Below are 144,179 nucleotides of genomic sequence, written 5' to 3'. Positions count from 1 at the left end.
AAAAGTTTCATGTCCTTTTCATGTCCTTTGAGCTTCTATGTGTGACTTTTTTGCAAGCCATCTGTAGTTGTCACCTTATCCTGCATTACTATCCATAGTATTGGCTGTATTTATTAACCCTTTTGAAAAGTTCAGTTTCAATAGTTAAATCATTTTTCCTCCTAGAATAATGGGAGTGCCTGAGTTCTACATTGCATGCATAGATGGTGCAGAGGTGAAGTGAGGGTTTTATATGCCCGGGGGCAAAAGCAAAATTTACGCCCCTTCCTTGCTGCCATGTGTCAGGACCCCGAACCTGGTGCATGGCTGAGCCTGACCCTGGGAGGAGCGGGGAGCTTGTACCGCGTCTTCCCCCGCCCCTTCAGTTTGGGGCTGGGTTCCGCATGCACTAACTTGCCGGTGGAGATGGAGGAGGGTCAGGCTGGGGGTGGAGAGGTGGGAAGGAGGCTCCAGTCGCTGGCGGCAGGTGGAGGAAGAGGAGACAAGCCTCGGGATGACAGGAGGACTGGAGGCAGACTAAACTGGCGTGTGTGTCCCCCCCCAGTGTGGCGCCCAGGGGCAACTTCCCCTCCCCTCGCTACTCCACTTCAGTGGGGTCTCCTTGGCCAATACATTAAAACTAGCATGAAACAAACAAACAAATAAACCAGGGTATGTCTACACTACAAAGTTAGTTCGAACTAACAGACGTTAGTTCGAACTAACTTTAATAGGCGCTACACTAGCGCTCCGCTAGTTCGAATTTGAATCGAACTAGCGGAGCGCTTAGTTCGAACTAGGAAAACCTCATTTTACGAGGACTAACGCCTAGTTCGAACTAGCTAGTTCGAACTAAGGGCTGTGTAGCCCTTTAGTTTGAACTAGTGGGAGGCTAGCCCTCCCCAGGTTTCCCTGGTGGCCACTCTGGCCAACACCAGGGAAACTCTATGCCCCCCTCCCGGCCCCGGACCCCTTAAAGGGGCACGGGCTGGCTACGGTGCCCGTGCCAGGTGCAAGCCTGCCAGTACCCACCCGGCAGACCCTGCACCTGGCACGGCACAGAGCCACCCACCCGATGCCCCCCAGCCCACCCCCTCTTGCCGGGACCAGGCTGGCGGCTCCCGGGAGCTTGCCCTGGACCGCAAGAGGCGGGCACCTGCCTGGGCTAGTGCGGACATCGTGGACCTCGTCCACGATCTCTGCACTAGGCACAGGAAAGTGGCCGTCTAGGGCAGGAGAGCTGCCAGCCTGGCCACCCAGGAGCAGGTGTGCATGAAAATCAAGGGGGTCCACTGAGACCCCCGACCCTGAGCCCTGAGCTTACAATGGCCGTACTGGGTCAGACCAAAGGTCCATCTAGCCCAGTAGCCTGTCTGCCGACAGCGGCCAACCCTAGGGACTCTGGAGGGGATGGACCGGAGACAGTGACCAAGCCATTTGTCTCGTGCCATCCCTCTCCAGCCTTCCACAAACTTTGGGCAGGGACACCACTCCTACCCTCTGGCTAATAGGACTCCATGGACCCAACCTCCATCACTTTATCTCACTTCCCTTTAAACTCTGTTCTAGTTCTAGCCTTCACAGCCTCCTGCAGCAAGGAGTTCCACAGGTTAACTATTTGCTTTGGGAAGAACAACAACTTTCTCTTACTAGTTTCAAGCCTGCTACCCATTCCTTTCCTTTGGTGTCCTCTAGTCCTTCTTGATGGGAACTCAGGAAGAACTTTTCTGAATGCACCCTCTCCACCCAACCCCTGCTTTTAGAGACCTCTATCCTGTCCCCCCTCCGTCTCCTCTTTTCTAAGCTGAACAGTCCCAGTCTCTGTAGCCTTTCTTCATCTGGGACCTGTTCCCAACCCCTGATCATGTTAGTTGCCCTCCCCTCTCCCAGCCTTTCTCTTCCCCTCTCCCACCTCCTTTTCCCAGTCTCCCCCAGTTTTTTTCAATAAAGACAGAGTCAATGTTGGAAGAAACGTTATCTTTATTTTGTACATCAATAAGAAGGGGGGCTAAGGAAGGGTAAGTGGAAGGAGGTGAGGGAGGAATGGGGTACGAGCCCCCGATGGGGAGGACTGGGCTGGCTCTGCGGGCTTCTGGGGGTGGAAGCTCTCCTGCAGCCCCCCAATTACTCCCTCTCCCCAGATGGCAGCCTGCGGCAAGTGCAGCCGGGCTGATGGCCGAGTGGTGTGATGTGCCCAGTGTGGGCACTCAGGGCACTCCAAGCCAGAACTTCTTTGCAAGCGGGGCACCCCTTAGAACTGTGTGTCCGGGGTGGGGGTCGGGACCCTTTAAGTGCAGCCCTCGGCTAGCCTGAGACAGCATCTCCACGCTCTAAGTCCTCCTTTCATGCCCTGCCGGCACTGCTTCCGGCCATCCTTAAGCCCTGTTCAGAGTCCACTCAATGTGGACTTGCTAGTTCGAACTAGCAAAACGCTAGTTCGAACTAGTTTTTAGTTCTAGATGCGTTAGTTCGAACTAGCTTAGTTCGAATTAACTAATTCAAACTAAGTTAGTTCGAACTAGCGCTGTAGTGTAGACATACCCCCAGTGTTTCCATGTGTGATATCCAGATAAGAATTTAAATGTATTTAGACAAGCCTTGAACCTTCTATAATGTGAACTGAATAAGTAAAGACTGAATCAATATGATGAGCCTCTTCAGGTCCACACATCTTTTACATGCACTAAATTAGTGTTCCCCAATGACAGAGGTGATTCTTAATTGAACAGCAGAGCTGTTTAGTTAGTATTTTGGTGATTATAAGGACTGTGGTCAATAATATTCTGGCTCACTGGGTCATATTATTTGTTATTGATGGGAATTTGAATGACTGGTGATACAAATGCACATTTTTTTGTATCTGTTTGTCACTGAAGTTTGAGACAAGATGTGTGAGATAATATCTTTTATTGGCCAACTTCTATTGGTGAAAGAGACAAGCTTTTGAGCTATATAGAGTTCTTCTTCTGGTCTGTAGCTGTGACATTGAGTACATTCTGGGAAACCAAAACAAGACCAAGTGACCTAGGGGATATCAACATTCAAATTATACATACTGTATCATTTAAATGGACATTCAGTTACTGATACTTGGAATAATTTTCAACCTAAACCTCAAATACTTACAAACAAATAAGAGATTTTGAGAAATGAAGCCAGATTTCATAATGAATAGTTGAATGATTTTACCTGCTACTGATTACAAAGCAGGGAGGAATGTTCAAAGGCAAATATTGCTATCCCAGTATGATTTAAACATTGTACACAAAGAATCGATTGACAATTGCTCTTTCCTCAATGAATGAATCAATATAAGACGCTGCTGAAGCAGAAGAAACAGTTATTTGCCATTAAAGGAAGATACTGCACATATCAAGAGATAACTTGACCCTCCAGGTTATTTAGCTCTACAGACACTATCTTAAAGAATAATGATAAAGCAATAAATAATTTAAGACAAACATTCTTAAAACTATAAATAATCAAGGTAAATACATATTATAAAAAAGTAGTTACTCTATCTTTTAGGCATAATGTGGCTTCTTGGTTGGCTGCCCTTACAGATATGGTTTTTTCTCAGTCCTCCATGTGTAACCCTCTACTTTTGTACCTCCTGGAGTCTGTACCTCCATTTCTTTTCAGGATCCTATCATCTATTCTCTGACTGGGTCTCCAGGGTACCTTTCCCTCTGGGTCAAGCACCTTATTTAGGACTTGGTTGCTGTCAGATTCATTCTTCAGGAGCTTGTGATCAGTAATGGAATCATGGAAATGTGGAGGTGGAAAGAACCTTAAGAGGTTATCTAATGAAGCCCCTGTTGCTGAGGCAAGACCCAGTATGCCTTCCACATCCCTCTTTGTCTAATCTGTTCTTCAAAAACATCACTGATAAGCTTCCAAGCAGATGGTTGGAATCTCCCTTGCTATAGATTGTCCTGCCTTTAGTGAACATGGAGAGCAATTGGTCACAATTCTCTTTATAGTAGCCCTTAACACATTTAAAGACTCTTATCACATCAGTTTTCAGGTTTTTTTCCAAGACTAACCATGCCAGGTTTTGTTAACTTTTCCTCATAGAACAGATTTTTAGACAAGAGAAGTTCTCATCTCTTTGCTGTTTATAGTCTCTGTCCCTGTGAGAGTTCAAACTGTAGGGAAATCCCCCAAGGTTAGCCCTGGATTTGCCCTGAAAAACATTTTTAATTAAGAGATCACTACAACTGTCATTCTTGGGAGTTATATACATGCACGAGTTGTATTCTGTTTGCTTGTTTAAATCTATAAATTATGTTTATTTCTTTTTCCTAGTTAATAGCCTTTTAGATAGCCAATCCTATAATACATCTCACTCCAGAACCAGTGTCTATAGGTTAAGTTACCAGTTGATCTGGGGTAAGTAACAGATGTATGGGACTGGAAACAACATGAATATTTTGTGATTTCTTTTTTTTTTTTTTTTTTTTTTGGTAAAGTGACTATTACACTTTACCTAGGCTCCAGGAGAGATTTAGATTGATGCAAAGCATCTTATGCTGATCTGCCTGAGATAGACACTCAGTCATAAGCTACTCCAGACCACATGACAAACACCTTTCTGAAAGTGTGACACCAAGAACTGGACACAGTATTTTAGCTGAGCCACACCAATGCTGAGTTGAGCAGTAGTTACCTTCCATGTCTTACATGCAACATTCTTGTTAATATATCCCCAGGATATTATCACTTTTCACAGCTTCATCACACCATTTATTCATAATTAAATTTGTGATGCACTACCATACGGTCTTTTTCGGCAGTACTACTGCCTAGTCAGTTATCCTGCAGTTTGTAGTTGTACATTTGATTTTTTTCCTTCCCACGCGTAGTACTTTTGCACTTGTGCAATAGTATGCAGTAATACAGAAGCAGTTTCTGCAGAAAACTGACAAATTGCCCAAATGGTATACAGAGCTTGAAAATGAAATAGATGTAAACCCCCTATCCTCTACCCCCACCTTGTCTTACCTACTGACAGGACTTAGGTTTTCCTTCCCCTGTCCTTTCTAGGCACTAAGCTGCAGCTAGCTTGCTGCAGGCCATGACTCTCAAGTCAATCTGTTTATGTATCAACCTCCTTGCATGCTGACTGAGTGTCCCTGCTGCTTCTAGCTGAGCTGACCACTTCCCCCTTCCCTTTCTGCCAGAGGCATCTTTTTAACATCTTTTGATCTCAGGCCTAGCATTGGAAAGAAAAAGACATCATAATTTGGATGGCATACTGAGTAGGATTCACAGATTCTAAAGACAGAAGGGACTACTTTGATTATTTAGGCCAAATCTACACTGGCATGTTACTGTGCAGTATATCAGCCACCCAGCACTAACTTTTGTGGTGTCCACACTGGCAAGGCAGTTAGGGTCCACTAGCTTCACAGTTAGGCTACGTCTACACTGGCCCCTTTTCCGGAAGGGGCATGGTAATTTCAGAGATCGTAATAGGGAAATCCGCGGGGGATTTAAATATCCCCCGCGGCATTTAAATAAAAATGTCCGCCGCTTCTACACTGGCCCCGATCCTCCGGAAAAAGCGCCCTTTTCTGGAGGATCTTATTCCTACTTTAAATATCCCCCGCGGATTTCCCTATTACGATCTCTGAAATTACCATGCCCCTTCCGGAAAAGGGGCCAGTGTAGACGAGCCCCTTGTGTACTCTATATAAATCTCCTTCATAAGAAGCAAAGGCTTGCTGCACTCTGAATAGTGTACTGGGGTGCAAGTGTGGACATCATGGTGTAGTACTGCATCCTGACTGGCTGCAGCCACCTTCCCACAATGCCTGTTCTGGCCTCTCTCGCCATCTGTTTGAATTCTACTTCCCTGCTCAGGTGACCAACCAAGTGACCAAGACCTGCCCTTGAGTTCTTTTTGAAATTTAAAAGTCTTCTTGTTTGCTCAGCAATGTGTGGTGTGTTTTCAGCACATCTCTCCAGCTTGCTGTCATACCTTGGTTAAGTAACACAGCAGCCAAGAAAGAGGCCCTACTGACTCCATGTTACTGACCCTCAACTTACTACACTTGCCATGTTTGATATAGGCACTAGTAGCTCCCAGCTTGCGGCCACGCTGAGGTGCTAGGCCTCAACATTTCAGGAGAGAACTCCAGGCCCAGCTGTGCTCCAGACATAGAAATTATGATATCTATAGGCACAGCTCTAGGTGCATGACCGAAGGAGGCCATGACAGGGATGTACTGCAGTGTAGGATCAAAGTGAAGGAGCTGTGAAACACCTACCACAAGGTGTGGGGAGCAAACCACCACTGTGGTGCTGTACCCAAGACCTTCAGGTACCACAAAGAGCTGAATGATATATTTGGCTGTGTGACGGGGCAGAAATGCCCCGCACTCCGGAGCGCATGGGGGCCGTATGCCTGGTGGCCCTCAGGACAGGGCGGGGAGTGGCGAAGCCAGACAGCCCGCAGCCCGCCGCCCGAACGGCCCCGTCGCAAACCACGCGGCGGTGTGCCGGGTGCTTCCGGGCAGCCGCTGCGGCCGGACGTCTGGGCAGCCCCGGAAATCCTGCTGACATCACGGGCACCATGACGTCACCCCACAGCCACCGCTGCAAGCTGGAAGCGAGCCCATGCTGAGTCGGGCGTGGCCCCACCCACGGGCCGCGGCGCAGGGATTTAAACGCTGGATGGAGGAGGGGGGGGAAGCGTCGCTGGCGACCCCCCTGCAAGAGAACACCGGATGGGCCCGAGGCTGAGGTGGTAAGCTCCGGCTCAGTGGGTAGAACCCAGGTGGGGAGAGGAAGCGGCCGAGGGCGGGCAAAGTGGCACCTGCGGGCTGGCGCGTTTCGGCTAAGGCCCTGCCATCCGGACCGGATAAGCTTGACGTCCGTGTCTTTAGGGCCCTGGGCTGGGGTCCGTGAGAGGGGGTGGGTCCGGACCCCCCTCTCCCTACTGTGGGAGGCAAACCAACCAATATTGCGAGAGAGAAATAGGAGACTATTAACACAATTAACTGGGACACCGCAGGGTGATCATTAGGGTGACGGGTCCACGGGGCTAGGGGGCGGAAAGGGAGTGAACAAGTGGAACACACCCTGCGGGGGTACGGGGATGGCACGTTTACAGGCAGTATTTAGCATTGGGGTGCAGGAGGATGTGAGGGATGTGAACTCTGGGAGTGAGCTTGGGTACAGGAGGGGGCTCCAGACTGGGGCAAACTCCCTCCCAAAGCGTGCACTCCTTGCTCCTGTATTTCAAAACTCTTCTCCAGCCTGGAGTCTCCTTCCACACCCAAACTCTCTCCCAGAGCCTACACCCCTCACCCTCTCATGTGTTGCAACCTCCTGCCTCAGCCAGACAACAGTGAGTGAGGAAGAGGGTGGAGTAAGGCCTCAGGGAAGGGGCAGGGTAGGTTCTCAGTTGCCCTTAAATACCAAAAGTCATCTAGGGTATGTCTACACTACCCCGCTAGTTCGAACTAGCGGGGTAATGTATGCATACCGAACGTGCAAATGAAGCCCGGGATTTGAATTTCCCGGGCTTTATTTGCATAAGCCGGCCGGCGCCATTTTTAAATGCCGGCTTGTTCGAACCCCGTGCCGCGCGGCTACACGCGGCACGGGCTAGCTAGTTCGAACTAGCTAGCCATTCTGAATTATCTGCACGCCTCGAGGCGTGGCTAGCTAGTTCGAACTAGCTAGCCCGTGCCACGTGTAGCCGCGCGGCACGGGGTTCGAACAAGCCGGCATTTAAAAATGGCGCCGGCCGGCTTATGCAAATAAAGCCCGGGAAATTCAAATCCCGGGCTTCATTTGCACGTTCGGTATGCATACATTACCCCGCTAGTTCGAACTAGTGGGGTAGTGTAGACATACCAAAAGGTTGGAGTCCACTGTCGTAGAAGGAATCTGCCAGAGTTCTTAGGCATAAGTGGACTGTGACCTGGCCAACTGGGGAATCCAGCCCCTGGCCCCTCCCTTGATACCTCCCTCTTCTACCCTCCTCATAACCCCCGCAGGAGGCTAAAGCATGCTTGACTGGGAGCAGGGAGGCTCCCATACTGCTTGACTGGGAGCAAGAAGACATGGCCCTTGTCCTGGTGTGTCACAGCTTCAGTTCCCAGTGCTCCTGGGTGGCCCATAGCCTGAGGGAACCAGGCCCCAGAGCACTGGACAGCCAATGTGTCCAACCCTGACTCCCTGGGGCAGGGGCCACAATAGGCTGTTTGGGGATGCTCAGCCTTCCCCTGCCTGAAATACCCACTGCCCATGCTTTTCTATCAGTACTATATTAGCCCATAAAAGAGCCAGACACATTTCAGTTATGTGTCTGTCAGTGTCTTGCTGAGAAATGGAGACCTTGGCATGAGCTGTGACTAGTCTGCCAACATCACAGCATGTACTTAAAGAGAGATTTTGAGTTTATATAAATAAGGTAAAATGCTTCACAAGCATACACAGAGGGACACTGTAAGAGTTACTGTAATCTATTATCTCATTGTATAAGAGCCTTCAAAACAGGGCAGAACTAGAGCCAATAGTTGCTCAGTATGGAAAAGAATATATATGCACACACACTCACATTTTACCCTATGTTTCATGTTAGTTTCAAACTTTTGTCTATTTTTGTTATTTTGGATTCATTCTGTCTAGAAATCAGAAATTTCACTTGGTTCTCATAGAAAGCCTTAAATCGTCTCAGGTTTGCTTGAAAGTTCCATGAATCTTTCAGTGAACCTGAGGGTTCTTTCATAACAACTGTGTTGGTAACGTAGGTCCATAGCGCTGAACGTCCATGGCCACATTGTATGACTTTATTCCAGGCATTTAAAAGCTCCACAAAGTTATTGATTTGGTACAGCCAAATTAATCATGCATGAGCACAAGGCTGTCACCTGTCCATGGCTGGCCACTGTCTCCTCCCCACCTTAAGTTCAGTCTTCAGGGCTTTGGGCATGTCTACATTGGGGATTATTTCAAAATAACTCCCCTTATTTCAAAATAAGGTAAGCATCCATGCTACAATACCTGTTATTTTGAAATAAAGGGCTTGGTATTTCAAAATAATAACTCCTGCTTGTGAAGACGAATAAGCTTATTTAGAAATAGTTATTTTGGGTGTTATTTCAAAATAACTTGGTAGTGTAAACATGGTCGTATAGCCTGTGCCTGGCTCAGAGATAAAGTCCCTCCACACTGAGACTAACAAGTTCCAGTTGATAGTGACCAATGAGGACTTCAATCCTCTTGAGGCCAGTTCTCAATAATACGTCCCTATTACTGATAAAAATCAAACCATCAAAAATGCCCATGGGTCACTGTTTGCAATGCATATGAAATGCCTCCGGTCTCCTGCTATCTTGTTTAAGCAACTGGACTAGACAGGGCAGCTCTGAGCCTGGCCCAACACATATTTAACTCAAGTGGAACAGCTTCAACAGACAAGAGAGCAGCAAGCCCAGGGCTATTAGGGTACGTCTAAACTACGCTTTATTTTCAAAAGAGAATATGCAAATTCTGTGGGAATTTGCATATCTTCTTCCGATCTCACTTTTGAAAGCAGGTCTTTTGAAAGTGAAAGTAGTCTGGATGCAGTTTTTTTCAGGAAATACCCCCCTTTTTTCAAAAAAACGTGTGAACCTCATTTTTTAAGGAAGAGCAGTTTTTCAAAAAAAGGCGGGGTCCAAAAAACCCCATATCCAGACTACTTTCATTTTCAAAAGACCCACTTTTGAAAGTGAGATCGGAAGAAGATATGCAAATCCCATGGAATTTGCATATCCTCTTTCGAAAATAAAGCATAGTCTAGACATAGCCTTACAGAACAGGGCCAGGAACTGTGGGCACAAGGCAGACTCAAACCCACACTTGCTATCGTCCAAGTCCAGAGTCAAACCTCTGGGCTATAAAGGAAGACAGAATCAACTCCTGGCCTAACCAACAGTTAATTAAACAGCTTCCAGAAGCAAGAGGAAAACAAACCCCACATTGCTCAGGACACATGCAGCACAACACTGTGTGAAATCTCCCCAAAGACTTTCTTAAAACAGGCAGAGGGAGGATTCAAATCCACAGCACCACGGAGGGTATGTATATACCACTAAGTTTTGCTGACACAACTTATGTCAAGGCTGTTCCTCACTCCAGAACTTTGAGAGCAGAAGGTGGGGGCCAGAAAAGACTTTAAAAATATCTTGACTCTATAGGCTTCTGCTTAAAAACTCCTAAAGGTCACAGATTCTCTGGACTGGGTATGCACCCAAGAGCAAAACCCCTCTTCTGAACTCAGAAGACTTACTTGAGAATTTCTTCCTGTGGGGTACCCCAAGCTCTTTTACCCTCTCTCAGAAGAGAGCTTGAAAACAAAGTATAATTTTAATAGTTGACCCCTCAGTCTCAGGCACATACACACAGACCCTCCTGCCTTATAGGACACATAATCAGATCATAGTCTTAAAAACAGTGACTTTATTCACATACTTGGTGAAGCATACTTGGTGGTGAGGTATTAGAACAACTGAGAAAAACAGATTAAAATACAGAGAATTACTTCCCTGGGATCAGGAGCGGCCCAAGGCCAGCTGCGGCAGCTGGCACCCCAGGCAGAGGGCGTGATCGGCGCCCCTGCCTGCATGGCCGTCAATGGACATGATATAATCATTGGGCACCCGGGCGCCCCGTGACGTCATCATTGGGCGCCCCTGGCTGGCAGCGCCCTAGGCGACCACCTAGTCTACCTAGGCTTATGGGCCACCCCTGCCTGGGATTCACCTTCAGTTACTGTGGATGGAGAGGGCATTCACATGGGATCATCACAGAATTTGCAAGCTGGAAATTAAAAAAACAAAACAAAACAATCTGATCACATCTAACTACACATTCTCTATCTACTCACATTTCTTATTCCCAGATTATGTCCATTGTAGACATAAATATCTCTGGACATTTCATGTCTAGCTCCCAAGGTTCACTTCCTCTTTTCCCAGCTTTTTCTCTCTAAAACCACACAAAGAACTTCAGCAGGCACATCACTGCTTTTAATTCATATCATACACTTTCTTCCCATTGGCTCTTCTAGCTACCTGCCAACATTTCTGGATACCCACCATTCTGGATTTAACCCTTTAGTAACTGAATGCTGGGATGTCTAGAAAAGGGTGGTAACCCTTACAAAAATCCCGTTCAGTTCACAATAAAGTTCATTTCTTTTAGAAAAAGAGACTGCTAATTTATTTTGTGTGATTTTTCATAACAAGACATATAAAATAAATTTCACTGTTTATGTTAAAAATATATTTCCAAGGATTTTAGACATAATGAAGTATTTTATTGGTAGAGGGTTCTCTTAAAACTAGTTCATCAAATAGTAAGAAGTAAAAGGGAAACTCATTTTGCCATCTAATTTGGAAGAAAAGGAATATTGTCCCTTTAAGGAGCTCTCTTCAGAAGTGGGGTGAAAGGAGAGTAGGGAGAGATAGAAAGGACAGAAAGATTTTTGGAAGCAAGTTTTTATATTATGGTAATTAAAATTAAAATGTGTATTTTAAAGAAGAGTGGAAAATTGAAAAATTTATTTAAAAAACCATGTATCTGAAGATCCAAGTATTTAAGGCTAAAGCTGAATACTCAGATTATGCATCTAAATATTGATAGGAGGATTTTTTAGAGATGTGATTTTATAATTTCCAGCAACAAAATAATGATATATTTACAGCAAATTTTAAACTAAGTTCCCGTAGACATAGTTACACACAACTGTTTTTGTCAGTAAATCCAGAGATGCAAGGCTTTTCACTTTTAATTTAACAAAACCACTTTTGGGGAAGAGCTACTAGTCTGCAAGCAGCATAAGCCTGCTGAGGACAGGCTTGCTGACGTGTTTTCCTGGGACCCAGAATTCCTATCAATGGGTCTCCTATCCCCCTCTCTCGGATGGAATCATAAGCCACCCCCAGCCCCACCCAGAGAAATTCTGAGCACTACTCCTCAATCAGAGGACCCTCTGATTGGTTGCAACCCCATACCCCACCTGACTGGAGGTGCCCCTCCCATCCACCATCTCCTCTCTGCTCTCCAGGAGTCCTGTGCCATTTCAGGTCATATCCTTCTCTGTCCCCCCAGATCTGGTCCTGTGCCCCCTCTCACCTCCCTGTCATCTCTGTTTTACCTTGCCCACACACCTCCTCTCTTTTCGCAGCCTGGTTCCTCCATTCCTCTCTATCCTTGTTCCCCACAATCCTGTGCTCACCCCCCCCCCCCCCCAGAGCTCAGCTTCCTCCTTTTCTTCCCAGCCTAGCTTGCCCTTTCCATTCCCAGCCTGGCTCTCCCCTCCCCACTCATGCATATGGTTACAAATGCAGAGATTGGTGCCACACCCAGGCTTTGTCTTCCCAGCACAGCTTGGGGCTGTTATCCTGACTTGCCCTCTGGCCACCTAGGGCCCTGACCTGGCACTCTCTGGCAGGGAGCACCTCCAGTCCAGCATAGCTGTTCTGCAGTCCATGGCAGTTGCTAGGATTCAGGAGCATGTGACTAGGAGTCCTGCAGCCCACCCAGGCAATGTATAGGGGCCCAAGGTCTCCCAGCCACTGCTACTGCAGCACTGCCAAGGGACCCGAGCCATTTTAAATTATCTGGGCCTAGACAGCAATTGCCATCTTTGTTCCCCATTGTTGGCAAACTTTGCTGTGGGAGTCTTCAGGAATGGTAAGAATAGAGATAGTGTTCAACCTATCCCCTCTTCCTAAGACCTATGGAAGGCATTGTCTCTCCTTTCCTGTTATACCTACTGCCCATGTTCCTAAGGAGGGGAAGTAATAGTGGAATCCTGATGGGAAAGAATCAAGATAAGAGAAGTTCTCAAGGGTCCAGGAGAAAGGACCAAGATGCAGAGAACTTCACTGAAACCTCAGAAGGGCAAAAGAATTATTGATTCTGGCACTTGATGGAGACTTTCTGTTGTCGAATTTGGGAGTCAAATTTTATGTGAGTTGCCCAAAGGGCCAACAACAAAACACTGGGGCTATGTCTACACTACAAACTATTTGTTGAAGAGGTAATGCAAATGAAGTGCTCATTAGCAACTTCACGCACTTCATTTGCATAGTCTCTTCCGATCCTTTTTGCACAAGAGGTTTTTGCGCAAAAACAAGCAGTGTGAACATGTCTATTTTGCACAAAACCCCCTTTTTGTGCAAGATCCTTATAGTATCCTAGAGGCAGAAGAGATTATGGCATTGGAATCTACTAATCTAATCAGGCAGAGTGCGTAGTTGCAGGCTGCCAAAATCTACAACCCATGCAGAGGCCTAGAAAAGAGGCTGCAATTCACCCACCTAGTTCTAGCCCCTATTATGCCAGTACATGGGTTATGGTATTGGCCGCTATCCCCCTGTATTACTTGTATGATGTTTGAAGACTACCCGGTTGTTTGTAATTATGGATCCCATGACTATTTCCTTGGGTCTTCCCAGAGAGTGTTGGTGTGTGCAGGCCTAATGTGGAGATTCCATCTACTGTCCGGAAATATTAGTCACCCCTTGCATATACAGTCCACCAACAGAGCCTCACTGTGAGTTTAAGTGATGAAATATGCTGTATAGAAGAAAGGCACAAAGGAAAGAGAATTTACATCCAATAATCATAATTGATTGTATTCAAATGGAGCAGATCAGTCCCTGTGTCCTTAACCATAAGCCTTCCCAATCAGTGTGGAATTTTATTATTTTCTTGTATGGTCTTCCCATTGAACAGTAAAGTTAAGATTGTAAATATAATGATGAGGTATTGCCTCAGGCTAGCAAGAGCTAGCCACCTGATCTTTTGAAAAAAAAATGCACACGAAAATCAATAGCTTAATATAATCTACTTTGGTGAATTTATGAGTCTTAGCACCACATCAGGCTATTGTAGTCCTTTAAGAGACTCAGTCTTGGCTTTCGTGTGTTCATTTAACTTGTTACTTCTTGGAACATGGTGATGTGATATGATCTAATTGATTGATTCCTGTTACAAGCATCTGTCTTTTGGACCTCTTGAATTACAAACTTTGGAATTAAGCTAATATTTAAAGTCAGTGACTGAACGGTACAGCATTAAAACTAAATATACAAAAAGACAACCTTTAGATTCCCAAATCAGATCTTAACAGTCTTTCTTCAAATGCTATAAAGTGCATACTTGCATTGTTATTGCCTTCTTCAGAATAAGCACCCCCTTGACAAATTCTTACTTCACATGCCATACACTGAATGCCAAGATATTACATAGCCTTTCACTTTAAAAAGACATAAAACATAAGCCGTAAACCTTTCCAGACCCAGATATTATCTTGGGTTCTGTTTCTGTATCAAAGCCCATTTGTTACAATAGACAATGTTTTAATGAAAGAAGAGAAAGTGAGTGATTTTAAAATAAATAATGAAGGGGAGAGGAAAAACCTAGCTTTAGTGGCCAGGGATATTATAGTTGTAGCTTCATGTCCTAAAGGTCAGACAATATTGCTAGGGATTGTTTGTGTTTTGTGTGTTTGTTGTTTTGTTTTTTCAGAAAACCTTTCCTAATGGCACCAAGAAAAAAAACAGTTTTTTTTTTAAAAATAACCCTAAACACTGCAGCTGCTCTCCAGAGAAAGAAAAAAGCCTAGTGGCCACTTAGGGTACGTCTATATTCCAAAGGAAGATTGAAGCTGCCACTGTTGATCTTCCAGGGTTCAAATTAGCCGTCTAGTTAGGATAGCTAATTCAAACTGAGAGGAGCATGCCGGTTGATGCCGGTAACCCTACTTTCACAAGAAGTAAGGGAAGTCAAAGGCAGAATGTTCTTCCTTCAACTTCCTGCAGTGTAGACTGTGCCAAAAGCCGAGTTATGCTACTTTGACTTCAGCTACTCAATTAACGTAGCTGAAGTTGTATATCTTAATTCAACTTTGTCCCATAGTGTAGACATACCCTTGGTGGTCTGTCAGGGTGGAAGAATATCAAGAAAAAATAAGTTGCTCTGGGAACCTTGAATTATTCAGTAGAAAAAGTAGTATGGATCATTTGCTTATGAAGTGCTAGGAATTGTTAAAAAAAAATTAAAGGGGAAAAAATCCTGTTTTATTTTTCAATCCTCTCCTTTCTTTCTAGGCTTTTTAAAAATATATAGAATTCAGATAATTGTCAGGCTCTTCTTAGATATACATTGCTGAAATCAAGACTTGCTATCACATTCACTTAAAGGAAGTACAGATAGGTAAAAGATATATTGGTCTAAATGGACATTACAGGAAATAGCTCAAGGAGGATTCAAGAAAATTCTGGTACCAGCTGCCATGTAGATAAATGTTTATTGTCATATGAGAAACAGAGATGTGTGAGGTGGTAGTGGATCTATGTTTATGTCACAGGATCCAATCTGAGGCCAAATCTGAACAAGTGTTTGGGTTCAGATTAGAAGTCAAAGAAAACCGTTTTTCCCCCCAAAGCTTTATTCTCTAATGGTAGAAATTTCATTAAATCAGTAATTCTGTGTTGTTTCATTATTTTGGGTCAAATCTCATTGGTATGTTATGCTCAGCTGAAGCTGCATTTAAACAGTAATGAGAAAAAAATACCAAATCCTTTCTAATTTCAGACCAATTTTGAAGTCAAATGTAGGAGGCCAAGTTGGAATGAGAAGAATAAAATTTAACTTTCACCCATCACACTAGAAGACAGAGGAGCCTAGGAACCTGGTTTCAGCCATTCTTTATCTAAAATTTGTCAATGATGAGATTATATGATGTCCTACAAAGTAGTTCTTTGGCATTTATGTGTGGCAGTGACATGTTTTTGAGCCCAAGAATGTCCCACTGCAGCTACATCCACACAGCTTCCCTCTTCCGCAAAAGCCTATACAAATGAAGCACGGATTACTATATTGCAACACTTCATTTACATAATTAATTATGAGCCATTTTCATGCAAGAGGTTTTTGTGCAAAAAGGCACCATCTACACAGTGCCTCTTTGCGCAAAACCCCCCTCTTGTGCAAGAGCCGTTCTTCCTCATTTTTTTTAGGAAGAGCAGTTCTTGTGCAAGAAGGGGCTTTTCCACAAGAAGGCGCTGTGTAGACAGCATCTTTTTGCGCAAAAACTGTTCCTAATTAATTATGTAAATGAAGCATGACACTATACTAATCCATCCTTCATTTGCACGGGCTTTTGTGGAAGAGGGAATCTGTGTAGACATAGCCTGAGAAATAAATTGCTTAATCCATGTAGTAAAGTGTTAAACTGTCTTTGGAGCAATTCTTTACCTAAAATGGCTGAAATGTATCTGAGCACAGAACTCTTTTTCTAGTTGTATTGATCAGAGTGCAAAGAGTTCAATGATAGCAAAGCACCGTGTTAACCTGTACATCTTATCTTTCTGGCATCCATAAAAGAACGAAAACAACATAATGTGTCAACAAGAATCTCTCTGCTAAGGTAAATGATATCATAATGGCCAAGGAGAAAGGCTACTGTTTAACTTCTTCATTCTATATGTGTCAGTTGCAGTCCTTGTTTTCCCAGTTTTTGATCCGTCTCAAGTTTACTAAGGCTGAAGCCAAACAGGCTGAGCTAAAGATGGTAGGAAGAGAGAAGAAAACTTGCCTCTTCTATAACATTTCCCATTTTTCACACTAACACCACCCCCATCTCCTCATATGCCCTTCCTGCTCAGATCCTGTGCCACTGCATTCCAAAAGAGGGAACATAACCCTTTACATATAGCTTCCTCCTTTTGGAATATAACAATCAAGATCTATGAATATAAGGGGAATTTATAAGGGAAATGGTGACTCTGAAAAGGACTTGGGAATCAAAATGGATGATCAGCTGAACATGAGCTCCTAGTGCAGTTCTGCAGCCAAAGCGCCAAAGTAATCATTGGATAGGAGATAACAAATATTAGCAGGAAAGTTACATTACATTGTGTTTGGCACTGGTATGACAGCTACTGGAATCCCGTGCCCAGTTCTGGTGTCAACATTTCAAGGATGTTGATAAACTTGAGAAGATTCAAAGACGAGTCATGAGATTGAACTCCTTGAATACTTTGCTTTATGCAATTTTAAAATCAATCTGCTTAGCTTTACCAAGTGAATATTAAGGAATTACTTGTGCATAGTCTATAAGTATTTTCATGGGGAACAGAAAGATGATAGTAGAGGATTCTACAATCTAGAATAAAAAGGAATAAAAAGATCCAAGTAGTTAAAGCTAGACAAATTCATACTAGAAATAAGGCGTATATTTCCAATTATCCATTGGAACAACTTACAAAGGACTGTAGTGGATCCTTCAACACTGCTAATTTAAAAAAAAAACTGGATTTTTTTCCCCCTAAAAGATATTCTGTAATTCAAACTGGAATTAATTCACAGAACTCCAGTGGCTGATCACAAAAGAGCCTTCTGGCTTTATAATATACTAAAATGGATTTTTTAAACTAACTTATATAATTGCCAAGATTAGAGGCATTACAGCTGTTTAAAACCCAATCTGACATTTTAATGATGAGAAGAAATTGAAGTACAACATTTTAAAATAATTATGCTTTTTGTTTGTTTATTTGTTTGTTTTTACTTGTTTGTTTTTTTCTTTACAAAAGAAATTGAATGTTATAGGTAGTTGAGAAATGAGACATCAGCTGCCAGAAAATTCACAGTACAAAGACATGTCTACAATGAAACATTATTTCAAAATAACAGGTTATTCCGAAATAACTTAGTTTGCCCCTCTACACAGCAGGCAGTCAGGGCTGGCCCACAACATTTTGGCACCTGAGGCGGGGAGCTAAAATGATGCCCCTGTACCCCCTTGCTTAGGCCAAAATTTTGAAAGGTCTCAATTTTGCCTTCTTCCTGTTCTACTCCTCTCATGGTACCGCTCTGCTACCTACATATGAACCAGCAGCAGACACAATTTTCTACACTCCTGGTCCTAGTGTAAGCGGGGGAATGGTCCCGCTATTGTGGGGAACTTTCCTGGCTTCTATACCACCCCGGTGAAATGGACCAGCGAAAGGATCTGAGTCCCCGCTCCCACTTCCTTTACCCCACGGCTTCCCTGATCCTGAGGGCTCCCCCTCCACTCTCCTGAGTAGCAGAGTCTTTGAAACCCCAACAAGGCTAGGCCCAGGTTTCCTGGGGCTTAATCCCCGACCTTGTAGTCACTAGGGGCAGGAGTTAGGGTGTCCCCACTCCGAGGTGCTCTCTTCACACTGCATGCTTTCATGGCCCAGTGATCATTTCATAAGGTTCAAAGCAAATACAATTTATTAAACATCAACTGATTAAAGAGAAAAGAATAAAAAAAATGAGAATGGTTAAATGAGAACACACAGTCCTGCTCTGTAGCACAGGGACATCAAAACAGCAGTCTGGAGAGTGTAAGGACCGTTCACAGTCTCTTCCTTATAGGCCCCTTGAGGCCCTGGATGTGCTGCAGAGGGACTGCAGGCTGGACACGCTTGCTCTGGTAGTGACCACACAGCCTCAAGCTCTAAGTGGCCAGACCCCTCTCCCAGTCTGGCCTGCTGGGCCTCTTGGCTGGTGATATCTCCCTGCTCAGAGCTTCTCCCCGCACTTTGCTGGTCCCAGCTGCTCACCACACCCAGCCGCAGGCTGTGCTGCTTTGCCCGTCTCCAGCTCCTTGCGTTGCTTCTCTGTCCCTTTTGGCTCTCTGAGCACTGTCAGTCTGCTGCTCAACACAGGGTCTGTGCTCCTTGGACTGTATGTGCCTGGCTCTGTTGCTGCAAAACTGCCCCTCAGCACAGCTTGCACTCCTTGGGCTGTGTGTGCCTGGCTCTCTTGCTACAGGACTGCTTCTCCACACAGCTTGCTCATCTTAGCTGTCTCTCAGCTCTCTCCTTACTCAGAGAGACCCAGAAAAATCCCAGCTCACAGGGAGGACAGGCCCTGGCCTCTCACTTTCCTCACTGGCCTGTCCAACCTGTCAATCAGGCCGAGCTGGAGTGTTGGCTGCTTTCCATTGTCTCTGGGGTCTGTCAGTCTCAGGGCCCTGATTTCTCATGGACCCTTCCCCTTTTGATACTGGGAGCTGGCGAATCAAAAACTCCTACAGAGTTTTAGTAAGGGGCTAACAGTCCCCTTACACTAGTGGCATCCCTCCCCCCCCCCCCCACACACACACAGTCTGGCACCTGAGGCAGCTGCCTCAGTTCGCCTCGTGGTAAGGGCAGCCCTGCAGGCAGTTATTTTGAAATAGTGTCAAAATACGGTAGGCTGGAGGACTTCTTACTCTGACTCCTGTAACCCTTATTGTATGAGGAATAAGGGAAGTCAGAGGAAGAGTGCTCTATTTCAAAATAAGTGCTGTGTAGACGCTCCCTATTTCGAAATAAGCTCCGCAATTGATGTAGCTCAATTTGCGTAGCTTATTTTGAGTTAAGCCCTGCAGTGTAGATACACCTAAAATGTGAGGCACCAGTTCATTAATGGCAAGGAACCAATATGACATATCTTTGATATAATCTTTCATACATTTACTCATCATGTCAGTTACATCTTATGAAGGAATCAAATAACCATCATGTGACTGACTCCACCAACACTAATCTCCTGATTGTTCCTTCAGTCTCCCCTTTTGTGTTCATACACCACAAGACACTTCATTTAGAGCAGACACCTCTGTACATATCATATGACTGAAACTGAGAGGGAGGCATAGGTAACAAGCTCTATTATCAATTTACATATTTCCCACTGACAAAACTGTAGGCTGTTTTTGTCAATATTCCATATAATTCATTTTTTCTATACAGTGTGGCTGTGTCTACACTGGGCCACTTATTCCGGAAAAGCAGCAGCTTTTCCAGAATAAGCTGCGAGCTGTCTACACTGGCCCCTTGAATTTCCGGAAAAGCAGTGACGATTTACTGTAAGAAATCAGCTGCTTTTCCGGAAAAACTGTGCTGCTCCCGCTTGGGCAAAAGTCCTTTTTCCGGAAAACTGTTCCGGAAAAGGGTCAGTGTAGACAGCACAGTAGTCTTTTCCGCAAAAAAGCCCCGATCGCGAAAATGACGATCGGGGCTTTTTTCCAGAAAAGCGTGTCTGCATTGGCCATGGATGCTTTTCTGGAAAAAGGGCTTTTCTGGAAAAGCATCCTGCCAATGTAGATGCTCTTTTTCAGGAAATACTTATAACGGAAAACTGTTCCGTTTTAACCATTTCCGGAAAAAGGTGCCAGTGTAGACGTAGCCTGTGTGTTCCCCTCAAACAGTCCCCTCTCTCTCTCTCTCTCTCCTTCCTTCCTTCCTGAAGTGGAAAAGACACTTTTGCAAGGGCATTCAGTTATCTTGAAATAACTGCTCTGAAAGAACTTCTTCTGAAAGAGAGCATCCACACTGCCAAAGTGCATCTAAAAAGCAATCTGCTTTTTTGAAAGAGAGCATCAACACTGAATGGACGCTATTTCACATTTAAGTTGTGATTACTATGGATGGAGTGGCCACCAGGGCACCTGTGCTTTTTCCTCTTTCCTCGTCTTTTGAAAGAAGGCCCTCTTCCCGGTCCACACACACCTTCTTCCAAAAGAGCTCTTTCGGGGAAAGGTTTCTGCCTCATAGAAAGAGGATTACCAATGTCAGAAAAAAACCCTGTTCTTTTGATTTTTTTCAAAATAACATGATTGCAGTGTGGACATAAGTAAAGTTTTTTCAGAAAAACAGCCATTTTTCCGAAAAAAACTCTGTAATGTAGACATAGCCATAATGATTACATTAACAAAGGCAAAAGACTACTCTCCAACACATCACATAATTTAAAGAACTGTTAAGACCACAATTTCAAACTCACAGCCTGTGGGCCATCTACAGTCTGAGAAGTTTCATAATCCAGCCTGGGAGTCCCCACAGCCTGGGGGGAGCGGGGTGTCCATGACCATTCCACAAGTGACCCTTTGCCAGGTTATTATCAGATGCAAGCTCCTTGCAGACCAAGACAAACCAACTCACAGCAACACCAGACCCTACCAGAACGACAGCTGCAAAACCTACAGGATTAAGGGTGGGAGCTAGCTGGGCAGCTGCCCGGGGCACCAACCTACGTGGGGTGCCTGATTACAGCTATAAGGGGCGCTGCACAGCCTCCACCCTCAGCACCCTTTACAGCTGCAATCAGGCACCGCGTGTCCCCCGCCCCCGGGCACACGGCACCTCTTACAGCTAAGGGGTGGGAGCCGCGTGGTGCCTGATTACAGCTGTAAGGGGCGCTGCATGCTCGGGGGGGCAGAGCTGAGCATATGCCGGATGCCCGCTGCCCAGGGCACAAGAATGGCTCGAGCTGGCACTGCCTACACATATATCTCCACTACTATGATGATGAATCCTTTCCACAACACACTTTTAAAATCCATTAGTTCTACACGTGTCTATCATAACATGTGATATGCCTTATCCAGTGCTTCAAATGCCCCAGCAACTAGATGGGCAAAACAAGACAGCCCACCACTGTACAGAGGACTGAACTAGCTCATCTTTCGATGACCCTTCCAAAAATAGGAGGCTCTGATTCTGTGCTTTCAAACAAACTCATACAGAATAAACACACACACACACAAGCGAAAGATATCACATCTATGGACACACACTTTTCCAATTCATCACTCAATATCTGACATCTCAGTCTTCACCTTCAAAGGAAACCTTTGTTAGAATGCATTTTAGAGATATGAAAGACGTTGCTGTCAGAAAAAGATCCTTAAGAAGGCTGTGGATCACATTGATTTTTTTTTAATGATCTTTTTCTGATTGATTTTTTTTTTGTATAATCTAACTGGCATCCCAGATCTTGAATGGAAGAAGAATATACTCTGTTCACAATCAAGGCCCATGGTGATCTGGTCTGTAAGGATTTCCAAAAAGGGAGAATTTTATGTGGAGTGGAGAATTGGTATCCTCTTTTTTAAAAAAGTGTAGGTAAAATGTACAAGCTCTAAAATTATTATTATTGCTTTAAGTTAAGGGTGGGGAACCTCAGGCCCAGGGGCCAGATGCAGCCACCAAGCTTGCCTGGAAATGCCCCCCAACACCACCCTTCCACCATTGGGAAGCCTGCTCTGGTGCTCCAGTCCCCCCACAAACCCCTGCCATGGGGCTGTGGCACACAAAATCTACTAGCTTGGCGCCCCTTATCTCTGAATATGGAGAGTGTCTTTCTCCTTCTGAGTTGGAGGCCACATTATTGAGGGTTTGTTTGTTTTGCTTCTCATTTGTGTACGGCCCCCAACTGATTGTTCTGTAGCTCAGTGACCCCCACCCTAAGAAAGGTTCCCCACCCCACTTTAAGTCATTACTATGGCAACTGTTTGCATCAGAATTCTATTTTTCCCTTCAATTATTTCAGTCTCATTAAATACTTGCTAATACTTTATTATTTGCTATCTTTTAAGCCCATATGCATTTCAGTATCTAATTTACTTAACAAATTATGTCTGACAAAAGAGAAAAACTTATAGTACAATAAACAACACTATTAATTACTCTGTGGAGCAGGGAGCCACTATGTTTGTCAGCAACATTATGCCTTCAGAATAATGGCACCCAGTAATTAAGTATGAATGTGTTCTATTATTAGGGCATATATCCTTTTCTTAAATTTATTTATTCATTATAATAAAGAAAAGCAAAAATGCATTTATTACTGTGAAGGCCTTTATCCTACTAAAACAAAGCAGGAGGAAAAGAACAAAAAATAGCATTCAGCCTGACAGTATATAAGAAAAAGTATGTTGCTATGGAAACTGAAATGTAATTTGTTATACTTTACTCATTAGAGCATTGGAGGTAACTTTATGAAAGAGTGGGGGGAAATCCTTTAAATGTAGGAAGGTGGTTTTAGAAGAAAAATTTCTAGAAGGTTACTTGGTATTTACCATTTATGGGACAAATCTCGCACCCCTTATTTGCATAATTACCCGGCAAATATTTTCATTGATATTACTGGGACTACTTGTGTGAGCTACTCTGTGATGAAGCAGGAATATGTCTGTACAATTTATGAATGTGTGAAATTTGTGTGAGTGTATGAAATTATTAATACTGTGTATGTGTAAGGTGAAAACTCCATTTTGGACTTGCTACCTTTTTGCCTATTCTGTGGTCTCTTTTTCTGAAGTTGGGTGGAAAATTCCAAAAGCTGGTGGATAAGAATAATAAAATGTAGATTTCTCTAAAATATGCACATACTGGAAATCTGTTTGCTCAAGACAAAAGACTGTCCCTGCCCACGAGAACTGGCTTAGCACGGAGGAAGTCACCTTAGCAACAATCATTGCCTAGGGATTTGTACTCATCTGAGGAATCTGGAAAAGAGGTCATCTGACACAGGAGACTGAAAATCTTAAAGGATGGGCAGAAACTGGTCTCTTTTGCAGGGAAACAAGGGTTTTTTCCCCAGTCAAAGGAGAGACTATTCCTCACATAACTTCTTGCATGATGAAGGCCTGCCTGACTTTTTGGCCCCAGATAGAAAATAATACATGTTACATTCATGTCCCTTTCTAGATCACCCTTCACTTGTAACTCCTTGGCGAACTATGTTTCATACTCTCCTGTGCTTTATATGGCTAGAGATGAAAGAATATGAAGACATTAGACTGTATAACAGTGATGCACAAACTTTTACCCTAGCTCCCCACCACTAATGGTCTGTGTCTGCACCCACCAGGCCAGGAATGCAGGGGCAGCCAGGCCAAGGGCGATAGCTAAGAATTAGGAGCATAACTGCAGCTGAGGGACAGAGACAGAGTAAGGGGTTGGAATCTAGCAACCAAGAGAAAGGACTGAGATTGGGGGCAAGTGGCTGAGCTGCAGCTGGGAATTGGAGCTGGAAGCAAAGAGCTAGCGCCAGGAGCAGAGGCAGGGGGCCAAAACATGACCAGGGGCTGGTATAAAATGCCCAGCTGCTCACTGTTGGGGTGTTTGAAGCAGTACTCCATTGTTAGAAGCACATTTTAATGAGATCGCTGTTCAGAATATATCATCAGAGCTTGATCCTGCCTTGAGGGCGGGGGGCTGGACTCGATGACCTCTCGAGGTCCCTTCCAGTCCTATTATTCTATGATTCTATGATCAGTACAGTGATAAAGCAATCTCCTCAGATCACATGGAGTTATGAGTCAGTAACTACTCTGCAATCCATTTGCAGTACTGTATGTGCACATAGGTAATTAACATACTCGTGCTAGCTTTCATCTTTCTGTGTCATAAGTTCTGACTCATGAATTAGGCAATATTTTAACACTGGATTTTTTGCCTCCTCTGAAACAAACATTAATTATTTGAACATTTTGAATAGTTCACAGGAATAAAAGGGTTGATAGATAGAAGTACCACCAACCATGATGCTGTTACAGTACTTTTAGTGGTGTTCTGTTAGTGGAGTGTGTTTTTATCCACATGCAGTGATTACAAATTGGTGGGTGATACATTTGTGAGCAATTGACTATTCCCCAAAAGTTGCAACACATGTTCAATTTACAAAGAAGCAGTGACAGTTGTTCATTTCAGTCCAGTGGCTAATAAAATTAGTGTTTGAGAAAATTACTTTGAAAACACTTGACTTCTTGAAAAATGGGACTGCACACCCTTCTCTAGCGCTTTGCACTGCTGGAGTGATTCACGACTCCTAAAGGCCTTTCCTTTAAGATGCCCTTTCTTTTCCATTGAGCCATCTTTGAGAAAGCTAATTCATTAGCTCAAATGCAAGTGTCCATCATTAATCTCTGTTGCCAGCTTCACTGTTCAATGAACGTTGCCAGACCTTTTTAAAGAAGAAGAAAAAGTAATATCAGGCTGTTTTTTGCTACAAGGAAAAATGTTCCACTGTCAGAACAGAACCATTATATGAGTTGTGAATTATTTAACAAGGCATATAAAAAAAGAAGGTTGCTCACTCTTTTTTGTGCCTGTGTGGCAATGTCCCTATGTTTACTACCCACACTGAGCTCCAGGAACATGTGGGAGCACTGACAAGCGTGAGTGTGTGTATTCATGCAGCTCACTCTGTGTTCCCTGCCCTCAGCTGGCAGTGAACAGGAGGAGATTGCAGAGGAGGAGGATGACAGTGACTAAACTTCTTAACTCATTATGTTCTTTTCTGCCTGCACTCCCCTGCCCTGGATAGTGGGATGTACAAACCCCACACTGGGCAACAAAGAGGTAAGGGATTATTTTGGGCTTCATCCCACCACACCTGCAGCAAAGGTGCTATTTTCTGGTGGATTTAAGACCAGCAATTAACTCATTTGTGTGGCGCAGCTGGAGGAGGGAGAGCTGCAGCTCATAGCTCCAGCAGTCCAGTGGGAAGCCTAAAGGCTCTGGCAAAGCTGCTCAAAGGATTCCTCCTGAGGGGTGGGAGGACCTACACCAGAGTTAGTTAGAGAAGGAAGTATCCCCCACTCCTCTGTCTGTGGACCCTGGATATTTGTAGGCTCCTCTAATTTATTTTGACTTGGAACTGTGGAGGGGAGAATGGAAGAGTCCTAGGAAGGAAAGCCTGCCAGACCTCAGTATCCTAAAAGACCGTGGGTTGGAGCGAGGCTCCACACACAAATGATCTCTCTAATATTTGGGGAATGATGATAATCTTGGGAAATTAGTACTACTTTTACTGCTTGCAGCGTGGGTTGTTTTTAGTTGTTGACTGGTGTGTGCATTTCCTAACTTGCATTTCTCTTGTACTTAAATTTAATTCTTTGAGAAGTGAGTTCTAAAATGTGTAACCTGTCATGTCTGGAGTAATTGTCCTGATGGTGGTTGTGGTCTTCCACACACAAATGCTCCCTCTAATCTTTTCTGTCCATGTGTGATTTTTTTTTTTTCATCCATATGTGGAATACATTTTTGATGTGCACCAAGGCATGTGGGAATGTGCACAACTAATAGAAACAAAAACCCAGATGTGGGTACTCTGTTTATCAGGAGGGTGGCATTTGAATCTCTCCTGAACAGCTGCACAAGCGCCCCGCTTACAAGAAACACTGCCCCACGCCTCTGTTGGCATACTTCCGAAACAGATCCTAAATGAAGACATTATACTGGAATCGTTCAAACCATTAAGTGCTAAAATGGGTAGGATTTTCTATGTGGGATAATGCTAGAAACACCAAGGTTATTCTGAGTCCTCTAAGAGAATCAAGTCTACTGCTATCTGATCTAGCAATGGATATAATTCTGAACCAGTTTGCTTTGGATGTGTAAATAAATACATTTTAATTGGAAGAGCCTTTTCCCAGTTCCCATAAACTTCATTCTAGTTAGAGGATGAAACTGACTGTGTTGATTACAGTTTCCTTGGTATAGTGTGAAGGCAAGGACAGTCTTTCAAGTCAGTTGAGGGCTTTAAAGAAAATAAGGCCCATATCCTTAGCTGCAAGCTCAAGAGAACACAGTGGTAATGTGATCTTCAGACTACTACCACGAGGCTTGTCCCTGGTCCAAATTAAACCAGTTCAAAAATTGTTCCAAATTATACTATAGCCAATGGTTGCAAGAGGGCAGGATGGCAAATATGCCCCACTGAGTCCTAGCCATTGCTTCTCTGCTGGCTTCAGAGTATGGGAGGAATATCAAGGGAGCTATAAAAATCAGTATTCTCAGTCTGTGCTACAAGCAGACCTCCCTATACGTCAATGATTCTTCTGTGCAGGGGCGGATATAGGGCAGGGCGAATGGGGCGGCCGCCCTGGGCCCCACGCTTCAGAAAGCCCCGCGCATGTGCCGTGGCGCCACCGTGCAGGCGCATGGCGTCACTACGCATGCGCCGTGGCAAAGGGGGGGCCCCACGGAATTATGCTGCCAGGGGCCCTGCAAAACGGTCATCTGCCCCTGCTTCTGTGAATTTCCTCTACACTTTTTGCAACTATCCCTTGGAAATGTCAAAGGCTAGTGGAGATGGGGATAGGGGCCAACTAGGTTAGAGCTGCATTAGTATAATACAGGGCTCGTCAACACCTGGTCCTCTGGTGGGATCCTTTGAACATGGCCTTCACTGGGAACACGCTCCACAATGGCGAGACATCTCCCAGGTGGGGGAAGCATTGAAAGACGCAAGCGAATGGGCTGGCTGGAACAAACGGGTACAGGGTGTCGGTGTTTCTAGCCCCCAGGGAGGAAATGCCGGGGCATCGTGGGATGTACTGGTGGCTTAGCCTTGTGGGCAGAGCCTGAGAAGTGCTGACTGGCTTACACTGGCCATATTTGGGTCCAGCACCGAGGCTTAAGGTTAAATCTTTGTATTCATGCCCATTAGTATGAAATAAGCTATTCGCATATATTTGCATGTATATTTGCATGTATATGCAATCACACTTAAGTTGCAGCCTTTAACATGTTCTGTGAGTTTCATTGTGGCCCCTGGAGCTTCCAAAGTTGAGTAGTTCCCAGCAACTTCCCCATGACAGATAGACAACGGGGGTAGTGCACTTAAAAGGCAGACACCTCACAAAAGCTGTCCTGGTTGCTGAAGTTATTGACAAGTGGGAGATGCATTGGCAAGCCCACAAGCCTCCCTAGCCAGGCCAGAATGCAATGCTCTGATGACTCATAGTCCTGATCTTTGCTGCTCCTAGTCTTCCCAAATGATTGTGGAACAGATGGATCAAATGCCAGGTGGCTCCTAGCCACTGCTACTGAGTGGAAGATGCCCTTGAATGGATAGCTGGTGGAAGAGACAGTCAAACAAGAATCAAACTGACCCAGAATCTCCTAGCCTTACTGTTCCCAAATAGTGTGGGGGAGAGGCTGGGTAGAGTTCACCTTGAACATTCAGTACTAAAGACAGTTGGGCATGTGGCTTACTCCTAATGCCAGCCTGGTTTGTACTGCTGCCTGGTACAAAATATCCCAACCAAGGGGGAATAGCTGGTCTACATGCTGTGTGTATGATGAAATAGAAGTCAGAACAAGAAAATGTGAATGAATATGTCCTTAGCTGAAAACATTACACAGGTAAGCCAAGCATTAAAATAATTGCAGCACTTGATATTTTAGTAATACTTCCTGTATATTACATAACATTTCAATGTCCAAGTCAGGTCTGGGGTTCACTGTGCTAGAGACTGTACAGTTTTTTAATGGTTGACAGTCCCAGCCCCAAAGAGGGTATGTCTACACTACAGTGCTTATTCGAATTAACTTAGTTAACTAAGCTAATTCGAATTAGCGCATCTAGACTTAAAAACTAGTACGAATTAGCGTTTTGCTAATTCAAACTAGCGCGTCCACACTGATTGGACGCTGGGGAGCACTTAAGGGGGGCTGAAACCAGTTCTGGCAGGGCATCAGGTCAGTAGTTGCTTTGTGTGGCTGCTGTCTGAGGCTATCTGAGGCTCGTGCTTAAAGGGACCCCCCTGGACAGCCGGTTCTCAGCTTTTCCACTTGCTTGCCTACCTTGCCGAGGGACAGCAAAGCGTTTTTGTCTGTGCCCGTCTATGTCAGTGCTTCCCTTAGGGGACGCCGCCACAGGTGGCAACACGGAGCCAGAGCTTACCCTGCACTTTCTGGTGCAGTTTCTGGACTTGCTACTGCAAGCCTGCCAGCAATGGCTGGAGGCTGCCTGGCACCACCTGGTGCACGTCAGCCCCCTGCCTCTCTGCCTGGCCACCTGGAGGCCATGGAGTAGGTGCGGTGGCGCCCGGGCGCCAGCGTACCCCACCTCATCTGGCGTCTGGACACCAGCAGCGATTGGTGGGACCGCATCGTCCTGGAGCGCTGGGAAAACAGGCAGTGGACCCAGAACTTCAGGATGAAGAGGGACACCTTCCTGGAGCTCTGCGAGTGGCTTGCCCCTGCTCTGCGCAGAAGGGACACTCGCATGAGGCCCGCCATCCCCCTCCAGAAGCGGGTGGCCATCGCCCTCTGCAAGCTCTCCATGCTGGACAGCTACCGATCCTTCGGGAACCAGTTCAGCATGGGGAGATCCACCATCGGAGCAGTGCTCATGCAGGTACGGCACTCGCCGGCCACTGGGCCGGGGGTGAGGGGGGCTGCAAGGAGGGGATGGGCCGCCCCAGGGAAAACGGGGGGATGGGCGGGGAGGAGGCGAAAGTGCCCCACACTGGAGGGGCCGGTCTTTCCCGGCTGTATTACAAGCCACCTGGGGGGGGGTGTTGCTTCCGGGAGAGGGGCGCGGGGCACTGCCAGGGCACCCCACTGATTCTCGCTTTGCTGTGTCTCTCCGCAGGTGGTCAAGGCCATCAACTGGGTGCTGCTCCACAGGGTGGTCCGCCTCACCGACCCGGACACCGTCATCCGGGGGTTTGGCGCCCTCGGCTTCCCCAACAGTGGCGGGGCCATCGACGGGATGCACATCCCCATCCGTGCCCTGGAACACCAGGCCTTCCAGTATGTGAACCGCAAGGGGTGCCTCTCCGTCCTCCTGCAGGCCATGTGTGACCACCGGGGCCAGTTCACGGACATTAATGTGAGCTGGTCCGGCAAGGCACATGACGCACGGGTGTACCGGAACTCCTCTGTGTGCCAGAGGCTGCAGGCTGGGACCTTCTTCCCCGACCGCCACATCAGGGTTGGGGACATGGACATGCCCGTGTGCCTGGTGGGGGATGTGGCCTACCCCCTACAGCCCTGGCTGATGAAGCCCTACACGAGGCACCTCAACCCCTCCCGCCAGGCCTTCAATGCGAGGCTGACCAGGGCCCGCATCATGATACAGGGGGCCTTCGGGCGACTGAAAGCCCGATTTAGATGCCTCCTCACCCGTCTCGACCTCGCAGAGCACAACATCCCTCCCGTGGAGGCAGCATGTTGTGTGCTGCACAATTTGTGCAAGTGAAAGGGGGAGGCTTTCCTGCCAGCCTGGATGGCTGAGGCTGACCGCATGGCTGGCCACTACGCTCAGCCCCACACCACCGCTGTCCGGGAAGCCCAGCAGGGGGCCGTCTGGATCCGGGAAGCCCTGCAGGAGAGCTTCCAGGTGGAGGAGGAGGACTGAACTCTCCCTGCATGCCCCACTGGGGCCTTCTTCCACCCTCCCCCCTTTCCTTTTCCCCTCTCTGACCCCCCTTCCTAATGTCAAATAAAGACACCTGTTTTGGTGAAAAAAACCTCTTTTTATTTTACATAACTGGGGTGGGGAGAGGGAGGAGTGAGAGTGGGAGAGGGGAGGGGGAAACCTGGGAGGAGGGAGCTGGAAGGGGATGGAAGGGGAGAAAGGGAAGGGAAAGCTCAGGGTTGGGGATTGGGCTGGCTCTCCCGTCTTGCAGCACTGCGGGTGCGGGGGCGTCAGGGGGTAATGAGTGTGGAGGGTGGGGCAGTAGGGACGGGGGGTGCGAAGGAAGTGGGAGAAGGAGCAGGGGCAGCAGGGGGAGCTGAGGCAGCAGGGGTGGGTAGAGGAGCGAGAGCTGGGGTAGCTGCAGGAGCTGGAGCAGGAGGAAGCAGGAACTGGTCGACCAGGGTCTGGAGGTGGCCTCTGAGGGCACGGCCCTGCTCATCCAGTGCCTCCAAACTCCGCAGGCGCAGCCGAAGGTCCTCCCGGACCCAGTGCTCCTGGTTGCAGAGCAGCTGCTCCAGGAACCGGAGGTGCCGCCGCTGGTAGTCCTCCTGGTTCCTGGCACGCCTGCTGGCCCAGGCGCGGGTGGCTGTTGCAGGCAGGGTGGTGCGCCCTGCAGTCCCAGGTGCTGCGGCTGTGGTGAAGCAAGAGCAGTGGTCAATTCTCCCTGGGGACAAGGTGGGTGAAACCCAGCCCCCCTCTGCAAGGCCAGGGCCCCTGCATGATACCCAGCTGCTGCTCCATGGTGGGCAAGGCCCAGGCACATGGTCCCTGGGCTCCTGCTCCCTCTCCCCCCTACCCTCCCATACACATAAGGGGAGCATGATGGTACTCACATGTGGAGCCCTCCCTGGCCTCGGACGACACAGGTGATGTGGTCTGTGGGGTTCCTCGGGGGTCCTGGGTCCTGGACAGGCTCCTGGCAGGCTCCTGGCTCTCGGTGTCCTCCGGCTCCTCCTCCTCGGTGTCAGGGACGGTTCCCTCTGCCCTGGGGTCGATCACCACCCGGGGGGCATGGATGGCGTGAGCCCCCAGGATGCGGTCCAGGGCCTGAAAGTGGGGGCAGGCCTCCGGGTCGGCCCCTGGCTGGCAGGCCCGGGAGTAGGACTGCTACAGGTCCTTGATTTTACAGCGGAACTGCTCCTGGCTCCGCTGGTGGCATCTGGCGGCCAGCCTGGCAGCCATGCGGCTGTACACGGCTGCGTTCCTGTGGCTAGTGCAGAGATCGTGGACATTGGAGGCTTCCACCAAAACCTCTATGAGGTCCACGATCTCTGCACCTGACCAAGTGGGCGCCTGCCTCTTGCGGCCCCGGGCAGGCTCCTGGGAGCCGCCAGCCTGGTCCTGGGAAGATGGGGAGGGCTGGATGGCATTGGGTGGCTGGCTCATGTTGTGGCAGGTGCAGGTTCGGCTGGCTGGGTGCTGGCAGGCTTGCAACTGGCACAAACACTGTAGCCAGACCGTGGCCCTTTAAGGGCTCCGGGGCCGGGAGGGAGGCAGAAGAGTTTCCCTGGTGTTGGCCAGAGTGGCCACCAGGGCAAGCTGGGGAGGGCTAGCCTCCCACTAGTTCGAATTAAGTGGCTACTTAGCCCTTAATTCGAACTAGTTAATTCGAACTAGGCGTTAGTCCTCATAGAATGAGGTTTACCTAGTTTGAATTAAGTGCTCTGCTAGTTCAAATTAAGTTCGAACTAGCGGATCGCTAGTGTAGCACCTATCAAAGTTAATTCGAACTAACGTTAGTTAGTTCGAATTAACTTTGTAGTGTAGACATACCCAGAGTTAGCATAACACTGGGCTGAAACCAGCAAATGACTAGGAGGGAAGGGTGACTAGATCATTATGATATTAATATATTTTATATAGACTAGCAATACTCATAAAAAAAACAGGGTGAAATGGCTGAGTAGGATTTCTGTTCAACAGAATGCAAAGAATAAACAGTGAAGAAACAGTGAATACAAGGGAATCATATAGAGAGGGAAGTGGATTGACACTCTTTCCCCTCCTCCCCACACAAATAACAAAATCAAGCCAGAGTTATTAGAGCATGAAAGTGAACAAAAGGAAAGGGGAATAAATATTCATTGGTGCTAATAACAGACAAAAGAAAATGAGACTAAAAAGTATGCAGGGCATCTGGAAGGCACCAGTCGAGCCATTCAAAACTTTTTGTAACTACAGGAACCTTTTACAAACCAAAGCTGTTTTTTTTTTTGGGGGGGGGGGGGGGGAGGGACAAACCAGAACTAGAGTTTGCATTGATCAGTCAGTCCCTCTACCTTCCTGTGCTCTTATTTCACCACCAAAATACCATGGCAAATGTAAACTAGTATTTCAAGCTAACTTGAAATAATTCATGAAACTCAAAGCCATCGAGTTGCACACAGGTTTAGGCACAGATGGACAAAGCAGGTAGTGTCACTAGTTGATCTCACTGTGGTTTGTTAGTACAGTAGAAGATATTAAATAAACCAGAATGTCAACAAGAAAACAAAGTTCTCATCCACTTGTCATAAATAGACTTTCTCTTTTTTGTTAGTTTGAATGAATTATTAAAATTACCACTGCAATTAGCACCATCTGCAAGATATAAATGAAAGTTATTATTTGAAGGTACACTTGAGATATTAAGGATATATTGGAATCCCCTGATGGTATGTTGTTTTTGACAAACCAGAATAAATGTGTTATATAATGAACAATGCAGTCCGTGATGCTGTGTTACTTTCCTGCGGCTGCACAATTTCTCAAATATCCATACAGCCATTTCACAATGATTATGATGAACAGTAGACTCTTGGTAGAAGTCTTGCAGGCCACTCTATGGTGAATTGTTGGGCTTATACCTGACCCATGGGATCCTTGTAAAACTCCATGCTACCCTGTGTCCTCTGCCAGTTGGCAAAAAACAGTTAATGAGGCTATTTCCCATGACCTATTAGGCAAAGTGTAAGGAACAATTAGCACACCAATAAGTAATGGATTGATTGCCTCCTGACTAGTGGAGGTAGATCTAGGTAAAGGTCATAGGGCAACTGGGCTTTATGAGGACTCAGAAGGAACTCAGTAGGGAGGAGAAAGTAGCAAAGCGTGGAGCTGAAGACTGACCCTCATAAAGAGGTGGCTGACAGATTTTTCATAATGTAATGTTTTATGAGCTTTTAATTGGACCTTGTAAACTGGACTTTATGTTGTTTGTCTGGAGGGCTAAGCCAGAGAAGTTGTGGCAAGAGGCAGCCAGCCAGGAGGGTGCTTTGGATCATGGGTACACTAGTTTACCCAGATAAAACTGGAATTTCTAACATAACAGGAATTCAGAATCCTTTACAATATTTTTCTATGCAAAGGTTCTTTCACTGTGATCTGTCTTCACATTCTGTACCCAGGGGAATATTGTAGCAAACCAAAAAAGAGCAGTAGAAAAAGGTCTAATTCTCTTGCTGAATTAGTTTGGCTACATCATTGGTATCATTTCTTCAGGGAATTCCCATTTTCTTTTCAAAGAGACAGGACTAGATTGAGCCCTAGTTCTGAAAAGCCCCAGTTAACAAGAGTATATGGGTGAATAGCAACACAGAGAGTCTTCTTCACTCCTCCTATATCATCTATAGAGGCTGAGTACAATCTCAAATGTTGGGCTCCCTTTTCCCTTGGCTGACTCATCAAAATGGGTAGTGGTCAGTGGACTGAGAATGGCTCCCCTGTGTACCAGGCAGCAGAGATGGCCCCACCAAAGAGCATGGGACCCATGCTGCATTCTGTCAAATGTTATTGCAGGGGAAATGCAACTTTAGCAAACCAAGATGCATTGCACACAGGTTAGTGCCTTCTGAGCTATCTCTGGGTATGTGCCTCTCAACACACTCCTCTACAGTACACTTTGCCTGACGGGTCCAATTTTGCCCAAAAGGTTGTCTGGAAAAGCTTTTAAGTCCTAATACCACCACAAAAACAGATATGAGATGCTTTGCTCCCGGTGCAGGCATTGGTGCCCCTGAAGGTTTTCCTAATTCCCCATCCCCAACACACGCACTAGGCATTGCCCCCAGGAAGCTAGGAAGAAGCAGAGACTTGCCAGCGCCGGGGTTGGCTTCCACTAGCTCCCAGTCTGGTCAATCCTCTTCCAAACCCATGCCCAGCACATCCATCGTTTGTTGCAAAATATGGCACTTTGCCAGTTGCTTCTATGGAGTTGGTGCAAAGTTGATCACAATCTATGCCAAAACTACCTAGCTTCGGGAGCATTTAGAGCTAGGGGGTTTATTCAGAACCATCTATTTAGTGTTAAGAGCCATTTGTTCCCACACTTAAGCCATAGCAACAATTTGTATGGGTTCTTTTCCCTTTTTTCCGGTTGGTCCATTTCCATCTCTTTGTTACTGTGCTGACTTTAGTGAATTGCCTACTGATATCGCTCCATGGTTATAGCACATAATCGTGTATCCAACAACATGTTAAAGTGCATGATCTTTCCAGTTTCTGCCATTAGTTAGCAGCGACATGTCTTCCTACAGGTTACCTCCCAACCTGCCTCCCATTGCAGAGGATCAGAAGTGGATTACATAGAAAACAGATACATTTAGTCTTGATTTTTACAGTGTTACTAATGGGGTGATTTGTATTTGCAGATGAGTCATATAAGTATTGCTACAGATCACTGAATCCATTTCACGATTTTGAGTTAGTGCTACAATGGAATAAAATCCACCTGGGAATTCAGTTGATGCATAATGCCATTGATTCATTGCATAGTGGAGCAGGCATGAAATCAAGTGCTTTGGTGTTTCGTTTTATTATAGAGAAGGAATTGTGCATTGTAGTGCTCAGATTTAAACATCATGGAGTTACTGCGGTGGTGGAGGCAGTCAAAGCCCCAGGCCCTTTAAATCGCTGCCATAGCCCCCACGCAGCATGCTCTAGGTGGTGCTGAAGGTTGGTTGCCTGAGACCCTGCCCTTTCTAGGAGCACAGATCCACCCCCCCCCCCCCACCTTGCCCAGGGGCCCAGCAAGTCTGTCGGCCTCCTGTTGTGTAGTAACACACAGTCTTCCCCATCTAGTGTGTCATCTCCAGCTGTTGGGGATTTTCACTACTCTGAGTTACTGATGGGCCACATGTCATTATAGGCAGTCTCATCATACCATCCTCTCCATAAGCTTATCAAGCTCAGTTTTGAAGTCAAGTATGATTTTGTTGCTCCCACTACTCCTTTGGGAAGGTTTCATTCCTCTGATGGTTATAAACCTTTGCCTAATATCAAGCCTAAATTTGATAGACCAGATTATAGCCATGTTTTTAATGTTCACATTGGCACTTAACTTAAATAACTCCCTCCCCTCATTAATCCTGCTGACGTATTTACAAAGAGCAATCATATCTCATCTCCATCCCCTTTTTGTTAGGCTAAACAAGCCAAGCAGGCCTTTGTCTGCTGATCATCTGTTCCTAGAGTCCCAATATCAAAAGCCCCAAATATGTGAAGGAATGAGTAAGTGTTTGTTTTGAGCTAACAGCTGTTATGAACTTGTAACCACAGAAAAACCATTCAGAGGGATTGAAAGTACTAAAGACAACAGTACTCTCACTGGCCATGGAGGAGAAATCTAGGTGCAGTTGCCTGGAACTGTGACAGCCATTGTATAGGCAAGAATAGCTAAAACCTCAATCAGGCCCTGACAGATCTGGAAATTGAAATATTCTATTTCTGCACAGAATAGATATGTTATGGATAATGGCAAGCCAAGATTCCACATTGTATTTCAACCCTTCTTTATTGATGAGACATTTTTTATGCTTTCAGCTTTCTTGTCAGTTGAGGCCCTGGCTTGTCTGAGTTAGTGTCAACTCAGGTGTTCCGATTTTTGTGTTGTGGACACCTGTCAATTAACTTAGATTGATACCAACAGCTCATCTAATACAGTCCACTAAATTGTAACTGGTGCATTTGATGACTAAGGGATACAGCCTCAAAGGCATTTAGGTGCCTAACTAATAACATATATTCATATTAATGGTATACTTTTGAGGTTCTGGGCTTAACAGCCTGTGTGGGATTTGAAAGGATGATGTAAAATTGAAAGACCTCACACTCTATTCCCAAGTGTCGAACCATCCAGTCCAACTTGACCATATTTCTTCCTATTAAAATACAATGTGAAGCTATCTTTTCATAAAACAATATGATCTATTTTCTCCATCAGTCATCTCAGAGAGTGAGTCACTGTTGTGTAACAGCTACTCCCCCAAAGTGGGCGAAAACCCAAGAGCAGCAGATGCGGTTATTAATAGCCCTGCAAAAAATAATAAATTCTTACTTTTTGATCAAAAAAGCAACTTTTCTACTGTGGAAGATTTCTGTTCACTTCTGAAAAATAATTTGACTTTATTGACATTCTTTATTAATATTCTTTAGGTGGGGAACCTAAGGCTTGGGGGCCAGATGCAGCCCCTCGCTTGCCTGGATACAGCCCCCGAGGCTCAAGGCTTCCCCCCGCATTGGGGAGCCTGCACTAGCACTCCAGTTCCCCCCTCCCTGATGCCTCACCACAAGGCTGGAGCACACACAAATGTACTTGTCTGCCCCCCCCCCCCAACTCTGATGCGTGAGGGGAATGTGGGGAGTGTCTTTCTCTTTTTCAGCTGGGGACCACAGCAGTGAGGTTTTTAGGGTTTTTTTGCTTCTCGCTTGAGTGTGGTCCCCAACTGATTTTTCTGTGCACCAGCAGCCCCCAACTCAAAAAAAGGTTCCCTATACCTGCTTTATAATTTACTATCTTACCTTCAGGTTGCAATATGCCTGAAGTGGGGAAAAATACGTTGCTTGTTTTGGCAAAGTTCATCTCTTGTATAATACTAGAAAATACTAGAAAATACCAGGGGTGAAATCCTGACCCCACTGAAGTCAAAGGCAAAACTCCCATTAACCTTAGTGGAGTTGGCATTTTGCCCACTGAAGAGGACAATCCTTCATTGATGCTAGTCCTGAGAGGCTCTCTTCAGCATCCCTTTCCAATTTACTGGGCTCTAGCTGGGATCCTCCTCTTGCTTTGCAATATGGGAAGGGTAGACTGGTCTAAACGTTACATTTCAGATATTTTAGGCTAGAAGGCCTACTAATTATTTTGGACCAGATTCACTTTTGCTCCAGGTATTTTGCAACACTGTAGTGATGCAATTTCAATGCAAATTCAATTTTATCAATCAGTTACACCATTTTGCTTACACCAGACTGATTTCTGGTTTGCCTCTTCATAAGTGGGGCAAAGGAGCCAGAGTATACCAGTGAATATAGCCCTACATCTCTAACTTCTGTAATTTCATGATTCAGCAAATTGTTATTTGAAAATCTTAGTATTCTGTCATCCTAAATAGTGAGATTTACTATGCACTTTGTATGCTGAAGCCAGATCAGCTGTCAGCTTTCTCTACTATGGGTTATTCCTGATGCCACCCCCGTAATGACAAATATAACGGTATCAGGAGAAACATAAGGGGACCACAAGCTACAAGCTAATTGAGTCAACAGTACAATAATGTTACAAAAAAAGCAAACACCATTCTGGGATGTATTAATAGAAGTGTTGTCGGCAAGACTTGAGAAGTAATTTTCCACTCTTCTCTGCACAGATTAGGCCTCAACTCTGTGTCCAGTTCTGGGTGCCACATTTCAGGAAAGATGTGGAAAAATTGGAGAAGGTCCAGAGAAGAGCAACAAAAATAATTAAATGTCTTGAAAATATGAGATATGATAGAAAATTAAAAGAATTGGGTTTCTTTAGTCTGGACAAGAAAAGACTGAGAAGAGAGAGAACAGCTTTCAAGTACCTAAAAGGTTGTTACAAGGAAAGGGAGATAAACTATTCTTCTTAACGTCTGATGATAAGACAAGCAGCAATGGACTTACATTTCAGCATGTGAGGTTTTGTTTGGACATTAGGAAAAACTTCTTAACTGTCAGGGTGGTTAAGCACTGGAATAAATTGCCTAGGGAGGTAGTGAAATCTGTCATTAGAGATTTTTAGGAGCAGGTTAGAATCACCTATTGGGTGCTTTAGGTGGTGCTCAATCCTTTCATGAGTGCTCTCAAGATTCTTTCCAGTTCTGATTCTATGAACAGGGACAGTGTCTTTCTCTGTGTGTGCAGCCCCTCGCATAATGAGACCTCTGTACACAGCTGTAATGCAAATATTTAACGATAACCACACAATCTGACACATTTACCCTACTCCAGTCCTACAGACATACCCAGCCAGGCCGACTTATGTATTACATAGGAGTGGCTATTGCTTTAGAAAGAAAGACAGTAACGGTAGTAGAGAACTACTAGTGGCCTGCTTCCAGTTAGAGGTTAGCAAGAATATTCATCTCTGAAACAGGAAAAAAAAATGTAATTTGAAAACTTTGATGAAGCTGTCATGCTCTGAAAGGCAGAGACTACCCTGGGGACAAAGATAATATTACTGAGCAGCACAAGCCCTGTTTAGGGAAGAAAGAATCCATTCTCTTAGAGGAGTAGGCGGGGGATAAAATGTCTTTTAAGTGATTTTTCTGGTGGGATTATGTTGGCAATGTCTCTCTCTCTCTCTCTCTTTCTGTAAAAACCCAGGGAACCAGGACATTACTAATATGACAGTTTCTAATGAACTTTTCAATTGTCTAGTTTTCTGTTAGGGAAGGGCAAATTTTTGCTATTTAACTTCAGTTGAACATAATCAGTTGGAATTTTTTTACTAGAATTTGAGTGGATTAATGTTCTGCCTTACAGAAATTGGAAAAAGAGTGGGGGTGGGAAGGAGAAGAAACAAATACAAAGAGAGTGCTGATCATCAGACAGAAACAGGATAGTGAAACATTCTATAATATTCAGTGAAAGACACTTGTATGTGTTAGTCCACCTTCATGTGGCAGTATGGTTAGCTCAGGGATTTCTACACCCAAAACAGGCTTGGCCTACACTAAAAGGCTGTGTCTACATTCCGTAATAGGGATGCAAATGTAGCACTTTGGAATAGGCAAATCCGCGGGGGATTTAAATATCCCCCGCGGCATTTGCATTAACATGGCTGCCGCTTTTTTCCGGCTTGTAGATAAGCCGGAGAAAAGGCCAGTCTGGATGCGATCCTCCGGAAAATAAGGTCTTTTCCGGAGGATCTCTTATTCCTACTTGAAAGGAATATCTCCAGTGATGGAGATTCCACAATCTCCCCAGGCAATCTATTTCAGTGTTTAACCACTCTGACAGTTAGGAAGTTTTTCCAAATGTCCAATTTAAACCTCCATTGCTGCAATGTAGCACTTTGGAATAGGCAAATCCGCGGGGGATTTAAATATCCCCCACGGCATTTGCATTAACATGGCTGCTGCTTTTTTCCGGCTTGTAGATAGGAATACGAGATCCTTTCTTCCGGCTTGAAAGTAGGAATAAGAGATCCTCCGGAAAAGAGCTTATTTTCCAGAGGATTGCGTTCAGATTGGCGCTTTTCTCCGGCTTATCTACAAACCGGAAAAAAGCGGCAGCCATGTTAATGCAAATGCTGCGGGGGATATTTAAATCCCCTGCGGATTTGCCTATTCCAAAGTTCTACATTTGCATCCCTATTACGGAATAGGGGCCAATGTAGACACAGCCAAAGGGAAAATCAATTTAAGATACGCAACTCCAGCTATGTTAATTGCGGATTATGTCAATTGAGGTGAAGTTTTGGCGCTGTCCACACAACAGGAGGTCAATGCGAGCATGTGGACTGTTGACTCATATTTACTTACTTTTCATGAGGGGCAAGACTACTGGTGCTGACATGAGCACCCTCTCAGTTCATATTTGCAGGTGCTCATTAGACCCGCTGATTTGAACCCTGGAAGATTGACTGCAGCAGTTGCAATCTTCTCCATAAGGTAGATAAGCCCCCAGTGATATTATCCCAGTATTTTCCTTCATTGTATCTTAATTACAATTGTGTGATAAATGTTAACAAAAGCAAACATTTTCATGTTGCCAATAGGGTTTCCTTTGAAATATTTTTTTTAGAAATGAGCAAAAACTATACTTTATGCAAGCTTCATGAACTGCAATTCACAAAATTGGATCCAGATATTAACTGCTCCTTGACTGAACATTTGTTTGTTATGAAGGAGATGGTTCCCTAGTGCAAATATTTGTTTATTGTGTGGATTGCACACATGGGTTTGTTATGGTAGGGGTTGCTCATGAATGGTAGGCAGATAATACCATTCTTTCCCCTCTCCCTTTTCTTTAATCTGCCTAGGGCTCTGTTTTATATTTGCTTTGAGGAGATCTGATTCTTTAAAGAGTATTCTTTGAATTGTATTACTCAATCTAATTACATTTGAAATATCTAATACTATGACTAGCACAAAATGTTGCAGCTAAAAATTTTGGGAAAAAGCACAAACTCAGGTAATTAAAATAATATTAAAAGTTTTTTTGAAAGAGAGAACAAAGCCTAGGTATTCTAGGGCAGAGCTGTAATTTAGTTCTTGAGGCTCAGCATTTCCTGCATCTGATTGTTGTTGGTCTTATCAAAACCTTTTGGATCTGCTGAATAACCCTTGATATCAGGAGACCAAATTCTGTGGTCCATACGCTTGTTTTACTCACTCTCTGTCCAGGAAAAGTCGTCTTCACTTCAATAGTTTTCATAGAATACTATACTGGAAGGGATTGCAAGAGATCATCATGTCCAAACCCTGCCCTCATGGGAGGACCACGCACAGTCTAGACCATTCCTGATAGATGTCTATCCAACCTGCTCTTAAATATCTCCAGTGATGGAGATTCCACAATCTCCCCAGGCAATCTATTTCAGTGTTTAACCACCCTGACAGTTAGGACGTTTTTCCAAATGTCCAGTTTAAACCTCCATTGCTGCAATTTAAGCCCATTGCTTCTTGTCCTATCCTCAGAAGCCACAGAGAACAATTTTTCTTCCTTTTCCTTGTAATACCCTTTTAAATACGGAAACTTCTATCATGTCCCATCTTACTCTTCTCTTTTCCTAACTAAACAAGCCCAATTCTTTCATCCTTGCCTCATAGCTCATGTTTTCTAGACCTTTACTCATTTTTGTTGCTCTTCTCTGGACCTTCTCAGATTTCTCCATCTTTCTTGAAATGTGATGTCCAGAAATGGACACAGTACTCCAACTGAGGCCTAATCAGTGCAGAGTAGGACAGAAAAATCACTTTCTCGTGTCTTGTACACAACACTCCTCTTAATTCATCCCAGAATCATGTTGGCTTTTTTTGCAACAGTGTTACACTGTTGATTAATATTTAGCTTGTAGTTTACTACAATCCATAGATCCCTTTCTGCAGTACTCCTTCCTAGACAGTCACTTCCCATTCTGTATGTGTGAAACTGATTGTTCCTTCCTAAGTCTGAGACTGAGTAAGAACTGAACTGAAAACTCAGACTTGAGCATTTGTCGCAGTAGGAACTATGCAGATACATTTTCATAGTTTTATTATACAAAGTAAAAGATTTCAGAGTTCCATTGCACATTGGTGAGGCTATCCTACATGGTGCTGATTTCCCTCAACTTTTCCACTGTGAAGGGTAAGGTCTTACTTTCCTAGAAAGATAGACACTAAGGGCTTATCTAGACTAAGCTAAAGTGTCGAAAGAGGATATGCAAATTCCCCAGGAATTTGCATAATTATTTTGATCTCACTTTCGAGAGCAGATATGATAACAGTGGACATTTTTTGAGGAAGAGCGGCTTTTTGAGAAGTGGGGGGGGGGGGGTTCGTCAAAAAAGCCACATCTAAGCTCCGCTTTCAAAAGTGAGATCGGAAGAAGATATGCAAATCCCCGTGGAATTTGCATATCCTCCTTCAACACTTTAGTGTAATCTAGATAAGCCCTAGGGGTACGTCTATGCTGCACAGCTGTTTTGAAATAAGGTATTCTGGAATAGTTATATTGAAATAGCTTATTTCAAAATAGCACATCTACACTGGAGGAAAGCCTCAAAATTAGTCCAAGACAGGCTTCCCTAATACACACTGTGCTATCTTGATTCAGGGCCCCAGGAGGAACTTGGGAGGAATAATTTAGAATAGCCCCTCACCAGGGTCATTTTGAAATAGCAGCAGTGGAGCATCTACACATGTCTTATTTCGAAATAGCTATTTTGTAATAGGCGTTATTCCTAGTAGACTGAGGTTTACAGATATCGGAATAAGCCTTTCATTATTTCAAAATAATAATGGACTGGCTGTTTAGATGCTCACATTATTTCAAAATCATGCTAGTTATCTTGAAATACCAGTGCAGTGTGGATGCACAAGATTGCTATATTCCAAGTGGTCAACAATATTTGAAGCATTATACTGTGACAAAGAGATAATAAAGTGTGGAATTTATGAATGTTTTTTATAAACATGGTTTGGGGCCTGACTGTAGGCCAAAATATCTGAAATATGTCAGGCAACATACTGCTTCTGCAGTTTAAAGAGAGGACTTAGACTGCATTAGAACAGGTGGCTAGATAAGATAGCCACAGATGCTATGAAATTGTCATGAAGTAACATTTTTTTCTTTTACATAATGTGCTTAGATATTCCTAATATGTACTAATAGAGTAGATCTCATGTTATTATACTTTATATAGTGTTGCCAAGTGAATATTTTTATCATATAATTGATATCTGAAGACTGTTGATGGAACTAAAGAAATTATATGGAGTTAAGCTATTTAAAGGATTCTGCAGTAGTCCCCTGCAGTTTGAGGAAGTTCAGTTGCCAAGACAACTGTAGGAAAAAGAGTTACTGTAGTTTGGACAGGATTATTTTTAAAATAAGAAATGTGATCAATAAAAGCAATTTACTTGAATAATTGGCAGAGGTATAAAGATGTTTTTTATTTTATTTGTTCTTATTTACATTTGTTTTTGTAATCCATTCAGTTCATATGTCAAATAAAACTTAATTTTAAACAACAGTCTCTAAGGTACCTCAAAATGTTGTTCTAACGTTAAGGAAGCACACTGTCTAATTGTTTGATGCCCCGCTAAATTTAACAACTTCATAATTCTAAATTTATAGTTGATATAAAGAAAAGTTACTAATACAGAACTGTTCTGTCCTAGTATTTTATGATCTATTGACTCATAATGATGGTGAATCAAGTAAATAACCCAAACTTTGTGCACCAATACATTGTTTACAAATCAGCATGGCTTAACAGCTTTGTATGTGAGTATTACGGACAAAACACATTATGGCAAGCCAGAGTAAATTAATTACTGGAATAAGGAAAAGGGAATAAGGGAATTTGTGTGCAGCCATCTTGGTCTTGTTAACAAGAGAGCAAGAGTCAGGCTAAGTCTGTGGCTTGACAACGCGAGATCTGTAATTAGATGCTTCCTTTGCCTCTTGCCTCCCTATGGAGATAAAGATAGAATGCTGACTCTGGCAGGGACCTTGAGATAAGGAGCATCTGGGTGGAACTAAAATAACTGTTAGCCATTGGTGTTTGTAATGGGAAGGAGACTAATTGTTATTGTTATTATATCTAATGGACAGTATATAAACTGCTTCATAATTGCTTGTATTTGAAGATCTGCCTTGGGGGGGGGGCTCCCCCCCCCCCCGCTCCCCCCCCCCCCCCCCCCCCCCCGTCCGAACCAGTTTTTCCCTTGCTGCAGCTCGTAAAAAAACTGCCTCTGGCTACTTGTTGCTTACAAACGCAGAGTGAGGGCAATGTTTTCTTCCACAAACCTGAAAGATTGCTTTCTTTGTCTAGTGGAAACATAACATAAGGAACTCTGCTAATATTCTGTTTCGGTCACTTCGAATATGCATAAGAAGTACAAACTAGCTGTGTCTAGACTGCATCCCTTTTCCATAAAAGGGATGCAAATTAGACACATCGTAATTGCAAATGAAGCGGGGATTTAAATCCCCCCGCTTCATTTGCATAAAAATGGCTGCTGCTTTTTTCCATCTCGGAGCTTTGCCAGAAAAAAGCGCCAGTCTAGACGTGGATCTTTCGGAAAATAAAGCCTTTTCTGAAAGATCCCTTATTCCTTATTTTAAGAGGAATAAGGGATCTTTCGGAAAAGGCTTTATTTTCTGAAAGATCCGCGTCTAGACTGGCGCTTTTTTCCAGCAAAGCTCCGAGACGGAAAAAGCGGCAGCCATTTTTATGCTAATGAAACAGGGAGGATTTAAATCCCCGCTTCATTTGCAATTGCGATGTGTCTAATTTGCATCCCTTTTACGGAAAAGGGATGCAGTTTAGACACAGCCACTGTCTGTTGATTGGTCGACAAAAACTTTTGAAATGAGAACATTTCATAGGACTATTTCAAGTCTTCACCAGAGACAAAGGAAACTCTCTAACTTGGTCCTATCAGCAAGAAAAAAAAAAAAAAACAAGCTGTAGTGCCTGTTGGAAACTGAATAAAAGAAGTCTGATGCCCTCAGAACTTTTTTTTTTTTTTTTTTAAGCTGGAACATCTGGCAAAAACAAGTCACTATTGGCTGGCTGAAAATTGTACCTCTGTCTAGATAGAGATACAAATCTTGTTCTAGATACATAATTTTTTTTCTGAGAAGTCCCAGAAACAACAACTGAATTTCAGAGATGTAATTCAGAAAGCTGAAGGTCGGTCTTTCTTTCTTATTTGCTGTTGGACCTTATTAGACTAGCAACCTAACCACTCCACTTTGCCAACAACGACAGGCCCCATCGAACACATCTTTCTCAACCACCTTCATGTTTTCTCTCTTGCTACCTTTATATGTTGAGAACCATCTCTGAATTGGTGCTTAAATTCACATTTACTCAAATTGAATTACATCCAAAGTACAGGAAATCATCCACTGATATCAACTAAATAGATGGCAAATAGACACTTATGAATGATATTTATCTTATTGTTTATGTATGCTCTGATCATTCCAATTTAACTGAAAACCATCCAACAGTGCACATTCTTCATCTATCCTTCATTACTCCCAAGTTAGTTATGCTCACTTGCTTCCTGTGGTCACAATTAGGTTGTACAATCTTCAGGGGAACAGCCATCTCTTATTCTTCATTTGGATAGTGCCTTATGCTATAAAGCCCCAATGTTAATGGATGCCAGCAGGCATTACAATAATGTCAATAAAAATCCATAAAGGATAATATGAGGGCAATAAACACATTTTACCATATCTGTTTCTATTGCATAATACAGTTTTATTTGAACTTGGGGTACTTCAATATTTTCTAAAAAGGAGGGCTTTCAGTATTTTTTTTTTAATATCGCCTCATGGATGACTGACATGTTATCTACTAGTAATCTGGCATTTGACACTTCAGAAACTGAATTTAAAGGGAAACATAGTTTACATGCTCCAATCTGCCACTTATGTTCCACCATACAAATATGTCCTGAACATGAAGACAAGGTGGCAACAGGCCTTGTCAGCTTTCTGTCCACCTTTATCATGTAGCTTGTAATGCCCAGAGAAGAAAAGAGCAAAGGAATTTTTGACAATGCACATATTCCTGTAATAAAACCAAGAAATTATGAAATCCTCCAATGAAATTAATATTTTTAATTGTCATCAGGATATTCAGCTCGATTGCAAATTTGGCTTTCTAAATTGAGAGCTAGATCCTGCTAATTATGAAGATCTACACAAGCCTGTTGGAACAATTTGTAAATGGAGAGTGCTGAGGAACATGGAACTGGGGATGCTGGAAGTGTTTCAGGGTTTCCATTTTCATTACATACAGGGTTTAAAATTGGTTCAAATGCATAAGGATCCATATATAGAGATCCCTGCAAACTTGTCAGCGTGTATGCTTAATAACAGTGGTAAAAGAAGTGTTAAAATTGTAGAGTGAGTTTTAAATATGATTTTTTTAATTATATTAGCAGAAATTGGCATAACTACAGATGTAGATTGAACTAATTCATGTAAGAGAAGCACTCACTTTTCCTGAAAATTATGAATGATTCAGTAAAATGTTCTTAAATATAGTTTACTTCTATCTTGTTCACCTTATTGGTTCTGAATCAATTTTCTGTGGTGAAGACTGAAAGAGAAAAGCTAGATTTCTGAGACAACCAGGGGAAACGTTTTGGGGAAGATGCAGGAAAAATTCCTAGAAGGATGCAGAAAAACATAGAGTAACTGAGTGAGGAAGGAGACTTGGAGACTGAAAGCAACAGATATAATTCAGCAACTGGGCTGATAAGTATATGTCTGCAAAGAGTGAATGCTGAAGCTAAAAATAAAAATTCTTTCAAAAATTTATTCAACAAAATCCTAGGAGTAATAACTCAGCAGAATCAATTATGTGATGGAAAGACACCTCTTTGCTTGAAGGATTAGTTAGGAGTATGGCTGTCAATTGACACGCATGAATGCCTGCGATTCAGGCGTTCCAGGATTAACGTGTTAATTTTTTTAATGCGTTAATCGCGGGCGTTAATGCTGCGCTTCTCTTTTGAAGTGCCACTGCAGCGCTTGAAAGGAGCAGCACAATGCAGAGCCTGAGGTCATCTGGGGAGTTACCAGGTGACCCCAGGCTCCATGCCCCTTTGAAATGCTCAGAGGTGGTGTTTCAAAGGGGCAGTCACCTCACTGCTGAGCTAGGGATCAGCTGTGCAGCGGCTATCCTTAGAAATGCCACCTCTGCATGTTTCAAAGGGGCAGTGGAGCCCAGGGTCAGCTGGGGACTCCCCAGCTGATCCCAGGATCTGCACGGCATTTCCCAAGAATCTGGAATCAGCTGGGGAGTCCCCAGCTGACCCTGGGTTCTGCTGCCACGGGGAGCCCAGGATCAGCTGGTTGCCCCCAGCTGACCCCAGCCTCCACAGCAGCTGCCCCTTTGAAATGCCAGAAGTGGTGTTTTAAAGGGGCAGCTATGGAGCCCAGGGGCAGCTGAGGGCTCCCAGCTGACCCCAGGTTCTGGGGAAATGCTGCACAGAGCCCAAGATCAGCTGGGGAGTCCCTAGGTGAACCCGGGCTCCATAGCTGCAGATTTGAAACACTGCCTTGGGGCAACTGTTTGGTGCTGCTACTTAGAAGTACCCCTTCTCCCCTCCCCCCTTTGCTGCCTCTATCTGATAGAGGCAGCAAAGCAGGGGAGGGGAATCTACTAGTTCACTAGTCGACTGACTAGTCTTTAACTTCCCTACCTTGTGCTGCCCCTTGGAAATGCTGCCCTGGTGCTTCAAAGGGGCAGTGCTGCATGGAGCCCGGGGTCAGCTGGGGACTCTAGCTGATCTCGGGCTCCATGCAGCGCTGCCACGTTGAAACACCACCATGTTTCAAAGGAGGAGGCACACACGATTAATTGCAATTAATTTTTTTAATCGCTTGACAGCCCTAGTTAGGACATCTAGAGAGGTCTCCTGTTCCTGATGAATGCAAGAACTGGACTGAAATGGAGAAAGCCATGAACATTATACCTTACCAAATTATTATGGGGTGGGGGGGGGGGACCAAACTTGTCAAGCCAGATTTAAGAACTGCGGAAGACCAATACTTGAAGATGTCCTATATCTGTAGCTAGCTGAATCTTTATGTACCTGGCATTACAGTTGGACAGAGATTGGATATTGCCTCATACTCTTTAAATATTAAGTCTAGCTGAGAAACATCTAAAACTTTCCACCTTATATCCAGCTAGGTATCCTTAAGATAGGTATAAATGAAATCTGAAAAAATCCTGAATACAGCAGGAGAAATAAGAGAATAACAGTTACATAACTTTTATGACCCAAAGATTTTATGTTTTCCTTTTTATAGTTTAGTAATAAAAGTAAAATGTACTTTATCATGTGTGCATCTAACTCCTCTGTCTTCAGTTATAACAGATACTAACTAATATAGGCTTTCTGATAATTTTTAACTGTTAAGATACCTGAAATCCAGTCAAAAGAGTATCTGCTAGTCTCTGAAAAATTTTGATTAAAATTAAAAGATAACTGATTTAATCTTCTGTGGCCTTACAAATTAGCCTGGAAGTTCCTATGAAAGCAGGTTTTCATGAAACAGCTGTACCACTTCTAGTTTCAGATCTGTCAGTACATTTTTGGTTAACGAAAAAATTATTATTAATACTAATTAATTAAGTTCAACTTTTTTCTGCCCCCTTAACAGTTTGGGATTTATCTCCAAATTTGGCCAAATGTTTAGGTTAATTCTTGTAATATCCAAATAGATTTCTCTATGCTTAATGTAAAGACACTAGCTGGAGTCAGATTTTTTGAGTCCCTGAAGGGTAAGAGTATCAATATTCTTACTACAGTAGCAATGCTTATAGCTTATTCTGGGAAGATGAAAACCAAGCAACAGTACATTGCAAAATAAGGCACGACATTATCATGCATGGGCATTCTATATGGAAAGATTACAAAGTGCTTTATAAAGGTAGAAAACCTCAATATCCGCATTTCATAAGGGGATCACAGAGTGGGTAAGGGCCATATTTTACTTCAAGGGAATTTGTGGTTACTCTTATAACCCTAAATGACTAAATATTTAATTTAGTTTTTGTTGTTCTGCATAATTAAGATACTCTAATGAGTGTCATTTTTGGAAACTTGGAAACTTGAGCCTAAGCATCCTGCCCAGCAACAGACCTAGCATAAAACTTGTATCTCCCAATTTCTAGCCCATTGTTCAATTCAATAGCTCACAGTTGTCTGTTTGCATCCTTTTTTCCCCTCAGATCTGCCAATATGAACTTTCCCAGTGAATCACCACTTTAAAAGTAGAGATGTGCTTTGTTTGAATTCCACACTTTTTTTTTTCTTTTTAGAAATAGCAAAGGGACTTATTTCTTTGTAGAGTGACATACCAAACCAAAGATTAACTTCCACTAAGATGGAGAGGTATGTAATGAATCCGTCTATTTTCCATCCAGCAGTTGATGAACAGGATGGTGGTAAAGCTAGACTTCTATAAAAAGGCTACCTTTGAGTAAATGAAGAGGCTTTTAACTGTTAGTGGCAACTGTATTGGACAAGGAATATTATTGTTCTATGGTTCTCTGTATTAATGGCAAAGATGTGAATGCCAATAAAGAGGAAGGTGGTTATTGTGTAAACATCAGGAATACACTGACTCTCCTACAACTGTATTTGTTTGAAAAATGTGTTTATAAGACCTCACCCATTTTTTGTGGTTAGTAATTTAAGGAGTGATTCAACAGCAAAGGTCCAAGCCATTAAGCATAGTGGGAGGTTGTGTGCTCAGTTTCTTAATATAAGCTATCAGTCATTTTAGGCTATGTTCTGAAAGTGCTGTTGGAAAACTACGTAACAATAACCTATGGTTCTGTGCCAGCTCTGCTTCCCTCAGTGTGTATGTGTGTGAGTACATGCACACATCAGTGCATTCTACTGAACTGAATGACAACTCTCCCCCCCACACATGTTTCATCATGTGCTTGCCATGTGACAGCAGAGGCAGAGTTTAAATTATCTGTGCTGCAATACAAGTTTCTCATGAGTTGCTGTAGGCAGTAATACAGTATATTATATGTATATAGTATAGACTAGTTTGGGATCCTTGTATCAAAATACTGTCACATTTTCAGGAAAAAGTCAGTCACTTTTTGTGACGAACACCACACAAAAGAAGAAATTTTGGAAACTTCACACAAACTTGTTCCCTTAAGAAATGAGTCAAGGGTTCTTTAATATCCATGCAGAGCAGAAAGAATTTTCTTTAAATCCTTTTCCAGTGGATTCATATGCAGCAAACTCTAGGTACTTGAAATAATGAAGGACCAAATTGATTCTCATTCTTTTTTAATGATTTCTTTCCAAAAAATCTAATCAGTACTAAGCCAAAACTTAGGGTGTGTCTAGACTACATGCCTCCTTCGACGGAGGCATGTAGATTAGCGAGATCGGAAGAGGGAAATGAAGCCGCGATTAAAATAATCGCGGCTTCATTTAAATTTAAATGGCTGCCCCGATCTGCCGATCAGCTGTTTGTCGGCAGATCGGGGCAGTCTGGACGCGATGCCCCGACAAAGAAGCCTTTCTTCATCGACACAGGTAAGCCTGGTTTCACGAGGCTTACCTGTGTCGATGAAGAAAGGCTTCTTTGTCGGGGCATCGCGTCCAGACTCCCCCGATCTGCCGACAAACAGCTGATCGGCAGATCGGGGCAGCCATTTAAATTTAAATGAAGCCGCGATTATTTTAATCGCGGCTTCATTTCCCTCTTCCGATCTCGCTAATCTACATGCCTCCGTCGAAGGAGGCATGTAGTCTAGACACACCCTTAGCTCATCAGGCAAAAACTAAGGCATCCCTTCTGTCAGTTGTACCCAAGCAATTTGTGCTTGACTTTTGGAAGGACAGTAAATACGTGTGAAGAGGAATGAGATGATTAGTTTAGACAAAAGTTCTCCAGATCCAAACAAGAATAAAATTCCGTCTCAGCATTTTTGAGGTAAAGGAATATATGCAAGGTTTTTTTTATCCCAAATACATTAATTTTTATGGCTGTTTCTTCATTGGCACCCTTTTCCGGAAAAGGGTTGCTAATGAGACACTTCAGAATTGCAAATGCCGCGGAGGATTTAAATATCCCCGCGGCATTTGCATGAACATGGCTGCCGCTTTTTTCCAGCTCGGGGCTTTGCCGGAGAAAAGCGCCAGTCCTCTTAAAATCAGGAATAAGGGATCTTCCGGAAAAGGCTTTATTTTCCAAAAGATCCTGTCTAGACTGGCGCTTTTCTCCGGCAAAGCCCAAAGCCAGAAAAAAGCGGCAGCCATGTTCATGCAAATGCCGCAGGGGATATTTAAATCCCCCACGGCATTTGCAATTCCGACTTGTCTCATTAGCATCCCTTTTCCGGAAAAGGGTGCCAATGTAGACACAGCCAATGTGTACACACTTCTGTAGGTTCTGGTTGCAGCAACAGACTTGTGGCAAAAGCCAGGTTCTGAATGTTTGAGATTTTTGAATGCTGACATTTTTACTATTGAAATAGGTGCAGGCTGTGTGGCAAATGTGAATTTATACACACCTGTAAAGGCTTTGTGACAAACTACTTTGTTTTGCAATCCAGACTTATACACATGACTAATACTATAATCACAAAAAAACAAGGGTATCAACTTAACTGATAAATGAACAAAATCAACCGACCATTAAGTTTGTATTCCATAAATAAGTAAGAATTGATGTTCTGTATAGCAAGAAAGATTGTTTTATAGTTTTTTTAGAATTATCGTGTTCAGTACAGGGAGTTTTTCAACACTATTGGTTCAGTTAGGCAATTTAAGCACATTTCTGTGATAGGGAACAGTCTCTCCTGATATGATAATTGATTAGATCAAATTATTCCCTATCACTTTTCACTGGCTCCATTTTGGGGGCTAGTATAGTGTGGGTGGGCCTGGCTTAATCTGTTGTCACCCCTTTATGGAGCAAGGAGCAAGTAATCTCTATTAATGGGGACTGCTATTATGCTCTACATTTGAAGGGCAAGTGTAGAATGGGGAAAGGCTTCTTGTATAAGCCTTCTCCTGTGCATCCTCAAAAGACAAAACACACTATGACTTTAGTTACCATGACTCCACACAGGGCACCCACTGGCTGTGTCCTGGAGAGTTCTTAGGGGATAGGGAAGGCTGAAGTAGGGCAGTGGACCTATTCAGTTTTTACTATTGCAACCTCAGGTCCAAAGGAGCCTGTTGAGGAGACTATTACACCTGCTCTTTTAGCTCATCCAACTGGCCTTAGTGTTTTTCCTAGTCTGCAGGTATTTCCCCCCCCCCCCCCCCATATCTCTCTGCTGGTGTGGATGTGGGGATTACACAGTTCTGTGATATTCCATTTCATGGAAATGAGATTATGGGATACCACAGCTGGTGTGCAGATCCTTTGGAACAACAGTGACTGCAGCTAGAGCCATATGCACTCACTGAGTTTGGCAAAAATTAGGCTTTTTATAGAAGATAATCATAATAATTCTTAGGCCCCGGTCTCATAATTGTATCAACAAGGTAAACTCTTGGACATCTGAAAAGCCTTGTTGATTTCTCTTGGGACTCTACTCAGGAATAAAGTACTTTCCATGTAGATTCAATTGTGTGGTTGGAATCGAATCAATAACATAGCGTAGTTTCAGAGTGCTGTATAGATATCAGTTACCCATTACTTAATTAACTTTCAGTAGATGGATAAAGTGGTCTAAAAGATACTCCTGTTTCTGAAACTTCCACTCCAATTCATCTGATAATGCAGATTTTACCCATGAAAACTTATGTCCTAATAAACCTGTTAGCCTCTATGGCTGTGTCTAGACTGGCATGTTTTTCCGCAAAAGCAGCTGCCAACTAAACACAGGCAGCTTGAATTTCCACAAGAACACTGACGATCTCATGTAAGAAATCAGTGCTTCTTGCGGAAATACTATGCTACTCCCATTCAGGCAAAAGTCCTTTTGCACAAAAGCTTTTGTGTAAAAGAGCCAGTGTAGACAGCTCAGATTTGTTTTGTGCAAAAAAGCCCTGAACGCGAAAATGGCAATCAGGGCTTTTTTGCGCAAAAGCGCATCTAGATTGTCACGGAAGCTTTTCCTCAAAAAGTACTTCTGCGGAAAAGCATCTGTGCCAATCTAGACACTCTTTTCCGCAAATGCTTTTAATGGAAAACTTTTCCGTTAAAAGCATTTGCGAAAAATCATGCCAGTCTAGACGTAGCCTAACACTATGTCTAGACTACACCGCAGTTCCGATCTCACTTTCGAAAGCTCTGCTTTTTTTCAGCAACCCCCCCTCCTTTTTCGAAAAGCTGCTCTTCCTCAAAAAATGAGGTTTATGCAGCTTTTCAAAAAAGGGGGTGGTTGCTGAAAAAATGCATCCCGACTACTTTCACTTTCGAAAGTTCTGCTTTTGAAAATGAGATCGGAAGAAGATATGCAAATACTTGGGGAATTTGCATATCCTCTTTCAGAATTTCAGCGTAGTCTAAACAAGCCTTAAGTGTCACAGGAAGCCTCGTTGAGTTAGAATAGGACATTTGATTGTCCCAGGGTAACCTGACAATTTTAAGGAAAGGATCTGATATTCTGGGTGCAGTTCAGGTCACTGAAGGGCTGTGGCATCCTGCCCTGAAAACATGGATTTTTCACAATGCTTTCCTGCCTAAACACAGTCAAACAGTACACAGAACACATCCTGAGTACTGTCTATAGCTGCAGTGTGACAACTTTATGGGAGTCACACTCTTTCCAGGATTTGTCACCACTTTCAGGGTGATACCCATACACTCCCAGTCATGGATTTCCTTCCAGACATGTGCTCTAGAATCTAGATAGTCCACGTATATTCAATTCATTGGTCTAGTAAGGGGATCCATATAAAACAGTTTGCTGACATGAATGGACTTATCCACACAGTTCAACATACTGGATCAATTTTTGATTAATGCCTAATACTTGTGCTTAGTTAAAACCTATCTCCTTGTAGTTACATTAAAAAAACGTGTTTTATTCTTTAGTCAGAAATGGTTACCAGAGAAATAAAACTATTCATAGTACTAAAATGTAACAAACTAGAGTTGGTTCAGGATAAAGACCCTTATCACATGTTTCCAGTAACATTGCTGATCAAACTCTCAGCCCAAAATGTGCTTCCAAAGTCTAACAGTTTTTTTTATCTGCTCATGTAAAAGAAAGGGACATGGCTAGGGAAGTTGGGATGTTTTTGCTTTACACTTCACTCACACTTTGAAATGCATTTTCCTAAGATTTACCCCTAGATAAAGTTAATTCTCTGTGTGAGCTTGGAGACAAAAAGTCCAGTGGTAAAAGACATTTCATGCTGTTGTTTGCTAAGATGCAGATCTATTTTCTCACTCCTTCCTTGCCACATAATGCCCATCAACTTTCATGACTGCTGGCTAGAGGAATGAGCTTGTCTTTTGCTTCTGAGAAACTGGTTTACCCAGTCTTGTGTAGGAAACACATTTCAGGCCTAATTTCAGCTTATGTTTATAACTTCACATATAATAGTGCCACACCACAATACATTTCATTATGTTACTGGTCAAGAAATTATCAGTTTCAATCATATCTCCCAAGGAATATTTTGTACAAAGGTTATTGCAATATTGTGTAGGGTGCACAGGGGTGCATTCAATCACAATGGGTGTGCCCAGCTATTACTGATGCACCTTTTTCATGCAGTCCAGGATGAGAACCTCTCTTCATCAAACTGAAAGAAAATGCCAAAGGCTCATAAGGTCACTATTAATAAAGGAAATTGTGTTGCTGGCAGAGATACTGTGTGTGCTCCTGCGACACAAAGAGGAAATCTGTGTCGTTGTCTGTGTTTATATTTATATAGTCACTGCTCAGCCTTAGAGCTTAAGATCTCCAGCTGAAATAAATATCACCCGCTGCTGAATTATTATAAAAATAATTCTGTTTATTTGCAAATATGACAACAATCTGATAACTTACATAAATTCCCAAAAGTATTGTCAGTCTTTGCAGAGAGGCATTCCATATGGACTATTTTTCTTTCGCTTGACTAACTAGCTGTAATAGCAGTATTTAGGCTATTAACTGCTAGTCTAGACATATATCCCATGTTGGTATGTTCTCACTCGTTTAGAATAAAGACCCCTTTGAGATACTAGGATAATATTCCTTGTTAACTATCAACAATTCAGACTGTCCTTTTTTTCTCTTTTCATAGCCTTTTTAGAAAGTGAACTATTTTCTGAATGTCAGTGGGATGTAAGCAGAAACAGGAAATGGAAAGAAGTCTGGAGAATGGGATTTAAAAGTCAAGTATCACATTCAAAAAGCTGAAATTGAAATGCAGGACATTTTGCTTATTGACAACATTTCTATCTTTCCGTAGAAATTGCTTTTACATTAAATAAACACAGCAATATTAAAGATCCATTCTCCCTTTTCAAAACCTTTTATTAGTTATCTATAAGGTGACACGATTTCTCACTTTTAATGGAACAGTGCCATATTTAAGTCCTTCTGCAAGTGTTCTGACTTTTTCTTAAAAATGGGCAAATTGTCCCATATTTTCTGTCTCCCTCCCCTCAGTACTAGAGTGACTTTCTGCTGGCCAGGTCCCTGCTGGTGGCCTGGCAAACCTGCAGCATGTAGGGCTGGCCACCTCCCTGCTGCATGCCAGCTGTTGGCCAGCAGGGCCCTGCCCCATGTCTCATTTCCATCCAGGTGTAACCCCTCCTGTTGGCTAGCCCAGTGTGAGGTTATTCAGAATAGGGGAAGTTTGTGACTTCTTACACCACTGGAGAGGAGAGAGGGGGGGTTGGCCTGAGGCTACTTGGTGTGCTCTGCGTTGTGTATGTGTGAGTGCACCTCAGACCAGACCCACTCCGACAAATCACCAGGAACAGGCTTTATTCTGTAAAAAACATAGAACAGGAAAACTGTTCAGCAGCCCCTTCTCTCAGCATGCTGCCTGTGTGCTGCTTCTAGCACAGTCCTTGCTGAGACCCTGCTGGGGGCAGAGGGCACATCCTGGTAGGAACCAAGAAGTTCTCCCAACATGCCACAGTTTGTAGTCCACAACTTGTAGTTCCCAGGGCTGCTGCTGAAACACACTGGACCTTGGGCTACACAGTAGTGACTGTGCACTTGGAGCACCAATGACTGGTGAGTGTGAGTAGGTGACAGATTCAGCCAACAACTTGCCGCCTTTGCTGCCCTACCATCAGTCCTTTACATGTTCCCCCTCTTCCTGTCCTCTCCCTTCTATGCCTCTTCATGCTCCTCAGCCCCACTACTCCTTCCTGAGTAGTGCGTGTCTTCCCATGTGTTGCATCAGGAAGACATAACTCAGGTTCCAGGAGAGATGAGTATGTCCTTGGGGCCCAGTCAGGAAAGGAGGGTGGAGAGTGCTGGCCATGAAGAGACAGATCAATCAGTCACCCTACCTGTGTGAGAGAAGTGTACAGGGTGGCTGTGTGATCCTTCTCTCCATGTGTGAGCCCTGAAGCCTTACAGATAAGAAGATGATAAAAAGAATTCAACTACACATGGTTAGAAAATATTACTGGTAAATAGCATTCGGATATATAATATGTCATCATTTTGTTCTATCCAAATTTGTTTGGATAGATTCACAGATGCCAAGGTCAGAAGGAACCATTGTGGTCATCTGGTCTGGCCTTCTGCATAATATAGGCTACGATGCCTCAGAATAATCTCTAGAATATATCTTCCACCAAAAGATCCAATTTTGGTTTAAAAATAATCAGTGATGGAGAATCACCCATACTTTGTTATAAATTGTTCCACTGGAAAATGTATGGATTATTTCCAATCTAATTGTCTAGCATCATAGAATCATAAAATACTAGAACTGGAAGGGATCTCAAGAGGTCGAGTTCAGTCCCCTGCCCTCATGGCAGGACCCAGTAACATCTAGACCACACTGATGGATGTCTATCTAACCTGCTCTTAAATATCTCAAGAGATAGAGATTTCACAACCTCCCTAGGCAACTTATTCCAGTGTTTAACCACCCTGACAGTTAGAAAGGTTTGACATTAGGAAAAATTAATTTCAACTTCTACTCATTGGACTGCATTGTACTTTTCTTGGCTAGAATGAAGAGCCCAACACTAAATATTGCTTTCCTATATGCTTATAAATTCAAACAAATCACTCTTTATTTAACCTTATTTTTGTTAAGCTAAATTGAGTGAGCTCCTTGAATCTTTCACTGTACAGCATGTTTTCTAATCTTTTAATCATTCTCATGATTTTTTTCTGATCCTTCTTCAATTTATCAACATTCATGCAGGGGTAGCACCATAAAATAACCTCATTATTCCTATTCACCGTTCCGCTGCTTATGCATATGAGTAGCATTAGCCTGGGGCCCATGGTGATACACTGCCAGCTCATGTTCAGCTGATAAAGTGTGGAGGTGATAAAAATAATGGGAGAATGGTAATAAAAGGAAGAGAACAGGTTGTTGAGACAGAGCAATCTAGATCGCTCGGTAAGGTGGACTCAAGCAAACAATATCGGTTTTAATATGACTAAATGTGAATAAATACATCTGGGAATAAAGACAGTAGGTCATACTTATAGGCTGGTGCACTCTTTCCTGGAAAGCAGTGACTTTGAAAAAGATTTATGGGTTTTACTGTGAACTCGTGTTCACCTGATTACATTTTGAGACTTACCAGTTAGCCAGTTTTTAATCCACGTAATTTGTGACATGTTAATTTTATACATTTCTAGTTTCTTAATCCAAAGTAAATTAGTTAAATAGAATATATTTTCCATAAAGCCATGTTATTTGGCATTAAGTATATTATGGCCTTTTGATAAGTTCAGTGACAGAGATCCCCTTCAAAACTATCATTTGATGCGCTGAAAATACTACTGAGCCCACCTGCCGACTCCTGATCCTCCACCATCCTTCTTCTTCCCCTAAGTTCCCTCCTTCAAGCAATGCAGCCTGGGGGGATTAACCTCTGGCAGTAAAGGTCAGGCCACCTGGAATCAAGAGCTTTGTGTGTGTGGTAGGAGTGATTGAGTGGGGGGAGCAGAGCAACTTGGCCCCCATCCTGCTCCACTTCCCCAGATCTCAGCCGTGTCACTCTGCTTCCTACCAGTGAGTGGGCGGGGAAGCAGTTCTGCCACCTCCCACAAGTGATCTGACTGGGAGCCAGGGGATCAGAGTGAGCTAGAGCCATATTGTTCCACTTACCCCTAATGCCACCAGTGTTCGGGGGTGTGACCCCTGCTGTGGGCAGCAGGCCACCCTACTAGTCCTTTCCCTCTCTCCCCCCACCCCCAGGGTATCCAGAGGCACTGTCTCCTAGCCTCTCTTTTAAATGGCATGTGCGGGGTCTAGTGATCCCTTGTTCCACCCTCACACATTGCTGCTGGACCCACACAGTGAAGTCACAGGGTTGAAGATCATAGCCCACAGCAGAGCAACACAGACACTGAGATCAGCTCAGCTCTCAGAAGACTCAGTCAAAAGGATTTGTAATAGAGATGTAGCTGTGTTAGTCTAGTCTAGCTGAAACAAAAAAACAGGACTATGTAGCACTTTAAAGATTAACAAGATGGTTTATTAGATGATGAGCTTTCATGGGCCAGACCCACTTCCTCAGATCAAATTGTGGAAGAAAATAGGCATGACCATATATTCCAAAGGGATACAATCAAAAAAGTGTCCTTTTTATATGTGTTCGCTTTTTTGATTGTATCCCTTTGGTACCTATGGTCATGCCTATTTTCTTCCACAATTTGATCTGAGGAAGTGGGTCTGGCCCATGAAAGCTCATCACCTAATAAACTATCTTGTTAGTTTTTAAAATGCTATATAGTCCTGTTTTTTGTTTCAAAAGGATTTGACAGACTAGAAACTCAGATAAATGCACCTTACTTTTATGAGCTTGCTCTTTTATGCAGTCGTTCATCCCCTTTATCAACGAAAGAGAGATATGCATAGCTGTCCCCTGTGCCTCCCCCTCATAACAATTTTTAAACTGGATTTATTAATAAACAAAAGTGATTTTATTAAGTTTAAAAAGTAGGGTGTAAGTGTTTTACTTTGATCTGTATGCTATCATTTTTAGTTACGAAGCAAAATTAAATTATACACCAAGAGAAGTCGTTACAATTCATAATTTGTCACCTAGTTCTTATTTCAAGTAAAGTCCTTTTCAGGCCAGAGCTGTCCTTTCTGATGTGGGTCCAGCAACTCTTCTCCAACCCTTGTTGTTACAATTCTTTTATTTTCATGTGTTTTCATGTATTTTCTCAGGGAGGGGAGCCAGTCTGTAAAGCCAGCTGACGACCCTCACTGTTCTACTTCCCTTACCTTATTTAGAATTTCCCTGGGATGAGACGTTTTTGTCCAATTCCCGTGGAAAAGAACAAAATTTAAGATAGATTTCAGTATCAGGGTATATGGACACAATCTTTATATGTCTGCAAGGAAACTGTTCTCCCCACACTCAATGCATCTGACAAAGTGGGTCTTTGCCCATGAAAGCTTATGCTCTAATAAATCTGTTAATCTATAAGGTGCCACGGGAGTCCTCGTCACTTTTTGCAGATTCAGACTAACACGGACACCCCTCTGATACATGAAATATACTATCACTCCCCCCTTTAATTCTTTATGTATGAGTCTCATATTGGCTGCTCCATTATCTTTCAATAATTAGCTGGGTCATCCTTTTTGTCCTTTTTCAATACTGGAACAACATTAGCTTTCATTCAGTCTTCTGGAGATGCTTTTTTGACCATAACAACAAAATACAGACAAATGTTTCAGTTTAGTCAAAATATTTTTTAAAAATAATTTTAATATTGTGAAAAAGAAAACATATTTTCCCCCTCCCCACCCCATTTTTTAACATTCCCTACTCCCCTGTAGAAAAATCTGAAGGGAATAAAACAAGGAGCATATTCTTCCCACTAAGGTAAAATAAAGTTGGTTTTGTTTTGTTTTGTTTTTCCAGACACTGTTCACAATATCCAGTTGGAAAATTGTCTTTGAGGAAATTAAAAAAATAACACTGACCAGTCAAGTACAAAGGAATATATTAGTTTCTTTCGTTTTCTTCATAAAACAGATGTACCTTTTTCAATCAGTTCTACTACTACAAATAAAATTATACATGCTCATAAGCATGGAAGGAATTCACAATAGTTCTCATATCTTTTATGTTCTTGCTAGCACAAAAATGGACGGTCAGGTTATTTAGCATTTATATTTTTGCATTGCAGATGACAAAATAAATATATATTAATAAATTATATGAATTCAATGACATTTAGGTGAATAAGTGTTTCTTAATAACTACATAGTTTATCTAATGGCTATTAAAAGGCTATGATTTTCTTAAGTTTTGTTTTCATTAAAACATATACCAGGTAACTTTTGTGAATAAGTTCCAGTATGTATATTATTTTTGAACAGTTCAATGTAAGTATTCTATAATCAGATTTATATAATTTCATTTGGTACACAGGACATATGTCTCTGTGAGAATATCCTGGAATCAAGTATTTGATGTACATATTCCTGATTAAAAAGTCATAATTTGTTTCTGTGAATATTCTTCAGTATTTGACCCAGGGTCTCCCTTTTAGAGATTGTTCTAATAATTACATTTAAAATGCAAATAATTACTGATTTTTTTTCAGTAATCACTATATGGTAAATACATTTTATAAGTGGTTTTACTGAAGTCTAGAGAAATTAAACTTTGTAAACTAGTGGCAGAGTTGAGAAAAGAAAACATGAACTCTGACAGCTAGCCTTCAGCTTTGACCACCAAGATATACTTCTTAAATAAATACAGAATGGAATTAATGAGTGTTTATTTTAAAGGATAACAAATTTAAAGCTAACTAATTTTAAATGAAGGAGATTAGCAATGGATCAAAATAGACAATCTTTATATATATAAAGTATTTTGTCAAGCAAAGCATACAAAATTTTGTCCAGTGCTGGGTACCACATTTCTTTAAAAAAAAAAAAAAAAATCTTCAAAGGATGCAGAAGAGGCTGAAAGGATTAGAAAATCTATTTGATAATCTGTGCCTGAAGAGTTTTCTTATGTATGGACTTGAAAAAAGAATGAGGATATTTGATTAATGCATCTATATTTATTTAAGAAAGGTTGCAAAAAGTCCTTGACAAGGTCCTATTTTCTCCATAGTGAGATGGCAAAAGAAAAGGCAAGTTCTGAAACCTGTAAAGTAAAAGCCTAGTGCCAATGTCAAACTGATATTTTTCAGTTGGAGATCAGCATATGATACCGTTTGAGAGGTGAGAATGTTATTGCATAAGGAATCCTTATTCATAACATACTGAAAAAATGAGGACATATTTAGACGAGGAAGCAATGTGTTTGTATGGTCATATCAACTCCTTCGTTTTACACATTGATCTTCCTATGATGTTATAAGGAGTTTCACATGAATAATAATTATGAATACTTTATCCTTCATATTGTAGTGCCCAATAATATTATTAGGTATCTTTACGAAAAGCAGACGTTTGATATCAAATGTGATGAAAATCAACCAAATACATTTTTCCTCCCTCTCTTCTTACCTAATGTACCCATCATTGTGTATAATCAAATTATACCTGCAAAAATCAGATATGCCAAAAAAATAGATCATTGAATCCATATCATGCTCTGCCCCCAACCCTGGTTGACAGTCAGTAGGGAAAAATTTTCTGGGGCTGGAAATGAAGCAGAAATCACATCAAGATTCTTGCCCTTTTCAGGGTACAGATCCAAAGCTCTCCCTTTGGTGAGGTCTCTGCACTAAAAACTGGCCAGCCACATCCACCTGGCACAGAGCAATCTAAATCTCCAAGCAATATTTTCATCTGCTCTTTCAAGTTCCTCTATAGTGCTGTGGGTAGGACTCTAGGGGCAATAACACCATGAATTGTGGTAATACATGCTATCTTAATGCCCCTAGGGAGCCCAACAAAGGGGCACAATCTGGGCTGCTAGTCTAACTTGGTCTCCAGTAGAGACCAAGTAGAGAGAAGGGTGATGGAAAGCCTTTCTTGTATCCCTGATATTAAGTATGGGTATGTCTACACTACCCCGCTAGTTCGAACTAGGGTGGTAATGTAGGCATACCGCACTTGCCAACGAGGTGTACAGATAGTTTGGAATGGCTTGCTAGTTCGAACTATCTAGCCCGTGCCGCGTGTAGCCGCGCGACACGGGGTTCGAACAAGCTGGCATTTAAAAATGGCGCCGGCCGGCTTATGCAAATGAAGCCTGGGAAATTCAAATCCTGGGCTTCATTTGCAAGTGCGGTATGCCTACATTACCCCGCTAGTTCAAACTAGCGGGGTAGTGTAGACATACCCTATAAGAGTAGCCCCAATGTACTTGAGGGTCTGGTCAGGCATCTAGTTATGCATATATGACATGAATGGCTTGGGTATTAAACAATTACAGTTCCACAGCAATTAAAATAAGTATTTGAATAATTTCTCTTTGAAGCTGAATATGGAAGAAGGTGTAAGGGTGCAGGGAGATGTAGTAGAAACAGATATAGGGAATAAGACAAATGCACAAATGAAGAAGAGGACTGAAAAAAAAATCTACCATATATTTCAGAGTTTGTCCATCTATCTGTCTGTTCGAGAACTCCTCCTAAACGATAAGACCTAGGACCACTGAATTCAGTATGCTGCTTCCTCTTATCCTAACTTAAAGCAAGGTCAGGGTTTGGTTGCACCAAGAAAACAGAATGTGCCTAGAACTAGATCCTTTCTTATAAAATGGAAAGGGAGGATCTAGTAGGAGGGAGGTATACTGCAGAATGACAATGAGGGGTGGGGGCAGCAAGGGGCAACAGATGGAGACTGTGACAACTCAAACCCCATTGGGCCAAAAGGGGGCAGGGTGGAGAAAGGGACAGCTATCTACTATATATTTTAGAGAGTTTATCTGTTTTTGTGTCTGTCTATCCCCAGCTTGGGGACCAGCACCCCTCCCTTATCTATGCTCACTGCAATGGCCATGGACAGGAGCTTCTCTACCTGGATCCAAGCTGGTGTAAGAGAGGGCTGGGGTTCTTCTCTCTCCCTGGGACAGCCTACATCCTGGACCCCACATCCCTGACTACATCCCATAACAATGATTTGAATGGAGAGAAACAAAACTCTTTTTAGTTAAGGACCCAAGCAATGCCAGGTATGTTGTGTGTGTGTGTGTGTGTGTGTGTGTGTGTGTAAAATAAATACCAGAACTACTATGTGCATGCAAGTAAGTAAAATAAATACCGGAATACTATGTGCATGCAAGAAGGAAACTCAGAATAGTGTGTTGCTACTGAGCTCAAGTGGGTGTTTTAGAAAATAACACGTTGACCTTCTTCTTGCAGTTACGGATGTGCCGGCATGGAAATGTTGAACCAATGTTTTTTGTAACTTTTGAACTAGTGACTATTCAACTGAGAGAGATGAAATTGTTACCAGCAAAACTAGGACACAACATATTATGGACTTCTGTTGGAGGGAGTTAGGAAAAGACTAATGATTAATATTGGCCATTGACCTTAAGCTGTATCATTATAAAAAAGAGATGGAAGCAGGAAGAATTATATGTATTTCTAAATAAATTATTTAAGTTAACTGTTTAAACAATTCAGTAGTACATTAACACTCTGATCTGACTAAACAAAGCTTCTTTATAGGCAGGCAGAATGCTCCTAAGAGGATTTCAGATCCCTAATTGAATATCTTTGGCCTCATTTAGATCAACAGTTTAACTCTGTCTTGCTAAGGAGCTTTAAGTGCTTTGTCTAGGTTACTCTTTTCTAGCTAATTCATTATTAAACTGCACAATGTCCACTGATAATTGGTACTGCATTAGAAGGAGAAAGGAGACAGTGAGTCATAAATACAATGTTTCACTAGAATGGGGAACCTAGAGAGAGTAGTAACTAATAACTGCTCTTCTGCAGTTATAGAGGCATGCTCCGTCTTCACTAGCTCGCAAATAATAGCAGCTGAAATGAAATACTTAATATAGGAGATAAGATGAGGTGCTTAATGTACTTAAATATATAATTTATTGGAGAATGACTGAAAAATTTACCCGCGTACTCTGGCCCAGGTTTCCTCTTGTGTATGCAAAAGAAAAATAAACATATGCATCCCACTAAATCAAGGGAACTCAAAAATTGCTCTCAAAAGAGTTAGACCATCTTGAAGGAAAAAAGAAAATTTATCCGTGAAAATTTTTCAGACCATATCTAATAAAGCAGCAGGAAAACTCACCAGGACCAGGACCGATTTAAAATATTGGGAATGTGTCCAACTGCCTTATTACAAATAGTCTGATATTTACACACAAACTTTTCTTCAAGGTAGGTTAACTTAGCAGATGCCAGCATAAAAGCTAAGGCCTGTGTTACGCAGGATGTTAGATTATTAGGTGATGCTCTAATGGATGCTCTGGCCTTACATCTATGAAATATGTTAAAGATTGCAAGATGTTCAGCTGCTAGGGTAAGGGAGGCCATATAAATATCTTACATATATAGACTGTGTTTATTGCCAGCATAGGGTGCATTTATTTTATTAGTGCTAATTAATAAAATCAGTATTTTTTTTTGTTTTCAGCAAGTTGATGAATATTTTAAATTCAAAAAATAAATGGCAAAAAAAAATCCCTTTAGGTCCCCCCCTTACTTTTTTTTAACCGTTTATGTGGATTAGCAATTATGGAGAAATATGGTCTACTAGTTAAAGCAGGGGGGCATGATGTTTGGACCATTGAACGGACTCTTGAATTCTATTTCTGGCTTTGCTGCTAATTTGCTAGGACCTTGGGCAAGTCATGCAACTTCAATGTTCTTTAAATCTTTTTAGAGCTTAGAAGCCATATAATAATACTTTGTTTCACAAAGGTGGTGGGATGTTAAAATGAATGTTTATAATGTGTACAATGGGCTCCTTGGATGAAAGATGATCTCCAAGATTAGAATGGGGGGGAAGGACGGAAATCCCATGAAACCGAATATTCTCATCTAACCAAAGGACTCAGAAATACTATTTTCCCAGCTGTGCTCCAATACATGTATCTGAATACCTAAAACTCAAGGGCTTCTTTTTTGTCTTTTCAATCTCAACCGGAAACATCAGTAAAGATTTATGAGCATTTCAAAGCAATTAAAAAAAATCAGACCTAAGTCTATAGATTGAGAAATCTATAGACTTCTCTTACTCTGTGCAGTTTCCTGTTATACTTCCAGATAAAGAACAGGAGGCATATTTATGATTTTCTATGTCTCATAATATCCTTTGATTTTACAGTTAAGGCGTCAGATACTAATTTAAGTCAGTATAGTAGATCCCTTTAATTGACACAAACCCTGAAGTAAAGAGAAGCATGCTCAGTTAGAAATAGTGCAAGGCTGTCAGAATCTCACAGAAATACACATAATGCTTGGAGACATTCACTGTTATTTCCCTATCTGGTTGTAAAATGTACAAAATTAACATATTTTAGATACTGCATTAAGGTGAGGCTGACTAATTTAGAAGCAGTATGTAGCCAGCAAAGGGCTGAACTGTGGGAGGCATATGCCATCAAGCAACAATTTACACCTGTTAATTACTGTGAAGTGATTTGAAAGCATCACTAGGCATAACATGCATCTATTGTTTAGAGGCAATAATAATTTAATATCTTACATTAGTGATATGATACCTGAAACTTTTAACATGAATTAGTGTCCTGGCAATCAGAAACTGAGCTTGCATGCATGTTATTTTTCAAAAAGCCCACCACAGACCTCAGGACATAGTGTTTAGATATCTAAATGCCTTTAAAAATAAGCTAGGCATTGAATGTCAGACTTGAAAACTCCAATGGGCCCCTATTGTCATCTTTAAGCATATAAACGATGTTGTTGTTTAAAATCTTGGCCCAGTGCCTCTAAGGTGGAGTATCAACATAGACAACTCTCACTGACTTTAGAACTTTAGAACCTGAGCTTTCAATCTTTCTGCATTCAAAGCCACATTTAAATTAAGAGCATAAGAGCTGCCATACTGGGTCAGATGGGGTTCTTCTTGTCTAGTATCTTGCCTTCAGCAGTGGCTCCCTCAAAGAGGAGCTTCAAGGAAACTGTATAGAATAAGGCAATTATGGAGTGACCCATCCCTATCTTCCACTTGCAGCTTTCAGCAATCGGAGATTAAGGAGTCGCCTAGAGCAGGCATTTGAATCTCTGATCATTTTGGATAATATCCATTGATGGACCTACCCTCAATTAATTTATTCAGTTCTTCTTTGCACCTCGTTATATTTTTGGACTTCACAACATCCCCTGACAACAGATTCTACCGGTTATTTGTGTGTTGGTTCAAAGTGTACTTCTTCTAGATTGTGCTAAGGTGCTGCTGATTAATTTCATAAGGTGACCCTTGGTTTTTCAGTTATGTGAAAGCAAAAATAAATCTTCTGCATTCACTGTTTTCACACCACTCCTGACTTTATAGACCTCTGTGGTATCCCCTGTTTGCAGTCTCTCTTCAAGATGAACAACTCTAATCAGTTTAGTTTCTCATTTTATGAAAGAAAGCCATTCCCTAACTTTGATCATATTTGTTGCTCCTCTTTGAACCATTTCCAGCTATATCCTTTCCGGTATAAAGCATTCAGTACTGGCATAATAGTCAAAGTGTGGGCACTATATAGAGGAGTTAATGATGTTTTCTCGTCTTAATTATCCCTTTTCAAACAATCCTAACATTTTGACTATTGCTGCATTTTAGAACTATGCTCCTCAAATAAATGTATATCTGTAAGCTTTACTACTTCATTCTTTCATCACCCTTTTCTGCATCATTATGGCTACGTCTAGACTGCAGGCTTCTTTCAGAAGAAGCTTTTCCGGAAGAGATCTTCTGAAAAAACTTCTTGAAAAAGAGAGCGTTCACAATTCCAAAGCACATCAAAAAAGCAATGTGCTTTTTCAAAGATCCACACTGAATGGATGCTATCTCACATTTAAGCTGTGATTATTATGGACAGAGTGGCCAACAGGACACTTGTGCTTTTTCCTCTTTCGTCGTCTTTTGAAAAAACTCCCTCTTCCCCGTCCACACATGCCTTTTTGAAAGAGCTCTATCAGAAAAAGGCTTCTTCCTCCTAGAAAGAGGTTTACCAATGTCGGGAACACCCTTCTGTTCTTTCGGATTTTTGGGGTTTTGTTTTTTTTTTAAGAATGCAATTGCAATGTGGGTGTAAGTGAAGTTTTTTTTAGAAAAAAGGCTGTTTTCCCCCAAAAATTCTGTAGTTTAGACATAGCCTAAGGAATATGGGCTGTGTCCAGACTCAGGGGGTTTTTCGAAAAAAGTAGCCTTTTTTCAAAAAAACTTCACCTGCGTCTAGACTGCAGCCACGTTCTTTCGAAATTAAATCGAAAGAACGCGGCTTTTCTTTGGATGGCAGTAAACCTAATTTCACAAGGAAGAACGCCTTTTTTCGAAAGTGCTCTTTCAAAAAAAGGCGTTCTTGACTGCAAACAGGGCATTTTCGAAAGAGAGCATCCAGACTGCTTTTTTGAAAGTTCCGCTTGCAGTCTAGACGATCTTTTTTGAAAGAAACTTTTTCGAAAGTATCTTTCGAAAAAGCCTCTTTCGAAAGAGGCTTGCAGTCTAGACATAGCCATGTAAGGAAGAGTATTGCTCCCAGTACAGATCCCTGAAGGAACCCATTATTCACCTCTTTCTTGTGAAAACTGACCAATTATTTCTGCCCTTTGTTACCTATTTTTCATCTAGTTACTGTTCCATGAGAGTACTTCCCTTTTAATTCAATGGCTACTTTAAGAGCCTTTGGTGAGTCAACAATTTTCAAAAAATCCAAATAGAGTATATTGACTGCATCGCCCTTATACACATGCTTGTTGACGCCACAAAGAGTTCTAATAGATTAGTGAAGCATGATTTCCCTTTGCAAAAGCTACAGTGGTCAAAGTGGGTCTGATTCTCCATTCAGAGCAATTATATATCAGTAGAATTACTGACTACAGTACTAAATTATTCATAGCCAAGGGATGCCATCAAGGTTCCAACTGTAAAATTGAATAGAGGGTTTGAATGTAGTTCATATGAATAATAAGAATAGTTAGAATTATAACAGTAAAAACAATAAAAAGGAGAGTTTTAAAAGGATATAAAACCCTATGCATTAGGGTTTAACCCAATCTCTAACAATTAGGAATAAAAATAATCCTTCATGTGGTCAGATCATCCCAGATCTGCCCTCTTCTGAGTTTCTTACCTTTCTTTGGAACATCTGATGCCAGGCATTGCCAGTGACAGGATACTGGATTAAATGAACTATGGTTCAGATCTGGTGTGGTAATTCCTACTTTTTTTTTAAGTGGAGTTAATCCTGATGTACACCAGAATGACTGAAAACAGAGGAAGGCCCATTATTTTTTGCTATTAATGAGTTATATGGGATGCAGTTATATGGATACTGACTATGGTTTATAACCAAAGTCAAACTGTGGCTAGTAACAAGTCAAAATCTATGACCGACCTTTACTTTGAGTAGCCAGTAATAGATATGTAGCTGTGTTAGTCTGGTCTATCTGAAACAAAACACGGGACTATGTAGCACTTTAAAGACTAACAAGATGGTTTATTAGGTGATGAGCTTTTGTGGGCCAGACTCACTTCCTCAGATCAAATTGTGGAAGAAAATTGGCACAACCAATTTACAATATACCAATTGTATCCTTTGGTATATATGGTTGTGCCAATTTTCTTCCACAATTTGATCTGAGGAAGTGGGTCTGGCCCACAAAAGCTCATCACCTAATAAACCATCTTGTTAGTCTTTAAAGTGCTGCATAGTCCTGTTTTTTGGTTGAGTATCCAGTTTCTGAATTGGTGCTGAATTCCATTTGTCCTTAGTTGTACCTGAAGCTAAAATGTTTTCAGTTCTGATTCAGCTGTGTTCAGTGGAGACCATGTTTAAGTAGATTCTTCTGTCCTGATATCTTATTAACACTGAAATAGATGTTTTTCTTATGTAGACATAGCCATATAGGACTAGACAATTAGGATATCTAATTGGGTGTCTGCCCTTTGACATAGATGTTTCATAGGAAAGTGACATCCTCATATAGCTAAGTATGCAATATTCTATTCAGGTGGGAATTATTCTTAATCATATCTTAATTTCCATTCTTATCTACCTAGCCCTAATTTTCATCAGTTTGGAGAAAATCTATTTTCCTTTACGTATCCCACGTTACCCATCCCTGGAGTTATGACTGTAATTATTTGGTAACTTTGCCATTGTTCTGTCTTCTAAGTTGTGCTAGAAAATTGAGGCTATCACAATCCACACAATAAAATTATAACCAACTGCTTTTTTTCTTCTGAATCAGTATGAAAAAGTTATATTTCATGCTGTAATGAGGTAAGAGCTAATGCCCCTACCTTTCAATATGGATGCCTCCAAAAGGTTAATGACCAGTTCCTTCTAATAAAGGAATGAGTCAGCCACAAGTGAATGCACTGCAGTGAGACCCAGCCTGATCTAGATAGACTAGAAAAGTTAGGCACTTAAATACAAATTATTCCAAATACTTGGATATAAATGAAGATGAAACAAATGAATCAATAATTAACTTAAATGGCTGTAAAGCATAGACCTACAGTAAACTGCAAGTGCGGGGGGAAAAGGCTTTGTGTGGTATTTAAGAGTTTTATATGCCATCTGATCTGAACCCTTCTTTTTAAGAAAAGACAAAAATAAAAAACAAACAGATGTTGGACAGAGATGCTAGCTCATCCAGTCTTCCCCTCTCCTAATTCCAGGTTGCTCTCCAAAGTAGTATGCTTTGTTAAATTTTACATTATCTGATCAATGAACTTTCACTGTTTCCTTAGAATTCATACACTAGAGCATTTACCACTTCCCTTAAATGAGAGAAAATCTGCTCATGATAGGCTTGATCTCCTCAATGAGACTACTCGCATGCATTAAAGTAAAAAATAATTTCAAGTGCATTGTCATACAGAGCTGGAATGCAGGATTGACCATATGCTCAGCTCCAGCATTCTCCTAGTTTCTTTATAGAATTTTATATCATCAGTGACTCTGGTTGAATGATCTCCATCCTGTTTCACATGCTTCACTTTCATTGATAAAAAGGAAGACTGAAAGCCTTGCGCACGAGCACCAATTCTCTCTTTACAACTCATCTGCTTCTTTGTGCTATCTCAAAGAGGAGTTTTATTTTATTTTCCTCTCCCCAATGTAGTGTATTTTCCTACAAGGTAAAAACTTTTGACTCAATTTTTTTCAAAAGAATTATAGAAAAAAGCATTGCTCAATAAAGGTCTGGAGGCTAACCATGGGAAAAGCCTTCTAACAAATTCTGTCTGGAAAAGTGTAAAGAAAAAGTCTCTGTTCACCTAAAAGCAATGTCCAAACCTTTCAGTCAGTTGCCAGGTCTGAGTTCAGCATTGCTATGAAATACTGAAAAGTTATGAGAACTGCCTAAAGGCTTACATGTATAAGTGGAGCTGGCAGCAGTCTGGGCCAGATTCAGTATCTAAGGTTTCCTCTCCATCCAATCCAGAACTGGCACAAGCCTCCACCCAGTAACTTGGGAAATTCACATTACACCCCAGGGTGCCTCAGAGCCAATGTTTCCCCTCTCAGAAGCACAGAGTCTGTGTAGAAAAGAAACTTTTAATAAAAGAAAGGGAATTATGGTGACGTTAATTTGGGGAATACCACAAACAGGTTCAGAGGGGTAGCCAAGTTAGCCTTTAAGGTGCTGCTAGACTATTCATTGTTTTTTTAAGTTTTTCCAGTTATAGACTAACAAAATATGTAGATGGGATCATGATCTTTTTGTGGTACAACCCACTTCTTCGAACAAAAAGAGTAAAAGTCCCACCCCAATTAGGTTGGCCAATGTCCTTTTCCTCTCAGTTTCTTAAGTCCAACAATCTAAATGGTCCCCTTCACATGCCCAACCCTTCTCTGCACCCCACTCACAGTTGCTGCCCTTGTTCAGGGCAGACCCAGAGTTCAGAAGTGCTTTTGCAAAGTCCACCTCCCATCATGTGGGGGGAAATAAAGAGGCATCTTATTCATTCTGTTAGTCATTTGCCATTGACCTGTTCACTGCTCTCTGCCGCTGCCTGATTGGCTATTTGTCTCACCTCTCTGCCACCACCCTGCTGACCACTTTTCATGCCACTGCCACTTTGCTGGCTTCTCATCACATCTCTCCATGGCCATCCTACTGGTTTTCAGTCACCAATGGATATCATCCACTTCTTGTTTTGGCTGTGACTTCTGCCCATCAGTCTCAAATGATTTCAACTCATAGCACGCAGGATAGAAGAAAAACATCTCTAACACAACATAAGAAAAGAGTCACCTAAAGATGCCTATTTATTTCTGTTTTTTTAAGCGGGGTGGAGGACATGGGTGTTGGGGGGGGGGAGAGAGAAACAGCTGAAACCAGTCCAAGGGACGCCATAAAACCTCTGGACCAGAATAACCTTTCCTCAACCCTTACCCATCGGAGAGTTTTGAAAATCGAGCCCCTGTCTTTGCAAGATTCTTTCTGTTAACTGACTTTAGCACAGTCCTGCTTTTCTGCATTCCCACAAAATTACAAACATTGGTAACCATATTTTAGCCATGCCTGCATTTAATACAAACATAGCTTGCGTTGGGTCACATATTCAGCAGATGGAGTGGTATTTTGCTCATTGTAATCAATTTAATATCTGACACATCTAAGCAAATCAGGAGAAAACTGTATTTACATAGACACACCCAGGGTTTCTCTCCCACTCCAGCTCGCTGTAATGAAAGCATTCCTTCAGATCCTGCTTACACATGCAAGCAAGAATCACCAAAACTTCTGCACTATATTGGGAAACCTAGACCATTCCTAAGCCCTGATCTTATCATGATAAATACACCGGGTGAAATCCTGGCCCTCTATGAATCAAGTTCATTCTGTTATGGGCTTTGTCATGGGCTTCAAGGGGGCCAGGATTTCACCCAAGGAGTAACATACAATTTTCACTGTGTGAGCATTTTGGTGTGGCCTTTCTTCTCAGCAAAGTCCTTTCTACTGTATAGTTGGATTATAGATCTCATGGGGCTTTCCTTAATAAGATTAGGAGGATTAGTCTGATATCCTTGATGAGCAGTTTCCTCTTCTTCCACGCACTATTTTCTAGAGTCTCCTAACTGTGACAATATTACAACATAATATGCTTGTGAAAATACAGCTATCTATCTGTAAGGGCATGCTGAATATTGGTATGCAAACCTCCTTATCCAAAGAATCTATTCAGGGGCTGTCTACACTTGTGACTGTACAATGTTAGATATCTGTTGTTGTCCCATAACCCCCCTTATTGTCCACATCTGAACTGCTGAAGCCTGAGGGAAAGATAGCTAGCATGAAATGTGTGGGTATATACATGTCTCTGCTGCAGCATGGCCCGATACCCCTTCTAAAGTGCAGTGTGGCTGGAGGAAAGAGGCATGGGTATCAGTGGTCTCCCGGCACCATTTCCATGGCACATCATACCTCACCCTGTGGTTAGCCCCCATCACCCTTGCAGAAGATGATCATTTGTCTCTCCACACAACATTCCACAGCCATTCCTTCTTGTCAAGGGATAGGAAGGCTCTTCCACCCTTACTTTGTCTTACAAAGTAAACACTTGATGTACCCAATACCAGAATGTCTCAGAAGCATCCCCCTATAGCATCTTGAACTCATAATTGGACACATTAAGTTATCGCCAAGTCTTCTGCCTCCACAGAGACAGTGTACACACCAACTTACTTCATTCAACAGAGAAGGTACATTCCACTTAATATCACAGCAGTGAGATGAGTCTACAGTAACAAGAGAATAAGTGTATTAACAAAGAATGGAGATTCACAGATTCAAGTGAGTAGTGAATAAGAATAATGGAAGCAGAAACAAAAAACAGGACTATATAGCACTTTAAAGACTAACAAGATGGTTTATTAGGTGATGAGCTTTCGTGGGCAAGACCCACTTCCTCAGATTAAAAAGTGGAAGAAAATTGGCACAACCATATATATATTTGATCTGAGGAAGTGGGTCATCACCTAATAAACCATCTTGTTAGTCTTTAAAGTGCTACATAGTCCTGTTTTTTGTTTCAGCTAAACCAGACTAACACAGCTACATTTCTATCACTAATAATGGAAGCAGTGATGGTTACTGATAAAACAAAAATGTAATGCACTTCTAGGAGACTAAACATAACTTTTAGCAGGCTAAAACCTTTATCTGAGATTAGTTTCTCACTTAAAGCAACCTCTCAATATCTCCAATTGACAGGGCTAGGATCCCACTTTCATGGATGAGAAAAGGACTGTCCAAAAAGCGGTCTTATCTAATTGTAGCCCAGTAACCCCTTGAAATAGATCCTTTTGAAGTATACCCCCAGATAAGAACTTTCTTCCCTCTTGCTTTGTGCATTAACCCCATGCTGCTTTGCCATCCTCCTCTTAACTTTTTCTTCCTATTCACCTCAGATAAAGAGGTACTCCCATTGCATTTGGTTTATCTTGCTTAATTTACATTGGCAGACAAGTAGGTCAACAAAACATTGTTAAATGATGCTCATAAAGTGCATTAAAACTCTCCTTGGCACAAAAACCAAAGTCAAAGGTATTAACCTTGAAGGCCTTCCCCCTGTTGTCTGTTTTCAGTTAGTACATTAATAGTATTTCCAGAGTATTGAAACTCACTGAAGTACCTTGCAAAAAATATATGTGGTAATGTTCTGTTGAGCTTTTCCATCAGCACAGTAACACACAGGCTCCAATCACTGTGGAGCATTTGTGGGGAAAAAAACAGTGGATAATAAGCAGCCACTGGCACCCCAGGAGATCAGCTCCTCCTTTTCACTCCAGTAGTTCCTGCCAGCTGCAATCAACTGCTCAGCAGCACACACACATACAAGCCTAGCAAACTACAAAGTCAGAGCCTCTGCTGTAGCATCACAATCGTATTCGGCACAATACAAAGATACCTTCTTGTTCTTTGTTACTCCTTTGTGCATGAATACATAGCATCATAAATTTCCCTGGCCTACTGGGAATCAGAAGATGTGTGAACATGAGTGGGATCTGGTTTTGTAAAATAGGCATGTCTTGTGCCCACTCGCACTATGATAATCCACATAGAGTCCAATGGCTCTTTAAAGACTAACAAATGTATTAGGGTATTAGAGTATAAGCTTTCATGAGCTACAACTTAAGAAGTGAGTTGTAGCTCACAAAAGCTTATGCTGTAATACCCTAATAAATTTGTTAGTCTTTAAAGTGCTACCAGACTCCTTGATGTTTTTGTTGAAACAGACTAACACAGCTACCTCTTTGAAACCTGTCATTATGATAATCCAAATCATGCTGGAAAACATTGGCTTTCAGAAAGATCCAGCAGCTTCACACACTGGGTGTTTAGTCCTCCCAAGATGCATTCCATCACCATTCTGCATCTACTAGTCTCTAGCTGGATTTTCTTTTCTTTGGGTCAGTAATGATAGGGCACAGCTTCATGAACCATGGTAGTAGCCCCCAAAATAAATGTTAGCACAGAAACATTATATATAATCACATCATTTCAGAGGGATAAAGTATCTTCTTTCCCCCCTGGAGTACAACCCCAAACTCCTGGGCACGCTTACATTATGTACATTTCCCATGTCCAATGTTCATGAACTGGCCTCTGTGGTGCCCTGAATCTTAGAGAACCAGTAAAGAGAAATCCTTGTAATCCATTTATTCACTGGCCTCTTTTGATGGGCAAGGAATATGTGTTCCATCAATGGACCCCACACAGTTTGTAAACCTGTCCTCATAATTCTCAATTTCATGGACTGGAATTATGGCAGGTAACCTTGATTATATCACAATATTGATAGCTTGTCAATTTGCATAACCACTGTTGATTTTCCAATCCCGTACTGGTTTCCAGTAGTTTTCAGGTGTTGAATCATAGGGTTAGTGGAAACTGTTCACACAACTCCAAGAAAGACTCCTTCTCAGATGCCAGCTTCCTCCAGCAACCCAGAAGTGTTCAGACTCCTGTTCCTCTATCCCAGGCTTCATCCACACCCCTTCCCCCAAGTCCACACCCCATCCTGCCTCTTCCTTCCCATGCATTGCCTCTTTCCATTTGTCTCCACTCAACTGCCTTGCTGCTTTGCAGAGCAACTGATGATAAGGGTGGGAGGTATGGGAGGAAAAGGAAGGAGCTGATCAGTGAGGATGCCAGCAGATGCATGGGACCATGGTGGGGTAGGGGGAAGAGACTTGGCTGTCTTCAGCTGCTAAGCACCTACTATTTTTTAGTTTCCTTCCTTATTTTGAAGACACTGGTTTTTTATCCTAAGTTTCCAAGATGATGTGAAGAAACCACACCTTGCTGTTTCTCTAAGATAAGTCACTGCCCCATGGGTATACCATTGCTAACTTGGCATTGCACATTTCTGTTCCTTGAGACACAGTGATTTTCAAGAAGTCTTCTTGTTCAGAAGTCTTTACCATCTCAAATTTGTCTGGACTGATTCCATCCAAGATCCAGTATGTCACCACATGAACAGTTGTCCAATGTGGAAGAACACAATCCACATTATATCATTTCAGGGAATAAAGTGCCTTCTCCCCCCCTGCAGTGCAACCCCAGCCTCCTGGGCACTCTTACATTGTGTATTTTCCCCATGTCCATGTCTCCAACACAATTTGGCAGAAGGCAGAAGTGACTGGGAATTGTCATCCTCAAATATGTGACAGTGGAAGACAGTGCCATCAACAAACAGCAAGGCAGTCCCTAGAGTATCTCCACCCTGGAATGGTAGCACTGATGTGATGTACCAAATGGGTAATGTGGCTATGTGGATATGCATGTGCACAGCATGCCATACCCAATTTGGCATATGTGGACAGTTGGTGCAGATACAGAGTATGTGTACAAGCATTACACAGACAATTACATAAGAAAGTATAATTATAGCCTAACTTTCTACCTATTTACCTAACCTTTCCTCTTTCTCCTAAGCCCTCTATATGTCCATATATCTACTCTATTTTCTTACATTTTTCTAAGCTATCTAGCACCTTGCTCTGATACTTTAAAAGACAAAATACATGTTTTGATTTCATATTAGGCCTGAGAAAATACTGTTCTCATTTAAAAAGCACCTTAGAAATGAGAGACTTTTTGTGTTTGTCTCTAAGGTGCTACAAGACCACTCATTGTTTTTTAAGCTTTATATTTTAAAAGCTGTGATTCATGTATCAGCAGTAGATAGAGGAGCCTTGTGGGAGGCTTGGTATCACTTATTTACATATCAATACCTAGATAGCCCTTGCAGTTGTTTTGCAAGCAGTCTTGGTATCTGAACTCTGGTGGCACAATGGGTTGGGTGCACTTTTATGGGTGCATTGAATTCTTTACTGTTGAGTGTTTTGCATGGAAAGCATATAATCTGCCTATTCTTCACAAAAGAAACCTAGGGGAGTCCTGGGCTTCCTGAGGTTAAAACAATTTAAATTAGAATTGAACATTTTGCAAATTGTCACTTGTTCATCTCAATAGGGTGCAGATAAAGCTGGATGGCCATCTGTCCCTTGTTTCAGCTGCCAACAATCAGCCACTTGGCAGGGTTAAAGCTAAGAACATCTCTGCTATATTTAAAGACACACTGGATATTTCAATGTGAGCTTTATGCCAACAGTTATATACTTTAGGAAACCGTCTGTCTCAAAGAAAGAAAAAAGGCAAAACTGAAGGCAAGCTGACTGGTTCACACAGGAACCTTAGCATATACTCTGAGCTGAAGTGAGCCTGGAGGAGTTTGAGGCTATAAAAAACTTAGGTAAACTGATTAACAGATATCTTATGCCTTGCACCTCAGGACCCTGGCCAGAAAAATAATTGCCACATTATCAGGAGGGAGGATGCTTTCAAAGAATCCTCTGAAAGACTGAGTGAAATTTGATAGGACTAAACTTGACTACGGTTTCTAATTACACTCAAATGACAGTTAATTTTGTATCCATTTCTAAGTTTTGCTTCAGGCCCTTATCTCCACAATGAACTGGACAAAAACTTCAAATAAACATAGCTGAACTTTGAAGAAGTTCAAATATACATCTGAACTTTGGGATCCAGTATTGAGTTGTAATGGTTACTATGACTCCCACTGGAGTTAGATAGAACTGTGGTTCTTGTCATCCCTCAGAACCATCTGAAGTTCAAAACCATGTATAGTTTAGATAAATATAAAATGCCTAACTGTAGTTAACTACTTAAACAGCACTTAAAATTATACTATCAGAACACCTTGTCACATTCATGTACACACAGCACCTCATGATATAAGGAAGTATTATTATCCTCAGACACTGATGATGAACTGTAGTAATAGACTTAGCCTGCAACTTTTAAGACTCACCCTACTTAAAATCCTTTTGGCAAACAACAGTTTCAGCTTTTGGTACAAATAAGAGTTAGTAAAAGAGTTACTATAAAAACTCAATTATAAACTTAATATATATATATTTCAGAAATTGTTGTGGAGAGTTTAAATAATATTGTTTCAGATGTTACTTTTCAGACCTCAATTATTTTAATATTTTGGCCAGAAAAATAATTACTATAGTTTGTCCAGGGAGTCTCATAGATTTTTCCTTTCTCTGGTCATTTTAAGGAAAGACAATTCTGCCCATTGTTACTCCTATAGGACTTATTTCTCTACTAATAAATTCATAGTTAAAATCTAATAACTTGACTTAATGAGGAACTTGTAATGACAAAATAATAATGTGAGATCTGTGACTGTTTTATCAAGTAGCACAACTTGAAATATCATGTTCTTTTGAATGGTACATCTCAAACAACAGTACAGCTTTGGAATACTAAGATTCATCTTCTAATAGGAATGTATGTTTCATCTTCCAATAGGAATATATATTTAAACTTTCCCCTCAATGAACTGTTCTGTGTCTCCTGAGGACATTTCATTCACAAATATATTTCTAATCCTCCATATGCATGAATCTTAAGAAAAAATAAAGCAAGAGAAACACATTTAATGAGAAACTTAAAAAACAACAATTAGTCTAGCAGCACATTTAATGAGCTTCAATTTTCAACTGCCATATGAAATTGTAAATTTCAGAAAAATTCTTTGGAAGGTAAATTATTAAAATTTTCACACTGTAAATATACTGGACGATATTCACTCCTTATGTAACTCCTTGAGAATCAACGGAGTTTCACAAAGGATAGATTTAGCTTGCTGAAGGATAAGTGTATGTGCATGTGTCGTGCAGGGAAATGTCTTGACTCATTCATTCAATGGAATTAGAGAAATTGCAAAACAAAAAAAGATGTCTGTCTCATCCATTAAAGGTAAACCAATCTTCTACTAATTAAATGGTATCTTGCCAAAGCCAGGACTATCTTGGGAAAATGAAGGTGCTTCCTTTTTCCTCTTTCTTCCTTCCCCAACCCCCTTTCTCCTCCCCCCCTTTTTTTTGAGCACTTCATAATGTTGCCAATGATTTCACTCCTGTGCAGTAGCAAAGCTATTTGCCATATGCTACTGAGACATTTGCCTACCATATAATTGCTTCTCTCATCCTTCATCCATTGGCTCTCATGTGTTAATCACAGGGTTAGAATCAATATTACTCACCATTAAATACTATAGACAATGTGCAAAAGGTCAGAGTTATCATCTTCAAAAAACACAGTTTTAGTGAATTGTTCTGGACTGACAACTCCAAAGTCTCAAGTTCACTTTTACAAAGTCAAGAACACAGCTTTGCAAACTTCCCCACATTGATTTACCAATGGGCTTTCACTCTTGTCGTGCCCCCCCATGCCTTATGAAAATTAGCTTATGAGTATGAATATGTATAACTTGAAGATGCTTTATGCAAAACAAGTCATGTAACGTATCATTTTAAAGTTATGATCTGCCGAATCTATTTTTGTGCATATATTATTCTAGTACATGAATTTAGAAAGGTGAAGTGTGAATCTGTTTAGACTTCTGAATGTGCTAATGGGGTCAACAATCACCTTGCATGAGTGCTCCCATTTAGCCAAATGCAGATTCCTGCACTGTCTCAGTTTTAAAAGCCTTACGGCTATTCAGGCCTCCAGCTGAGCCACACTCTTTGTGATAACAAACCCTTCCAGGGTATACCTCTAACAGGCGCCCATCCTGGTGCACTATGTGTAGAGTGTCTCTCAGTTCAGTATCATTCCCATAGTTTGTTGCCTCACTCCGAACAAGAGTGGTGCCTCCAGGGCTTCCCTTCCTGCAGACAACTCCTTTGCCCTTAGCTCGGGACTATCTTGAAGTCTATTAGTCTCTCAACAGCTCTCCACTGCCAGCTGTTCCTGATTCTGCCTGCCAGACAGCCATCTTCCCCTGACCTTCTCTTTTCTAGGTCTGGGCTGTAACTGAGCTGCCTCTGGTTCTGCAGCAACTTGTGTGGGGACCCCTGTCTCCTGATTGGCTGGTTCCTCCACAACCACTCTAGCTGCCTAGAGGACTTCTCTATGGCCCTTTTATCTTTAGGACCTAGCACCATTATAAGGACATTAGTGATGCTCTATGAACTTAATACCTCAGTACTCAAAGAAACCACCCGGGAATGATATTTTTCCTATAAGCCCAAACTGAATTTGGTCCTAGAAAGAGAATGACCATACCACCTGATACTGAAATCCATCTTTAATTTGGTATTTTTCATGGAAAAAGGTTCCTACCCTGGGAAAAGTCGGTGTAAAGAATGGAAAGCAATCAGCCTTTTGTCCTCAGCTGGCTTTTGAAATTGCCATTCCATCCTAAGAGAATACACATGAAGTAACTAGGAAAAAAAGACAGAGAACTGTAGTGAAAAGACGAAAGCAAAGCTGCTGGACCTAAGTCAGAAAAAAGATTAGCTCTGTCCTGAGCTAAGAACAACTATTTAGGGTAAGAATTTGCATGTAACAAATTTCTTAGCAAGTGAAAACAGATAGATTAAAGTAAGTTTCTATTACACTAAATTAAAACAAACAAAAAACACCAGCTAATTCTATCACTTAAATCCTACCTTTTATAGTTAATAAAAACACTTTTCTTTTTTATCAAGCCCAGTGGTAAATAATTGTTACCTGTAAAGGAGCAACTACTGTTCATATTTCTATTTCATTGATGAAGGGGACGAACATCTTTATGAGCTTTCTCTGTGTAAAACTTTTTCACAGGGTACCAGATTTATTTGGGGTTTTGGTCCCTTTTGGGGGTTAGTTTCCTAGCTGTTCTCAAAGGCCTTATAGCTAAGTCCTCCCAAAGCTGAGTTGGTTCAGTGTCCATGTTGCTCTGGAGGGGTGTGGTAACCCTAACTCTTTACCTTGGCTAGGGGAGACCAGAGCTTCTGGCTCAGCAGGACAGGGTGATGAGGACTCCCAGAGAGCAAGAAGGCAGGCATCAGTAGATTGATCAGCACACAGAGTGACAATCCCAAAAGGATTTCTGTGATTCAGCCCATCACAAACCTGTCTTAGAAGACCCTTGAAACTAGCTTAATTTCATCATACTTTCAGTTATTGGGCCCTCTGCTTAGACTACCATTATGACAGTGGAATTTTTGTTCTGTGGATACCTATGGACTAGAAAATGGAATGAGACCACTGGCTACTTTCATTTAGGGTCTGGTCCAAAGTCAGTTGAAAGAATCCCATTTACTTCAACAAGCTTTTGCTTTGGCCTATAGTCCACCAAATACCCATGAATTGTCAAAAAAAAGTCCCGTTACTACCTACATAAGCTAAATTAGATCAGTGACTTAGAGGTGAAACATTTTATGTCTGGATCTCCAGGGCCATTGTCTAGCCTTTTAGGTCAGATTCCTGGTTTAGGGGAAAAAACTTTTCCCAATTCCAAATTATTTCCACCTCACTCAAATTTATTACAAAACCAAACAACTCTTCTCACAACATATACACATACATATTCTGTTTCTTTCGCCTCTCAAGTTGCCAGCTTACTGTAGCTTAAATAAATCAGTTTTGTCCTTGTGTCCTTTTAGCTCATCCATCATTCATTGCCAGTTTAGAATCTGCACTTGTTTTTCACTAGTTGACTATTCTGATGGTGATGTACTGGAGGACACAGAGAGGAGACAGCCTGATTTTCATAAACTCTCACAATGAAAGTAAGGAAAGAAATTGTTTTGTTTCTTTAATAAATTGTTGTAAGTAAAGATGATATGGGACTACAATAAGCAAAGTGTTTTCAACTACAAAGTTTATTCTTCCACAGTTTCTTTCTGTCATTGTTGGGAACGCTCTTTAAAGAAAATAAATAAAACGATGTTTATCTATTTAGTCTGACAGAAAGGGGCAGTCTCCAAGTAGGTGTTACAGTATGGTTATAGCTTCATTCACATGAATAAAGCTATGTACATTTACTCCAGCTGAGAATTTGATCCATACAGGCTAGAATCTGACCCTGAACATCAAGCTAGAGGCATTCCAAGGTCTCTGCTGGAAGAAGTGCACATTGGTGGAAGGAATAGCTAGGCACAAGGTTATAGGGGCCTTAAGCAGTTACAGCTTCCTACTCATTGGGTAAAGAGTAGGGTACTATAAGGAGCCAGGAATGCTTGTGAAATGGGGTGAGCACTAAATGGCAAGAACACATGTCCAGGGTATTGTTGCCTGTAAGCTGAATGTTTGGGCAGCCACCCAGGAGAGATTTATATCCTTCCCGGCTGATTAGCAGAACTCCCATAGCACCCACTGCCAGTTGGATAAATCTCTGTAACATTTCCAAATAACCATGTATCATTCTCATAAAACTTTGTATTAAGAGAAATTTTGTAAGTCCTTTTATATCTATATATCTATATAGATATATCTTTATGTTAAGCTTTCTTATAGAATCCCTTGTATTAAGAGGAAACCTTGTATCCAGTCTTTTCCATAGAAACTTTGTATCAAATCCTTTGGCTACATCTAGACTGGCATGATTTTCCGCAAATGCTTTTAACGGAAAACTTTTCTGTTAAAAGCATTTGCAGAAAAGAGCGTCTAGATTGGCATGGATGCTTTTCCGCAAAAGCACTTTTTGCGGAAAAGCGTCCGTGCCAATCTAGACACGCTTTTCTGCAAAAAAGCCCCGATCGCCATTTTCGCGATCGGGGCTTTTTTGCGCAAAAAAATCTGAGCTGTCTACACTGGCCCTTTTGCACAAAAGCTTTTGTGCAAAAGGACTTTTGCCCGAACGGGAACAGCATAGTATTTCCGCAAGAAGCACTGATTTCTTACATGAGATCATCAGTGTTCTTGCGGAAATTCAAGTGGCCAGTGTAGACAGCTGGCAAGTTTTTGCGGAAAAGTTGCCAGTCTAGACACAGCCCACATGTTATAGGCCTTAGGAATAGTTAAGGTAAAGAAAAAATGTCTTTTTCTAGGAATCGAATAGATCTCTCCTCTTTCATGGATTGTCTTGTTGAAATGCATGAGATGTGAATGGAGAAGCCTTGAAAGGTGAGCACCTCCAGCAGCAGTTGCAACGGTAGAGAGGGTCTTGGAGCAAGATCCAAAGACAATAAGATTCATGAAATGAGCTCACTGAAAAGAAGATTGGACATATAGATGGCCTTGGGAGTCAAGCAGCAAGTGCCTGAAGGATCCTCTTTGAAGCAGCATTAAAAAAAGCGTCTCAAGTATCTCTTACTGCATATGTAAGCATAACACCAGCAGCATGTGTTTCTATTAGTGGGTGCATAGCCACACATACCTTGGTACACATGACAAAATTTATTCCGCACATGGATGGAAAACATTAGCAGGAACATTAGTCCAGGGCCACCATTCATTCCAAATTTCTCCTCAGTGTCTCTACCTAGTCTATCATTCTAGGTTCTGTATCACACACAACTCTTCTGAATCTGTTAGGAAATTTTAATAATGAAGGAAATGTTAGTTGATATTGTCAACTAAGTCTCCTACTGATTTCCATCAATATACCTATTTCATAACCCCAGCTGCACTTATATTTTAATCCAAAATGACATGTGTAAGAATAGGGTAGGTAAATTGACACTAGAAGAGTTGTGCCTGGAAGTGCTAAGAGAGGACTTAATCCAATAGCTAAAAGCTTAAGTTGAAAAAGCATATCATTTGCTCTCTTTTTTTGGTCACATCTGAAGAGTCAAGAATAAACAGAGAAAACTTTTCCCGATCTCCTTCCTTTACCTCTTCACAGTTTCCCTACTTTCCCAAATGAAATGAGGTCAATGGAAGCTATTGGCATTGTGACGTTGAATAACTTTTCCATGATAAACTTAAAGAACAGCAAATGGTCTGGTAGCACTTTATTGACTAACAGAACATGTAGATGGTATCATGAGCTTTCATGGGCACAGCTGGTCATCTAAAGAAGTGGGCTGTGCCCATGAAAACTCATGATGCTATCTATATGTTTTGTTAGTCTATAAAGTGCTACCAGACCATTTGTTGTTTCTAAAGTTTATCCAGTACAGACTAACTCGGCAGCTTCTTTCCGTGATAATACTTTTCTGCAATCCTTTGACTCTGTCTACCCATTGCCCTTCTAAAAGAGGTTTTCCTTATAGGCAGCTTGCAAGAGTGGAATTACTGTGAAATAAAGGATAAGACTGTTCATCTTGATAATCTTTAACTAATGGCAAATTTACTTAGTGCAAAGCATCTGTTTCTACATTGACACAAGGTTAGTGCCCTAAATCATTGATAATCATTTATATCCATGCTGTTTTTTCCATGCCACAGTTAGAGATGGTAATAGAAATATACCGTAGGTAAGCCAGCAAGACTCCATTTGATTTTTTTCAGGATTGCTCAGCTGAAGGGGACAGCATTTCTCATTCAGAATGCACAGTATCTATGAAGAGTGGCTCTCAGGCTGGGGTGAGATCAATGGCTGACTGGATATTAATTTTTCTAAAGGTTGGGGAGTTCAAGCATCTTTGCTTTGAAAAACTAGACAGGTTTTCAGCCAAACTGAGCTATTCTTTAAAATCTTCATTTCACTTGGAACTATCTGAACCGTGATCCCCCAAATCTCTGCTTCACACATTTTCATTGCATCTCATCCACTCATCAGCAAGGCATAGAAATTATAACTGAGGTGTGGGAAGACAGAGGAGGGAAGTTGTTTTAAATCATTTTTTACCAACTTAGTTTCCTGCTATATAGAAAGTTGTCTCTAAACAGTTAAGACTTTTTTTTAATCAAGATAGGTATCTTCCCTTTCCCCCTCCTGTTTACTTGTTTCCTAAAAATATATTATGTGAACAGTACAGAGCTTCAGAGAAAATCACTTGCCCTACAAAAGTGCCCATTACAGAGTGTCAATTGATGTGATAACATGCATAATTTATCTCAGGGGAGTATGTAATTAGAAAATTAACCTTTTACATTTCTCTCTTTAATCAGCTACAACAAATGACTGGAATTTAACACATTAGCAGTTATTTACTGTATTTGGATTTTATTAACAAGAAACTCAATATGACCAAATTAGGGAAAGAGGAGAACATAGAGTGTGACCTTTGAAAGTGCCAGGATTTGAAAGGTTTTTATAGGAACTGACAGGATCGTCCTTTCTGTTCTTTTTTCTTTTTCTTTCTTCCTTCCTTGTAAATTTATTATTTGTGAATGGTTCAGAACTGATATAACTAAAGAATGAAGTCTTCTGTTTCTCCATGAACAACACAGCTAGATGTAGTATAAGGCTACGTCTGGACTGCAGTGCCTGATAGCAGACCTATGTAACTTTGTTCTCACCCACAATTATTTCCGGTTTGAGAACAACTTATACCTCCAGATCAGCGGCACAGCCATGGGTACACGCATGGCCCCACAGTATGCTAACATCTTTATGGCTGACCTAGAACAACGTTTCCTCAACTCCCGTCCCCTTTCACCCCTCCTCTACCTACGGTACATCGATGACATCTTTATGATCTGGACACATGGCCAAGAAACACTGGAGATATTCCACAGAGATTTCAACAACCTACACCCCACCATCAACCTCAGCCTGGACCATTCTACACGAGAGATCCACTTCCTGGACACCACCGTACAAATCAACAATGGAAAATTAGACACCACTCTCTACAGAAAACCCACTGACTCATACAGTTACCTACATGCATCCAGCTCCCATCCAGAACACACCACACGATCCATCGTCTATAGCCAAGCCCTTCGATACAACCGCATCTGCTCTAACCCCACTGACAGAGACCAGAAGCTTCAGGATCTCTACCAAGCATTTATAAATCTCAACTACCCACCCAGAGAAACAAAAAAGCAAATTGAAAGAGCCAGACGAATACCTAGAAACCATCTACTTCAAGACAGACCCAAGAAAACCAACAATAGAACACCACTTGTCATCACCTACAACCCCCAACTTAAACCTGTCCAACACATTATCAATAAACTACAGCCTATATTGGAACAGGATACCATACTCAAAGAGGCTCTGGGAGACAGACCCATAGTCTCCTATAGACAACCACCTAACCTCAAGATGATTCTTACCAACCACCACAGGACATACCACACTAATACCAACCCTGGTACCTTCCCTTGCAACAAACCCCGTTGCCAGCTTTGTCCACATATTCATTCTGCTGATACCATTATTGGACCTAACCAAGTGAGTTATAAGATCAAGAACACATATTCCTGCGCATCCAGAAATATAATCTACGCTATCATGTGCCGAAAGTGTCCGTCTGCTATGTACATTGGACAAACATCTCAGACACTTCGCCAAAGGATTAATGCCCACAAAACAGATATCAGACAAGATCACAAAGAGAAAACAGTTTCTTGCCACTTTAACCAGAAAGGACACTCTCTAAAGGACTTAGCCACCTGCATTCTGCTACAAAGACCTTTTACATCTGCACTTGAAAGGGAATCCTCTGAACTGTCATTCATGTTAAAATTCGACACTTACCAACAAGGACTTAACAAGTCTTTGAACTTTCTCACCCATTACCAAGACAGTTTCCCCAATTATCACCTGTAATACCATTAACTCACAAACATCCCACTCTCCCTACCTTTAATATCAGCAATTCACAGACACTTACCTTCCTTCCTCCCCCTTCCCACCCCCCCGCATCCCCCTTCTGTTCTGCAATGTGATTTGTCCTTTTCATATTTGTTCATTTTTTTAAATTGTATCCTTTGGTATATATGGTTGTGACTACTTTCTTCCACTATTTGATCTGAGGAAGTGGGTCTGGCCCACGAAAGCTCATCATCTAATAAACCATCTTGTTAGTCTTTAAAGTGCTACATTGTCCTGCATTTTGCTTTCCAGAATACTGTGGGTACCCCGGAAAAGCAATGCCACGTCCAAGGAGCAAGTTGCTTTTCCAAAAACAAATTTGGAAAAACGGGCGCGTTCTTTCACCATCCCTGTAAACCTCGTTGGACGAGGAAGAAGGGATGGCTCAAAAGAGCAGGCTTTTCTGAAATTTGACACGGTGTAGACATGCCAAATTTCAGAAGAGCCTCTTTCAAAGAAAAATGGAAAAAGATTTGCATATCTTTTTCCAACTTTTCTTTGTAGTCTAGATGTAGCCTAAGTTTCCCCAGTATGGGCACATATTGTCCTCTCCCAGTGTGCCTGAGAACTACCAATAACTTGCAGGAACCTTTGCATACCATAGTGATACATGTCTTGGAAATACATAAGAAAAGGAGGTAATTAGTACTGAATTTGATAATGGTTTTTATTACGTGTGTGTTGCTATTCTGGGAAATGCATTGACACCACCAATTTAGTTTACATATTATGGGCCCCTTTCAGATGGTGGTGAGTTTCCACCATAGGGGAATATAGAGCCTTTCACTTCAAGTTTGCTCGCACTCCAGATCAAGTTGTCTGAAACATCCTGCCTTTCCACTGTCAGTCACATGCAGGCCCCAGAGGCATAGCGAGGGTGTTATGCATCCGGGGTGAAGGCAAAATTTGCGACCACACCCCACTACTGCATGGTGGGGCCTGGTGCACGGCTGAACTGACCCTGAGAGGAGGGGGGAAGAGCTTGTACCACATGTTACCTGATTGGGACTGGTCCCCGAATGCACTAACTCTCCAGAAGAGGTAGAGGGGGGTTGAGCTGGGGGCAGAGAGGCAGGGGGGAGGCAGCTCCAGCTGGTGGCGGCAGGCAGAGGAGGAGCAGGTGAGGAGAGGGATGTCGGGAGTGGAAGGGGACTATATTGGCACCCAACTAGCATGGCACCCAGGGGCAATTTCCCTCCCGCTCACATCTTCCTCACTACACCAGTGTAATAATAATCCACCTCTCAGGATATTTATTGTTTAATGAATTACTTATTTTACTAACTACAGACATAAATTATAAAGTTTTGTGGTTTACATTCTGTTACATTAATTTTTTCTCTTTAATTTGTTCATATCTCGTTCTCGTTAGGTTCATGTCTTTTACATCAAAAATGTCAAATTCTTAAAATATGGAAGTTTTATAAAACACAAGAGAAATAAATGTTATACAACCTAAATATGAATTTCATCACTGTTTCAATCAAGCATTTAAAACCACTGTTATAGCAAATGAGTAACTCATTGCTTTAATGAATAAAAGGTAAAAAAGATTTTGAGCATATCAAATGTATTGTAAGCAGTCTGTAATGCTTCCTAACTGCCTACTTACTTACCTAGTTAACCTAATTATTTTTCATACTGTCACACAGCAATAAACTACATGAGAGTTACGAATGTAAGAGATTAACTTACCTGTTAAAATAAAACTCAGAAAAACTTTTAAATAAAACTAACACACAACATGAGAATCACCCTCAGTTTCTTGAAGGCACTTGAAGCAATAAGTAGCCTAAGGCTGAGGATACACTGCAAACATGGCTTTCTGTCTGCCACAAGGACTTTTTCCTTCAAGCTGCCTTGAGATTCTGTCCTTAAGTAAAGGAGAGAGGTCTCTCTAAGCTGTTCTTCAAAATTTCACACAAGTCATTCAAATGAAGCCATAGTTATCAAGATTCAAGGTCAACTTTGCCTTGAGCAGACTGCCTCTTCAGGTATTCACAGTCACAACATCCGAACACGTGTAAGACTTTTAGTTGAGAAAGCTATGTTAATCCCAAATCTCTGCTATGACTGGGAGATGGAAAATCTGCAACAAAACGTGGAACAAAATGTGGGATGATCTATCACTTCAGTAATGCCAACACCTTTAGAAGTGAGGCTCTGATTATCCAGCACCAAATGAGGTAGAGCAGGCACTGTCTGCACATGTCTGATATTTTTACCAAAGCTCCTATCTGCCCAGCTTGCCAAAGGAGAAAGGAAACAGGGAGTCCAAAAGGAATGGTATAGTACAGAGCAGAGTTTCTCAATCTTTTTTATAAGCTTTGTTAAAAAAACAACAAAACAGTCTAATAGTACTTTAAAGACTAACAAAATGTGTAGATGGTATCATGAGCTTTCATGGGTGGAAGTGGGTTGTGCCCACAAAAGCTCATGATATCATCTACATCAGGCATGTCAAACAGGCTTCTGGCAGGCTGCATGCAACCCGATCAAAATTTTTTGCGGCCTGCCACTACATTTTTATAAAAGAATAAAGTGCAGCCTGCTGGCTGTTCAGACCATGTGGCCAAGTGCAGATGACAGATGGCCAGGCTGCTTTGCACAGGCATCAAGCACCTGCTCACAGCTGGCCGCTGTGCTCACCCCACCCTGAGGAAGCAATGTGTGGCAGTGGCGACAGTAGCTCTGGAACCCAGGCAGTAGGTATGGGAGGCCTGGGGGTGCCTGGGTCTGGGGGAAGCATTAGGTTAGGGTGGTCTGGGGGGTGCCTGGCTCTGGGGGAGGAAGGAGGCATTGGGTTAGAGTGGGGAGGGAGGTGCTCTGGGGGAGCAGAGGGGATTGGGTTAGAACGGGGGTATGGGAGTGCCTGGCTCAGGGGAAGGGTGGGGATATTAATGTTTTGTTGTTTGTTTATTTATTCCAAATACAATCACAAAATGTATATTAATTTTATATCAATAAATGTCAGTTTTTGCAATTCCGTGAATAATTATGTTTATGCAAAATCTCAAACTTACAAAGTATCTGAAATTTTCACAGAAGCCTGTTCTATTTGACCATGATCTATACTTGTTTTAATTTCAACAAAACAAGTTATGTATCATATAAAAAATGTAAAAGTACCTTAAATTTATATTTAAATTAAAAATTATTTTATATGAGCAAATAACAATATTACACATCAAATTATTGTATTATATTAAAACAAGACCTGAAAAAATATTATAAAATATACCTAAAACATAATCTATAATAATAAATAATTACAACTTTCCAATAGAAGTAAATTTTCTTGGGTGTCCCTGAAAGCTATCAGTTTTTATTTGTGTGGCCCTCAAGTTTGACATGCCTTATCTACACTTTTGTTAATCTTTATAGTGCTACCAGACTTTTCTTTTTTAAGTTTTTCCTTTAGCCAGCCCCTCCCCAGTGCTCCCGCACTCAATGCACTCACCCTGCTCCAGAGCCAGGCCCCCCCAGTGCCTCCCATATCAATGCACTCACTGCTCCCCCTGCGCCAGGCCCCCCATCCCAATGCATTCACCCCTTTCCCAGAGCCAGGCCCCCCACCACCATCCCCAATACACTCACCCCACCCCTGTTCCAGAGCCAGACCCCCCAGCATCCCCCATCCCAATGCATTCACCTGTCCTCCTGAGCCAGGCCCCCCACAGTGACCCCCATCCCAATACACTCACTTCACTCCTGCCCCAGAGCCAACCCCCCCCCCCCTTCGGTGCCTCCTATCCCAATGCACTCACCTCACCCCTCCGCCAGAGCCAGGCATCCCCAGCACTGGCAGTGCTCCCCCCATCAAATCCTCCTCCCCTCCCTCAGCAGAGCCAGGTACCAGAGGAATGGGATAGCTGGGTAAGGAAATCTTACGTTTAAAGTTGCTGCTCTTGCCTCCTGGCCTGGCTGCCTTTGCTCATAGGCTACGTCTACACTGGACCCTTTTCCGGAAGGGGCATGTAAATTTCACCTATTGTAGTAGGAAAATCCGCGGGGGATTTAAATATCCCCCGCGGCATTTAAATAATAATGTCCGCCGCTTTTTTTCGGCTTTTAAAAAAGCCGGAAAAGAGCGTCGACACTGGCCCCGATCCTCCGGAAAAAGCGCCCTTTTCCGGAGGCTCTTATTCCTACTTCGAAGTAGGAATAAGACCCTCCGGAAAAGGGCGCTTTTTCCGGAGGATCGGGGCCAGTGTCGACGCTCTTTTCCGGCTTTTTTAAAAGCCGGAAAAAAGTGGCGGACATTTTTATTTAAATGCCGCGGGGGATATTTAAATCCCCCGCGACTTTCCCTACGACGACTGGTGAAATTTACATGCCCCTTCCGGAAAAGGGGCCAGTGTAGACGAGCCCTTAGTGTGTAGAGAGCCGGGATCACATAGCCAGCTCCTGGGTCTCTGTTCAAAGCATCATGTGGGCCAGAGCAGAATGCGTTTCGCTCCCACTCCAGCCCAGCACCCCCTAGTGTGGCGCCTGGGAGCAACTGCCCCCCTCTCCCTCTCCCTCTCCTTTGCTATGCCTTTGGCAGGCCCGGCCTTTGGGCTAGGCAAGTGAAATGGTTGCCATGGGCCCGCTGCTCCACACATTCAGGTTCTGGACTGCCTAGCTCCCAGCCCTGCCCACCCGGCCACTCACTTGCTGTCCTGACTGGGAGCCGTGGCCATGTGGCTCAGCCAAACACAGCGTGCTGCCTGGGTCCCGCAAACTCTTTGGCCAGGCCTGGTCACATGAAACCCTATTTCTGTGGTGACTTGAGAGAAATGTTGTGTGATGCACGAAATATGAGCAGCAATAATGCCCAACTGATAAGGCATTTGCATGATCTTATATCATAGCTATTAGGAAGACAGAGGCTACGTCTAGACCGCAGGCTTCTTTCGGAAGAAGCTTTTCCAGAAAAGATCTTTCTGAAAAAACCTCTTCTGAAAGAGAGAGTCCACACTGCCAAAGCACATCAAAAAAGCAATCTGCTTTTTTGAAAGATAGCGTCCACACTGAATGGACACTATTTCACATTTAAGCTGTGATTACTATGGACAGAGTGGCCACCAAGTCACCTGTGCTTTTTCTTCTTTCTCCTTCTTTCAAAAGAACTCCCTCTTCCCTGTCGCTTCTTCCTCATAGAAAGAGGTTTACCAATGTCAGCAAAACCCCTCTGTTTTGATTTTTTTTCAAAAGAACGCGATTTTTTTGGAAAAACAACTGTTTTTCCGATAATAGTGAGGGCATAGCCAGAAAGACCTTCTTTTCTTCTCTTCCCTTTTGTTTCCAGATTGTTCCCCAGGTTTTCCTCTGACACTCTGCAAACCTGAGTACTTTTTAATGTAAGAAATATGTGCACTCCTTTGCACAGCAAATCTGTTTCAACCAAAGGTACAAAATGAAAGTGAAATCAGCAGAATATAACTTAAACACGAAAGCAGAATTCTTGAATGTCCTAAGGCGGCATATGCTAGTGTCTATACATATCCATCATGGGTGGTAAAATACTACAGGAAAGAAGGCCTCAATCGGAATCATTAATGTCCCACCGGTGACTGCTGGACCTCCTTCCTGAGTACAAAAAATTAGAAGACACTAGCAAGATGACTCCAGCAAAATTGGATTTCTGTCTAAGTTCTGTGTAATCGTGGACAAGTTCTTTCACCTCTGAATCTCAATTTCCTTATTTACAAAATCAGAATCTCACAGCAGTTATTAGACTGAATTCACTAATGGTTTTAAAGTGCTCAGATACCATTGCAAAAAGCATCATAAAACACTTATAAATAAATATGCATTTTTCTAGACATCTGATTATCAAGGTCTAGGATGATTTTCTACCAATATAAGAAATGTCTTATACAGCATTAATGCCTCATGTACCTGATATTCAAATTAGACCCAATTAACACCTACTGCTCTACTCCCTGCAGATATAAAATGGATCTGTTGTCAATCTTCCAAGAACATTCTATCTACCTGTCTCTGTTTCATTCTCGTTAGCATATAATATCTCCTTTGCAAATCCTTACCCTGCAGTAAGTGACTCTCCTGTGCATTTGTGTATGGGGGAAGTAAGGGGTAGTGAGGAAACATGTAAGCATATATTCTTATCTGTGATCTATGCAGTAGTGTATTTCCTTGTTAAATTACTAAAATTAAAATCAATCATAACTAGTGCACACAGATACAGAAAAGATGAATTCACATTGAACTGCACAAATATTTGGATTCAGGTATCTCAAAACAATCCATCGTTTGATTTGTGGAAAGTAGAAATTGTTGGGAATGATACAGCATGTGGGGCTGTGAAATGAACTTAATGCATAATGCAAAATTTTATTTTAGGAACATTGAAATGAGTAGGATAATCTAAGTTGCAACCATAAACGTTAAAATAATCTTACCAAATATGACATTTAATGAAGAGATTTTATTTATTCAGAGTAGTTATGCACCAACTTTTCAGATAAGATCATTCCTATTACTTTGTAGGTAATTCATGAATGGGGTGAATTTTGGGTAGATGGTGTTCGCCATTCTAATGGGTAACATCTTCATATGTGATATACAGTCTGTCCCCCAAATGGAATTAACCTGCTTTCTGAAAATTCCTGAAATGTTATTTAATTTGGAAAGGAGATTGTTATCAAATAATAGTAGATCTTGAAATATTTTAATCTATATTAGGTGGTATCAGTCTGACACAAGAGAGGAAACAGAGCTAGTTAGGGATTTGCAAATTAAAGTAGTTAAGACATTAAGGACACATCTACACTACAAGATAAGGTCAAATCTAACATGGTTGATTTCCTACCAGCCGATTTTGCTAAAGGTGGCTTGTGGTGGGAGGGTGTCCCCCCCACCAGGGATCAGAAGTGTGGGTGCCCTCACCAAAAAGGAGTGCCAAGGGCTGTGGTACTATCACTTGGCCTTCTCGGCCTGGCCATTGTGCTGCAGTCCATGCATGTGGATGCAGATGCAGCTCCAGTTTGTGCCATGCAGACCCTGTGTGTGTGAGAAAACTAAGACCACTCACTTGCTGAGCCCTCCCCAGCCTCAGATGATACCTGGGATACATCCTGGTTGTGGGGTACCGGCTCTACTATCCATGATGGTGATCACAGTGCTAGACATCTCCTCCTCCTCCTCCTCCTTGTTGACTGGGACCCCTGGGCAGGTGACCACAGGTGTTTCCAGCCTCAAGTCCACCACCAGAGGTGGGGAGGGGGCTTCACTGTTCCCTAGGATGCAGTGCAGGTCATCATAATAGGAGCAGGAGTGAGGTGAGCTGCGTTCCCTCGCCCTGGAGTATGCCAGGCGGAGCTCTTTATGTTATTCTGGACCTGCTCCTGGGTCCAGGTATGGCCCTTAGTGGCCAGACTCTTGACCATCCAGCCATCAATATTGGCATTGCACCAGCTGGAGTCAAGATCCTCTTCGTCACTCCACATCTCGATGAGGGCCAGGATCTCCACCCCAAACCAGGATGGTGCACACCTCTTGTGGCCCCTGGCAGGCTCCTGAGAGCCTGTGAGTGCTCCCTGGGATGGTCAGGAGGCTCTTGGGGGGCTTATGGCTGCGACACAGTGGCCAGATGTCTGGCACTGTGAGCTGTGCTATGGCTGGACACTGAGGGCTGGATTCCTGCCACAAGCCCTTTCCCTTGTGTTTGCAGCTTTAAGAGTTGCTGGGGAATAGGACCTATAGAGTCCTGATGAACGTGAATGGAGTGGCCAGCAGGGCACCTGTGGGATGTCTTGAAGGCCCCCTTTTTCAAAAGAATTCCCTATTCTGCATCCACACTTATCCTCTTCTGAAAAAGCTTTTTTGGAAGAGGCCTTATTCCTATTGGTCAGAAAAAGCCATCTGTTATTTCAACTTTCTTTCAAAATAATGCAATTGCAGTGTGAATGCTATTATTTTTTCTGGAATAACAGTGCAGTGTAGATACACCCGGGGACACTTTGGGCAACACTGCCGTCTGGGCTATGCTCACAGTGTCTTCTGGGTCCAAAACCGTGCAGTGGGTTGTTAGGGGCTCATGTTGCCAGTGTCCTATAAGGCACTCATGTACTCCTTCCCCCCCTTGTATGAGATAAAGGGGAGACAGAGTGCTCATGTCTTTTGATGCCCTGGTTTCCCTTACAGATGCCATAGCAGTGCAGCCAGGGATCCCAGTTTGCAGCAAACCATACTCAAGTTCTTGTGTGTCATGGTGAGCCTAATGCCACTGAATTCCCAAGGGTGGTAGGAATGTGTGTTTAGCACATGCCGCCTCCCAGCAGGGCCGGCCCGAGCCATTTTGGCGCCCTGGGCCCCAGGCACGTGGCGCTGCCCTCGGGGCACGCGGTGCCGCCCCCGGGGTGCACGTCCCCACCTCTAGGCACACGACACATGCGCGGGCCTGCCTCCGGACGCATGACGCATGCGCGGGTCCACCCCCGGGACTCGTGGCCCCACCTCCAGGTGCACGACGCTTTCACAGGCCCGCCCCCGGGCAGACGCACGGCACGTGTGCTGCCTAGTTGGCTCAGCCACCGCCGATGGAGTGCAGCCCGGGGCCACCCGGGCCAGGCTGTGCCTGGCCATGCAGGACCCTGTGGCTGTGATTGCGGGGGAAGGGCGCTGCTAGCTGGTGCTGTGGTGGTTAACTCGCCCCCTGCCCCGGGAGGCTGCTGCAGCCTGCTAGGAGCCAGGTGCCCCCCGTAGCTTGGCGCCCTGGGCAGCTGCCCAGCTAGCCCACCCCTTAGTCTGGCCCTGCTTCCCAGAGGCTAATAGTTCCTTCCCCTCTTCCCCCCCCCCCCCCCCATGCAGATTGCCATGTGAGATATCAGTCTTCTCAAAATCACACCGAGTGATTGGGAGCATATTCTCTCGTCCTTTGCCTTATGGTATGACTGGTGCAGCTCCTTGATTTTTACTCAGCATTTCTGGGTGTTCCTAGAATAGCCTTTAGCTTCCATGCAGCTTGTTATCCTGCCATAAATCTTGCTGTTCCACTTGCTGTTTCAGAGATCAATGAGGATGTTTTCATCTCCCCACACCTCGATGAGGTCCAAGATGTCCTGGACACTCCACACTGGTGCTCTTCTGTGCCCTGGGAACTGAGCCCATGGGAGCAGAAATCCTCAAAGTCACTGCACTTGAAGACATTTCCGTGTGTGCCATAGTGTGCTGCTCACTCAAGACTAGGCTCAGAACATGGGCCATGCAGGAAAGGCCCTTCTACTACATACACACTGCCATAAATTTGACCGTACATGGTCGGGAATAGTGTTACGCCATGTGAAAAGCAGGAGTTCTGAAATTGACTTCCACAGCCCTTAAGTTTGATGCAACAGGTGTGGTAATGTGGACAAATACTTTAGAAAATTGACCATATGGGGCTGAGGTAAAGTCCTAGTGTAGACAAGGCTTAACTGGCTTTATAATGATACTATTGGAGTCGATGAGGAAGATCTATGTGTTTTGGATTTCAATTTGATGACATTAAGTTAAAATAAAACTAATAAATTCCACTCTGAGTGCTGTGCATTATGGATAATGCATGTGAAGAATAGTGGACCCCAACACAAGACCGCAATGATCTTCATATGGATTAACCATTGGAGTCCCTCTGAAATCCACAGTGTCCTCCACAGGCACAGAAGTATGTTGAATTCAACAAAGACTGCACTGGGATTCCACGCAGGTGTCAGGTGTAAGCAAAAACTAAAATGTCATAAGTTTGAATATGAATTTTCATATCAGCCTTTGCATAAAAGGGAACATTTGTATTACAACGTGCTGTTTTTTACAGATCCATTTACCAGATTTCTGTGCTTTATTGAAAAATCAGGCTCTGTATATTTACATATCTTTAAAAGATCTATTGCCTCTATTGTTTTGTCTATAACCTTGATATTGTGTTTATTCATATTATTTTTCTAATTTATTAACTTTCTTTTGCTCTTGCTAGATATTCTTCAATAAAAATTTCATCTCTTTTCATCAAATCAAAAGCTGCCTGCTTAGAAACGTATTCTAAAGAGGTACTGCCAGGTACATTTTATAGTTATTAATTTTGTTTTCTACTCTTCATTATTTATGATACTGTCTTAAAAGCTTGCAAATAACATTTCTACCCTGGCTGTTTTTTGTCTTTTTGGTAATCATTGATTTCTCTCTTTTTCACCTCTGTTGTTCCTGGAACTCACACCACATGATTTCCACTTTATTAAATTCTCTGGTATGTGGTCTGATCTCAGTTACCTGCTTCAGAGGAGTTAAGGAAAAATTCCAGATTTTTTTTTTTATTTCTGTCAATGGGATCAGAATCTGGCTCTGTGTTTGAGCATTATTGATATTAGCATTACAATATAAGGATAAGAGCTTCAAATCTGACCTTATTTTTTTCTTGTTCTATCAAAATCAGTGAGGTTATATGTTGTAAATAAGAGCCACCTGTATTTCAGGGTTATTAACTGTGCTTCAGTGGTTATCTGATTTAGTCAGGTTTAACAACACAATATTTAATTAAATTAGATTTTATATCAATGGAATCTATTTGTTTGTTTTGTCTCAGTCACACAATGCAGAATACTTTAAATACACACAAATCTGCACACACACATACACACACATACTCACACATGAGGACAAGACCTAATAGGTTATAATAATTTAATATAGATCAGAATGGTGGTTTAAACTATTTGACAGGCTGTCCCTTAAATTTAGAATAATGAGCCTAAAATAAACATCAATTCTGTTTGGTTGCAAAAGGCTCCTTCCCACTGGAAATTGAAAGCAAATTGTTATTGTCATATTCAATAATATTCAACCTTTTTTTTCCATCACAGAGGGCAGAAACAGTGGCAGACATGATTGCTTAGAAAGTACTTTTGTAGACCCTATTCCATAACCTTTAAGGCCTATTAGGAATTTTGGCAGCTTTCAATAGAAGGCTTGTGGAAATCATATCCTTCTTCTTTTATAATATAACAGGTGAAATAGAAGTTTGTGTATTCTGCATTTGTGTCTCCAGACAAGCATTGAAGCATGATCTTAATGTTAAGCATATGCATAAATCAATTCCTATTCATTAAAGCATCTAAGTGCATATTTTTCTTTAAGTATTTTGCTTATTTAGGAAGTTAAAAGGGTTTCCTTTATAGATACACAACAGGGACCACTAATTCTGTATTCTGAATGCAAGAGAGAAGATTATAAATGGCCCAATATTTTTTTTTCACGTAAAAGCACAGGTCAACTCCTACTGAGGTGTGTGATCCAGAGTCAATGTCATATCATTAATTTAATAGAGTTTAATAACCTTTTCATTTTGTTTTATTGGGACCTCATGCTGATCCTTGGTGAAGTCTGAGAACTTAATTTAGTAGCTTGTTAGCACTTAGGCTTTACGAGTGCTAAGTATTAGTATTATTTAGTGAATTAAGATATAGACTAAGAAAAGAGCCCCACAACAGGAAAGCTACTTTAATACACATTATTACCATATATATCATGTCTCTCGGGGCATGTCTACAATAGGAAATAAATTCAAAATAAGTAAATTTGAAATAATAACTCCTGAAATAACAAAATTAAATGAGTGCATCCACAGTCAGGGGAGCACTGAAATTGCTCAGATTTATTTCAAAATAACACATCCATACTGATTGGAGCCTGCCTCAGATTTAGACCCCCAGAAGTACTCCATAGAGGGCACCAAGAGGACAGATATTTCCTGTGGTTGCTTGGTCAAGCAAGCTGCGATGCGTGCTCTCGGGCTCCTTTCTATGGCTGTGGGTCACATTCCACTTCTCCACTGCCTCCCTGTTCGTGGGACACCAGACGCAGTGTGCTCTAATTGCCCTTGCAAATACCACAGCACTGACAACACGGAGCTGAAGCTGCTGCAAAGCAGTGCCAGGCTCACGGGCCTCATGCTGTGCCTCATGTCTCAGTTCATCCAAACTGTCCACATGCTGCTCCAGCAGGACAATGACAAGCCCAAACTGGAGGACCTCGTCAGCCAGGTCCTGGCACACAGCTGCTGCAAATGCCCCTAAATCCCCTGAATACCATCAAACACTACTTCTGGTGGAGTGAGACCAGTTTCAACTGGTGGGACCATATCATCATGCAGCTATGGGCTGACCAGCAGTGGCTCCAGAACTTCCATATGCAGAAGGCCACCTTCCAGGAGCTCTGCAAATGGCTCATCCCTGCTGTCAGGTGACAGGACACCAGATTGCAACCTGCCATCCTCCTACAGAAGTGTGTCATCAACGCCCTATGGAAGCTCGCCAGACTGGACAGCCACTGGTCTTTTGGGAACCAGTTCAGTGTGGCGAAATCCATAGTTGGGTCCATGCTTCTGCAGGTAGCCAAGGCCATTAACAATGTGCTGATATGGAGGGTCATCATGGATGGCTTTGCTGCCATGGGCTTCCCTAACTATGGGGTGAGAGACGACATAGATGTCACATACATCCCCATCCTGGCCAGCAACCACTGTGCCTTGGACTATATGAACAGGAAGGGGTACTTCTCAATAGTGCTTCAGGCCTTCATGGACCACATGGATGCTTCACCAACTTCAAGGTCTGCTGGTTGGGAAAGGCTCACAGTACCCGCAAAAAGGCTTCTTCCTCACAGAATGAAGATTACCAATGCTGGAAAAAACCCTCTGGGTATGTCTACACTACAAAGTTAGTTGGAACTAACGGACGTTAGTTCGAACTAACTTTCATAGGCGCTACACTAGCGCTCCGTTAGTTCGAATTTAATTCGAACTAGCGGAGCGCTTAGTTCGAACTAGGTAATCCTCATTCCACGAGGATTAAGCCTAGTTCGAACTTACTAGTTCGAATTAAGGGCTGTGTAGACCCTTAATTCGAACTAGTGGGAGACTAGCCCTCCCCAGGTTTCCCTGGTGGCCACTCTGGCCAACACCAGGGAAACTCTATTGCCCCCCTCCTGGCCCCGGACCCCTTAAAGGGGCACTGGCTGGCTACGGTGCCCGTGCCAGGTGAAAGCCTGCCAGCATCCAGCTAGCAGACCCTGCACCTGGCATGGATCGAGCCACCCACCCGATGCCCCCCAGCCCTCCCCCTCTTCCTGGGACCAGGCTGGCAGCTCCTGGGAGCTTACCCAGGACCGCAAGAGGTGGGCACCCGCCTGGGCTAGTGCGGACATCGTGGACCTCGTCCACCACCTCCGCACTAGGCACAGGAAAGTGGCCGTCTAGGGCAGGAGAGCTGCCAGCCTGGCCACCCAGGAGCAGGTGTGCAAGAGAATCAAGGGGGTCCACTGAGACCTCCGACCCTGAGCCCTGTGTTTACAATGGCCGTCCTGGGTCAGACCAAAGTTCCATCTAGCCCAGTAGCCTGTCTGCCGACAGCGGCCAACCCTAGGGACCCTGGAGGGGATGGACTGAAGACAGTGACCAAGCCATTTGTCTCGTGCCATCCTTCTCCAGCCTTCGACAAACCTTGGGCAGGGACACCACTCCTACCCCCTGGCTAATAGCACTCCATGGACCCAACCTCCATGACTTGATCTCACGTCCCTTTAAACTCTGTTCTAGTTCTAGCCTTCACAGCCTCCTGCAGCAAGGAGTTCCACAGGTTGACTCTTTGCTTTGTGAAGAACAACTTTCTGTTACTACTTTGCAGCCTGCTACCCATTCCTTTCCTTTGGTGTCCTCTAGTCCTTCTTTATGGGAACTAATGAAGAACTTTTCTGGATGCACCCTCTCCACCCAAGTCCTGCTTTTAGAGACCTCTATCCTGTCCCCTCTCCGTCTCCTCTTTTCTAAGCTGAAAAGTCCCAATCTCTTTAGCCTCTCTTCATATGGGACCTGTTCCCAACCCCTGATCATTGTAGTTGCCCTCCCTTCTCCCAGCCTCTCTCTTCCCCTCTCCCACCTCCTTTTCCCAGTCTCCCCCAGTTTTGTTCAATAAAGACAGATTCCATTTTTGAACACAATTGTCCTTTATTTTGTACATCAAGAAAAGGGGCTAGGGAAGGGTAAGTGGAAGGAGGTGAGGGAGGAATGGGGTACGAGCCCCCGATGGGGAGGACTGGGCAGGCTCTGCGGGTTTTTGGGATGGAACCTCTCCTGCAGCCCCCCAATTGCCTCCTCTCCCCAGATGGCAGCCTGCGGCAAGTGCAGCCGGTCTGATGGCCGAGTGCTGTGATGTGCCCAGTGTGGGTAGTCCGGGCACTCCAAGCCAGGACTGCTTTGCAAGCGGGGCACCTCTGAGAACTGTCTGTCCGGGGTGGGGGTCGGGACCCTTTAAGCACAGCCCTTGGCTAGCCTGAGACAGCAGCTCCATGCTCTAAGTCTCCTCTGATGCCCTGCCGGCACTGCTTCCGGCCATCCTTAAGCCTGGTTCAGGGTCCACTCAATGTGGACATGCTAGTTCAAATTAGCAAAACGCTAATTCGAACTAATTTTTTAGTCGAATTAACTAATTCGAACTAAGTTAGTTCGAATTAACGTTGTAGTGTAGACGTACCCTGTGTTCTTTTGATTTTCTTGTGGAAAAATGCAATTGCACTGTGGACATTCCTCAAGTTTTATCAGAAAAACATCCTTTTTTTCCTAACAAAACTCTATAGTGTTTCGCAGCCTTTTTTTTTATAAAGTGCCCCTTTTTCAAAAAGAAAAAAATTATAAGTAACTCCAATACCTGCAGTTTTCAGACACACACAATTTTTTCTTCCATTGCTACACTTTGTTTAAACAACTTAATCATAGCCAAGCAGGAGATGAAATTTTTGGGTGTAAAAAGTACAGAAATAATAAAGAGCTGTAAAACTTAAACCAAAAATTCAGTTTTCTCCAAATTTCAGTTGTGTTGACGTACCCCCCAGACTTCTCTCGCGTATCCCTAAGGGTACTTGTACCACTGGTTGAGAAACACTGGTGTAGATATATAGTTGCTCACTGATGCTGAATGGATCGCTTTAATGTTGGCTGAATTTCAACACTAAATGAAGTGATCCATGACTATATTAAGTGCTTTGAGATCCTTCTGATGAAAAGAAGAGCCTGTAAGAGCCTCAGCCGTAATAATCCCATACAAAGTAAGACAGAATACTTTCTAACATTTTGCCATTGATCTTGAAACAAAGAGTGCACACAGAGCGATAAACTCTATTAAACATATACCAAAGGATGGAATTGTAAAAACCTCCTGATAATACAATTCCATTACTCCAGTGGAGTACAAGGATTGATGCTTGCATTGTTTCCACTGAGCTTACTTTTTTTTCCTCCTTTACTGTTCCTCTCCAAGTACTGGATCTTACCTTCATTCAAAATGAAAAATGGAACAGCCACCATGCAGTATTTTTTTCTTACAAACTGCAAAACATCTGAGAATAAGACCCATCTGTTACTATCATGTAAACAGGCCAAAAGTACTAAAGGAAGGGAGAAAAAGGCTGGCATACTGACTGCATCAGCTGAACCAGGTCTCTGCCAAACCCTGGCCCCAGAGCCTCTGCCCACTATAGAGAACTGGCCTCTGGCAGCTCTTCACACTGCTTGCCAGCAACCTGCAAAACATCAATGAACAGATGCAGAGAACAAGGGTGGTGAAACAGGTTGTGCATTGAGTGATGGGCTGATGTCAGAGTCATTAGGTCTTCCTGATGAATGGGCAGCAAATTAATTGTTGGTCCCACTTATTAATTCATTTATTTCAGTTACTGGAGAGAACAGGCTCACCAGTTATCACTGGTGGTGCAGATTAATATATAACGTATGGAGAAGGATTCATTCAATGACTGCAGAGCTGAACAGCTTTCTCCTTTAACTCTTCTCCAAAATTTGAAAAGTGATTTATAAAATTAGTTGTGATCATTACAATCCAAAACTTCCTAAGGATGGGATCTTACACAATGTAGAATGATTTCTCCTATGGGAAATGCTGGAAACCTCCATTGGTTGGAACATGCAAAATTAGATGGGATAAAACACTAGGAAAATACCATAATCTCCTTCTGGCCGAAAGAATGAACTACATGCACACAGGTTTGCTTTCCAGTTCTAATATCTGTAAGGGTATTTCTACATTGCAAACTTCTTTCGGAATAAGCTTTCCTGGACACACAAAAAGCGTAACAAAATAGCTATTTGCTATTTCTAAGGATAGTGTCCAATCAGTGTGGATGCAATCTTTTCAAATAGGAAATCACTATCTCGCATTTAAGGCCACCCGGAACCAGTTCAGGTAGGGCATTAGGTCAGCAATTGCTTCCTGGAACTGCTGCCTAAAGCTATCTGAGACACAAACTTAAAAGGACACCCCTGGACAGCTGTTTCTCAGCTTCTTCATCGGCTTGCTTACCTACTTTTCTGAGGGACAGCAAAGCATTTCCATTGCTTTCTCTGGTTGCCCTGCTTCTGGACACCACAGCTCTCTGCAATGGAGCCAGAGCTCTCTCTGCACACTTGATGGTCCCACACTGTCTTGCTGCAGTTTCTGCAGCAGTTTCTGCAGGCTGCCTTCATGGCCCTGCATAAGCTCGACCTGAGCTCATTGTGGAGAACCTCTCCCTGTTTGCGGGAGCAATGCCCTTGCAACTGCTCCTCATTATGGAGTGATACTTCTGGTGCTTGGACACTAGTTCCGGCTGGTGATGGAGTGTTGGGACAACCACCAGTGTCTCCAAAACTTCCGCATGAAGAAGAAGACATTCCTGGAGATGTGCGCCTGGCTTGCCCTTGCCCTCAGATGATGGGACACCCAGATGCAACCCGCCATTCCCCTGGAGAAGCATGCCTTGGCTCATGAAGCCATACACTGGACATGTTGACCTGAGCAAGGACCGCTTCAATGGCCTCTTGGCCAGGGCCTGCATGCAGGCTGAATGCACCTTCAGTCATGTGAAGGTGAGGCTGAGGTGACTCCTGACCTGCCTGGATATGAGGGAGCAAAATATTCCCCGGGTGATATCCTCATGCTGTGTGCTCCACAACATCATGGAGGGGAAAGGGGAAGTCTTCCTTCCAGGATGGTGCATAGAGGCTGGCCAGGAGAGATGGGACTTTGAGCAGCTGCCGTCCAGCAGGCCTATCAGGTGGGGACGTGCATCATTGAGGCCCTGAGGGAGAACTTCTCTCAAGGTTCTCAGTAACTCTCCCCAGGGCCTTGCCCCTCTCTGCCTTTCCCATAACAACCTCTCCTTTCCCCCTTTCAACCTTCTTCCCTGGGGACACATCAAAAACAACTGTTTTGTTTTGAAAAAAATTACTGTTTGGTTATTTATTTGGAATAGAAGTAACTGGGGAGGAGGGGGCTGAACACATGGAAATGGGGAAGGGGCAGAGAACATTGGAAGGGGGAGTAGAGGCTATGGGCTTGGGTGACGCATGACTCAAGTACTTCCTCTGCCTCATGTGCATGGATCTCAGTGACTTCAAGGCTGAGGGGGTCCAGGGAAGATAAAGGAATAGGAGGGGGAGAGGGGGGCTGGATCAGGCTCAGGCATGGGAGATGGAGCAGGGTCAGGCATGGGAGGAATGTAGGCAAGGCTGGCCCAAGCCCTTTTGGCGCCCTGGGCCCGGGGCGCATGGCGCATGCTCAGGCCAGCCATGGCCACTGGCGTGCAGCCCGGGGCCCACCCCGGGGTGCATGGTGCATGTGCTGCCCAAGCTGGCCAGTGCTGCTGGCACACACACTGGGCCATACAAAGCTCCATGGTCATGGGGGGAAGAGCGCTGCTGGCCGGCGCCATGGGGCCGGCACTGTGGGAGCCGGGCGCGCAGTGCCTGATGGCAGCTGTAAGGGACACTGAATGCCTCTTACAGCTGCCATCAGGCGACCTCCATCGGTTGGCGCCCTGGACAGCTGCCCGGCTCACCCATGCCTCCGTCTGGACCTGGATGTAGGGGAAAAAGGTCTGGGATATGAGCAGAGACTGGGACTGGTGCTGGGTAGGTCAAGAGCTCCCAGATGGTTTCACACATGTTGCAGCCCTGCTGCAGCAGCTCAGACCACATCTGTGCCCGCCACTGCACATTGTCCCAGACCTTCTGGGCCAGCGTCTACTGAATGTCCCGCAGGATAGAGAAGTGCTCCCTCATGGATGTATCCACATCCTTTCTGTAGTGGGGGGCCCAGAATTGGACACCGTACTCCAGATGTGGCCTCAATAAAGTGCCAAATAAAGAGGAATAATCACTCATCTTGATCTGCTGGCCATGCTCCTCCTAATGGACCCTAATATGCCATTAGCTCATATCCAGCTTCTCATCCACTGTAATCCCCAGGTTCTTTTCTGCAGAACTGCTACTTAGCCAGCCGGTCCCCAGCCTGTAACAATGATTAGGATTCTTCCATCCCAAGTGAAGGACTCTGGGATTTCTTTTTGCCCAATCCTCCAATCTGCCCAGGTCACTCTGGACCCTATCCCTGCCCTCCAACATATCTACCTCTCCCCGTAGCTTAGTGTAATCCACAAACTTGCTGAGGGTGCAATCTATCCCCTTTTCCAGGCCATTAATAAAGATGTTGAACAAAACCGGCCCTGGAACCGGTTTGTTTGTAATGTATCCTTTAAGAAGCTTCAAATCAATCAAAGCAAAAATTCACAAAAGCACCATTCATAATAAAGTTTGGACAATTTCAGAAACTAAACTTAAAGTGACCTTTCCTCCTAAAATTATCAACTGGGAATCAAGCTACCAAATTCAGGTCTAGATACAGATTTTCAAAACTTCAACAGAGTATTATTCATATTTAGCTTCAGTCAATTGATTGACACCATTTGCAAAGTTTAGATCTAGGTTCAGATTTTGAACACCCTTTAAATGCACAGGCTTTGATTTAGCTCAGAGGTGTAGCCACGCATGGCCCTAGGTGGGATGTGACTCACCCATTTAGCACCCAGGCCCACCCTCCAGCCTAGCTGTGCTCTGGCTCTAGAGTTTTCCTTACTCTGCTCACCTTCCCAGCGCTCCTTCCAGGGAGCAGGGTTGAGGTGCAGGTGCTTGTGCTGCTCTTATCATCTAGCATTTCTGACAAATGGATGGAGTGGGACAAGGCCCTGCACCACAACAGCTCTCTGGCTAGAGTGACAGTGGGGCAGGTGAAGTAGAGCAAGCACAGAGTGGGTGGAGCCAGGGAGAGTGCAAGAGCACCCATTTTTCCAGGTCCATGGGTTGGCATATGGGCTAATCCGCAACTGGGAAGAGAGTAAGCAAGCAATCTGGTGCCAGCAGCAATAGAGGAGTTCTTCAAAAAAGGTAGACATGCTGCCTTGGGGATTCTGGCTCAGCATGGTGGTGGGACCTGAAAGGGAGCCAGGAGCTGACAGTCATATGCACTGGAGAGCAACATCTCATCCCAGAGCTGAGTGTATGCCCAGGGTCCCAGGGATCTCTTGGCCAGAGGGTCCATCCATTGTCACCCACAAGGTTAGCTGCAGGGAGGTGGAAAAAGTTGGGCACCCTATCCCTTGTGCCCTTTCAGCCTCCCCCCCCCCCAGTTGCCTGATCACCCCAAATTTGGGTCTACTCAAATATTCCAAACTGGCTATGACTCTGGTTTAGGCACATGTCTAATATGAAACAGTGGTCTCCATTAAAAAGTCAAGATTTGTTAAGAGAAGATACAGTATTTTACTAAGAAATCACTACTGGTATCTTTGTCAAATGTTGACTTGGTAATAGCGACCATTGTAAAGGGAGATTATTTTGCTCCTGAAAAAAAATCTGAAAGGGGAAAATATTTTTTTCTGTGAGCCATTCTGACATACCTATTTTTAACCATAAAATGTGGTGTGTACTTACAAAATATGTGTATCAATGGAAAATACAATAAAATGTCCTTGATACATATTCATTTGGGTATTCCATCTACAAGAAATCAGGGCACTAGGAAAGAACATCTGGACTAACATATATGCATCAGTTTTGTTCATCTTAATTTCACTTTCTCATTTATTTTTTCAAGCTTCTTCTGCAAAAACAAAAAAGATGTCTCTTCAGCTCATTTGTCTGTTACATGCTAAAAGATTTTTCTCTTGCATTTTATTACTGAAGTTTAAATATAGAGTACTGGGCCAGAATATGAACTCACATATACTTCGGTAGATCAGCAATAATCACAATAAAGTCAATGTATTAAAACTCGTGAAAAAACAATGTAAGAGGGGTCAGAATCAGGTCCTATGAGACTATTTCTCTGTATGCCATTCCGTCCTTTCTAAACTGCCAAAGAGAATTCAGTAAAGGTTGAACATTTGGTTTACTGATTAGTTCAAGAAGACTTCATTTAGGCCTTGAATTTTCTCACACCCTTGTAAGACCTACAACATTGGCATGTAAATGATAAGTGAACCACTCTAGGACAACAAGAAGTTGAAAAAAGTCACCAATGCAGCTGTCACACGTTCATAGTTGAGAAGTCAATTCTTTTTGTTTAACTAGAAGCCTCTTAGTCATTGATTTAAAATGAAATATTTATAACTTCTCTCTGAAAGCTCTAAATATCTATAGTAGTTAAAATAAAGAGCTTTCATATGCAGAGTGCAGAAGTTCTGTGCTTTTAAGGGCTCCATTGTATATTTAAACCAAGAATTATTTATGGCATTTTTACAGCATAGTACTGAGGAATTTTCCCTCTACCGCCCACATGGTCTATAGTTTTATATAGTTACACGTTGGATGACTTTTAGCAGTAACTTTTAACTAGTTCACTAGGGTCCTTTCTATAATCTGCATGGCTGTGTCTACATTGGCCCCTATTCCGTAATAGGGATGCAAATGTAGCACTTTGGAATAGGCGAATCCGCGGGGGATTTAAATATCCCCCGCGGCATTTGCATTAACATGGCTGCCGCTTTTTTCCGGCTTGTAGATAAGCCGGAGAAAAGCGCCAGTCTGGACGCGATCCTCCGGAAAAAGTAGGAATAAGAGATCCTCCGGAAAAGAGCTTATTTTCCAGAGGATCGCGTCCAGACTGGCGCTTTTCTCCGGCTTATCTACAAGCTGGAAAAAAGCAGCAGCCATGTTAATGCAAATGCCACGGGGGATATTTAAATCCCCCGCGGATTTGCCTATTCCAAAGTGCTACATTTGCATCCTTATTACGGAATAGGGGCCAATGTAGACACAGCCCATATGTATGAATCTAGATTGGTTGAGTCAATAATGATTTCAGTTACATGCCATTATAGTAAAGAATAGCTACCTAACACCTGAAGTTATTGTTAGAGCTGTGCAAAATGCAAGCAATGGCTTTTTGTCAATGCATTCCAGCAAGAAAGGGTGCATCACTATTCAACAATCATTGATGTGGATTCTGTCATTTTTAGTCATATTGAGACTTTCCAGCTACTTACATTCATTTCAGCTTCTTTTCCATATTTTCAGGTTGATTCTTCTTTTTTCAGTAGAAGAGGACTACATTTTCAAAAGCATTTGTTGTACAGCTGTTGCTGCTGCTGGTTGTGTCGATTTCATTGAGCACAGTGATAGTGATTTTATGATTGTGCCTGTAGTATATCTTGCAATTATATTACAATCATATCGTTTTTGGTTTTGTTTTTACTAAATGTTGCATTTAAAACAAAAAAGAGTACATTTGTGCAGAAATTATGCAATACCATCAAGAGCTCCACCCCTCAATTCATTGAAAATAGAACCATAGTGCCGTACACTTGGCTCAAGGAATCAATAGAACTAAGGGATCTTTTGTTCAAAAAATAAATGGATTCCCCATCGCCCTGCACCATTTAAATCAGTACAAGATAAATGCAAAGAACAAGATGAATGTATGAAACCCCAAACCAGGTAACATTTTAATATATTTTGCTCTAGTATAAATTCCAACAGAAATACAGGGCATTTGCTAATCATGGCATTAGCCTGAGGGAGAGGAGAGTCCTAGCTCTATGTTATAAAGATCAACAAATTCTGACCACATGAGAAAAAGCAAATTCCAGTATTTCTAGGTATGGAAACTTCCCTCCTTTTGCACAGTTATCTTCTATACTTAATTTCTATTATTTCTTAGAATATATTTTATTAAATATGATTGATCTGAACATCACACAACATGTTCAGGCATGTTTTCTATTATGTTTTTACTTCATTAATCGTTCCTCTTATTACATTATTTAAAATTGTATCCTCAGTCAGAGTAATGCATTCTTCTTTTTCAAAAGGTCATATGATAAAGAACTGTGCTGTTGAGAACTTAAAAACTGTTCAAGATAACTCCTTTCTGTGAACTGTAGCTTCTTAGTTAAAAACAACACCATAAATAATACATTGTCATAAAAGTGCATCCTAGTACTTGCAAACTGCTTCTAGGATTCTCAAAGAATTTGTCTTAAGCAGAGTCTTTCTTCACTTTATATTTTTTTATTAAAAAAAAAGACTATAAAGTCTTTCTGTGCATTCATATCTCTATCAGTAATTTCCCATTCTGTCTTTCCAGCTTCCTTTGTCAAAAAAGATTTGCCATTAACTTAGTATCTCTCTCAGCCTGAGGCTAGTTCTACACTACAAACTTAGTCTGATGGAAGCCATCTTAAATCCACCTAATAATGTGTGCATCACACTACTAGACTCTTCTGCACTTACTTAATTACTCCACCTCCACAAAAGGTGAAGTACTTAATTTGATGTAGAAGAGTTGATGAATTACCAGGTGTCCAGTTTTCAACTGGAACATCTGATTGAAAAGGGACCCTGTTGACTCAGTTAAAAGTCTGGTCAGAAGTGCAGTGGGGCAGGTGTAATCAACGAAGCTCCTCATGCTGTCTGTGCCCCAGGCACTAGCTCCACAGTTCCCATTGGCTGGGAACTTCAGCCAAAGAAATTTATGGAGTAATGTATGTGGGCATGGCAGCAAGCACTGCACAGAGACATCCTTGCACCTAGGAATTTGACATCCTGATCACTTCTAGGAGCATCACAGAGCCAGAGCAGGCAGGGAGCCTGCCTTCGCCCCTCTGCACCATTGACTGGAACTGCCTGAGGCAGGTCCCACCAAAGAGTTTTCAAAGCCCAAAGTGGCACACTGTGGTTAGCTGCATCACACGGCCAGCCAAGGCAGTGAGCGAGTGGCTGGGCATGTGGATTCCAGCAGTGTGCGGACCTGAAGAAGGAGGCCCCAAGGCAACCACCTTGCTTGCCTTGCCCTAAGGCTGAGCCTGGCCTGTGGTAAGTGCCACAAGCAGAAGCTCAAATCCCACCTGTATCACAACCTCCTACCGCAGGTTGGAAAACCCTCCCACGCACTAACTCCCTCGTTTCAACCTCTGCCCCAAACTTGAGCACCTTCCTAGACCCCTCATCCCACAAACCCAGTCCTCAATCCCCTACACAGCCATGAGCATTTAAAACTCCCACACCAAAAACTCCCTCCTGGAGCCTGCACCCCTTCACATACCACAACCCAGGGCGGCTCCTGCACTCCAAACCTTTTAGCCCCAACTGAAAGCACGCCCCCAGCACTCCAAATGGAAACGACAAAGGTACTTAATGCCTTCTTTGCCTCAGTTTTCACCAAAGCAGTTGACTGTAATTGGATGCCAAACATGGTAAAAGACAATAAAAATGGGGTATGACCAGAAGCTAATACAGGTAAAGAACAATTTAAAAATTACTTAGAAAAATTAAATGTCTTCAAATCATCAGAACCTGATGACATGGAACCTAGAAAGCTCAAGGAGCTGACAGAGGAGAAACCTAAACCAATAAATGGAAGATGGGAGAGATTCCAGAGATGGAAAAGGAGAGATGAGAAAAATGATTCTCCTTAGCCTCTGATGATAGGACAAGAAGCAACGGACTTAAACTTCAGCAAGAGAAATTTAGGTTGGACATAAGGAAAAATTTCCTCATTGTCAGAGTGGTTAAGCAGTGGAATAAATTGCCTAGAAAGGTTGTAGAATCACCATCATTGGAGATTTTTAAGAGCAGGTTAGACAAACACCTGTCAGGGATGCTCTGGTGCTTGGTCCTGTGAGTGCAGGGGAATGGACTTGATGACTTATCAAGGTGTCTTAGGCTATGTCTACACAGCAGCATTATTTTGGAATAAATGACGTTATTCTGAAATAACACAGTGCACATGTACACACAAGGGCTACGTCTACACTGGCCCCTTTTAAGGAAGGGGCATGCTAATTTTGAAAGTGGGAATAGGGAAATCCGTGGGGGATTTAAATATCCCCTGCAGATTTAAATAAACATGTCCGCCGCTTTTCTTCCGGCTTGGGGAAAAGCCGGAAAAAAAGCGTCTAGACTGGCCCGATCCTCCGGAATAAAGCCCTATTCTGGAGGATCTCTTATTCCTACTTCAAAGTAGGAATAAGAGATCCTCCGGAATAGAGGTTTATTCCGGGCCAGTCTAGACGCTTTTTTTCCGGCTTTTCCCCAAGCCGGAAAAAAAGCGGCGGACATGTTTATTTAAATCCACGGGGGATATTTAAATCCCCCACGGATTTCCCTATTCCCACTTTCAAAATTAGCATGCCCCTTCCGAAAAAGGGGTCAGTGTAGATGTAGCCAAGTAGTTATTTCAACATAATGTCAAAAAAAGTTTGGGCAGGAGAACTTCTTACTCCAACTCCTGTAACCCTCATTGTATGAGGAGTAAGGGAAGTCAGCGGAAGAGTACTCTAGCTCAAAATAACTGCTGTGTAGACAGTGCCAAAAGACAAATAATGCTATTTCGACAAGTTACGCACTTAGCGTAGCTCAAATTGCGAAGCCTATTTCAGGTTTAGCCCTGCTGTGTAGAATTGCCCACACAATCCTATGATTCTATGATTCAGTTCTGAATAGAGCTGAAGTGCGTGAGTTAAAGGTTTCAAAACTGAGAAGGTATTTTTAAAAATCTAAATTTGGGGGGGATGGAGAGTGTTTGGCTATGCATTTGGGTCCTGCTTTTATGTTCCCCAAGAGGATGTAAAAAATGTAGAGGATAGAAACTAGCTAAAAATGGAAATTATTACTTGAAAAGTAGTTTAAAACTAATTATAGCTGGTGCTATTTTGGGTGACATTGGAAGAATAGGTGGGGATGAAAAAAGAGTTGATGATAGTAGCAAAATGCATTGCAGTGTCATTGCAGGAAAAACCTTAAATGGAATCTGTCACTTACAAACTGTGTAGGGACATGCCCTATAGTTAAATCAGATAAAAGAGGCAGCAAAGGTATGATGAGTTCATCTTTTCCTGGGATTATCCCATTTTCAGCAAGGTTATTTTAGTCCCTAGACACTTGGCTTGCAGGATTTTGAGAGGGTTCCAAAATAAATCTTCTGGTTCATTGGGAACTGGTTCACTGGCGAAACTTTGATGAACTTATATTCTACTGGAATATGCAGTTGTGATTAAATCAACCTGCTTCACAAAATCAGGTTGATTTTGCTGGACTATCACTGAAGTAGAAATGTTTAAGATGAAACTTATTTTTGTCCTGAAATATCTATTTTTATTTTGTATTATATTAATGTATATATGTGTGTGCACACACAAAATAAAATATAAGTTGAAAAAAAAAACCCTTTTCAATTGCTCGAAAATCTTCCATGGAAAATTTTGAAATTTTCAGTTTTTCACTCTGGTTAGGAATATAGTCAAATTTTAAAATCCCTAAGTCCCTTACCAAACAGAACTTCCATTCTCCATGCAACTCCAGTATAAATGTCTACATCAGAACTCGAATAAGGAAAAAAATCCCCTTCTTTCCAGTTACATTACATTTCATCTTCTGTTCTGCTCCAAAATGCTTCTTGAGCTTTCTGTGTTAGTCTCATAGTCATCTTAAAAACAACTCTAATGAAATTCCTAAAAGCTTTAAAAAAAAGAAGAAGAAAAGACAAGGTGCTAAAACCATCCATTATTTCAAGACTGAACTGAAAACACAAGGCAGGGCACTCATCTCTGCAATGCCAAATAGAATGCTGAGGAAGGTTCCCTTTATTGTGTGTCAGATTTAAAATTGATTGAAGTGCATACACAAATGGAAAAGCTGTCAAAAAGCAGTCAGTGGTATGTTGATAGCTCTTCTTCTCATGCTGACCCAAGGCTTTAATGCAATTCCTTTCTGGTGGGAAATGGCAGAGGCTGGTTTCAAATCCTCACAGTAGGACAGTATAGTGAGTGCTGGTGGCTCATTGAATTCATTTTCCGTATGTTAAATCCCTCCACTGGTTCTGGAGCATCAAAAATATATATATATATATTACCATCTGCACAAGAGCTCAAAAAATACCGAGACCAAATTCTATGCTGGCGTCTTACAGCAGGTTAGACCTACACCAGTTTAACCAGTAGACAGGTTAGCCCCTGGATCATAGAGTCTGTAGGCCATATAAATATGTGCCATTTTTAAAATGGTCTGTAACAAGTGAATTAGAGGTAAGACCAAGTAGTGCACCTTTTCAGATGCAATTTAATGTAACTGCTGGCTAGGACCTGGACTATATTTAAAAGTTAGGACAACATAACTACCATGTCAGGTCTGGGAAAAATGTTCATACACACACACACACTACTTAAGACAACCTAATCCCTAGTATAGACGTGGCTAGTTCAATGCAAGAATTCTTTTGTCAGTCTTGCACTCACCACTTGGGAAGTTGGATTACCCATACTGATGGGGAAAAAAATCCTTTAGTTGTGGTAGGATGCAATACATTTCAGTGCTACATTGCCACAGTTCTGCTTTAGCTCCTGCAGTGTAGACGTGACCTAAGAGTTTGTGAGGCAATGCCCCCAAATCCACTTCTTGTACGAATCTATTGATTTTGAGTTATACTAGCACTGGACTTGATCCATGTACATGTCTCATGCCTTGTTTGCTGTAAACAAAGGACATCTGAAACAAAAGTGCATCCTTTTTTATGCTGTCTGTTTATCACTGACCATTGCACTGTTGCAACCGAGTGGAGAAACGCTACTTATTCATTCCCTGAGCAATTATTTTTGCAACATGTACTCTTGCCCAGGAGAAACTACAGTAAAATATATAATATTTTGCTTTTAGGTTCTCTTTCATTAAACATGCTGAATCTAAAATACAGGCAGCTCAACAACAATATTTAATATCCTTTGTACCATATTGATTTCCTATGTTGCATTAACTTAAGCCCTGTTGAGCCTTTTTATTCATCGCATTTGTACTGATCGTCTTACCACACGTTGCTTGCAGCTGATACTTCTGTTATGCTCTTTACTGGGTTTTTTTATGTCCATGATCTGCTAATGTACTTGTGACACTTTAAAATAGCAAACAATTAAAAATAAACATTTTGGAAGGAAGCACGGTTAACTGTTAAACACGGGATTGGAAATCAGGATTTGCTGTTTTTTTCCCCGTTATTGCACTGACTAGCCACAGAACCAGGGCCATATGGAGGAATTTCTATAGAAGGGTGCAAGCTGTGGAAGGAGCTGGTGGATGCTCCTCCCTTGCGGCCCAGCCCTACCCCGGCCTCACTCCTGAGGGAGGAAGGCTGGGTTAACGTGCCGCTCCTGCCTTCCCCCAGCCAGCGGGAGCACCCCCAGTATATGGGCCTGAGATTACCCACTGTGCTCCTCTACTGACAGAGTTCCAAATGAGAAGAAAGATGGATTTCATGTTGAAGGAACTAATTGTAGTCTCAGGAGACCTAGGTTCAATATCTTTTTCCATCACAAACATCCTGTGTGATCTTGGGTCAAAATTTATATATCTATATTTCAGTTTCTTAGGCCATGTCCACACTTACAGACTTACCGGAGCATAGATATACTGATACAGCTGTGCTACTGTAGGAGTGATCAAGTAGCTGCCTTGTGCTCATAGGAAAGAGCTCTCCTGAAGACAAAATAAAACCAGCTCTACGAGCAGCAGTAGCCATTATGGCAGGAGAGTATCTCTCACCAACATAGCACTGTGCACAAGAGTGTTTATGGTAGCAAAACTTATGTTGCTGTAGGGACTGTTTGACAATGGGCTAGATAGACCCCAAGATTCTGTTAAGAACTTATAGACGAATCCTTTCCTGTCTCTGTACTTGTCTTCATTGTTATTAAAGGTGTCTTTTTTTTACCTCAGGGAAACTAACAAGTGTGAACTATCCTAAAAAAAACCCCAACAAAACAAAACACACACAGGGAAGACAAGTCACTTTGGTTTTACCAGATTAACTAGACAAATTTACTGCTATGCTTTCACCAGAGGCAGATCTCAACTGCTTTCCTTTGTGGTCAAAATAAATGTCTTGGCTTCACTTTGTTTTTACTTCAGAATAGCTCATGCCCACTAATTTACTTGCTCCAATGTGAAACAAACATTGTTTTAGCAATGAAGACAAGGCTTATGTCTCATTTTATTAGATCTATGTAATGCCTGAACTTACAGGTTTCATTGAGACTGTCAGTTGTACAGTTGCTCTCTGAGAAATGATAGAGGCCAACACAGGATTGGAAACAGACTGTTCATTTCATTTCCACTTAAAACTTGAAGAACACCTTTAAGTTCAGTTTCCAAAGGGAAAGTGGTAGGAATGGGGATACAAGAGTCAGGATTATGGAGTAAGGAGGGGTTCAAGGAATAGGGCTGGAGGATGCAGGAGTCAGAAGAGGGAGGGGGGCTCAGGGCAGAGGGTGAGGGTACAGGAATCAGGGCAGGGGGTTGGGAGGTGTGAGGAGCTCACGGGAGGGGCTGGAGAGCTCAGGGTAGGAGATGGGATAACCTCCGGAGGGGGTACAGAATCTTGGCTGGCTGCACCCGAAGGCTGATCCAGGGCAATGGGGGCCATGCTGCCCAGCTGGTAGGTGCTCCACATCTCCGCAGTGCTCTTGGCTTGCCCAGGGTGTGTTTACTCCCCTCCCCCACGCCCCCATGGTCATTGTGGAGTATAACAGTCTCTAGTATCACAGCCCTTCCTTTTCTGTTTAATGAGAATCACATTCCATGCACATACCATTTATTTGGCACAACCAAACCCTGACCTTGCTTTAAGTTACAATAAGAGGAAGCTGCATACCAAATGAGGTGGTCCTAGCTTCTATTGTTTAGGAATTCTTGAACAAACAGACTCAGAGACAGACAGACACACGCATAAACTCTTTCAAGTATGTAGCACATACCATGGATGTTTTAGTACTAGCATGTGATACTTTCAGTTTTTATCTCTGAAACTGAATTCCCCATGATTATATAGTTCTGTTTTATTTTGTTTTGCTTTTTCTTAAACATTATGTATAGATGCACAAGGAGCAGGTTATCCTCTGCCTTAAAATGTGATTTGGTGGTCTATAAAAACATCAGTTAGTACCCAATCATGTGGTTTTTGTGTTAAGACAATTTTCTTTCTTGCATTAGAGAAGAGGTACAGGCAGTCCCTGACTTACGCGGATCCGACTTATGTCGGATCCGCAGTTACGAACGGGGCTGCCCCGGAGTACACGGACTGCGGGACCTCGCGGTCCCGCCGCCCGTGTACTCCGGGCGAGAAAAGCTGCTCCACGTCTCCCTGGTCTGCAGACCAGGAAGACGTGGAGCAAAGCCGCTGCCCAAGCCCCTCCCCCCCCCCCCGCGGCTTTGCAAAGCCACGGGGAAAGCCTTCAGCGGGACAGCCCAGACGCTCCGCGGCTGTCCTGCTGCCGGCGTCCTCAGAGGCTTTGCTCCCCGTCTCCCTGGTCTGCTGGTCTCCAGCAGACCAGGGAGACGGGGAGCAAAGCCGCGGAGGACCCAGGCGGCGGGACCACGGTGCGTCTCGGTCCGCCGCCCGCATCTTCCTGGTCTGCTGGGGTGGGGGGGGGCGCAGCTAGTACGCCCCCCCCCCCAGCAGACTAGGCTTTTCTCTGGATGCCTGTGGCAGAGCAGCTGGGACGCTGCCGGTTGGTCCCGCAGCGCCGCTCTGGGCACTACTGGACCAACCCAGCAGCACCCCAGCTGCTCTGGTCCTGATTCAGCCGCTGCTGGTCAGTTTCAGCAGTGGCTGAATCAGGACGCCTGGGGCAGAGCAGATATGGTGCTGCTGGATTGGTCCAGTAGCACCGAGGAGCGGCGCTGCTGGAGCAACCCAGCAGCACCCCAGCTGCTCTGCCCCAGGCGTCCTGATTTAGCCGCTCCTGAAACTGACCAGGGCTGACTACAGGAAGCCCGAGGCAGAGTTGCTCTGCCTCGGGCTTCCTGGAATCAGCTGCTGATCAGTTTCAGCAGCAGCTGACTTGGGGACGCTTGGGGTTCTTAAGTTGATTCTGTATGTAAGTCAGAACTGGCGGTCAGTTTCAGCAGTGGCTGAATCTGGATGTCAGTTCCGACTTACATACAGATTCAACTTAAGAACAAACCTACAGTCCCTATCTTGTACGTAACCCGGGGGCTGCCTGTAATGCCAATTATTTGGGCCGGATTCAAACTGTTGGCTTTCAAAAAGATTCAGTTAGTATCCCTTTACTATCTTCCCTGTCAGAAAATTTTAACATGGAAACCTCAACCCTGACACCAGAGATTTTTAAATTTAAAGTTCATCAAATTTTGTACTTTCACATTGAATGGCAGGTGTAAATTCATATACATCCGAACCTCAGAGTTACAAACACCAGAGTGATGAATTGATAAGTCAATTACACACCTCATTTTGAACTGGAAGAGACACCCACCCCCCATTAAAAAAAAACATGCAATTACAGTAAAATACTGTATTAAATGTCAGCAAAAAAGGAGGGGGGATTTTAGATTTGGTAATATAAGGAAACTGTTTCTACTCTTGTTTAATGTAAATTAAGATGGTTAAAAGTTTGAAAGCTATATAAAACCAATATTCAATTGTAAACTTTTAAAAGAACAACCACAATGTTTTGTCCAAAGTTGTGAACTTTTCAGATTCATGAATAACTGCTATTCCTTATACAGGTTGTAGTGCCAAAATACGGCAGTCTCTGGTCCAGCAACATCCCTGGTTGGCAGGAGCATGGATGCTCCTGCACCAGAGAGCCAAGGAGGATAAGGGCAGAAGAGCCAACTGGGTTGGGCATCAGGGTCAGGAGCCCAGCTGGGGACAGTACAGGACCGGGGCCGGAGCCCCGCAGCAGCCTCCACCAACCCCAGGAGCATAGTCCCAGGTTGGGGTCAGAACCCTGCAGCTTCCCCCAGCTGTGCATGGCTGGAGGTGGGGCTGGGATTTCAGGGGTCCGAGACCTGGCTGTGCAGTGCTGGGACTGAGGCTGTGTGAGACTGGGGTCAGAGCTCCAGCCATGGATGCCCTCAGCTGCACAGGGTCAGAGCCCTTCGGCAAGAGCTGGAGCCTATGCTGACCAGGGAGCCTATGTAGCTGGGAAAGTAGCCCAGACAGATTGGGTGGGAGGGCGAGGCAGTTTTGCCTGCTGGTTTGCTTGCTGGGGTGATGGACTTGGGGGCCAGTGGCAAGAGACCTCCCCTGGTCTGGTAAATTCTCTTGTTTGGGACAGGTCAGGTCCGATGATACTGGACCAGGGAGGTAACTCTGAGGTTTTATTTAACTTAAGTGGTTTACCATAGATATCCCATACTATCTAGCTGTAATTATACAACGTTATCAGTTAAATGAGACCTGGCAAGTACTAACTGAATGCAGATTAACTGGCTATAGCATACAGATAGGAAAATTAACAAAAAAAGAATTTACACTGCTTCATTGGCAGCTCATAATTAAATTATCCTTTAGAAGCAATTCCACTATAGGTATTCAAGCTAGTCCATGTAAAATTGGTGAAAATAAGATCAGAATAAAGCCCACTACTGCTGTTCAAGATCTGGGGCCAGATATCATAGAACTCCATTAGATCCAATCCCCTGAGGGTTGCCTCAGCTGAAGGGAATCTTTGGGTGAAAAAGAACTACCGTAGAGGTGCCTGTGACAACTACTCCTCACGCTCTGTGAATGAGGGTATGTCTACACTACGGCATTTTTCCAGAAAAATAATACTTGCGTCCACACTGCTATGGAGCTCTTTCGACAAAAAGTCGAAAGAACAGAGGGGTTTTTCTGACTGTGGTAAACCTCTTTCTACGAGGAAGAAGCCTTTTTCTGAAAAGGCGTGTGTGGACATGGAAGAAGGAGTTCTGTTGAAAAAAGAGGCCCTGGTGGTCACTCTGTCCATATTAATCAGACCTCTATAGTCCTTGTCTCCTGCCAGCTTTTAAAGCAGAGAGAACCCGGGAGAAGCCTTGTGGAAGGAAGCCAACCCAGAGAGCTGCACCTCACTGCATAGCTCTGACTGCCACCCGACTTTGAACCCAAGGCCCAGCCACTAGCCCCTCGAGACCTTGGATGTCCTGTCATTGGAGGGCAGGGGTGAGCCAGGCACGCAACTCCATAAAGTTGGCCTTTTGCATTTGGAAGTTGTGGAGCCACTACTGGTCATCCCACCTCTCCATGATCAGGTGAAATGGCAGCATGGTCGTGTGGGGCCATCGCATGCCCAGAGGCAGCTCCGGCTCCAGGGCAAGGATTATGATGTGGTGTCGAAAAGCTGGACAACCAGAGCACGCACTGCAAAAGCTTTGCCATCCCTCAGAGAGGTAGGCAAGCAAGTAGCAGAAGCAGAGAAATGGCTGTTGGGGAGAGGAGGTGTCCCTTTAAGCAGGTGTCTCAGATAGCCTTAGGCAACAGGACCCGGAAACAACTGCTTACCTAATGCCCTGACTGAACTGGTTCTGAGTGGTGTTAAATGCGAGATAGCATCCAATCAGTGTGGATTTTGGTCCTTGGGTTGGAACTGAATTTCCTGATTCAATTCTTTTCTAGTGGTATTTATGTTGCTGATGTTGGTCTCTTCTATTCTGCTTCCTTTTACTTACTCTTGGAGACAAAATAAATGCAGACTTTTTTTAAAAGATGTATTTAAAATTAAGAAAGTAAAGTCTATACATTAGAAAACTTATTAGAGATATCACTTATGGTACATTGAATGGCTATTCAATTGTAAGTGGGATAAAGTTGACACACTTTAAGTAGATTATCCTACAAAGAACATAGTGTATTCACACATGAATAAGAGTGGGAAAAAATACATTTCCTAAAAGAATTTTCATTGTTAGCACTACAGGAGCTGAAATCTAGCATTCAGGCAATTCATAGGTTTGTCTATTCTATTTAGCAAATTTATTTTAGGGTTTCAATGAAGAGCTACATTGTGAAATCTAAGCTGGATTTTTCAAAATCTAATTATCTGCTAATTTTATAAGAGAGGAGAAAAAGAAGCACAAAGTATTGCAAAAGATGTGAGCATGGCCCTGATGTCCTGTCCAAGGATGTCCAAGACAGTATGAAAGCTATTGTTGAAAGCATAATAGGTGCTCTCTTTCTCTACACAATAACTGCGGTGCGAGAAAATCAGAAAGTCCTCTTACTTTGTTAAATGTTTTTGAGCTAGCTTGAATATGAAAGGCACTATGGGAAATCATGATTCTATTCTTTTCTGCACGTTTGGTACATGGATACATAATTAAGAAAGTATTTTCTTGTGTTAGTGTCAAACAGCTATGAACTTCTCATTCTTGCAGCTTTTTAAAGTGATTTTTTTTAAACTTAGGGTTTGTTGAAATGCTGAAATGAAATGACAGTTCTGGAGAACTAGAAGATTCAAGGATGGTACCAACAATGATAATTCAGATTTCCACCACATATGCCCAGGTTGGCTGAACTGTGTCCTAGTAGGCTATTTGTGCAGGTAAGTCTACACAAGCAACTTTGTGTGTGTAAACTTGAGCCATAACCGCACTATTTTTCACTCTGGGTATGTCTACACTACAAAGTTAGAGCGAACAAACGGATGTTAGTTCGAACTAACTTTCATAGGCGCTACACTAGCGCTCCGTTAGTTCGAACTTAATTCGAACTAACGGAGCGCTTAGTTGGAACTAGGTAATCCTCATTCCACGAGGATTAAGCCTAGTTCGAACTTACTAGTTCGAATTAAGGGCTGTGTAGACCCTTAATTCGAACTAGTGGGAGACTAGCCCTCCGCAGGTTTCCCTGGTGGCCACTCTGGCCAACACCAGGGAAACTCTATTGCCCCCCTCCCGGCCCCGGACCCCTTAAAGGGGCATGGCCTGGCTACGGTGCCCGTGCCAGGTGCAAGCCTGCCAGCACCCAGCTAGCAGACCCTGCACCTGACACGGATCGAGCCACCCACCCGATGCCACCCAGCCCACCCCCCCCTTCCCGGGACCAGGCTGGTGGCTCCCGGGAGCTTGCCCTGGACCACAAGAGGCGGGCACCCGCCTGGGCTAGTGCGGATATCGTGGACCTCGTCCACGATCTCCGCACTAGGCACAGGAAAGTGGCCGTCTAGGGCAGGAGAGCTGCCAGCCTGGCCACCCAGGAGCAGGTGTGCATGAAAATCAAGGGGGTCCACTGAGACCCCCGACCCTGAGCCCTGAGCTTAAAATGGCCGTCCTGGGTCAGACCAAAGGTCCATCTAGCCCAGTAGCCTGTCTGCCGACAGCGGCCAACCCTAGGGACCCTGGAGGGGATGGACCAAAGACAGTGACCAAGCCTTTTGTCTCGTGCCATCCCTCTCCAGCCTTCCACAAACTTTGGGCAGGGACACCACTCCTACCCCCTGGCTAATAGCACTCCATGGACCCAACCTCCATGACTTGATCTCACGTCCCTTTAAACTCTATTCTAGTTGTAGCCTTCACAGCCTCCTGCAGCAAGGAGTTCTACAGGTTGACTCTTTGCTTTGTGAAGAACAACTTTCTGTTACTAGTTTGAAGCCTGCTACCCATTCCTTTCCTTTGGTGTCCTCTAGTCCTTCTTTATGAGAACTAATGAAGAACTTTTCTGGATGCACCCTCTCCACCCAACTCCTGCTTTTAGAGACCTCTATCCTGTCCCCTGTCCGTCTCCTCTTTTCTAAGCTGAAAAGTCCCAGTCTCTTTAGCCTCTTTTCATATGGGACCTGTTCCCAACCCCTGATCATTGTAGTTGCCCTCCCCTCTCCCAGCCTCTCTCTTCCCCTCTCCCACCTCCGTTTCCCAGTCTCCCTGAGTTTTGTTCAATAAAGACAGATTCCATTTTTGAACACAATTGTCCTTTATTTTGTACATCAAGAAAAGGGGCTAGGGAAGGGTAAGTGGAAGGAGGTGAGGGAGGAATGGGGTACGAGCCCCCGATGGGGAGGACTGGGCTGGCTCTGTGGGCTTCTGGGGGTGGAAGCTCTCTTGCAGCCCCCCAGTTGCTCCCTCTCCCCAGATGGCAACCTGCGGCAAGTGCAGCAGGGCTGAGGGCCGAGTGGTGTGATGTGCCCAGTGTGGGCACTCAGGGCACTCCAAGCCAGGACTGGTTTGCAAGCAGGGCACCCCTGAGAACTGTCTGGGGTGGGGGTCGGGTCCCTTTAAGCGCAGCCCTCGGCTAGCCTGAGACAGCAGCTCCACACTCTAAGTACTCCTCTGATGCCCTGCCGGCACTGCTTCCGGCCATCCTTAAGCCCAGTTCAGGATCCACTTAATGTGGACATGCTAGTTCGAATTAGCAAAACACTAATTCGAACTAGTTTTTAGTTCTAGACGCGTTAGTTCGAATTAGCTTAGTTCGAATTAACTAATTCGAACTAAGTTAGTTCGAATTAGCGCAGTAGTGTAGACATACCCTCTGAAACCTCTCAATGAGAGTAGATGAAGAGCAAGCTAGCATGTTTCAGAGCAATAGATACTATTCTATACCTTAACCAGGAGCTTAGGTTGCAAAATCCCCTGATGATGAATCTGAGGCGAATTCTATGCCTCAGGAGGAACCAGCACCCTAGACTGACAATTTATAATGCCTTGCAACATTTTCTCCATCTCTTTTCCTTCTTTAATGAAGGACCATTTTCACCCTTGAAAACTGAGGCATGGTCTACTTTACAAAGTTAGGCTGAAACATGGAAATTTGCATTAACATTGCTGTGCATGAATCTATACTTATGTTGCCTTCCACCATTGTAAATGCCCAGTTATGCCAACCTAGCAATATGAACTGAGTATCACGTAACATTGAGTTTTGATTGATGTACTTAGGCCAAAACAGCATGAGTGTAGACACTGTTTACTTATGTCAACCTTAACCATTCTCCAGCAGTTATCCAACAGTGTCCCACACCAAATGTTATGGACACCATCATGACCTATACTGCTTAGGGGTCATGAAGACTATAAGACACCCCTTCTTTTAAACTCCTCTGAATATTTGATATTCCTTTTTCCTGATTGCAGATCTTGGTGAGCATACCTAGCACCTCTCCATTGTTGAGTACAAGTTGCCAGCTTCACATTCTAGACACACTTCTGCCATGAGTTTACAAGAAACATTGTATTTCCTGTACAGGTAAATACTGAAAGATTTTGATGAAAATTCTTGAAGGTACTCTGCAATCCTCTGGCAAAGGTTTCTGTGGAGGGCTGCCTTATTTCTTCCTAGGCAGGAGGACACTTTCCTATGCCAATCGGTGATGACTTCCGCAGACACCATGGGTATGTCTACACTACCCTCCTAGTTCGAACTAGCGGGGTAATGTAGGCATACCGCACTTGCAAATGAAGCCCAGGATTTGAATTTCCCGGGCTTCATTTGCATAAGCGGGGAGCCGCCATTTTTAAAACCCCTCTGGTTCGAACCCCGTGCAGCGTGGCTACACGGGGCTCAAACTAGGTAGTTCGGACTAGGCTTCCTATTCCGAACTACCGGTACACCTCGTCCAAACTACCTAGTCCGAAGTCTAGTCCGAACTACCTAGTTCGAGCCCCGTGTAGCCGCGCTGCACGGGGTTCGAACCAGCGGGGTTTTAAAAATGGTGGCTCCCCGCTTATGCAAATGAAGCCCAGGAAATTCAAATCCCGGGCTTCATTTGCAAGTGCGGTATGCCTACATTAGCCCGCTAGTTCGAACTAGCGGGGTAGTGTAGACATACCCCATGGAAGTAGACTCATAGCTCTGTACCAGTCAAAGAAAGGTCAACACTTATAAGCAAATTGTATGGGATGACGGAGAAGAGCTTTATGCTATACTTGTAATGTAAACCATGCCTCAATTTTCAAGGCTGAAAATGGTTCTTCAATAACTTTTCCTTAGAAAATCTACTGTAAAATTTGTTCCCTTTCCATAGTGAATATCCTGACTAAGGTCCCTCTGTGCATTTTCTATGGACCAGCAGCAGTACCACCTGAAACCCAGGGGCGGTAGCAGGCATACCAGAAGGTCAACAATTGGTCTGGTTCTAGGCCGCAGACTTGCCACTTATTTTAAAAGCTTCATCCCATACTTGGAGAAGATGACCCTCCTTCTCATCACTGTTCATACCTCTGTGGAGGCAGCCCTTCACAAGCCCCTGCCATCAGTAACAAAGAGGAAAAGGTGGTGGATCACGAAGAGAAGGAGGAAAAGGAAAAGTATGAGTGATAGGTGACAGGCAGATCCAGCTGCACAGTTAGTCAGGACTTATTTTTACTTCAACACAATCCATCCAGTCCCACCAGTTGAGCACGGGCAAGTTCAGCGGGTGGGAAAGAACCTCAGTAAGTGTAAAGATAGATTTTTCAATTACAGGAATGGCATCCCCAAAGCAGCAGGACACATTTTTGACCTTTCATTCATTTTCTTGGGCAAAAGTCATGGTACAACCAAAAGAAGTAGACTTGCTATTTGCTTTTCATTCCCCTCTGGGGTGTGGGGAGGAGGCTTGCAAAGCAGTTTCTTTATGTCTGTAGAGATGTCCCTTGAATCTTCCTGAGAGATCTTGATGAAACTTCATGAAGGACTCTGCAATCCTCTGCCAAAGGTTTCTGTGGAGGGCTGCCTTATTTCTTCCTCAGCAGGAGGACATTTTCCCTGCCAAGCAGTGATGACTTCAGCACCAAATGCAGACCATAAGTTAGCAACGTATTAGCCCAGGGTCATCTTCTCCAAATGGGGATTAGGGATGCCGGCAGTCACTCTGCATATTCAGTCTCTGCTACACTCAAAAGTGAGATATCCACCATGATCTAGAGAAAATGGTGCCAATATTCACTGCTTTTCCCCTATATTATTAGAAACATAAAACTGAGCAGTCCATTCCTCCACCCTTTCCCCAATGCCTGCTGAGTCATACTCACCATGGCTAGTGCTGTAACTAGTATCATGCACAAGCAATCCCAAGCAGAACAGAGAAGGTCATGCTTAAAACTTCTGTGGAGCAAGTGAGTAAGATCAGCATCTTAAGTTTGGCTTTCCATAATGAAGACACTCACAATGCATTTTATCTGCAGCTGCTATTATTTATTATTGCAGACACCAATATTTTAAAAGGGCTCTAGATGCGATCCTGGCAATTACAGACCTGTAAGTCTAACTTCAGTACCGGGCAAATTAGTTGAATCAATAGTAAAGAATAAACCTGTGAGGCATGTAGAAGAACATAATTTGTTGGACAAAAGTCAGCATGGTTTCTGTAAAGGGAAATCATGTCTTACTCTATTAGGGTATGTCTACACTACAGCACTAATTCGAACTAACTTAATTCGAATTAGTTCATTCGAACTAAGCTAATTCGAACTAGTGCATCTAGACCTAAAAACTAGTTCGAATTTGCATTTTGCTAATTCTAACTAGCATGTCCACATTGAGTGGACCCTGAACCGAGGTTAAGGATGGCCGGAAGCAGTGCTGGCAGGGCATCAGATTAGGACTTAGAGCGTGGAGCTGCTGCTAGCCAAGGGCTGTGCTTAAAGGGACACGACCCCCACCCCGGACAGACAGTTCTCAGGGGTTCCCCGCTCGCTTGTCTAACTCGATGAGGGACAGCAAAGCAGTCCTGTCTTGGAGTGCACTGAATGCCCACACTCGGCACATGATAGCACTCAGCCATCAGCCCGGCTGCACTTGTTGCAGGCTGCCATCCAGGGGGGGAAGGGGTCAATCGGGGGGCTGCAGGAGAGCTTCCACCCCCGAGGAGCCCGCAGAGCCACACCAGTCCTCCCCATCGGGGGCTCGTACCACATTCCTCTCTCACCTCCTTCCACTTACCCATCCCTAGCCCCCCTTCCTGATGTACAAACTAAAGGACACGTGTTCAAAAATAGAAACTCTTTATTGAAAAAAACTCAGGGAGACTGGGAAAAGGAAGTGGGAGAGGGGAAGAGAGAGGGAGGAAGAGGGGAGCAGGAAACCTGGGAGGAGGGAGCTAGAAGGGGGAAGCCAGGGGAAGAAGGAGGAGGGGAAGTATGAAACTATGGTACGCCATATCTACAGTACTGTGTACAGATGTGATCTCCTCACCCCAGAAAAGATATTTTGGCCTTGGAAAAGGTTCAGAGAAGGACAACTAAAATGATCAGGGGTTTGGAACAGTTCCCATATGAAGAGAGGCTGAAAAGACTGGGACTTTTCAGCTTAGAAAAGAGGAGACTGAGGGGGGATATGATAGAGGTCTATAAAAGCATGACTGGTGTGGAGAGGGTGCATAAAGAAAAGTTCTTCATTAGTTCCTATAATAGAAGGACTAGAGGACACCAAATGAAATGAATGGGTAGCAGGCTCCAAACTAATAACAGAAAGTTCTTCACAAAGCAAATAGTCAACTTGTGGAACTCCTTGCCGCATGAGGCTGTGATGGCTAGAACTATAACAAAGTTTAAAGAGAAGTTAGATAAAGTCATGGAGGCTGGGTCCATGGAGTGGTATTAGCCAGAGGGTAGAAATGGTGTCCCTGGCCTCTGTTTGTGGAAGGCTGGAGATGGATGGCACGAGACAAATGGCTTGGTCATTGTCTTTGGTCCATCCCCTCCAGGGTACCTAGTGTCGGCCACTGTCGGCAGACAGGCTACTGGGCTAGATGGGCCTTTGGTTTGACCCAGTACGGCCATTCTCATGTTTTTATGTTCTAAGCTCAGGGCTCTGGGTTGGGGTCTCACTGAACCACCTTGATTTTCATGCAAACCTGCTCCTGGGTGGCCAGGCTGGCAGCTATCCTGCCGTAGATGGCCACTTTCCTGTGCCTAGTGCAGAGGTCGTGGACGTTGCAGGCTTCCCCACAAACCTCGATGAGGTCCTCTTGAGGCCCCGGGCCGGCTCCTGGGAACCGCCAGCCTGGTCCCAGGAAGAGGTGGAGGGCTGGGTGGCAGTGGGTGGCTGGCTCATGCCATGCCAGGTGCAGGGTCTGCTGGCTGGACGCTGGCAGGCTTGCACCTGGCACTGGCACTGTAGCCAGACCGTGCCCCTTTAATGGGTCCGGGGCAGACGAGTTTCCCTGGTGGCCACTCTGGGCACCACCAGGGCAAGCTGGGGAGGTCTAGCCTCCCACTAGTTCGAATTAAGTAGCTACACAGCCCTTAATTCGAACTAGTTAATTCGAACTAGGCGTTAGTCCTCGTAGAATGAGGTTTACCTAGTTCGAATTAAGCGCTCCGCTAGCTCAAATTAAGTTTGAGCTAGCGGTTTGCCTGTGTAGCTCCTATTAAAGTTAATTTGAACTAACGGCTGTTAGTTCGAATTAACTTTGTAGTGTAGACATATCCTTGGAGTTCTTTGAAGGGGTTAAGAAACATGTGGACAAGGGGGATCCAGAAGATATAGCATACTTAAATTTTCAGAAAGCCATTGACAAGGTCCCTCACCAAAGGCTCTTCCGTAAATTACATTGCCATGGGATAAGAGGGAAGGTCCTTTCATGGATTGAGAACTGGTTAAAAGACAGGAAACAAAGGGTAGGAATAAATGGTAAATTTTCAGAATGGAGAGGGGTAACTAGTGGTGTCCCCCAAGGGTCAGTCATGGAACCAATCCTTTTCAACTTATTCATAAATGATCTGGAGAAAGGGATAAGCAGTGACGTGGTAAAGTTTGTGGATGATACCAAACTGTTTAGGATAGTCAAGACAGAAGCAGACTGTGAGGAACTCCAAAAAGATCTCACCAAACTGAGTGATTGGGCAACAAAATGGCAAATGAAATTTAATGTGGATAAGTGTAAAGTAATGCACAGCAGGAAAAAGACCCCCAACTATACGTACAGTATGATGGGGACTAATTTGGCTATGAAAAATCAGGAAAGAGATCTTGGAGTTATCATGGATAGTTCTCTGAAAACTTCCACACAGTGTGCAGTGGTGGTCAAAAAGGCAAATAGGATGCTAGGAATTATTAAGAAAGGGATAGAAAATAAGACACAGAATATCTTTACTGCCCCTGTATAACACCATGGTACGCCCACATATTGAATACTGTGTACAGATGTGGTCTCCTTACCTCAAAATTACCTTAGAATTAGAGGACACCAAATGAAATTAATGGGTAGCAGGTTTAAAACTAATAAAAGAAAGTTCTTCTTCACAAAGCAAATAGTCAACCTGTGGAACTCCTTGCCAGAGGAGCCTGTGAAGGCTAGGACTATAACAGAGTTTAAAGAGAAGCTAGATAATTTCATGGAGGTTAGGTCCATAAAAGACTATTAGCCAGGGGATAGAAATGGTGTCCCTGGCCTCTGTTTGTCAGAGGCTGTAGAGGGATGGCAGGAGACAAATCGCTTGATCATGGTCTTTGGTCCACCTTCTCTGGGGTACCTGGTACTGGCCACTGTCAGCAGACAGGCTACTGGGCTAGATGGACCTTTGGTCTGACCCAGTATGGCTGTTATTATGTTATGTTATGCTGCCATTGCAGCCTTCATGGTTTCTCCTCCACACCAATGGAAAGTCTGAGCTTGCTAAGGAGGAAATAGAAGAGAACTTGGGATAACATGTTCAATAAAATACTGCAAGCCAGTGCTGCATTGGACCATGAGCACAGGGCCTTGAGGATGAACATTACTGACAGCCTGAAAGAGGAAAGAGTGGTGTGAGACCCAGGATTCCTGTCAGGAAAAGGAGAGTGAAATACACTAGGACTGAATGGGGATTCTTGGAAAGCAAACACAGGTGATATGTGGTGGACATGCAGATTATTGTACATTGTCATACAACCTATAGGTTCATTCACAAACAAAATTAATAAGTGAATTGTCAATGTTCTATTTGCATAGGTCAGGAATCATCAAACAATTACTTCCAGACCACAAAAGACTGGGGCCCAGTAGAGCGCACTTCAATAACAGCCTCTTTTCTAACTCACTGTTAAAATGGTCTGTCAGATCATTGAGCTCTTGCATCTGGCTGTTCAAATATGTCAGATAGCTGCTCCACTCCACTCTTGGGGAAACTTTCCCTCCTGTGCTTCCTACATATTATACACATACAGGACACAGCAGATATTTGTGGACATCAATGAGAAAAGTATCCTGTCCTTGTGAGTAAACACTGCCAGAGTCCCTTCAAATGACCAACACACATTCAACAGTCATTCTGGACTTGCTAAACTGGGTTGTCAAGGTGGTTAGTATGAGCCAGGAAAGCAAGGGGTAGGCTTTATGTCGTAGGACTTCTGGATTAGTTCCTCGTACTGGAAACTCGGCCCTGAGAATGTGAATGCTCTTTAATGGAAAGGCTAACTGAGGCCCAGAACTACTTGTGACATTTTACTAGAAGATTTGCTTTCTACCTCATAGTTTAGAATTATTTCTAATCTGTTTACTTCTGTTTGTTTCCTCCTCCCTCAGTATGGTGGACTGAAGGTGATTTTTGGAACAGGAATGGATCCTCAGCTTCTTATCTCATGTCATAGAAAACTGTCAAATGTTGGTGTCAAAACAGTAGAAGTCTTTTTGATTCTCCCACTAAGGTTCAGAAATATCTGAAGTCTTAGGGATACATGGGAATGTTGTCTGTACTATGAAAACAACTACAAACTTTCAACCTAGCAGATATACTATAAATCAGTAGTACAGGGTGGATTAATATCTTTCGTAATGCATTTTCTGAAGATGTTGAAATATAAAAAACAAAATTAAAAAACAACAACAACATACCGGCATTGACAATAGCAACTGCTCCTCTTCCCCAAACCTTCACGCTTTGAAGCAGAGTAGGTATATGGGTTCTCTAAGGACACATCTACACAGCATAGCTAAAGCCAAAATAAGCTATTCAACTTCAGCTGCATCAATTGCATGTCGAAATAGCTTATTTTGGCTTTTGGCGCTGTCTATCTAGTAGGAAGTCTGAGGAAGAACATTCTTCCTCTGACTTCCCTTACTCCTTGTAAAATGAGGATTATAGAGTCAGCTTAAGAAGTCCTTCAGCTCGACATTCTTTCAACATCCAATCCTGCGGAAGATAGAAGCGAAAGATGGATTTCTGATTGATGGCGAGGTTCTTCAGATGCTCCTTTTCACAGATGACATTGTCCTAATTGCCTCGAAACCCACAACATTACAAACCCTCCTCCATGGCATTGGTAAGTATGTGAAGGAGATTGGCCTGGCCATCCATACTGGAAAAACAAAGTGGATGAAAAATGCCTATTGTCCAGAGCACATCATGCAGTGGGATGGACAGACTGTTGAGCTCGTAGATCAATATATATATTTTGGACAAACATTGCAGATGGACTGAGCAGAAGAAGGAGGTCAGGTTGGATTGCCTTTGGGAGTCTGCATAATGTTTTTTGTCGATCCCAAACTTTCCACCACCATGAAAGCCCATCTCTTTTACCAGTATCCTTCTGGTAATGCAACATAGCTGTGAAACTTGGAACACAATGCTTATGGAAGAATTAACGCTGCAAATCACCCAAAGAGCAATGGAAAGACACACAGTGGGTGTTAAGTAGGCTACAATTTAATTTTGGAGATCTGCATGCAAGAAGCGGTATCAACAATATCATCCAAATTATGTATGATCAGAAAAGGAGATGGGCTGGCCTTGTAGCAAGACTGAGGGACAACAGATGGACAGCACATTTACTTCATTGGTATCCATGATACGTAAAAAGAACAAGAAGAAGGCCTCCAGCACATTGGGTGGATCCTTTACGGAAAATTCATGGAAGGACATGGACGAGAACTGCACATAACAGGACAGCATGGAAAAGTTGCAGTCTGCATTGATGGTGAGACTATTCTCATTGATAAAATCCCAGATCTTTCAAGTTAAGTCCAAGTATGTCAAAATTACTACTTGTTGTGTAGACGTGGACTAAGTTATTTCAGAATAATGTCAGTTATTACAAAATAACACTGCTGTATAGATATACCCGAAAAGATGTGACTGGTACTTGGCACTGGTGACAAGTGAAGCAGTGCAGTAATACCAATAAAGCTATGCCAATGCAACAGATCTGGTAAAGATGTTTTACGCAGTTGGGAGAAAACTCTTTTGTCCAAATAATAAAACCACCACCACAAATGGCAAAAGCTCTCACCCCAACATAGCACTGTGCTATGTTGATGTAACTTATGTCACTTGGGCGGTAGCATATTTGTATTCTTGACTGTCATTAATTCTGCTGACATCGGCTGCCCTGTAAACATAATCTTAGTCACTAAATTAACACAATGCCTGCACTTCCCCCTCCCACACAGCAATCCCTGAGTAAATACATTAAAATGTGTAAGTGCTTCCAATTACAGGGGTTTCAAAAGAGGTGTGAATTGTGTCAGGCATTTAAATAATGGAAAAGTTATGTAGGTACATAAAGGCAATATTTGTCTCCATCACGAAGGGAGGGGGAAGCTTACACCTTAGCAGTTCTTGAAAGGCTAAAATTAGGGCTTTCATTTAACAGCAAACTGTGTTATTTTGTAAAATACTTTCAAACCCAGTATTTCACAAAAGAAGTGCAAATGGGTCCTTCATCCATTCAAAGAAAAACCAGAAACCATTGTGTAAGTTTTTTGAAGTGGAGCTCTCCATACACTTTGTTAGTATGTTTAAGAAGATGTAACATTTAAACAAAAGTTGTGTGTAACAATGCCTGTAAGTATTGCCATCATCAGATCTATCCCATTAGTACTTTTTTAAATGACTCACAATTGATGATTTGGCTTATATTCATGTGTAAATAGTGAGAAGAAAAAACACATTGAACAATGAATGTTTAACAATACAGCTGCCAGCCTCCACAGCAGAAACCCAATGCCAATCTGTTAGAACCATGTAATTGTCCTCAAATAATTGGCTTTAATAACTACAATATGACACATAGGAATAGATAACAGAATTCAGCTACAGCCAATCAAATGGAAACAAAACTTCTATGAATCCAAGTAGCTTCATGTATGTTCCCTAATGCACATTTAAAACAGGGGAGCAGAAAGGATGTGAAGGTCAAGTCACGTGTACTTTTACTCTGACTTCCTGCTATGCCTACCTAATGGTATCCCTAATTTCTTTTGCTCACTAGAAAGTGGACCAGTACTTCACTTGACAATCAATTCATTTTTCCCAGTGCCATTGGTACCAGGTTATGGTTTCATAAGGCAAACTAGAAGCAGATATGTAGTGTTTCCCAAAACAACAGTGGGCAGAAAATAAAGTCCCTTCTTCACACATCAAGAAAAATGTACCCCTTTTGGCTTACAGTCTCACTTGACCCCTGTGGTGGGCAAACTATTGTGATATAAATATCATCAAGGCGTTAGGGTGGCCATTGATGTACCTCAGAGGACTGTTGCATTTCATGGCTAATGATTTTTTTAAACTTTTACATTTTTGGTAGTCTCTAGATGTGATTTTATGAATTAGCAGTGCATTTAATTTAACTCACAATTCTACGAGCAACTAGTAATAATGTTTCTGTCCTTTTCTGGCATCATTCAGAAGTCTTTTGTTCCCCAGGAAGTGAAAGTACATATCTTTGCATTCTTCTGAAACATTAATGCAAGGCTGAAGCTCTGCTTTCATACTGTTCACCTCCAGGCTGTTCCTCTTGTGTGATCATCATTGAAAAAAAACACAATCTGTGTGTGAGCATTTGCTGCATGATATTGAGAATACATAGGAGCTGATCATCTTCATGTTGAAGGGTATCTGGGCTTTGCTGAAAACTTTCAGGTATCTCACCTCACTCATCTGGCAGTTTTTCATTTCAGGAGAGCATACAACACTTACCACAATGCTAAATTCTTTGTACAGTGTATTTATGTCAATCTCTTTAACATTGTAAACCTGGACTACATCACAAAATTCTTCAAAGGGCACAGCACTTGCAAGAACTAATTTGGACACTATGCTATGAAAGCTGTTTTCAGAGAAGTCACGTAAATATTTTTTGGTTCTTTTAGAACCAAAAATTTAGAAAGTCACTCTAACATTTATTTACCTCAACTTGTGTTAATTGCTTCAGTCTGTTGTTCTCAACAAACACAAAAAACTTGTTTCAAATTCTTCTCCCAAGTTTCTCATAGATTTCAGTCATTAGCTCAAATGACTTGGTCTATAAAGCTTCAGTATAATCTGTGAATAGTTTCAGAACATGGATGAGAAAGAGAAAGTAAAGTTTAGCCAGTTCATGGGCATTTCCCTCATATCTGAAATATTTACACAATATTTTGGGGGAACTCATTCTCACCTAAACTCTGAAAGTAATTTGTCAGAAGTTTCCAGCATTTCAACAACTGATCAATAGATGGAAACAGAGAAAGCCACCTGGTCACAACATGCTGCAATAGATTGCACTTCTCCACTTCAACAAAGTCACACAACCCCTTCAACTGTGCTGTTCTATTTGCAGAAATGCTGAAATGAGCATATACCTTGAGAATGATATTTTCTATATCAATATCAAGGTTTCCCGCAGCATGCCTTGTTGTGTTGTGCAAAACATGAGCCAGACAGATGGCCGCAGCAATGTCCTTTTGAGGGTTTTTCAGTTTTCATTAAACACTGTTGTGCTTTCCATAATTAACATTTGCATTGTCAGCTGTATATGCAGAAAGTTTAACCAGGCCAAAACCAAAAAATTCAAGTTGGGTTAATAACTGTGTTGCAATTGCTTCTGAGATTTCCTGATTATCATTGTAAAAATCCAGAAGAACATGCTGTACCCCTTTCTCAAAATTAAAATATTTCAGAACTAAGGGGAAACAGTTTGTTGCAAGTTTGTTTTTTGGCATCCGTTGCCAAAGAAAAATAAAGGTTGCTTGATTTGCAGTAATCCAAATGCTTTTGACCAGAATACAGTGATAGAATGTTCTCCTTCAGTACTTTCAGCTATGTTTTTCCACACATGAAATTTTTCACAATGGTGGAGTCATTGTGGATTTCTTTATCAACTCTTACACTACAGTCCAAATTTCTATACAATTTGTGATGCTTCACAGTATGTTAGACGTTGCAAAACCTTGCATATCAGGCCCTTATGCAGGAATTTCTATGGGGGGGGGGGTGCTTTTTCTGTAAATGTGGGCTGCAAAGGTATGAATACATCCCCTATAGTCCCCCAAGTAAGTGGGGAAATCAGCCCCAGACTTCCCCCAGCCAGCCAGAGAATTGGGGAGGGAAGATCAGGTAGCACGCTGTTCCTGCGTTTCCCTGGCTGGCCAGAGCATGTTTACTTGGTAGACTGTAGGGGGGTGCTTTCACACCCTTTGTGCTCTCACACCCCCCCCCCCACCACCACCACCACCAACTGCTCCCGTACAGGCCTATATTTCATCCTGAGGCAACACAGAAGATTTGAACATTTGGCAAAAAAGACAACATACCTGCACTTTGAGTGTTCAGTTTGTACTTTTCTGACAAAATGTGATGTAGAGCTACCTTTCCTTGGCTTCTGACAGCGATGTGACAGTGACACAGGGTACAAAATGCTTGATGTTTATCCCTTCTGCTTTTCACTATGGGCTTGTCCCGTAGCAGGAGGCTTCTGGGTACACGTCTGGCTCTGTCAATCTGTCTCCTCACTTCCTCGTGTGGGTATCGCAGTTTACAGAATGCTTGTTGAAGATCCAAGCCCAAGAAAGAAACCAACAGAACACCACTGGCCATCACCTACAGTCCCCAGCTAAAACCTCTCCAATGCATCATTAGTGATCTACAACCCATCCTGGACAATGATCCCTCGCTTTCACAGGCCTTGGGAGGTAGGCCGGTCCTTGCCCACAGACAACCCGCCAACCTGAAGCATATTCTCACCAGCAACTACACACCGCACCATAATAACTCGAACTCAGGAACCAATCCTTGCAACAAACCTCGGTGCCAACTCTGCCCACATATATACACCAGCAACACCATCACAGGACCTAACCAGATCAGCCATACTGTCACTGGTACATTCTCCTGCACATCTACCAACGTAATATATGCCATCATGTGCCAACAATGCCCCACTGCTATATACATCGGCCAAACAGGACAGTCCCTACGTAAAAGAATCAATGGACACAAATCTGATATTAGGAATGGCAACATACAAAAACCTGTAGGGGAACACTTCAATCTTCCTGGACACACAATTGCAGATCTAAAAGTAGCCATCCTGCAGCAAAAAAACTTCAGGACCAGACTTCAAAGAGAAACTGATGAGCTACAGTTCATCTTTAAGTTTGACACAATGCATGCATCTGACGAAGTGGGTCTTTGCCCACGAAAGCTTATGCTCCTACACTTCAGTTAGTCTATAAGGTGCCACAGGACTCCTCGTCGCTTTTGCTTTTCAAGAGCCACTCTGAGTCCTTGTCAGCATCAGTTAATGTAATCAGAAAATATCCACCAGTATAGCTGAACCAATGGTCTCAAGAGGTCATCTAGTCCAGTCCTCTGCATACCTGACTAGACCATTCCTGAGCAGAAGCCTCCCCAGAAATTGAAATGGGGGGGGGGCGAATTTATAGGGGGGGAGTGTCAGGGCTGATAAGGAGTGAGACCATGAGGGTAAAGGTGGGCTGTATGGCACCATAGTTCACAAAACTGGGGGGGTTGTTGGGGAAGTTCAGGGGAGGTATACACCCCCATGGGGGGTGTAGGGAAATCCCTGCCTGAGAGGTGTTTGTGATATTATCACTGGCATTTTTTGCTATAGTTCCCTAGTGCAAACAAGGACATACGGACTTACCTTTAGGGACCTGTGTGTGAGGGGGTTCACTCACCACCATGACCCCCCCTGCCATCTGTCTTCCGGAATTGGCTCCCTTGGCAGGTAGGGTGCTTTCTCTGGGGTGGTGTCTCCCCTCTTTACTCCCAGCTGCGGCGTCCTCTTCGCCACACTGCCCTCCGGCAGTGCCCAAGTCTGTCTCTGAGCCCCCCTTCCGGGGGTTGATGTTCCTCCAGCGGGCCTTCTTTCAAGCCCTGCAGTCTGGGGATTTGCGGGCCAGAGCTCCCCTAGCCCTGCCTGGCCTCCCCAGCCCTGCCCTAGCTCCAGGGAGCCTCCTCCTCCCTCAGCAGCCAGGTTCTCACTGCTTTCCTCCACAGCAGCAGCCCATTCTCTATTATAGCACCCAGCTGGGCCCTAATGGGCTAGTACCGCCTCAGCTGGGCTAAATTCCCCGGCCCTGGTTCAGGCCGGGGTCTGCCCTTAAAGGGCCAGTGCAGGGCGAGCGCCCTGTCACACAGTGCATAGAGAAAGGAAGTTAAGACTAATTATACTAGTTATGCTGGTTAACTCCTGAAACTAGTTATACTTCCCATCCCTACATTCTGTCTCCATCAGAAAGAATTTTGCTTTCTCTCCAATTACACTTTTAACTGTTGTTTGTGTCAGCCAATGGATATTTTATTTAAAGAAGAAAATGGTCTGTTTTATTTTTCCTTTAGAAAATTGCAGACCAGTTTGAATGCTTGTGGATATTTACATTACAAAAGATGATATAGGAAACAGCCATCTACACCATAATAGTATCTCTTTTGTAAAGCACTTAATTTGTGCCCATCATCTCTACACAGCACTGAATAGTGTATTCTCAGCTCATAGGAGAAGGCGGGTCATCTCTCTTATCCATTCTAAGTTGACATACCACTTACAATTAATAGAACTGAACAAACTGGAGGAGATACATCCTGTTCCTTAATGAAAGGCTTCTGCCGCTGTATCAATTTATTTGCCTGTGCATCTTTCACTCCAGCTCTAGCTCTGAACTTCCAGTTCCTCACCAACAATTGCTTGGGTGTTTTTAAAATATATTTTTTCTATCCACATAGTTCCATTAGCCTACAAATCAAGTGAGGAGCTTTTTGGATTTACTATTTTTAATTTCTAAAAGCTATTTTTTGGCTCCTTGTTTTTGGCTGGATTGAATGTTCTTCTGATGAAAGGCCTATTTAGCAAGCATAAGAAATGTCAAGCAGAATCAAAGAACCGATTAGCAGCAGCTGTATATATGGCTATACCCTTGGGAGTAGTTGCTTGCCCAGAAGCTTGCAAAATTTAAGAAAGATTTCCTTTCTCACACCACTTACAATTCTGAGTGTAAAACCCAGGTTATAGGACTTTGGCTGTTCATGGAATTGCAGAGTACACTCTGAAATGAAGCTGTATTATTTAACAAAGTTTCTCAGCAAAGTAAGCTGTAGAATCCTGTACGTTTCCTGGATTGAACCTCCTTAGCAAAGACAATCAAGTTTACAAAAAAAAGTCAAGACACTGTAGTATATTTGTATTTCTCTTGGGGAAAAAAGAGAAATTAAACCTTACAAATGCTATGTTTCAGGGATATAAACTATACTGAGTCTCCTTTAAAATGCCATTTCATCCTGGGAGTTAAATTCACATAAAGGAATGAAACAAAGCATTATTTGTTACTGTGCTGGATATCTTTGAGTTTTTCTCCTTAAAGGGATCTTTCACATGGAGACAAGTAGAAAACATGAACATTAACACAAAAAAGCAATTCACGTTGACAATAATTATCCCTGTTTCTCAGCCTTTACTGAAAAATATGTGATTGGACCTGAAAAATGTTCTCATTTCTAGCCTAGCTTCATCCTCTCTTCCATGTGCAGCGGTGACACTATCATTTAGTTTTTAATTTTTAGAAAGATATGAGGATAAGCTAGAACAGCAAATCTAATGTCTCACCTCAATTTGAATGCAAGGGGGCTCCAGTCTGATACCTCTTGCTCCAGGACAAAGCCAAAGTTACAAAGTTCCTTTTTTTTTTTTGCCCCAAGAAATTAGAATAAATGCAGCCAAAAATTGTGACATTAGCAGTCCAGATGCCAATTCCTGCCTATGCTGCAGAGACATCAGTAAGAATTTACAAATTCATAGCCATAGAGCAGACCTTTTTGCCTGTATATTAGTTTTGCTCAAAGTAGGTATAAGTCTAAAATGAATTTATATAATGTTTGGACTCTTATGAAATGCTTATAAATTGTTGCATGCATTAATATCTCTTGCAATGTCTGTATTTCATACTATAAAAGTATATGGACATTTTGCTTTAGAAGTTTAAAACTGGTTGCTCTGAACTTGAAAATGGGAGTCATTACATCCATCCATTCACCAATCCATTCAAACGGACTAACAAAATCAGATGGGCAAGGAACAATGTTGTATAAATGATTGGTTGTATAAATGATTGTATAAATGACCCTATCACGCCTGGGAAATATAATGTGCAAGGAAGCTTGTCTTTGGATTTAGAAGCTGAATGGAGGAAATAAAACAAAACCACAGGAACATTTTCCATCTTGTTGGCTCTTTGAACTCTGACAGGGTCAGAGACTCTATATGGAAGCCAGAGATCCCCAAGGATTGCCTCCTGAGTCTGCCTTGAAAGAAAGTTTGAATTGACAGATCACCACCCCTCTTTTATTTTTAGGATTTAGATGTATGCTTGCTTTACTATGTAAATATCTCTTTTATTTTTTTGTCCTACTTAATAAGCCTTTAGGTAGTTTGTTGCAGAAGTTATCTTTAATGTAAGATGTAGCCTATAGGGCTATCCTGCTTGCTTGTCTATAGATATATTTCCTTATAAATTTCTTATTTCCTTATGGTTTTTATTGTATATTTATTATAATAGGCTACAATAAGTTTATATTAATGTAGTTTTGGATATAACACTAGGGTCCTACAAGCTACATCTTGTATGTTGAACTAAAACAAAGTTATCATATCTGTGTCTGGGACCTTTCAGCAAGATAATACAGTTGGCTTATGTATGTCTGGGATCTTTCACATAGATAGCAAAATAAACATTCATATGTTTAGGAACTTTCACCTCGATAACGAAGCAATCTTTAATGGCATGGGGCTTCCAAGACCGCAAACTTAACAGGTATTTGAAAACCCCCAAATAACTGGTTAAGACCAGTCCAAATTATTAGTTAGGACAGAAGTAACAAATTTTATACCTAACCACAAAAGGGGCTGTCATGGCTCCTTCCCCAGTCTGGCATGATAAATGCAGAAGTGGGGGCCTGCAAACATACCCCAAAGCCTTATCTACCAGACTTTGGTATAAAGCTTCCCCCCCCAAATCTTAACAACCTAGATTTTGGGGATAAAATCCGCTGCCACCACCCAAGTAATAATAAAGAAACCACGGAAAGACTACTTGGGAAATCTCACCCCCTAAAGTAAAACCAGGACACAAAAATTAACCAATACCAGGTTAATAAAAAAGAAAAGAGAAAGAACTTTTATTATCATCACAATATTCCTGTTTCAAGCATAATGACTTAGATTAAAAAGTCACAAGGTAATACTCATGGGGGAAAACTCCACCATGGGCCTAGATCTTAGTTACAAAAGAGAGCAAAAAACATTTTTAAAAAGTGCACAGACATCAGATCCCATTTCCCAAACCATAAAGCAATAAAACCTAACAGATTTATCTAAACTTTGCCCGACTCACAGAATAGTGAAGAAGAGTCTATTCTTGAGGGAGACATTCTGTCTGTTTCCCTCAATAATTGGAGCAAAACGGCCCAGGAACAAAGAAAGGAGTAACCCAAAATTCCTTTGTCCCAATTTGAAATTACTACCTACATTCCTATTGGCCAACTCTACCTGGCTTAGGTATAGTTAATCCCTTAGTCCCCAGACTGCTGGCTAACTCTCATGATCATGACAGGGGCCATGGTAACCAATTGACATATAAGATGATAAACATATATAAATTATATACTGGCCTATACAAAAAGATACTTCAATCATTAGTAAGGGGAAGGAATATAAACAAGGAGGAAAGAAAACATCCCCTACTGATTATGTATCAAACATAACATTAGTGTAACATATTATAAAAGTGGCATCCCAACCTATGGGCAGTAGGGCTGTGTCCAGACTCAGGGTTTTTTCGAAAAAAGTAGCCTTTTTTCGAAAAAACTTCACCTGCGTCTAGACTGCAGCCGCGTTCTTTCGAAATTAAATCGAAAGAATGCGGCTTTTCTTTCGACGGCGGTATACCTTTCACGAGGAAGAACACCTTTTTTCGAAAGTGCTCTTTCGAAAAAAGGCGTTCTTGAATGCAAACAGGGGTTTTTCGAAAGAGAGCATCCAGACTGCCTGGGTGCTCTCTTTTGAAAAAGCGGCTTGCATTTTCGAAAGTTCCGCTTGCAGGCTAGACGCTCTTTTTCGAAAGAGGCTTGCAGTCTAGACATAGCCTAGGAGAAGGAGATGTAATCTTCCTAGAGATGTGCTAGAATGATGCCCACCAGTGATGATGGGAAAACTTATGGTGATGAAGAAGATGTTGGATAACTCTTTAGATTGTTCTTAAAGGAATGGTGTGATTATATGGAAATATAGTTGTCATTCCCTATTTATTTTGTTAAGTTGGGGTGTTTGTGACTGTACCAAATGTCTTAAACTATATTTGTAAATATACAAGAGTTCCTATTGTGTGAGTGACATCAGGGTTCCCAACTACAGAATAATTTAAATCCTGGGCCTGACTGTGGGACAAGAACCTGTCAATACTCAAAGTGGTAACTGGGAATTCGTAAGTAAACTTATATAATCAATACACAATCTAAAGATCAAGCAACAAATATCTAAGGGTACGTCTACACTAGCCCCCTAGATTGATCTAGGGAGGCTAACGAGGGTGACCGGAATTGCAAATCAAGTCCGGGATTTAAATATCCTGTGCTTGATTTGCATGTTCCCGTCTGGTCGCCATTTTAGAAAATGACTAGCCTGAAGTAACTGCCCGCGTCTACACGCGGCAGTGAAACGAGCTTCTGATTTAAAGCCCCTAATTTGAATTAGGTGGTAAACCTCATTGCAGGAGGAATACCACCTAATTCAATTTAGGGCTTTAAATCAGAAACCTGTTTCACTGCTGCATGTAGAGGCGGGCAGTTACTTCTGGCTAGTCAATTTCTAAAATGGCGACTGGCCAGGAACATGCAAATCAAGCGCAGGATATTTAAATCCCGGGCTTAATTTGCAATTCCGGTTGCCCACATTAGCTTCCCTAGATCGATATAGGGGGTTAGTGTAGACGTACCCTAAGGTATCAATTGATCTGAATTAAGTGACTGGCCACTTGGAATGGAAAGCCCACTGAATGTGGTGTGATTTTTTGTGCAAGCAGTGACCTTTATTACAAAATCCACTTTGTCTAGGAGGAAAGTTATACAGGAGTATCTAAGAAGCCTGTCTGTGACCCTATGGTACTACAGTTAAAAGTTATTCAGGCATTTGCGTTTGTTATTGGCTTGGTGAAATATAATTATAGAAGCAGTTTGGGGTGTCTGTACTATTTTGAAAGTTTATCCTGAGGTAGATACTCCTGGTCATAAACCTCTCTAGATAGTGTGACAGAGACAATGAAAATCTCAGGAGCTCTGTCATCTGACCACTTTGGCTAAGGCACAAGTTTTTAGCACTATTGAATCCAAACTCAAACCCTGAATCATTCCAAAATCCAAACTCTGAACCAGAATAAAAGTATTTATGGCCTGAGTCCTAACCCAAGCAATTTCCCACAAGCTCAACTTTATGTGTAATTACTTTGAGGTAGCCTGTGGGAAATTATCCTTTAAACTCAGTTCAGGTTTAGCATCTCTGTTGGCAGCCAAGGTCAAATGGAGAGGCTGTGAGAAGTTAAAGAAAAAATACTCTTCCTTAAGTCTTTCTACCCTCCCTACTCACCCTCCTTCATTTGCATTTTGAGGCCATTCTCTTCTTTGATCTTTCCCAGGTTTTTCTTCCCTACACTTTCTACATCTATTCATATATAATCCTTGCACCCCATTTTTCCCCTTTAAGATACCATTGAATCCAACAGTGTTATGTAATATCCTTGGCATTTTCAAGTATGAGAAGAAGAATTTAGGTGGGCTTTCATCTTGCCCTGTGGTGTTTTTTTCCTCTTCTTCCCCCATCTTCATCTCATGTGTCTGCTTTTTCTCCATTCCTTTCTTTCTCCCTCCCTCTCCTGTCTGTGGGAAATTTTAATTTCAAGCCTTGACACAAAACAAGCTCAGCTAGCAATAAAAATAGCTGGGTTTAAATTAAACAATTTTTAGGCTTCCCAAGCCTCCAGTCATCACAAAATTTAGGCAAAACTGTTTGAGATTATGTTGTTTCATTTTGGCTTTTCAATGAATTTTTTACAACAGCTGCTCACACGGTCTGTCTTGTAGATCCTACAGAAATCTCAGTAGATCTCATGAAGCTAAAGACAGCGTGAGAGAATAAAACGTAGACATGGATTTTTTTTAAATTTTCCACTTACCATATAGTTATGGACAAAACCAGAACTCCAGAGTAAACTAAGCAGTAGAGGAGAAATGCATACAAACCATAACTTTTTGATGGAACCTTTCTGGATGGAGACAAACAACAGACTGACAGATTTGTAATGAGTGGACTTGCCAGTTTAATAGGAGGAAACTTAGATGTTCTTACAAACTACAAAGACTTTGAAAGTAGACAAGCTTCCTTTAGTACCTTTTGAGTAAAGAATTGCTTGAAACACAGTAGGTAACCAAACATCATACAATGGATTTAGAGCCCAACTGCTTTTTAACAAGATGAATTCTGTGTCTGTACTATTATTGGCAATATTATTATTGATGATTTTCAAGCTGTCTTAATACATCTATTAAACTGAAGTAATTGCTGTGTATATTTTTACCTTTGACTCACATAGAGAAGGTCAAATTAACATAAGAAAATATGAAGTACTGACACATGTTAATTATCATTCCTTGCATTCTATAGATAGTTTAACTGTCATTTACCATTTCATTGGTAAATGGGTATTTCCAGTGGGAACAAAGCTGTTCATACTGACAGCCAATATGGGAAATCATAGATTTACCTTAAGTTATTGGAACTGTTGTAAACTAAGGTCCAGAAGTTGATGTCAATCTTCTTCCCTGGTGCTGACTAAGGAGTTCAAAATATAAAGGAAAGTTACAAATTCCATTTCAGAGCTAAGCAGTGAAAGGAGCAAGCTTTCCCCTCTGTGTCCTGTTGCCAAACTGCAGCTGACAAACAGCACTCAAAACAAATGTAATTAAACAATGGAGAAAAAGAAGAAAAGCAGTGACTGCTGAAAGGGCAAGATGTTTGACTAAACTAGAAAGGAAAGAAAACAGAAACCTGTCATCTTTATAAAGACCATATTGTAAGTCGTCAGATTCCATGAGGATGAGTAATATAAACACTTAGCTCTATCTGCTCTGTATAGAGAATACATTACAGAGAGGTGCAGTATCAGATATCAACATTATTTATGAATAGTGAAGCCATGATGGAGTCATGCGGGCGGATTCGAATGAGCCATGATAAAACCTTTACAACCAGATCATACCATCACATATACGTCCCCTTTAAATATTGTTGTTTTATCCAGAAAAAAATAGTTGTGTGACAGCTTAGGTAATGGTAAACATTTTTACGGGGCTATATTTTCCCATATACTTCCATCTTTAGAGCCAAGTTCCCCTTATTCAATGAAGCTAACTGCATAGAATGTTGAAAGCGAGAAGAATGCTATTATTTTTAATAAACATCTAATGTCCTATTCTAAAGTCCAATAGCTCATAATGCTACAAAGTTAGAGGCAAATTTGGTTTTTCCCTTTGGAAGTGGAAGGGTCAGGAGAGTTTCTTGGCTTTCTAATCATGGAAAACTCACATATCTACCATAGTGGGCCTTAAGAAACAAGGTCTTGAACAAGTTCTTTGTTTAGGGTCGGATACTAACCCTCTTGCCTTTCACATCAGTGTAATTTTGAATGAAGAAGTTTCTACTTCTTTAGTCAAACATTTTGCCCTTGCAGCAGTCACTGCTTTTCTTCTTTTTTCCGTCGTTTAATTACATTTGTTCTGAGTAATGTTTGTCAGCTGCAATTTGGAAGCAGGACACAGAGGGGAAAGCTTGCACCTTTCACTGCTTAGCTCTGAAATGGAATTTGGGGGGCAAAGTCAAAGTGCTCTTCACACTGGTAATCCTTATCAGCATCAAATAAAGTCTGCTAGCTATTTTCTTACTTGATCCCCTGGGCGAAGAGTAATTCAATTACTCAGGATCACTTTCATTCTTATGTTTTCCCACACATGTCTTAACAATTTCTGTATTTGCTACAATATTTATAGTTATTACTGCAAACACGACAAAAATGAATCAGATAGGTTCTTTGCAGACATTGTCTTGTTTAATACATAATTTTGTTTCACCTAGCGTGAATAATGTAGTGATGTGTATTATAAATAATGTGTGTGTGGGGGGGTGCACTTTGTGATAACTGGCCCTACAAATTTACCCAAGTTGTTAACTGAACTACACAAAAGGAATGAAAGTTCATAAGATGTCACAATAATCAATAAAAAACAACTGTTAATGGGAGAAAGCAAGACAAAAAGCCTGAATTAGTTCAAACATAAGGGTTTATTCAAGGTCTGTGTTAAATTCATGCTGGTACACAACAATAATGGGACCAAAGATCACTAAAGCAAAACTGGCATATCCAAAATTGGCCTATTTGGTCAGTTGGCTATACTACCCATCTCTGCCTTTTGGGGTCCTTAAAAAACAGACTTTGGGGGAGAAGGCAGGATACAACAATAGTGGCTAAGTGAAAGATGAGAAAAGGGGAAGGCGTGAGCTTCATCATCCTGGCTACTATCCCACCCATGCCCTGGTACTCATTCTAATCTGGAGAGTTGTCCTATTCAGAATAGGTCAGAGCCAGAGACTCTGATGACATTGCCACTCCCCATGGGCTGAAGTTGAATCCCAAAAACCACTTGTCAGGTGAGACTTCATCATCCTCTGCCCCACTATGCATCCTTTTCCTTCCCTGATTAATTCCTTCTCATTGCAATCTTTCCCCTTTTCCCATTTGTCCATTAAAATAATCTGGCTTAGCTGGCCAAAACTATCTATGTATTTTGCCATACATCTATAAACCAGTGACCAGAAAGCCAACCAACTGTAATAGCCTAAACAGCCTGCCATTGGTACAACTTTACGAGTCACAGTTGCTAATAAACCCCAAGCTGCAGCTGTGTTTCTCCAGCAATAAGGCTGAAAGTGAGAGTCAACATCAGAGACAGAAGCTGCTGCTGCATTGTCAGTGTTTGATGACATTTTCTCTCCCTCTTTTGTGTGTATTTGTCTTCTTTTGTGTTCTCTAAAATGTAATGGCACTTTACAATGTAAAAGTTTCAGCTCATGTAAACTACCATCTTAGAGCTTGTCTACA

General features: G+C 42.7%; 1 long non-coding RNA gene across 2 annotated transcripts; it reads left to right on the top strand.

Moving 5' to 3' along the window:
* The first annotated feature begins 24,997 nt into the window (after positions 1-24,997).
* Positions 24,998-134,985, top strand: LOC112546024 (uncharacterized). Of its 2 annotated transcripts, XR_012903520.2 has the most exons (6): positions 24,998-25,160; positions 60,703-60,812; positions 62,496-62,715; positions 94,746-95,774; positions 119,268-119,405; positions 128,289-134,985. It is a non-coding gene; the product is annotated as an uncharacterized LOC112546024 (long non-coding RNA). The 2 variants fall into 2 exon arrangements; XR_012903517.2 differs by lacking the exon at positions 60,703-60,812 and having other exon boundaries at positions 25,000-25,160.
* Positions 134,986-144,179: the final 9,194 nt, after the last annotated feature.

Source organism: Pelodiscus sinensis, chromosome 5 (assembly GCF_052426305.1).
Source record: "Pelodiscus sinensis isolate ZL-2025 chromosome 5, ASM5242630v1, whole genome shotgun sequence".
Classification (NCBI taxonomy): Eukaryota; Metazoa; Chordata; order Testudines; family Trionychidae; genus Pelodiscus; species Pelodiscus sinensis.
Note: the sequence above shows the minus strand (reverse complement) of the source record. Positions and strands in the feature narration are given on the sequence as shown.